At 43.0% G+C, this 144,179-nt stretch overlaps 4 protein-coding genes across 12 annotated transcripts in view; 3 read left to right on the top strand and 1 right to left on the bottom strand.

Annotated features, from left to right (window-relative positions):
* The window catches only part of LOC118399198 (transmembrane protein 268-like), a 24,653-nt gene extending 4,138 nt beyond the window's left edge, over positions 1–20,515 (bottom strand). Inside the window, exons 1-6 of one of the 3 annotated variants that reach the window (XM_035795081.2) lie at positions 20,431–20,515; positions 15,248–15,317; positions 12,497–12,626; positions 12,056–12,150; positions 6,170–6,277; positions 5,807–5,959 (exon numbers count right to left, since the gene is read on the bottom strand). In XM_035795081.2, the coding sequence (XP_035650974.1) occupies positions 5,807–5,959; positions 6,170–6,277; positions 12,056–12,150; positions 12,497–12,614 (474 nt within the window). In that variant the 5' untranslated portion in view covers positions 12,615–12,626; positions 15,248–15,317; positions 20,431–20,515. Of the gene's footprint in view, positions 1–5,806; positions 5,960–6,169; positions 6,278–12,055; positions 12,151–12,496; positions 12,627–15,247; positions 15,645–20,430 lie in introns of those variants that run through there. The other 2 variants (XM_052471917.1, XM_035795080.2) reach the window with 2 other exon arrangements.
* A 6,580-nt stretch (positions 20,516–27,095) lies between these two features.
* On the top strand, positions 27,096–40,859 carry LOC118399201 (sialidase-1-like). 3 transcript variants are annotated; one of them, XM_052471914.1, is made up of 7 exons: positions 27,096–27,179; positions 27,383–27,526; positions 29,126–29,315; positions 32,657–32,919; positions 37,988–38,170; positions 40,091–40,310; positions 40,485–40,859. In XM_052471914.1, the coding sequence occupies exons 2-7, from the start codon at positions 27,431–27,433 to the stop codon at positions 40,703–40,705; spliced, it is 1,173 nt and encodes a 390-aa protein (XP_052327874.1). In that variant the 5' UTR covers positions 27,096–27,179; positions 27,383–27,430; the 3' UTR covers positions 40,706–40,859. The 3 variants fall into 3 exon arrangements, with proteins under 3 accessions (XP_052327874.1, XP_052327875.1, XP_052327876.1); XM_052471915.1 differs by lacking the exon at positions 27,096–27,179 and adding an exon at positions 27,238–27,256; XM_052471916.1 differs by lacking the exon at positions 27,096–27,179 and adding an exon at positions 27,254–27,272.
* A 28,718-nt stretch (positions 40,860–69,577) lies between these two features.
* LOC118399191 (zinc finger protein 181-like) lies at positions 69,578–77,426 on the top strand. 3 transcript variants are annotated; one of them, XM_035795061.2, is made up of 5 exons: positions 69,578–69,707; positions 71,283–71,405; positions 71,684–71,799; positions 72,058–72,201; positions 75,538–77,426. In XM_035795061.2, exons 2-5 carry the CDS (start codon positions 71,291–71,293, stop codon positions 76,252–76,254), a joined length of 1,092 nt encoding a protein of 363 aa, XP_035650954.1. In that variant the 5' UTR covers positions 69,578–69,707; positions 71,283–71,290; the 3' UTR covers positions 76,255–77,426. The 3 variants fall into 3 exon arrangements, with proteins under 3 accessions (XP_035650954.1, XP_035650955.1, XP_035650953.1); XM_035795062.2 differs by lacking the exon at positions 69,578–69,707 and adding an exon at positions 69,724–69,954; XM_035795060.2 differs by lacking the exon at positions 69,578–69,707 and adding an exon at positions 70,070–70,356.
* A 980-nt stretch (positions 77,427–78,406) lies between these two features.
* LOC118399190 (histone-lysine N-methyltransferase 2B-like) lies at positions 78,407–143,893 on the top strand. Of its 3 annotated transcripts, none has more exons than XM_035795058.2 (37): positions 78,407–78,785; positions 90,685–90,751; positions 90,952–92,529; positions 95,709–95,908; positions 96,227–96,304; positions 96,580–96,736; positions 96,897–97,143; positions 97,286–97,347; positions 98,000–98,272; positions 98,636–98,727; positions 100,313–100,705; positions 100,886–100,999; positions 101,224–101,370; positions 101,466–101,558; positions 102,794–102,911; positions 103,717–103,830; positions 104,239–104,423; positions 104,618–104,722; positions 110,224–110,334; positions 110,581–110,657; positions 118,602–118,786; positions 120,372–120,469; positions 131,763–131,897; positions 132,263–132,421; positions 132,651–132,768; positions 134,250–134,328; positions 134,558–134,721; positions 134,960–135,118; positions 135,357–137,802; positions 137,958–138,065; positions 139,104–139,237; positions 139,407–139,538; positions 139,762–140,014; positions 140,216–140,329; positions 140,433–140,516; positions 140,648–140,777; positions 141,068–143,893. In XM_035795058.2, the coding sequence occupies exons 1-37, from the start codon at positions 78,483–78,485 to the stop codon at positions 141,341–141,343; spliced, it is 9,288 nt and encodes a 3,095-aa protein (XP_035650951.1). In that variant the 5' UTR covers positions 78,407–78,482; the 3' UTR covers positions 141,344–143,893. The 3 variants fall into 3 exon arrangements, with proteins under 3 accessions (XP_035650951.1, XP_035650950.1, XP_035650952.1); XM_035795057.2 differs by having other exon boundaries at positions 95,709–95,947; XM_035795059.2 differs by having other exon boundaries at positions 78,408–78,785; positions 95,709–95,947; positions 100,598–100,705.
* Positions 143,894–144,179: the final 286 nt, after the last annotated feature.

Genomic DNA, 144,179 nt, shown 5'->3' with positions numbered 1-144,179 from the left:
GCTGCTCACTGCTCATTTACATTTTCATCATGTAGCAGATGTCCTTGCCCAAAAATCCATATTATATATTTTCCCTGTTCATATGTCAGCCATTGAAACCCAATGCACATTCGGTTTGATCACAACAATACGTTATCCAATAAACCACCAATAAGCCATTGGTTAAAAAAAAACATAATGACTTACCTTTTATTGAAGCTATGGTTATTATGTCATTATTCCATCACAACCATTTGATCATCTTTTCAGATGTACCGGAAAAGATGGCCTCGTTCACATTGGTCTAAAATGGTTCATGCTAATGTATTGATGTTTTAGCTTGGCGTAAATCCATTTCTGGGAAAAATGTGCAAATATTCTGTGCAGCACCTATACGCATTTGGTTTCTACAGTCTTTGACCTTTCCAACTAGGTAGAACCTGTCCTATTCGGTAGAAGTATCATAATATAGCATGTATGAGTATCCCTCCCTATGCAGTGACTTAGTGTGTACCACTCAGACACGAGTGTTACATGTGAAATTTCTGACCAATACCCACTCAAAACCCGCCCAAAAAGCCTGAAAACTAGACCAATTGTATTTGTATACAGCAAGAGTTGCCATATTTATACAATTAACCCTTTTCCATAACGCTATTGAGCCAAATACGGAATATCGTAGTAACCTGTAATGACGTTAGAAGCAAATGTAGTTTTCCTCAAAATAATAATTATTGCGAGCTAGGACATGATGTAATAAAGGAATTTGAATATGTCGCAAGAGAAAAGACTATTTGACCTTATTAAACTCGCCAGATCATTTTCCATCAATGGATGTCTATTTACCTCATTTGACTGCTATGGAAGTCGATTTACCTCATTTGACTGCTATCTCGTTTAAGCAATGAGGTACAAGGGGGTATGGTATATGGCCAATAAACCACGGCTAAGGGCTGTTCTTAAGCATGACGCCTGGATACAGCCAATAGCCGTGGTATATTGGCCATATAGTACAAAGCACGGGCACTTCCTGTTTGAGTTTCTGCCCATAGGATGGGAGGAGCAAGATGGCGTCATGGTCAGATTTGCCGAAAGGAGGGCGGGGGAGGGCCTTCTAAGCATCCCGGAAGTTTGAATAGCAATGGTTGAGAGTCTTAGTCGTGCGAGTAGGGCAGTCAATATGTTGATAGCATTTTGGCAGCCTAGTCCTCAGATTTGCTTTCTTAAAATCCTCCGCTACAATAAATGCATCCTCAGGATATGTGGTTTCCAGTTTGCATAAAGTCCATTGAAGTTCTTTGAGGGCCATCAAGGTTTCGGCTTAAGGTGGGATGTAAACGGCCGTGGTGATGACGGAGGAGAATTCTCTTGGGAGATAATATGGTCTGCATTTAATTGTGAGGTATTCTAGGTTAGGTGAACAAAATTACTTGAGTTCATGTATGTTCCTAGAATTACACCATGAGTCATTAATCATGAAACACAGCCGCCAACAATATTTTGGATGAATTGCTCTGGGGAGAGTGAACAAGGATCTGCTCCAGGGAAGTCGTAATCCTGGTCGTAATGCTGGTAGTTATGTTACTGCCACTCTATTATCCAATAGTTCTTCCCGGCTGTATGTAATGACACAAAACATTTCCTGAGCTAATAATGTAAAAAGTAGTACATAAAAAACTAAATACTGCAACGTTTTCTAAGAGCTAGTTGCGATGCTGCCATCTTGCACAGACCAGCTGGCTGGTATGTTTATGGGCATATTCAATCTCTCCCTATCCCAGTCTGCTGTCCCCACATGTTTCAAGATGGCCACCATTGTTCCTGTACCCAGGAGGCAAAGGTAATTGAACTTAATGGCTATCACCACGTAGCACTCACCTCTGTCATCATGAAGTGCTTTGAGAGACTATTTAGGGATCATATCGCCTCTACCTTACCTGCCACCCTAGACCCACTTCAATGAACTTACCTCCCCAATAGATCCACAGACGATGCAATCGTCATTACTCTGCACACTGCCCTACTCCATCTGGACAAGAGGAATACCTATGTAAGAATGCTGTTTATTGACTATAGCTCAGCATGCAACACCATAGTACCCTCCAAGCTCATCATTCAGCTCGAGTCCCTGGGTCTGAACCCTGCCCTGGCAACTGGGTCCTGGACTTCCTGACGGGCCGCCCACAGGTGGTGAAGGTAGGAAACATCCCCTCCACTCCGCCGATCCTCAACACTGGGGCCCCACAAGGGTGAGTGCTCAGCCTCCTCCTGTACTCCCTGTTCACCCATGACTGCGTGGCCAAGTAAGCCTCCAACTCAATCATCAAGTTTGCAAACAACACAACTGTAGTAGGCTTGATTACCAACAATGACGAAATAGCCTACAGGGAGGAGATGAGGGCTCTGGGAGTGTGGTGCCTGGAAAACAACCTCTCACTCAATGTCAACAAAACAAAGGTGATGATCGTGGACTTCAGGAAACAGCAGAGGGTGCACCCCCCTATCTACATCGACGGGAGCGCAGTGGAGTAGGTGGAAAGCTTCAAGTTCCTTGGTGTACACATCACTGACAATCTGAAATGGACCACCCACACAGACAGTGTGGTGAAGGCGATGCAACAGCCTCTTTTCTTTATATAATGTTTATATATCTGTCATTACTCATCTCATAATAATAATAATAATATATGCCATTTAGCAGACGCTTTTATCCAAAGCGACTTACAGTCATGTGTGCATACATTCTACTCATGTGTGTTTACTATTTTTCTATACTATTCTACTGGATCTTAGTCCGTTCCGCTCTACCATCGCTCATCCATATGTACAGTGGGGCAAAGAAGTATTTAGTCAGCCACCAATTGTGCAAGTTCTCCCACTTAAAAAGATGAGAGAGGCCTGTAATATTCATCATTGGTACAAATTCAACTATGACAGACAAAATTAGAAAAAAATCACATTGTGGGACTTTTAATTAATTAATTTGCAAATTATGGTGGAAAATAAGTATTTGATCAATAACAAAAGTTTATCTCAATACTTTGTTATATACCCTTTGTTGGCAATGACAGAGGTCAAACGTTTTCTGTAAGTCTTCACAAGGTTTTCACACACTGTTGCTGGTATTTTGGCCCATTCCTCCATGCAGATCTCCTCTAGAGCAGTGATGTTTTGGGGCTGTTGCTGGGCAACACAGACTTTCAACTCCCTCCATAGATTTTCTATGGGGTTGAGATCTGGAGACTGGCCAAGCCACTCCAGGACCTTGAAATGCTTCCATTTTACTTTGAAAAAGCCCCTCCTTCGTTTGCCCGGGCGGTGTGTTTGGGATCATTGTCATGCTGAAAGACCCAGCCACGTTTCATCTTCAATGCCCTTGCTGATGGAAGGAGGTTTTCACTCAAAATCTCACGATACATGGCCCCATTCATTCTTTCCTTTACACGGATCAGTCGTCCTGGTCCCTTTGCAGAAGAACAGCCCCAAAGCATGATGTTTCCACCCCCATGCTTCACAGTAGGTATGGTGTTCTTTGGATGCAAATCAGTATTCTTTGTCCTCCAAAGACGACTAGTTGAGTTTTTACCAAAAAGTTATATTTTGGTTTCATCTGACCATATGACATTCTCCCAATCTTCTTCTGGATCATCTAAATGCTCTCTAGCAAACTTCAGACGGGCCTGGACATGTACTGGCTTAAGCAGGGGGACACGTCTGGCACTGCAGGATTTGAGTCCCTGGCGGCGTAGTGTGTTACTGATGGTAGGCTTTGTTACTTTGGTCCCAGCTCTCTGCAGGTCATTCAATAGGTCCCCCCATGTGATTCTGGGATTTTTGCTGACCGTTCTTGTGATCATTTTGACCCCACGGGGTGAGATCTTGCGTGGAGCCCCAGATCGAGGGAGATTATCAGTGGTCTTGTATGTCTTCCATTTCCTAATAATTGCTCCCACAGTTGATTTCTTCAAACCAAGCTGCTTACCTATTGCAGATTCAGTCTTCCCAGCCTGGTGCAGGTCTACAATTTTGTTTCTGGTGTCCTTTGACATCTCTTTGGTCTTGGCCATAGTGGAGTTTGGAGTGTGACTGTTTGAGGTTGTGGACAGGTGTCTTTTATACTGATAACAAGTTCAAACAGGTGCCATTAATACAGGTAACGAGTGGATGACAGAGGAGCCTCTTAAAGAAGTTGTTACAGTTCTGTGAGAGCCAGAAATCTTGCTTGTTTGTAGGTGACCAAATACTTATTTCCACCATCATTTGCAAATAAATTCATAAAAAAATCCTACAATGTGATTTTCTGGATTTTTTTTCTCATTTTCTCTGTCATAGTTGAAGTGTACCTATGATGAAAATTACAGGCCTCTCTCATCTTTTTAAGTGGGAGATCTTGCACAATTGGTGGCTGACTAAATACTTTTTTTGCCCCACTGTATATAGTCTTAATTCATTCCTACTTAGATTTGTGTGTATTGGGTATATGTTGTGTAGTTTGTTAGATATTCCTGCACTATCTGAGCACAAGCATTTCGCTACACCCGCAACAACATCTGCTAATCATGTGTATGTGACCAATAACATTTTATTTGATATGCCACAAACCAATCCTCCGGGGTGCCTTATTGCTATTATAAACTGGTTACCAACATAATTAGAACAGTAAAAAAAAATGCTTTGTCATTCCCATGGTATATGGTCTGATATACCACAGCTTTGAGCCAATCAGCATTCAGGGCTGGAATCAGGTTTATAATTGTAAACAAATCCCCTTTGCGCATGTGCATAACTATAGATAAATCTGACAGGAGAGTTTAAGTGAGGAAAGTTGGACAGAGGATCTCAATCTCTGAGCAAGAAACACTAAGACGAACATAAAAAAATATTAGCCTACTTTCTGGCAATTGTGCTGTTATAATGTGCCAGATGTTAAGACTACAAACCATTATAAATGGCCGATTTGCGAGATTGACTTGTCATTTCAATAGGCATAGGCTACAGACTAAAATCTGGGTTTATAATCAACTTTGCCATGGTTTGCTTAGATAAAGGAAGGATGCCTATAGCTCCTGATAGGCCTACATCTAATTTCAGATGGTCTACAGTAGCCTAGACAAGATGTAGGCAAGCTGTAAACTGAACGATTTAGCAGCTTGCTTAGTTCAAATTAACAGAAAATGTATTCAACATGAATAGCGAGGCGATTTCGAGGTTAGACATGCTTGTTTCTCACAATAGCCTGCCCGAATTGGCTACTGGGGATTTGGTTATCATTTCAATCACTGAATTTAATATTAATAATATGTACATTAACTAAATATGCTTGTCAACAACAGCCAGTGTTTTAAAAACGTTTAAAAATGTTTTACCTGAAGCCTAATTTGACTACTGTTACTGTCAATCTAACGCGTTCTAACAACAGATCGGCAATTGCGATAGAGCTTTGATAACTTTTACTTTAATTAATTAAACATGCCCACTTAGTGGCAAAAATTTATTTGCAATGACTCCAGTAATATTTTCATTCGTGTTTAGATTGATGAGGGGGAAATAACAATTTAATCCATTTTAAAATAAGGCTGTAACCATAACAAAATGTGAAAAAAATGAAGGTGTCTGAATACTTTCTGAATGCACTGTAAAGTGTAATTGCGATGCAAACTCAAAATGTAATACATTTAAATTCTGTATCTGACTAGGTGTTTTCTTTTTTTAAGCCCATAACCATGTGTGTGAGGTGTATAATTTTGCTTCAAAGTAGATTTGTTAAAGACTACCAAGCAGTAAAACATTAAGTGCTGTCAGACTGATAAACAGATTGAACACCCACCTCCTTGTTACTATAGTAGAGGATGACGATGATGAATGTGGTGAGGAAGATGGAGACCAGACTGACAGACAGGCAGAGGACCCAGTAGTCAGTGACCGAGAGATACATATGAAGAGTGGAGAACACAGCACACCATATCACCACATATATAATCTGGAGGGGAGATGAAATGATACACAGTATAAATTGAACATACTAACTCTGAACAAATACAGGACACATTAGTAGAAGACACCCAGATGGTATAGGAGATCAACAGATACTGGATACTATTGTGAATAATGTAATGGATGTAAAAAAAAATATATAAAAAAATAACTAAATCACCCTTGTGTTATTAATCAAGACTTTGAGGGACCCTACCGGTGCCATGATGAAGTGGATGAGAGAGGAGTTAAGGAACAGGTATCTCCTGACCGATGGCACATTCAGTGCTATGTCTAGAGGTGTCTCAAAGTCTGCCACGGGAATCTACAGTGGAGAAACCAAATGAACCAAACAGTGGATACATGGTAATAATGTATTCTAAATGTAATGTTCCATGCAATGGCCTTCATACTTTGCCAAAATGCATTCCACAAAATAAACAAGGTAAGGGAAAAAAAGATCAGGGGAAAAAAAGACTTTGACCTGCAATATGTGTCAGGGATGTGGGTGGTCAAAAGTTTGTAAAAGTGTGTGTGACATATTTATTTCAAAAACATTGTATATCCCTTTGAGTGGTGAAGTTATTAATTACACTTGGGGTGGTGTATCAATACCCCCCCCCAGTCACTACAAATATACAGTGACCTCAATAACTCAGTTGCCGGAGAGGAAGGAAACCGCTCAGGGATTTCACCATGAGGCCAGTGGTGACTTTAAAACAGTTACAGAGTATAACGGCTGTTTAGCTCTTTGTATGACTTTTACCTCCTATCCAACTTGTGTGTCAATGACAACAAATTTACAGCCGGTAAATTTATGCTGTCCTGTCATTGATAAACGACGTCAGGCTCTGCCGCTTACGACTGACTCATCAGCATGTTTTTTTGCGTCGTCTATGTCTTTGTGCGTCAGGTTTGTAAAGTGGTGACATGAGGCATAATGCTTATGAGGCATTTGCATGTGCAGACCACCTCATAACCGGAAAGAGATTTGCGGGTTGCTATTCAACTGTTTTCATTTGGTTGTAAACCTGGTTTAACAATCTGCCATCGCCAAGTGGATTTGGAGCTAAAGTTAAATATTGACAGCACAAATGTGAAAAATGAATCTGTCTCAAGGCAGTTCACAGTACGTACCCCAACCAAATTCAGAATATGTGCAGCACAAGGCACCCACTCTGTCAATGGGTTGATCTCTCGTATGTGCGATTGCAGACCTTTGGTTGTCATTGTCCTTTGTGTCTATGTGTTACACAGAACAATAACCAGTGACAAGTCCCGAGTGGCACAGCGGTCTAAGGCACTGCATCACAGTACCTGGGTTCGATCCCAGGCTGTGTCGCAGTCGGCCCCGACCGGGAAACCCATGAAGTGGCGCACAATTGGCCCAGCATCGTCCGAGAAATTGGAAGGGTTTGATCGGCTGGGATGTCCTTGTCCAGTCGCGTTCTAGCGACTCCTTGTGGTGGGCCGCAGAGTACGACCCTGCCTCACACAGGAAGCGGCGCAGGTCCTAATCCAGGCACATGTCATCTCCCGTCTTGATTACTGCAACTCGCTGTTGGCTGGGCTCCCTGCCTGTGCCATTAAACCCCTACAACTCATCCAGAACGCCGCAGCCTGTCTGGTGTTCAACCTTCCCAAGTTCTCTCACGTCACCCCGCTCCTCCGCTCTCTCCACTGGCTTCCAGTTGAAGCTCGCATCCGCTACAAGACCATGGTGCTTGCCTACGGAGCTGTGAGGGGAACGGCACCTCAGTACCTCCAGGCTCTGATCAGGCCCTACACCCAAACAAGGGCACTGCGTTCATCCACCTCTGGCCTGCTCGCCTCCCTACCACTGAGGAAGTACAGTTCCCGCTCAGCCCAGTCAAAACTGTTCGCTGCTCTGGCCCCCAATGGTGGAACAAACTCCTCACGACGCCAGGACAGCGGAGTCAATCACCCCCCAAAAAAAAAAAAAAAAAAAGATTTAGATGCAAGTGGCTGTTCCACTGGATGTCATAAGGTGTATGCACCAATTTGTAACTCGCTCTGCTAAATGACTTAAATGTAATGTAAATGTAATGCACGCTGACTGCGGTCGCCAGCTGTACAGTGTTTCCTCTGACACATTGGTGCGGCTGGCTTCCGGGTTAAGCGAGCAGTGTGTCAAGAAGCAGTGCGGCTTGGCGGGTCGTGTATCAGAGGACTCATGGCTCTCGACCTTCGCCTCTCCCGAGTCCGCACTGGAGTTGCAGTGATGGGACATTACTGTAACTACCAATTGGGGAGCAAAAAAAGAGGTAAAAAGTACCAAAAAAATGAATAAATCAAATAACAGTCAGTTTGGGCATTTTTTGTTTAAGATGTTCTAAGATGCTGTTGTTTTATTTTCTGTACCTTTCTTTTCTGGGCCCCACACAAGCCACTCTGATTTTTTCCCACTAGGTAGAAATGCTGTGGCTACCACAGAATTCTGTAGCAATACGCCATCCCATCTGGTTTGCACTTAGTGGGACTATAATTTGTTTTCAACAGGACAATGACCCAACACACCTCCAGGCTGTGTAAGGGCTATTTGACCAAGAAGGAGAGGGATGGAGTGCTGCAGCAGATGAAAAAAGCAGGAAAAGCAGCCAACAAGTGCTCCGCATATGTGGGAACTCCTTCAAGACTGTTGGAAAAGCATTCCAGGTGATACTGGTTAAGAGAATGCCAAGAGTGTACAAAGCTGTCATCAAGACAAAGGGTGGCTACTTTGAAGAATCTCAAATATAAAATATATTTGGATTTGTTTAACAATTTTTTGGTTACTACATGATTCCATATGTGTTATTTCATAGTTTTGATGTCTTCACTATTATTCTACAATGTAGAAAATAGTCAAAGCAAAGAAAAACTCTTGAATGAGCAGGTGTGTCCAAACCTTTGACTGGTACTGTATATATACTTTTAAAAATGTCTTGCTGCCTCTTGGGCCCCACACGGGCCTGGGCCCAGGGACTCTGCATTATCTGGCCCTGCCTCTCCCTAACTATCCCAGACAGCCTGATCCAGGTGTAGAACTCGAAAGGGCCGAAAGTCTTGATTAGGGTTTTGTTCCCTAAATCACACAGTATGACTCAGCGGCTGCCCAGTCCAGTCGTGTGGAATTGTACTTATAGCAGCATCCATTGAAGTCGTACCAGCCCATGGGGCAGGATTTTTGGGATAGCTCTTCACCCCGGTCAGGAGTGTCATGTTCAATACCCAAAGCAAGGCTGAAGATAGAGACAGCACAGAGGAACACAAACATGGTTCTGGTTGGGCTGGTAGGCAGGTATGGTATGCTGGGCTGCAGTGGGTCCTGTCCTTTATTCTAATTTACAGAAGGAAGGTTTGGCTGGTGGGCATCATGTCATAGGCGGATCATGTACAGACGTGACACATCCACTAGCTCAAAGTAAATGTTATATGAATGTTATTATTATTATTATTATTATCCTCCACCTTTACTGAAGCTGTTTAATCTGTCAAATTCACTCCAGAACCTAACAAAAAACACATTCAAAGAGATAAAAGAGAGAAAGATATTTTTCTCACTTCCCTGTGCTCAAAGGGGCTGATGCTGAGAGACCAAAGGTAATCGCCTCGTTCCGCCCCAGTTCCACCCCCCCCCCCTGGACACCTGCCCTTCTCCATTCATCATTGATATTGTCCAGTGTAACCTGTTCTCTGGGCAGCCAAACAAATCCTGCACATGCGCAGTCGGGTTGGTTCTTTAGCTATCAGGAAGAAGGTGTCCAGCCGCTCCGCTCCAAATGCATCACAACAGCCAGTCTAGATAAGGGGGTATTGACACGCAACCCAGAAGTCATATCACCTCTGGAGATGTATTCTTCTCATAATTCCTGTGCCATGTTTTGGTACAGGGCTTTTGACACCAAAAACACACACTGGATGTGATGTTTTGGCCAACAACTTCGACTTGGAGGTAAAATTTTCAACATTAACTGCGGTTCAATTTTTATTTCAATTGATTAGACACGGTAAACTGATTTTTAAGAATATAACTTAAAAATGCTTCATGAGCTTAGTGCACCGGTCTTAACCCATCATAACCCAAAATATAAGGATAGGCCGGGGATTCATTCCGATCTGTAAAGTAATTTCCGATAGAGCCGACAGCGTTTGTCTCTGCGAACACAGGAAACTGCCTTTAAAAGGTGCATAGCCTAAAAGGGGCAATAGGCTGGAATCGCAAACTCACTCCATGATTTATATTTTGATTTAGTTTAAGTCTATTTTAAACAAACTATTGCCTATAGCTTAAAAATATGTTCAACTATCATGTTGATCTCATGGACTAAGTCATGGCATGCAAAACTTTATCATTTCATTTGCTTGCGTTTCTCCATGCTAGCAAATTAAGTTTTGGGGCTGTTTGCTGACACACAAATTCAAGATTGTGGGTTTAGCACGTTTTTCTTCATGAAAACTTCTCAGATCGAAATAACAGTGGGCCTATATTTTGGTGAGACATAAAACAGTCTGATAGAGGAAGTGTGATTACAAACTCATTTAAACTCAGAAAAAAAAGAAACGTCCCTTTTTCAGGACCCTGTCTTGCAAAGATAATTCATAAAAATCTAAATAACTTCACAGATCTCCATTGCAAAGGGTTTAAACACTGTTTCCCATGCTTGTTCAATGAACCATAAACAATTAATGAACATGCACCTGTGGAATGGTCGTTAAGACACTGACAGCTTACAGACGGTAGGCAATTAAAGTCACAGTTATGAAAACTTAGGGCATTAAAGAGGCCTTTCTACTGACTCTGAAAAACACCAAAGGAACGATGCCCAGGGTCCCTGCTCATCTGTGTGAACGTGCCTTAGGCATGCTGCAAGGAGGCATGAGGAGATGTGGCCAGGACAATAAATTGCAATGTCCGTACTGAGACGCCTAAGGCAGCTCTACAGGGAGGAAGGATGGACAGCTGATCGTCCTCGCAGTGGCAGACCACGTGTAACAACACCTGCACAGGATCGGTACATCCGAACATCACACCCGCGGGACAGGTACAGGATGGCAGCAACAACTGCCCGAGTTACACCAGGAACGCACAATCCCTCCATCAGTGCACAGACTGTCCGCAACAGGCTGAGAGAGGACTGACTGAGGGCTTGTAGGCATGTTGTAAGGCAGGTCCTCACCAGACATCACCGGCACAAGTCCACCATCGCTGGACCAGACAGGACTTGCAAAATCTGCTCTTCTCTGATGAGTGGCGGTTTTGTCTCACCAGGGCTGATGGTCGGATTTGCGTTTATTGTCGAAGGAATGAGCATTACACCGAGGCCTGTACTCTGGAGCGGGATCGATTTGGAGGTGGAGGGCTGGTCATGGTCTGGGGCGGTGTGGCACAGCATCATTGGACTGAGCTTGTTGTCATTGCAGGCAATCTCAACGCTGTGCGTTATAGGGAAGACATCCTCCTCACTCATGTGGTACCCTTCCTGCAGGCTCATCCTGACATGACCCTCCAGCATGACAATGCCACCAGCCATACACTGCCTGTTCTGTGCGTGATTTCCTGCATCCTGCAAGACAAGAATGTCAGTATTCTGCATAGCCAACAAAGATGCCAGATCTCAATCCCATTGAGCACGTCTGGGACCTCTTGGATCAGATGGTGAGGGCTAGGGAATGTCCGGGAACTTGCAGGTGCCTTAGTGGAAGAGTGGGGTAACATCTCACAGCAAGAACTGGCAACACTGCAGTACTTAATGCAGCTAGTGGCCACACCAGATACTGACTGTTACTTTGATTTTGACCCCCCCTTTGTTTAGGGACACATCGTTCCCTTTCTGTTAGTCACATGTCTGTGGAATTTGTTCATTTTATCTCTGTTGTTGAATCTTGTTATGTCCAAACAAATATGTTAAACATGTTAAAAAGTTAAATGCAGTTGACAGTGAGAGGAGTTTAGTTTAGTTTAGTTTAGTTTAGTTCAAGCTCCCCACACAAGTGGACAGGCTGCTTGACATTTGATGAGAATAAAAATGGCCAGTGGGCACCCAGAGAGAGGGAGAGAGTGTGTGTTTATGTGTATGTGTGTGTTTGTGTTTGCTCTGACCTGGAAGCCGTCCCTCTCCAGCAGAGCCCTGCAGAGCGACAGATCAAACCTGGGGCTCAGCATGGAGGAGGTTGGTACTGCCAGCACACACTGACCTGGAGGGGGGAAACAGAAGGGAGAGGGGCAGAGAGAGACGGTAGGAGAGAGAGAGAGAGAGGCGAGGAGAGTGTTCATTTTGACAATAACACATTCTGACAGAGATTTTAACAAGTGATGAAAAAGGAGAGAGAGTCAAACCATTGAGAAATAATAAAAAAAGATATTTAGAGTAAATAAATAAAGTGGGACATTGTGAAAAGGGTTTGTTTATCCCAAAAACTTGCCAAGATGGAAAAAATAGAACAAAGAAGAGAAACAAACCAAGAATAATTTTTTGACAAAGACCATATATTGATCAGACTTTTACCCATAGTACAATTTGATAACTATGTTACTACGCACCATTCTTCCATCTAGATGTTCTTCTGTTTTCTGGCAGGATCTTGGATGATCGTCTTAGGTCAGCTTCAACATCACTCTCGTCTGAATGCACAGAAGTCTTGTCCTCCATCTCATCCATGATGACGAGACCCTGAACGAGCAAAAACAGTCATACAGTTGAATCAAAATCCCTAGAGCATGAACAGCCCTGACCGTCAGCGTGAAATACACAGTGCATCTGACCACAGCAACACAGTTCCCGTTAGCCTGGTCCCAGATCTGTTTTTGCTGTCTTGCCAACTCCTACAATGACTAAGAGAGTTGGAAAGCCTGCACAAATAGATCTCGGACCAGGCTACATCCGTTGCTCAAGCAGACAGATGCTTGGTCTGATTACAACACCACTTCCCAGTTGTCCCATGTGCCGTAGGTTGTCAGATATGTGTGTAAAGTATACACAGTATATGAAGTGAGTCATAACATTACAGAAAGCCATTTTGAAAGAAGGTCGACGACATCCGATCCTCGTTTGCTAAGTCAAACGACACCGCTGGTTCTGCTCACACTGCCCTACCCTGTGCTCTGACCTCTTTCTCCCCTCTCTCTCCGGATGAAATCTCGCGTCTTGTGACGGCCGGCCGCCCAACAACCTGCCCGCTTGACCCTATCCCCTCCTCTCTTCTCCAGACCATTTCCGGAGACCTTCTCCCTTACCTCACCTCGCTCATCAACTCATCCCTGACCGCTGGCTACGTCCCTTCCGTCTTCAAGAGAGCGAGAGTTGCACCCCTTCTGAAAAAACCTACACTCGATCCCTCCGATGTCAACAACTACAGACCAGTATCCCTTCTTTCTTTTCTCTCCAAAACTCTTGAACGTGCCGTCCTTGGCCAGCTCTCCCGCTATCTCTCTCAGAATGACCTTCTTGATCCAAATCAGTCAGGTTTCAAGACTAGTCATTCAACTGAGACTGCTCTTCTCTGTATCACGGAGGCGCTCCGCACTGCTAAAGCTAACTCTCTCTCCTCTGCTCTCATCCTTCTAGACCTATCGGCTGCCTTCGATACTGTGAACCATCAGATCCTCCTCTCCACCCTCTCCGAGTTGGGCATCTCCGCCCACACTTGGATTGCGTCCTACCTGACGGCTCCTACCACACTTGCGCTCTCACCACTTGTCCCCCAGGGCTCTGTTCTAGGCCCTCTCCCTGACAGGTCACTTGGCTCTGTCATAACCTCACATGGTCTCTCCTATCATTGCTATGCAGACGACACACAATTAATCTTCTCCTTTCCCCCTTCTGATGACCAGGTGGCGAATCGCATCTCTGCATGTCTGGCAGACATATCAGTGTGGATGACGGATCACCACCTCAAGCTGAACCTCGGCAAGACGGAGCTGCTCTTCCTCCCGGGGAAGGACTGCCCGTTCCATGATCTCGCCATCACGGTTGACAACTCCATTGTGTCCTCCTCCCAGAGCGCTAAGAACCTTGGCGTGATCCTGGACAACACCCTGTCGTTCTCAACTAACATCAAGGCGGTGGCCCGTTCCTGTAGGTTCATGCTCTACAACATCCGCAGAGTACGACCCTGCCTCACACAGGAAGCGGCGCAGGTCCTAATCCAGGCACTTGTCATCTCCCGTCTGGATTACTGCAACTCGCTGTTGGCTGGGCTCCCTGCCTGTGCCATTAACCCCCTACAACTCATCCAGAACGCCGCAGCCCGTCTGGTGTTCAACGTCACCCCGCTCCTCCGCTCTCTCCACTGGCTTCCAGTTGAAGCTCGCATCCGCTACAAGACCATGGTGCTTGCCTACGGAGCTGTGAGGGGAACGGCACCTCAGTACCTCCAGGCTCTGATCAGGCCCTACACCCAAACAAGGGCACTGCGTTCATCCACCTCTGGCCTGCTCGCCTCCTACCACTGAGGAAGTACAGTTCCCGCTCAGCCCAGTCAAAACTGTTCGCTGCTCTGGCCCCCAATGGTGGAACAAACTCCCTCACGACGCCAGGACAGCGGAGTCAATCACCACCTTCCGGAGACACCTGAAACCCCACCTCTTTAAGGAATACCTAGGATAGGATAAAGTAATCCTTCTCACCCCCCTTAAAAGATTTAGATGCACTATTGTAAAGTGGCTGTTCCACTGGATGTCATAAGGTGAATGCACCAATTTGTAAGTCGCTCTGGATAAGAGCGTCTGCTAAATGACTTAAATGTAAAATGTAAATGTAGAAAGCAGCACATTCCAGTGTGATGCAAAACAAAGAATGACATTGAAATTAGAACATTTGACGAATGTTCCCTCAGTAGATAGTGTTTTCCTCTGGGGCGTGGCTTGTACTGACACTGTTGGAGAAGACATGTCCAATGGCTGAAGCTCCCTTCGAGATGCCCAATCGGAGACTGCAGCTTTATCTAGCAATGGCATCAAACGCCAAAAGCTTAAGTTTGGAGAAGTCCGTTGAGTTAAGACAAGCACTTGATGTGTCCTATGTTTCAAAAGCAACCGGAAACCACATCACTTCTCCTTTTAGAACAGATTACATTGCTCTGCTGTGTTATGTCAGCATGTTGGAGAAACCAACAGAAGAATGAAACTAAAGTTTACCAACAAGGTTTCTGATTCAGCACTTTCGAGTTTCAACTTAAGTTTCAACAATCATTTTAGTAGCTGACTTTTTTTTCCCGGCTACAGATTTCACAGGTTTCTGTTAAAAGTGGCTAAGCTGTACAACAGTAATAAGATGAGATAGACATACTGCACCTCAACAGGGTCAATCTTCAACGCACAATACACAGCCAAGTTATCGCTCTGCTTTCAACAGCTACAAACTCTGAAAGTGAAAGTGAGAAAATAAAGGGACAGAGAGCAGCTACATTTCTTGACACCACTGTTGCTTTCTAATTCATTCTCTCCTTCTTGCTCTCTCTCTCCCACCGTTCCTCGTTCCCTCTCCCTCTGTGTCTCTCGTTTGATTGTTAGAGAGGGAGACACATTTTAGCACAAACGTGTGAAAAGGCTGTCGGCAAGCGTGACTTCAAGTTGTCTTCTTCTATACCTACACCAGTTCTCTCTCTCCTCTCTCTATTTTCCTCTCTCTCGCCCTCTATCTCTCTCTCCTTTTTCTCTCTCTCTCAATTCAATGTTAAGGGCTTTATTGGCATGGGAAACACATGTTTACATTGCAAAAGCAAGTGAAATAGATAATAAACAAAAGTGAAATAAACAATAAAAAATTAACAGTAAACATTACACTTACAAAAGCTCCAAAATAATAAAGACATTTCACATGTCATATTATGTAAATATACAGTCTTGTAATGATGTGAAAATTGTTAAAGTGCAATAAAATAAATAAACATAAATATCAATTGTATATACAATGGTGTTTGTTCTTCACTGGTTGCCCTTTTCTTGTGGCAACAGGTCACAAATCTGGCTTCTGTGATGGCACACTGTGGTATTCCACCCAATAGATACGGGAGTGTTTCAAAATTGGATTTGTTTTCAAATTCTTTGTGGGTCTGTGTAATCTGATACGGTCATACATTTGGCAGGAGGTTAGGAAGTGCAGCTCAGATTCCAACTCATTTTGTGGGCAGTGTGCACATAGTCTGTCTTACCTTGAGAGCCAGGTCTGCCTATTGTCAATTCAATTCAAGGGCTTTATCAGAATAGGAAACGCATGTTAACATTGCCAAAGCAAGTGAAGTATATAATAAACAAAAGTGAAATTAACAATAAAAATGAACAGTAAACATTACACTCACAGACGTTCCACAGAATAAAGACATTTCCCATGTCATATTATGTTGTATATACAGTGTTGTAACGATGTGCAAATACAAGTACAAAAGTACAAAAGGGAAAATAAATCAACATACATACATACATCTCTCTCTCTCTCTCTCTCTCTCTCTCCCCTCTCTCTCTCTCTCTCTCTCTCTCTCTCTCTCTCTCCTCTCTCTCCCTCTCCCTCTCTCTCTCTCTCTCTCTCTCTCTCCTCTCTCTCTCCCTCTCCCTCTCTCTCTCCCTCTCTCTCTCTCCTCTCTCTCTCTCTCTCTCTCTCTCTCTCTCTCTCTCTCTCTCTCTCTCCTCTCTCTCTCTCTCTCCCTCTCTCTCTCCTCTCTCTCTCTCTCTCTCTCTCTCTCTCTCTCTCTCTCTCTCTCTCTCTCTCTCTCTCTCTCTCTCTCTCTCTCTCTCTCTCTCTCTCTCTCTCAAGCACACACTCTCATTCTCACTTGCTGCTGTAAGCAAGTGAGTTGCCAACTTTCAAACAGTTTGACTACGCTGGTGCCCCTAATGAAAAAAGTACCTTTACAAGTGCCTGTTTACACTTTTATGTGAATGACTGTGTATTGCTGTGTAAGAGCATGTGATGTTTGATGTGTGTTGTGTGCGTCTGTGTGTTTCTCTACGAAAGGTTTTATGACAGTGTCACGCCTTGGTCTTAGTATTTTGTGTTTTCTTTAATTATTTGTTCAGGCCAGGGTGTGACATGGGTTTATTGTATTGTCTTATTGGGGTTTTTGTAGGCATTGGGATTGTGGTTGATTAGGGGTGTTGTATAGGCTTGGCTGCCTGAAGCGGTTCTCAATCAGAGTCAGGTGATTCTTGTTGTCTCTGATGGGGAACCGTATTTAGGTAGCCTGGGTTTCACTGTGTATTTCGTGGGTGATTGTTCCTGTCTCTGTGTAGTTTCACCAGATAGGCTGTAATTTGATTTCACGTTCCGTTTGTTGTTTTTGTATTTTTACAGTTATTTCATGTGTCACTTTTTTCATTAAGTCATGAATAACCACCACGCTGCATTTCGGTCCTACTCTCTTTCTACAAACGAAGAACGACGTTACAGACAGATGTGAGGGGAAAAGCTCTTCAGAGTTCTCCTCATCTATTTACTCTACTTCTACTTCTAGGAATGTTTTTTAAAGATAAAAAAAACATTTTACAGAGTCATTGTGTGCACCAGTTACAGTTGAGGTTCTGAACATAAAGAAATACACATGACTAATAGGACAACTCTCCAGAGACTATACAATGTAGAAAAATATTACATTTAAAGGTCCTACCTACCCGCACTTAAGATGAAAGTAATTTCCATGACTGGAAGTCTATGTGTATCTGTTAGCTTACCCATAGACTTAGTCATTGCGCAAACTCTAGTTAGCATTGGCTCGCAAAACAATCTCTAAGTTCCTTTATACTGGACACAGAGACATAAAAACGGTATCCATAAGTTCATCGGACTTTGGGGAAATAGATAAAGAGCCTCATTACCCAAATCCCCTTTTAAAGTCCCATTTACTTTAATACAGTTACAGCATTTCAAACATTCCCCCAGAAGCATTTAACCTTTTCCGTCTCAACTATTTGGTCCTTTTTCCTCACATACAACTACACTTCCCAATATACACTACATGGCCCAAAGTATGTGGACACCTGCTCGTCTAACATCGCATTCCAAAATCATGGGCATTAATATGGAGTTGGTCCCCCCTTTGCTGCAATAACCGATGATGGAACATTTCTGTGGGGACTCAGTGTCACGCCCTGACCATAGAGAGCCCTCTGGGTTCTCTATGGTGTAATAGGTCAGAGCGTGACTTGGGGAGTTTTCTAGTTATTATAGTTCTATGTTGGTGTGTGAGTATGGTTCCCAATTGGAGGCAACTGAATATCGTTGCCTCTAATTGGGGATCATACTTAGTGTGTCCCTTTTCCCACCTGCGTTGTGGGATATTGTTTTGTTTAGTGCCTATGTGCGCTACGTACTGCACGTTCATGAATTCTTTGTTGTTTTGTTTTGATAATAAATATGTGGAACTCTACTCACGCTGCGTCTTGGTCCGATTATTTAAACGATGGTTGTGACAGAATATCCCATTACAGGACCAAGCAGCGAGCCCAGGAGTTAAAGGAGAGTTGGACATGGGAGGAAATACTGGGTGGATGTGAGACCCTTCCTTGGCAGGAGTCGCCAAGGAGTATAGGAAGACAGCGACGGCCACAAACAGCCCAAGGGCAACCCCAAGATTTTTTTTGGGGGGGGACACAAAGGGTGGTCGGCAGAGACGAGGAGAGAGCCAGAGTTGGGAGTTGATGGAGCAATTGGAGGAGGGAGATCGGAGAGAGATGTTGGTTAGATGTAGTCTGCAGCGCACTCGCCATGAAGAGCATGTCATCAGTCCGGTGAAACCTGTGCTGGCTCCATGCACCAGGCCTCCAGTGCGCCTTCCCAGCCCTGTACGTCCTGTGCCGGCTCTCCGCACTCACCCTGGAGAGTGTGTCACCAGCCCTGAGTCTCCAGCGATGGTCTACAGCCCGGAACCTCCAGTGACAGTCTACGGCCCAGAGCTTCCAGCGACGGTTCACAGTCCAGAGCCTCCAGTGACGGTCCACGGCCCGGAGCTTCCTACGCCGGTGCCATGGCTGGAGCCTTCCTCTGCGCCAAGTGCCCAGTCCAGGCACGGCGTCCAGTCCCGCTCTATGGCCGGAGCCTTCCTCTGCGCCGGTGCCCAGTCCGGGCACAACGTCCAGTCCCGCTCCATGGCCGGAGCCTTCCTCTGCGCCGGTGCCCAGTCCGGGCACGGCGTCCAGTCCCGCTCCATGGAGCCTTCCTCTGCGCCGGTGCCCACTCAGCCACAAGAGCATTAGTGAAGTCAGGCACTGATGTTGGGCGATTAGGCTTGGCTCGCAGTCGGCATTCCAATTCATCCCAAATGATGGGGTTGAGGTCAGGGCTCTGCAAGCTAGTCAAGTTCTTCCACACCGATCTCGACAAACCATTTATGTATGGACCTCACTTTGTGCACAGGGGCATTGTCATGCTGAAATAGGAAATGGCCTTCAACAAACTGTTGCCACAAAGTTGGAAACACAGAATCGTCTGGAATGCCATTGTATGCTGTAGGGTTAAGATTTCCCTTCACTGGAAGTAAGGGGCCTAGTCCGAACAATGAAAACAGCCCCAGACCTTCTCCACCCAACTTTACAGTTGGCACTATACATTCGTGCAGGTACCGTTCTCCTGGTATCCGCCAAACCCAGATTCGCCCATAGGACTGACGGATGGTGAAGCGTGATTCATCACTCCAGAGAATGCATTTCCACTTCTTCAGTGTGCAATGGGGGTGAGTTTTACACCACTCCAGCCAATGTTTGGCAATGTGCATTGTGATCTTAGGCTTGTGTGCGGCTGCTCGGCCATGGAAACCCAATTCATGATGCTCCTGACGAACAGTTATTGTGCTGAGGTTGCTTCCAGAGGTAGTTTGGAACTCGGAAGTGAGTGTTCGACAGATGATTTGTACGTACTACGCGCTTCAGCACTCGCCGATCCCGTTCTGTGAGCTTGTGTGGCCTACCACTTCACGGCTAAGCCGTTGTTGCTCCTAGACGTTTCCACTTCACAATAACAGCATTTACAGTTTACCAGAGCAGCTCAAGCAGAGCAGAAATTTGACAAACTGACGTGTTGAAAGTCCTATGACGGTGCCACATTGAAAGTCACTGAGCTCTTCAGTACGGGCCATTCTACTGCCAATGTTTGTCTATGCAGATTGCATGGTGGTGTGCTCGATTTTATACACCTGTCAGCAACGGGTGTGGCCAAATCTACTCATTTGAAGGGGTGTCCACATACTTTTGGCCCTGGTGTGTAATTTAATTTTACTTGACCCCCTCTTACTCACTTACACCCCCCCCCCCCTCTCGCTCTCCCAGCTTGACTCATTAGTCTAACCACATGACTGGTGGAATGAGGTCTACACTTCTCAGAATGGGAGAGTGAATGAGACAATGAGTCCACAACAACAAACTTTTCTTGTAATAAACAAATGGAAATAACCTCACAGAGGTGACAGAACTAAGATCGTACTTGAAATATATGAGGCAGCAATGCACACACATGGCCAACACACACACAAACACCATTCCTTACCTACCTTAGCTTGGTGTTGTTGTCCCAGCTGGTGTGTGCGTTGATCTGGATGCCAGTGAGTTTAGCAGATGTTCTCCAGGTTGTCATGACTCTGGTCTGGTGGTCTGCTGCTATGGGCTGGGACTGTCACACATTAACTCTTGCCCCACAGGCATGAACGCACACACACACACACACACACACACACACACACACACACACACACACACACACACACACACACACACACACACACACACACACACACACACACACACACATGCAATGATGGACGCACGAGCGTGCACAAACACACACACAATCACACACGCACTGACAAATTAGAAATTAGATCATGGAAATCTGTATACTTTTGTGAGACTAAATAGATTAACTCAGTTGACCTGAAACATTGTCTGGGGACAACAATCTGATGACTCATGTAATAAAAGTGTGAAGGATTCCACCTTGGTGTTGAGATTACAATGAAGTTTCATATTGTTCTCTCTATAATTTCAAGAACTCGATGAGGGCAAAGTTGAGATGAAATGTTGACTTGGTGTCTCAGTGGTTTATTACCCAGGCTACAGTAAACAGTGTGACCGTGTTATGGCACAACACAGTCATGTTGGCCAGTCTTTCACGGCACTACAGTTCTCTGCCTAGAATGCCATCTTGGGGTATGAAGGAGTAAATCAAATGTAATACTTAGTGTCAGTCACTTATCATCATCGTAATGGTAATATTGAGGGTGAACAAAGTTCATATTCAGTTTAGAGTGATTAACAATGTTTAGCATATTTATATATTTTCCCTTTCTGTAATACACATTATGTCCCGTGTTCTTTCTGTAATGTTCACTAGACTAGATGCTGCATGTCATGGAGTAAACTCATATCTGTTTTTAGTGATTGATGCCAGACTGGAGGTACAAGGACCAAGGGCACAATGATTATTGTGAGGTTGGCAGGTAGCCTAGTGGTTAGAGCATTGGGCCAGTAGCCAAAGGTTGCAGGTTCAAAGCCCCGAGCTGACAAGGTACAAATCTGTCGTTCTGCCCCTGAACAGGCAGTTAACCCACTGTTCCTAGGCCGTCATTGAAAATAAGAATTTGTTCTTAACGAGCTGACAAGGTACAAATCTGTCTTTCTGCCCCTGAACAGGCAGTTAACCCACTGTCTCCTAGGCCGCCATTGAAAATGACTTGCCTAGTAAAATAAAGGTAAAATTAAATGACCTGGCCTCTGTAAATTGGAATAGAATCAGCTTGATCCTCTCTGTTGAAGACACTTGGACCTTATTTTTTTATATGTTCAGTGATATTGTTAACAAACACGCCCCCATAAAGAAAATGAGAATTAAAAACAGGTTCAGCCCCTGGTTCGACCGTGATCTTGCAGAGTTACTCCACCTCAAGAATTGCATTTAGCTAAAGGCTCGGCACACGCATACTCAGGCTGACTGGCTCTTGTTCAGGCAAATGAGTGCACTCAGGCTATCCGGAAGGGCAAAGTTAGTTACTTTAAGGGGCAGTTCTCTCTCTGTGGGTCTAACCCCAAGAAGTTCTCGAAAACAGTTAAAGACCTGGAGAATAAACACTCCTTCTCACAGCTGCCCATGTCCCTTAATGTTGATGATGTGGTTGTTACTGACATGAAGCACATGGCTGAGCTTTATAAATCACCACTTCATTAAGTCAGGATTCCTATTTGACTCAGCCATGCCTCCTTGCCCGTCCAACATTTCCTCATCTCCCACCACTTCTAATGTGACTAGCCCCGATGCTCCTCCCTCTTTTTCCCCTGCCCCACTACAAAGTTTCTCCCTGCAGGCGGTCACTGAGTTCGAGATGCAAAAGGACTTCCTTAAACTTGACCCCCCAAAAACATCTGGGTCAGATGGTTTAGACCCTTTCTTCTTTAATGTTGCTGCCCCTATAATCGCCAAGCCTATCTCTGACCTTTTTAACCTTTCGCTCCTCTCTGGGGATGTTCCCATTGCTTGGAAGGCAGCCACTGTGCGTCCTTTATTTAAAAGGGGAGATCAAGCTGATCCTGACTGTTATAGGCTATTTCTATTTTGCCCTGTTTATCAAAAGTGTTGGAAAAACTTGTCATATTCAACTGACTGACTTTCTTGATGTCTATAGTATTCTCTCTGGTATGCAATCTGGTTTCCGCTCAGGTTATGGATGTATCACTGCAACCTTAAAGGTCCTCAATGATGTTGCCATTGATTCTAAGCAATGTTGTGCTGCTATTTTTATTGACTTGGCCAAAGCTTTTGATACGGTAGATCATTCCATTCTTTTGGGCCGGCTAAGGAGTATTGGTGTCTCTGAGGGGTCCTTGGCCTGGTTTGCTAATTACCTCTCTCTAAGAGTGCAGTGTATAAAGTCAGAACATCTGCTGTCTCAGCCACTGCCTGTCACCAAGGGTGTACCCCAAGTCTTGATCCTAGGCCCCATGCTCTTCTCGATTTATATCAACAACATTGCTCAGGCAGTAGGATGCTCTCTCCTCCTTATATGCAGATTATACAGTCTTATACTCAGCTGGACCCTCCCCAGAATTTGTGTTAAATCCTCTACAACAACGCTTTCTTAGTGTCCAACAAGCTTTCTCTGCCCTTAACCTTTTTCTGAACACCTCCAAAACAAAGGTCATGTGGTTTGGTAAGAAGAATGCCCCTCTCCTCACAGGTGTAATTACTACCTCTGAGGGTTTAAAGCTTGAGGTAGTCACCTCATACAAGTACTTGGGAGTATGACTAGACGGTACACTGTCCTTCTCTCAGCACATACCAAAGTTGTAAGCTAAAGTTAAATCTAGACTTGGTTCCCTCTATCGTAATCGCGCCTCTTTCACCCCAGCTGCCAAACTAACCCTGATTCAGATGACCAGCCTACCCATGCTAGATTATGGATTGGCAGGTAAGGGTGCACTCCAGTGGCTAGATGTTCTTTACCATTCGGCCATCAGATTTGTCACCAATGCTCCTTATCGGACACATCACTGCACTCTATACTCTTCTGTATACCCGTTGCAAGACCCACTGGTTGATGCTTATTTATAAAACCCTCTTAGGCCTCACTCCCCCTATAAGAGATATCTACTGCAGCCCTCATCCTCCACATACAACTCCCGTTCTGCCAGTCACATTCTGTTAAAGGTGTCACGACTCCTACCGAAGGTGGCTCCTCTTCCTGTTTGTGTGGCGCTCGGCGGACGTAGTCACCGGTCTACTAGCTGCCACCGATCCCTTTTCCTTTTCTGTTGGTTTTGTCTTATTAGTTACACCTGTTTCTTGTTTAGGTTTTTTTGGGGGGCTATTTAAGCCGGCCCGCCTGCTCTTTGTGCAGGCTTATTTTTCCCACTGTGTTTATGTGTGGTAGTGAGTGTCGTTTTGTGGTTTTTCTCCGGACTTGTTAGGTCCTGGTTTTGGGCTGTCGTGTATGTGCGCCCAGTATCTTGGCGTGTACGATTTTCCCTGTGCGTAAAATAAAGCACTATTCTGTACCTTCTGCCTCCTAAGCCTGACTCCGCACCCACTATGCCCAAGTGCGTTACAAAAGGTCCCCAAAGCACACACATCCCTGGGTCGCTCATCTTTTCAGTTCGCTGCAGCTAGTGACTGGAACGAGCGCAACAAACACTCAAACTGGACAGTTTTATCTCAATCTCTTCATTCAAAGACTCAATCATGGAGACACTTACTGACAGCTGTGGCTGCTTTGTGTGATCTATTGTTGTCTCTACCTGTCATGGGTTACTAGGAGTGGTGGGTAGGAGTCAGGTGCAGAGAGCAGAGGGTTCAGTGATTTGTAGATTTATTTCTCCGGCACAAAACGGTCACGCCAAATACAGGGCGCATAAACACTGACCAGCCCAAACACAGGGCAAAAGATCCGGAGAACAATGAAAACACATCCACAACCGAAAGAGAACACAAATAATCCCGCACAAACCTAAACGGGCCTAAACAGGCTTAAATAGACCAAGGCTAGTAGACCGGCGGCAAGTAGACCAGCGACTACGACCACCGAGCACCGCCCGAACAGGCAGGGGAGCCACCTTCGGTGGGAGTCGTGACACAACCTTCTTGCCCTTTGTGCTGTTGTCTGTGCCCAATAATGTTTGTACCATGTTGTACTGCTGCCATGTTGTGTTGCTACCATGTTGTTTTCATGTTGTGTTGTTACCATGCTGTGTTGTCATGTGTTGCAGCCATGCTATGTTATCTTAGGCCTCCCTTTATGAAGTGTTGTGTTGTCTCTCTTGTCTTGATGTGTGTTTTGTCCTATGCCACCGTCCCCGCAGGAGTCCTTTTGCCTTTTGGTAGGCCGTCATTGTAAATAAGACTACGTTCTTAACTGACTTGCCTAGTTAAATAAAGTCAAGTAAAAAAAAATACAAAATAATACAAATGTGCAATAGGCTTATATAAAAATATAACCAAGGCCAACCTTGCTAAAAAAACAGCAGAAATTAGCCATATGTATAGAGTTCTGCCAAGTTTTTGAACAGCTGCCACGGTAGTGCCTTTATTCTCGAAATGTTGGTGATGTAACAAGAGAGAGCGCCTCCGACAATTCCCTTTGAAATGACTCACTGTAAACAAGAAAAACAGTGCAGCGAATTTACCAGACAGTTTTATTGATTAGCATTCAGGATAATGTGTTTCCATGTCTATGTTTATAGGTTTTGACAACTATCAGGGATAAACTAGAGAACAATGTGGAGGCGTAAATGATCACTTAGCAACAGAGATGGAGGAGAAAGTAGAGCTCTCTGAATGTTCAGACACAAACCGCATTGGTCAGATGCTGGTCAAGCTGGTCTGACCAGCATATGGTCTAGCTGGTTACAGCATGGTCTAGCTAGTTATGGTGGTTGACCAGAATGGTGTAGCTGGTCAAGCTGGTCTGACCAGCATGGTCTAGCTGGTTAGGATGGCCGACTAGCTGGTCAAGCTGGTGATGCCGGTGACCAGGTTATGCTGGTATGCTGGTTTAGTTGAGTTTATTAAGATCCCCATCAGCTATTGCCAGTGATTAATTTGAGCCGTGGCACCTCTCAGTTTGGTACTCTTTCATTCCTGAACCCATACATCTTGTGGCATGAACAATCATTTTCACTGTTTGCAATGTAAAACTCCTAATAAAATCAATCATTGTAATTCAATTTTTATTCCTCTGTCATTGTCATGCCCCTTAAAAAACCTAATGTGAAAACATTCCTGATATTCTAAGAATGTTGGGCCATCCCAGGTTTATGGTTTGCGCAACATTGTTGCTTATATAGACCAACCATTGCTGTGGTGAGAGAGAGAAGCACACCGGTATCTCTCACAGAATTAAAATGAGATTCACTTTCTTTGATCTCTCTCCCTCTCTGTGCTGTTATAGACATGAGCCGGCAACTCGCATCTCTCCAACATTGCACTTCATAATTGATTTCCTAATAGAATAATAGTTGTGGAAAGTGTGCTGGAGGTTCTGCAGCGCTCTGCAGTCTGTTCAGAAAGAAATTAAATAATTCCCAAATACTACACCAGGACTAAGCCTATAATTTAGCCACAGAGGATCAATGGCTAATTAAAAGAAATAGCTTAGCTGTGGATTGTGTGTAGCCAAATCACAAGGTATGCCTACAGTCGGGAACATGTGGCAAATCTGTCAGTGAACAGCATGCAGCCAAAACAGGCCTTTCGCAATATTTCAAATACCCGTTGCAAGACCCACTGGTTGATGCTTATTTATAAAACCCTCTTAGGCCTCACTCCCCCTATAAGAGATATCTACTGCAGCCCTCATCCTCCACATACAACTCCCGTTCTGCCAGTCACATTCTGTTAAAGGTGTCACGACTCCTACCGAAGGTGGCTCCTCTTCCTGGTTAAATAAAAAACACTTAAAATGATTCTGTGAAAGTCTCCAGTCATCTACAATGATGGAGAAGAGCATGAAATCCATTTATAAAAGGCCAAATTTTCCAAGACTCTAGGCTACAACAAATGTACTCCATGTTGTGCAACTTCTGCAACCAGCCCCACCACTGCTCTAATGCCAGTACTCAAAAGCGATGATAATGCATGCAAATGCTTTATTATAAAAGTGATTTTTTTAATGCTGTTCTGGTACCTCATTGTCACCCACCCCTCGGGCTCACTTTTACATACACGTTCACATGCACAATATCACGTTTTTTAAATCTAAACTTGCTTTTGCCTGAGTAACCTCTGGTGGCAGAGCATTGCACTATACATAACTGAGTGACGCATTAAATCTGTTTTTGGATTGGGTGCTGTGAAGAAACCCAAAAAACAAACAACAAAAACAAAACAAGAAGAAACCCATAGTGGCGTCTGGTGGGTTTATATGTCTTTTTGCAGTGTATGCAAATAAATTATACAAGTGGTTAACCCTTAACCCTAACCCTCAAAATGTCAACTTCAATGGGGTAGAATCCCTGATAGACGTCCCAAGTATCCCGCATAGCAAGGCCTACAGTCATAAACCAGGCCTATTTCGAAAATGTATCTATTTAAATTAGATTTTAAACCCTAACCGTAAACACACTGCTAAAATTAAGGTAAAAACATATATTGTTTGTTTTCATTAATTTTTACGATATACACAATTTTGACTTTGTGGCGGTGGCAACATTTCCCTTCCTAGTTTTATTGATTTATTTTCAGTGTATGACGGGTTCATCATGTGACCGCCCATCTCAGTCATATGACCGCGGTGTTTAGGATTTCGTTGAGGAGAAGGTGAGTGTGGCTGTTGCTACTAAGGAAGTTATAAGTTACTTTTTGACGAAAATGTGTCCGTTCGTACCTTTCACGAGGTTGGAGCAATAAAATGTTCGACTTTACTTAAGACGGTTCTAATCTAGGTTCACGGGATTCTCGTCTCTGGTTTTAGAAACGCTGTGGTTCTACAGTGTAGCAATTGTTTTTCCTTGATTCCACAGTATCACAACTTTCTTTGAGCCGAGAGAATACGGAACAGAGTTGCCAGCATGGTTGCAACGGCTGGTTTGATGGGGCTACAAAGCCGACTCGCAGTGCTTTTCTCGGTTGTGCTCTCTCGGTGTCTATGCACCTCTTTTGTCAAGGTAAGAAATTTGACCGGGTTTTCATTCATCGGTTGTCTTCCTGATTTAATTATCTATGAATGTATTTTACAGTCTGCATAAATCTGCACAGCTTTGCGAGATGTACATATGTTGTAGATTGTTCACTGCAAGAAAGCATAGCAGTATAATGATTTTGGGTACAATAAAGTAATGGCCCAATAGCTGTTATCTCTTTGACTAACAGTTCAATAGACTTGCTGTAAGTTTGCACTCACAGGCCGTTGCAAAGTTAAGCGACCAAAACAGATCTGAACCTCCTGCACTTCAAAATGTAGTCATCCGTCCTATGTCTTCAGAGTATAATATAATCGCACATACGTTCACTGGCTGAATTGGTGGCATATGTGAACAAGAATAACACGTGTTATCATGAGTGTTGTGTGATTATGTTTTCATAAGATTGTCAAAAATCACTTTAAAAACATGGCTAGTTCGATCCACCATAATTCCATAATTGATTTGGCTGATACTCCGTAGGCTACTGGACCGTATAGCCTGGCTACTTTAACTCATTTAGACAAGTTTCTGCTTATAATTCATTTCTGACATTGTGTAGGCCATTTTGTATATCAACTATAGTTGCAAATTCTCTTTTGTCTTAACCTGTTGCCATAGAAGAATAAATAAGCTAGTGCTCACCAGAATGTCTTAATGATAGAATGAAAGCATTAATTATCTAGTTGTCTGATTCGTTTAGGGACCAGAGAGAACGTGATAACTGTAAAATAGTCAACATTGGTCCTGTGCAAAATGCCCAAATGTCATCAATTTAAAAAAAATGTAACTAGGTAAGTCTGTTAAGAACACATTCTTATTTACAATGATGGCCTACCTGGGATCAGTGGGGTAACTGCCTTGTTCAGGGGCAGAACGACAGTTTTTACCTTGTCATCTTGGGGATTCGAAATAGCAATCTTTAGGTTACTGGCCCTAGACTACCTGCCGCCCCAATTGAAAAGCTGAGAAAACGATGAAAAGCATTTCTGATAATACCTCAGTTCTTCTTGGGTGCATATTTTATGTGGTTGAATAACTGTCTGCTTGCATAACTCATTTTCTCAAGAGATGCTGAAAGGAAGTTATATTTCTCCACTTCTATTCCTGAGACAATTAACACTTGTTATATAATTTAACTGCAAAAATGCATCATTCTGTTAATATTATACAAAACTACATGTGTGAAGTTATAGACCTACAGACAGTGTCCATATTTCAGTTACTATTACATTTAACTCATATTAACTTAAATTGGGAATATTCTGTTTATTCATGAATACAGGGATATTTGTAAACGGGATATCAAAGGTGCATGTAAACAGCGTCTCCCTAATTAGACCTTAGGTAGGATATGAGCTACAATCCAGAATACTGTGTGCGTGTAAATGTTGTTACTGTCAAATGCTTTCTTTTTACAATTGTCACTTTCAGCCATTCTTGTTGGCTAAAATCCAAGCTTCTTCCAAGATGGAACTTGGAGGTTTGCTTTCTGCACACTCAGTTTTACCTGGCCTAACCTGGCAAGTGGCTGCTTATGCCAAGCAATGAGCCAAATTGAGATTCTCTCTTTCTTTCTCCCAGATTGAACCCCTGGTTTATGATGAGCAGTTGCTGTGGGTGAGTGGCGGGGCAGGGGAGGTGGGCACCTACCGGATCCCACTGCTCTCCTTTACCCCCAAGGGCAGTCTGCTGGCCTTCGCTGAGGCCCGGAAGAACTCTGCCAATGATGTGGGGGCCAAGTTCCTTGCCATGCGACGCTCCACAGACAGAGGTAGGCAGGCCATCAGGGCGAGCAGACAGACGGATGGACAAATGTTTGCAGTTTTCAATATGATATCTGATGATCAATGGGGGTCCCCCTTGGTCGGTAATTCGGCCATGATTAGATAGCTGGCCTCTAGACTAATTTAACTATCTAAAACATTTGAGCTGACATGGGTTAATTGAGTGACTGACATGACAAGAGAAACTGCTGATGCACAACTGCATTTTGAACTTGTACCTTGTGTATTCTAACTCTCAACAGTAAGTAAGGAATTGATCATGCAGTCTGTTGTTCATCCCTGGTGTAATAAGTGATTATTCACAAAACCCAGACAAAAAAACAATACTCAGGTTTTCACAAAGGAGTTCCCACACATCCTGAGCACTTGTTGGTTGCTTTTCCTTCACTCTGCAGTCCAACTCATCCCAAACCATCTCAACTGGGTTGACATCAGGTGATTGTGGAGGCCAGGTCATCTGCTGCAGCACTCCATCCCTCTCCTTCTTGGTCAAATAGCCCTTACACAGCCTGAAGGTGTGTTGGGTCATTGTCCTGTTGAAAAACAAATGATAGTCCCAATAAGCGCAAACCAGATGGGATGACGTGTCGCTGCAGAATTCTGCTTGTTAACTTTGCCTTGGATTCAAAATAAATCACTGACAGTGTCACCAGCCAAGCACCATCACACCTCCTCCATGCTTCACGGTGGGAACCAACACATGCAGAGGTCATCTGTTCACCTACTCTGTGTCTCAGACATGTTGGTTGGAACTAAAAATCTCAGATTTGCACTCATCAGACCAAAGGACAGATTTCCACCAGGCAAATGTCCATTGCTCGTGTTTCTATTATTTATTCATTTTAACCTTTTATTTAACTAGGCAAGTCGGTTAAGAACAAATTCTTATTTACAATGATGGCCTAGGAACAGTGGGTTAGCTGCCTTGTTCAGGAGCAGAATGACAGATTTTTACCTTGTCAGACCAAGAAGGAGAGTGATGGAGTACTGCATCAGATGACCTGGCCTCCACAATCACCTGACTTCAACTCAGTTGAGATGGTTTGGTATGAGTTGGACCACAGAGTAAAGGAAAAGCAGCCAACAACTGCTCAGCAAATGTGGGAACTCCTGGTGACATCACCAGGCAGGCTCAAATTCAATCCTACCAAAAAAGGCTGAAATTACAGGGGGGGGGGGTGTATTACAATGTGCCATTGGAACACAGGAGTGATGAGTGCTGATAATGGGCTTCTGTACACATATGTAGATAATCCAGCTACAGTAGTCATTTACAACATTAACAATATCTACACTGTCTTTCTGATCAATTTGATGTTCTTTTAAAATGGACATGTGCTTTCCTTTCAAAAACAAGGACATTTAAGTGTCCCCAAACTTTTGAACGGTAGTGTACGTGTGTTGGAGTATCAATGTGCGCAATGTGTTGGGGACCCAGTGAGTGTGCATAGAGACAGTGTGAAGATAAGAATAAAATATTTTGTTTAAACAGCTCTTACGTGAAAAGGGCTTGATCATTTTTGTAATATCACAGTATTATTCCTACTGTTCCTATTGTTTAAATATATTAAACAAATTCATTTTTTAATTTATTTTAACTGCACTGGGGCTTTAACACCCGTCTGAGAGGCTTGTAGGAAGTTCAAACAAAATGCAGTCCCTTTGCCAGCTGATACAGAATCACGCAATATTCAAAGAATGTCATCAATACAACAGTGAATAATCAGTGTCCTTGTACCACCAGTCTGATATCAATTACTACCAACAGATATGAGAATAATCCAATGGGACCCTGGAAATGGTTTATTAGATACTAAAAATATGCTAAACTTTGTTCACTCAATTTTAAATATGAACTTTAGTCATCTTAAATATTCCTGTTACAGATGGACAGGACTAACTTCATACTCGTATTTGAATCTACTTTGCTTTGTTTTGGCCCATCTTCACTCCAGTGCATTCGGGAAGTATTCAGACCCCTTTCCCACATTTTGTTACAGCCTTATTATAAAATTGTTTAATCAAAGGGAAAACGTGTTTTTAGAACTTTTTGCAAATGATACCTTATTTACATAAGTATTCAGACCCTTTGCTATGAGACTTGAAATTGAGCTCCGGTGCGTCTTGTTTTTATTGATCATCTTTGATGTTTTTACAACTTGGGTAATTCAATTGATTGGACATGATTTGGAAAGGCACACACCTGTCTATATAAGGTGCCACAGTTGGCAGTGCATGTCAGAGCAAAAACCAAGCCATGAGGTCTAAGGAATAGCTCCGAGACAGGATTGTCGAGGCACATGTTTTGGTACCCTTTACCAGATCTGTCTGCAGCATTGAAGTTCCCCAAGAACACAGTGCCTTCCATTTTTAAATGGAATAAGTTTGGAGCCACCAAGACTCTTAGAGCTGGCAATTGGGGGAGAAGGGCCTTGGTCTAGGAGGCGACCAAGAAGCTGATGGTTACTCTGACAGAGCTCCCGAGTTCCTCTGTGGAGATGGGAGAACCATCCAGAAGGACAACCTTCTCTGCAGCTATCCACCAATCAGGCCTTTACGGTAGAGTTGCCAGACGATAGCCACTCCTCAGTAAAAGGCACATGACAGCCCTCTTGGAGATTGCCAAAGGACTCTCAGACCACGAGAAACAAGATTCTCTTGTCTGATGAAACCAAGATTGAACTCTTTGACCAAGCGACACGTCTGGAGGAAACCTGGCACCATCCCTACGATGAAGCATCATGCCGTGGGGATATTTTTCAGCGGCAGGGATTGAGACCAGTCAGGATCGAGGGAAAGATGAATGGAGCAAAGTACAGGGAGATCCTTGATGAAAACCTGCTGCAGAGCGCTCAGGACCTCAGACTGGGGTGAAGGTTCATCTTCCAACATGACAATGACCCTAAGCGCACACAGCCAAGACAACACAGGAGTGGCTTCGGGACAAGACTCTGAATATTCTTGAGTGGCCCAGCCAGAGCCCGGACTTGAATCCGATCGAACATCTCTGGAGAGACCTGAAAATAGATGTGCAGTGACGCTCCCCATCCAACCTGACAGAGCTTGAGAGGATCTGCAGAGAAGAATGGGAGAAACTCTCCAAATACAGGTGTGTGTGTCAAGCTTGTTGTGTCATACCCAAGAAGACTCTAGGCTTGATGATGGAAACAAACTATTTAATTCATTTTAGAATAAGCCTGTAACGTTACAAAATGTGGAAAAGGGGAGTGGTCTGAATACTTTCCGAATGCACTGTATTTTACAGCACTTTACTTACGACGAATACTTTCCTCCTCCGCTCTCCTTCTATACTTCCCCTCCACACTAGGTGCCACGTGGTCTCCCACCTCCTTCATATTGGATGATGGCTACTTGGTTGACGGGCTGAACCTGGGTTCTGTGGTGGTGGATGAGGAGACTGGCTCTGTGCTGCTGATCTACTCGATGTGCTTCCACCAGTACCAGTGTGACCCTGCCAGTATTATGTTGGTGGAGAGCATGGATGACGGTCTCAGCTGGAGCCCACCAAGGAACCTCTCGATCCAGCTAGGGGTTAAGAACTTCGCCCCCGGGCCTGGCTTTGGCATTCAGGTGGGTCACCACCGTCCATGGCTTTGATACTTCTCTTCATCTCCCCTTATAGCTCTCTCTCAATGTATCTAATTGGGTGAAAGTAGATTTAAATTTCATCCCAGTACGGGGACCTCCTGTGTGTGCATGTGCTTTTTAAATTATTTTTTTTTTCAAATGCTACTACTTTTTGGAAAATGTGTTGTATAATATAACAAAAATATTTTTAAGCCTCAAAATGGTCATGTCCTTAAGCGCGCAAATCCCATTCTCTCAAGATGCTGAAAACATGTATAATATTTTTCCACTCCTGTTCCCTAGACCCAATTTTTATTATATTTTGGACTATCATTTTACTGCGAGGAACACTGAATTGTGCAGGATCTAACATTTTATATTAGGCTTACAGACGGTTTCCAGACTTCAGATACTATTCCAACCATTAGGCTACTCCGATAACAATTGGAATAGTTCTGGCATCCATACAGTGCCATTTTGATAAATGCAAAGAGACATCACTTATAGAAGTCCAAGTGGTATGTCATTCATTAGGCCTGCATAAGTCTCGATCTCGGCCACTAATCTCTGCCTTCCAGAAATGTTGCATTTTGGAGCGTATTGGTTAAATCTTTAAAGACTCGAACCACCCAAGCTGTTCTCTCTGCTTCCGCATGGCAAGAGGTACCGGTACATCAAGTGTTACACCAACAGCCTCCAGAACAGCTCCTATCCCCATGCCATAAGACTGCTGAATAGCTAACTAAAGAAATAACAAAATGGCTAAACAGAGTCTCTGAATTGACCTTTGTATTTTATTCTTATCTTTACACTGTCTCTATGCACACTCACAGGGTCCCCTACACATTGCGCACATTGATACTCCAACACACGTACACTACCGTTCAAAAGTTTGAGGTTCAATTAGATTTGTCCTTGTTTTTGAAAGGAAAGCACATTTGTCCATTTTAAAAGAACATCAAATTGATCAGAAATACAGTGTAGATATTGTTAATGTCGTAAATGACTATTGTAGCTGGATTATCTACTTATGTGTACAGAGGCCCATTATCAGCACTCATCACTCCTGTGTTCCAATGGCACATTGTTAGCTAATCGTTATAATTTTAAATGGTTAATTGATCATTAGAAAACCCTTTTGCGATCATGTTGGCACAGTGGAAATCTGTTGTACTGATTTAAAGATCCAATAAAACAGTCTTACTTTAGACTAGTTGAGTATCTGGCTCATCAGTGTAACAGTATAACGTTAGACCGTCCCCTCGCCCATACCCGGGTGCGAACCAGGGACCCTCTGCACACAACAAGTCACCCACGAAGCATCGTTACCCATCGCTCCACAAAAGCCGTGGCCCTTGCAGAGCAATGGGAACCACTACTTCAAGGTCTCAGAGCAAGTGACGTCTGTAGTGGAAATTTCCTGTATTTACCAAATCATGAGAGCAAACCACACACAAGCCAGAGTTATCATAAAGTCCATCTTTAATTATATGAGCTCCATCACAACCCTGTGACTCTCAGATCAATTCAGTGTCTGTAAATGAATTCTCTGAGTGCTTACACATTGCAACTGAGATCCTTTATAGCAAAGACACACATAGCCAGACAGCATTGTCTATAAATTATCGTTCAGCTTTGTCTCCTAAACTATGTTCTTATCTCGCTCTCAGGACCATAAAACAAAACCTATATCAAATACACCCCTCCTGGACAAGATCAGAGACACAGTGACTGGCACACGGACATTGTGGAGCCAAGAAATAATTGGTTTAAAAGATATGTTTACATATGAAGACAATCTTGACCTCTCTGCGGCCCAAGTAACTGAAACCTTGACAGAGAATAGATGACTGCAACCGGCCAACAGTATTATCCAAAAATAGACATTCTGATGAGAAGTTACTCGCTAGCATATAATGAAAATAAAACATCTTATCTATGTTACCCAACTAATTCTGATTATTCCCCCACACATCACCGATTGAAACGCTATTTAGTGCACACCACCGCTAACTAGCAAGCAGTTTCACATCCGTTACATCAGCATTTGTTGGTCCGATTTACAGGCTCAATTAAATTGATTTTATTTATTGTTATTCTTGTTCTGAGAAATTAAGGCTATTCCATGTGAGAAATTGCCAAGAAACTGAAGATCTTGTACAATGCTGTGTACTACTCCCTTCAAAGAACAGCGCAAACTGGCTCTAACCAGAATAGTGGGAGGCCCCGGTGCACAACTGAGCAAGAGTACCAGTACATTAGCGTCTAGTTTGAGAAACAGATGCCTCACAAGTCTTCAACTGACAGCTTCATTAAATAGTACCCGCAAAACACCAGTCTCAACGTCAACAATGAGGCAAATCTGGGATGCTGGCCTTCTAGGCAGAGTTGCAAAGAAAAAAGCCATATCTCAGACTGGCCATTAAAAATATTAAGATGGGCAAAAGAACAGACACTGGAAAGAGGGGCTCTGCCTAGAAGGCTAGAATCCTGGAGTCTCCTCTTCACTGTTGACGTTGAGACTGGTGTTTTGCGGGTACCATTTAATGACGCTGCCTGTTGAGGACTTGAGGCGTATGTTTCTCTAACTAGACACTCTTGCTCAGTTGTACATTGGGGCCTCCCACACTTTCTATTCTGGTTAGTCAGTTTGCTCTGTTCTGTGGAGGGAGTAGTACACAGCGTGATACGAGATCTTCAGTTTCTTCACAATTTCGCGCATGGAATAGCGTTCATTTCTCAGAACAAGAATCGACTTGACGAGTTTCAGAAGAAAGTTATTTGTTTCTGGACATTTTGAGCCTGTAATCGAAGCTACAAATGCTGATGCTCCAGATAGTCAACTAGTTTAACCAGCTCGGGAGTTTTATTCCTCTGCTGGTAGCGTGACTACAGCTCAAGCTCATTACCATAACGCACAATGCGCAAAAATATTCCTAAAAATATTTAACCTCCACACATTAACAAGTAAAATAGCTCAAATGAAAGATAAACAAGTTGTTTATCTAGCCAGCAAGTCAGATTTCTAAAATGTTTTACGGCGAAAACATAGCACATATTTATGTCAAACCACCACCGCAGACATAGCTCATTAGCATAGCCAAGTAGGAAAAAATATGCAATCAACAAACGCAGGATTAAAAGAAAAATCATTTCACTAACCTTTTGAAATCTTCATCAGATGACAGTAATATAACATGTTACACAGTACATTCATTTTTTTCAATAATATGCTATATATATCCATAAATCTCTGTTTACAATGATGCATCGTTCAAAAATGCTACCCAAATGTCCTGAGAAATGACGATAGCCCCGGCAGATTCAGCTAACAAGGAATACACATCATAAACTTTGACTAAATATGCATGTTTTACATATGTATAGCAAGATACACTTCTTCTAAATGCAATTGCATTGTTACATTTAATTTTAACGTTACATTTTGCGTTCACTAGACTATAATATGGAGTCGGCGCTCCCACAGTAGCATAATGACTCCTCTATCTTGGAGTCGACAGAAACCCAAAATTAATACATTAAATATTCCCTTACCTTTGTTATTCTTCCATCAAACGACCTGTAAGGGATTATACTCACCAAATTAGCGTTCAGTTTTCAAGTCTGCGTCTTTCGGTTCTCAAAATAGCCTGATTTTGGTAAAAATGTAGTCAAAATTGAAGTGGTGCAGCACCAAAACTTCGAAAGTATATATAATATGTCGAGTAAACTTGTCAAACTAACTTCATAATCAAGCTTTAACATGTTATAAAGGTGTACAGCAATTTTGAGAACAAACAGAAACACAAGCACTGTTCAATCGATCTTGGAAAAGAGAGAGGACTTTGCGCACAGGTTTTTTTTGAGTGACTGAGAGCTTACCGCGTGCTCAAACTCTCGCGAGCGGGCGATTCTCACAATGAGAAGTCCCATTGAAAGCTGAGATCACGCTGAACACATGGAGACTGTTCCGGGTGCTGTGACTGTTTGGGAAGGGTGTTTGCGATGAGGTCAAAGGTGACCCAACTTTTCAGATGAGAAGAGATATTTTGGGAAAATGCAGATTTTGAGAGTTCTGCTATACATAGAGACATAATTTAAACGGTTTTAAAAGCTTTAGAGTTTTCTATTCGATAATATTTTTTATTTGCATATATTAGCAACTTTTGACAAATGTATCATGTTTTATATGGGTGCCCAAATCCTCCAGAAGGGGCAGTAAACCGTGGTATCCTGAACAGGCTAAAGAAGGCTAGTTTTATTATTTTAATCAGCACAACTGTTTTCAGCTGTGCTAACATGATTACAAAAGGGTTTTCTAATTATCAATTAGCCTTTATCATATTCTTATTTTTATTTATTGGGTTTATTTTATTCTACTTTGTTGTTTTTATTATTATTGTTATTGATTACTGGATTGTTGTGGTTAGAGCTTGCAAGTAAGGCATTTCACTGCATGTGATATTAACTTAAAACAGAAAAAAAACTTGTATTCCACAAGTTTAAGTCTCTTTGAATATTTGTCATGGGACTGAAATGCTGTAATGATAAATGGTGAAATAACCTACAGTTTTCTTAATCTGTTTTAACTATTGTGATAGGCTCATGTTTTACCGGTATGGCGTACCCCCACTTTATTATGCTGGTACTCAGTACCAGACAGTTCAGTCTTACTTTCACCCCTGCATTTCATATAATTCCCCCTGCTTTATTTGTTTGTCATCTCTACCCTTATATGAGGAGAGCTCCTTATATTTCCTTCCTCGTGATACCATTGCTGACGTAGCCTGCTTTTGTGTTGTCAGTGAGTTTGAGTCATGTCTCCCATGATGAGCTGCTCTCTTTTTCAATACCTCTGCAGTTCTTAGTTGTTAACCTGCCTGTGTATTTGGACACGCTAGTCATTCTGGATGTTCTTTCCTTTATGAGCCCAATTTCTATCGTCCCTAACCCTTATATTGTGTGTAATAAATCTTAGGGTCAATGCACCGAGGTCAGTTGTTTCGATTGAACTGTTGTGCTTTGATAGAGTACAGTATTTTTGACTGTCTTTCCATTTCCTCTCTTGCAGAAGCACTACCCTCCTGCCAAGGGGCGTCTGGTGGTGTGTGGACATGGCACCCTGGAGGGTGACGGGGTCTTCTGCATTCTGAGTGACGATCACGGGCGAAACTGGAAGAATGGCGCCGCACTGAAGAGCATCCCCTACAACCAGCCCAAACAAGCCCTGGACTTCAACCCAGACGAGTGCCAGGTAAAGCTAACCAGGGAGGGAATAGGTAGGAAGGACTGGAAACAATGCCACACAGTACAATACCCATATAGTTACAGTGCCTTGCGAAAGTATTCGGCCCCCTTGAACTTTGCGACCTTTTGCCACATTTCAGGCTTCAAACATAAGGATATTAAACTGTATTTTTTTGTGAAGAATCAACAACAAGTGGGACACAATCATGAAGTGGAACGACATTTATTGGATATTTCAAACTTTTTTAACAAATCAAAAACTGAAAAATTGGGATCCAGAAATTCAGTGAGGATCTCTGAATGATCCAATGTTGACCTAAATGACTAATGATGATAAATACAATCCACCTGTGTGTAATCAAGTCTCCGTATAAATGCACCTGCACTGTCATGGTCTCAGAGGTCCATTAAAAGCGCAGAGAGCATCATGAAGAACAAGGAACACACCAGGCAGGTCCGAGATACTGTTGTGAAGAAGTTTAAAGCCTGATTTGGATACAAAAAGATTTCCCAAGCTTTAAACATCCCAAGGAGCACTGTGCAAGCGATAATATTGAAATGGAAGGAGTATCAGACCACTGCAAATCTACCAAGACCTGGCCTTCCCTCTAAACTTTCAGCTCATACAAGGCGAAGACTGATCAGAGATGCAGCCAAGAGGCCCATGATCACTCTGGATTGGATGACCTGCAGAGATCTACAGCTGAGGTGGGAGACTCTGTCCATAGGACAACAATCAGTCGTATATTGCACAAATCTGACCTTTATGGAAGAGTGGCAAGAAGAAAGCCATTTCTTAAAGATATCCATAAAAAGTGTTGTTTAAAGTTTGCCACGAGCCACCTGGGAGACACACCAAACATGTGGAAGAAGGTGCTCTGGTCGGATGAAACCAAAATTGAACTTTTTAGCAACAATGCAAAGCGTAAAAGCAACACAGCCCATCACCCTGAACACACCATCCCCACTGTCAAACATGGTGGTGGCAGCATCATGGTTTGGGCCTGCTTTTCTTCAGCAGGGACAGGGAAGATGGTTAAAATTGATGGGAAGATGGATGGAACCAAATACAGGACCATTCTGGAAGAACCTGATGGTCTGCAAAAGACCTGAGACTGGGACGGAGATTTGTCTTCCAACAAGACAATGATCCAAAACATAAAGCAAAATCTACAATGGAATGGTTCAAAAATAAACATATCCAGGTGTTAGAATGGCCAAGTCAATGTCCAGACCTGAATCCAATCGAGAATCTGTGGAAAGAACTGAACTGCTGTTCACAAATGCTCTCCATCCAACCTCACTGAGCTCGAGCTGTTTTGCAAGGAGGAATGGGAAAACATTTCAGTCTCTCGATGTGCAAAACTGATAGAGACATACCCCAAGCGACTTACAGCTGTAATCGCAGCAAAAGGTGGCGCTACAAAGTATTAACTTAAGGGGGCTGAATAATTTTGCACGCCCAATTTTTCAGTTTTTGATTTTTTTAAAAAGTTTGAAATATCCAATAAATGTCGTTCCACTTCATGATTGTGTCCCACTTCTTGTTGATTCTTCACAAAAAAATACAGTTTTATATCTTTGTTTGAAGCCTGAAATGTGGCAAAAGGTCGCAAAGTTCAAGGGGGCCGAATACTTTCGCAAGGCACTGTATTAGGCAACCCTTTAGTTTTACTAGTCTGGTAGTAGTTTTATAGACCGACGCTTTTGTTCAATAGTGATGTATGTTCCTCTACTTTTTTGTATCAGTGATTGGAAAGATACAGTAGCTAATCCTTGTAGGACCACTTAAATTGATTCATTTGACTAACAACTATTAGTATCCTGTGATAAGAAGTGCTTGAGAAACAGGCTTTCTGTTAAAAGCCAATAATCAGGCTGACTTAAGTTCCTCAAACTCCTCTCTGCCTCTTTCCCCCCTTTGTAGCCTGTAGAGATGGAGGACGGTAGCATCGTCATCAACGTGCGCAACCAGAACAACTACCACTGCCGCTGCCGCATGGTGGTGCGCAGCCTGGACGGGGGCGAGACTCTACCTGTGGAGCACCTGGTGTTTGACCCCATCCTGATAGACCCAACGGTAGCAGCAGGGGCGCTGCAGAAGGAGGGCGTGATGTACTTCACCAACCCAGCTGACAGTACCCACAGTAAGGACTATGGGGAAAGGGGTGTGGATTGGGGCCCTCTGGTAGACCGAGTGGGTTGGACAGGGGGTTAGTGTTGAGTTAAAAATAAAAAAAATGTTTTTTTTTTTTTGTCTTAATTTTCACCCTCAACCTTTCTGTCCCTCTCGCTTTCTTTCTCTCCTCTCTTTGTGCCAGGGATCAATCTAACCCTGCGCTGGTCTCTGACCAATGGCACATCGTGGGAGAAGAACACTGTCCAGATCTGGGCCGGCCCAAGCGGGTACTCCTGCATGACTTCACTTACGAGCGGCAGCGCAGAGGACAGGAAGTTCATCTTTGTCATCTACGAGAAAGGCCACAAAGACTACGATGAGACCATCTCCTTCGCCAAGATCCACCTCTACGGTGGATGGTAGTAGAATAAGGCTGGGGTGGGGGACTAGGTAGAGTCTGCCTCTAACCACTGGTCCAAGGTCTGTGTTCTTAAAGTGTCTTGGTGTGCTGAACTAGCATCAGTTTAGCCTTTTTTAGATCATAATGAATTAGATTATATATATATATATATACATACATACACAGGGACCTGATCCTAGATCTGCATTTTTACTCAGATACTTTTTGAATACAGGCCCAGATATTTTTTTTCTCTTAAGTGGTTATGGTTAGGTTGGATTTTTATCCAAGATCTGTGGTTGGGAGCAGGTTCTACCTCCAGCCGGGGAGGGAAAGGGAAGAGGATGTTGAAGATTATCTCAGGACTCATGGGACTTTGCAGCACCACGTTGTTTTGATTGGTGGAGGGAGACATACAAACTACTCCTGTTTTTATTGTACCAATAATGACAGTTGTGTGCCACTTTATCCTAAGGTGGGCTTTTAAATATATCAGGGTTTGTTTCATTAGGGCACACCGCAGCAAAATGCAGCAAAAACATTCTGCAACAGGAAATGGAAAGTTCAGCTAGTCCCTCCCTGTTTTAGTCTGTTTTCCTCCATTTGTTGCCTAATATACATGTTATTATTATTATTATTAGATATTATTAGTATGGTCCAAGCACAGGTGTCCTGCCCTTTACTGAAGATATGATAGTCTGTAATGATTGGTGGGATGTTGGTGTAGCTACGCTTCCTTTCTGTTGAGGCTCCTATAGCTGAGAGGGGGGAAGTCTCCCCCCCCCATACATCACAAGATAAAAGAGATGGGTGGAAGGAAACTATTTAGAGGGTTGTGTCACCAAGCCATAAAAATATTGGGAAAGACTTGCAACTGCTATTTCCATATGGCAAAAAAAAGTAAAAAATACATCTTTAGATACATTTTAATGCCTAGTAAATGCAGCTCCCAGCCCATAATAGAATGGTTGCACTTTCACAATGTCAAGGAATTTCTACGGTTTCCTTTTTTTGAAGGATGGTTCTTGCCAACTTTTGACGTGAGAGATGTTTGTATGATGAGACCGTTTTATGTGAGTGAATTGACACGTAAAAGGGATCCCGCCAGGGATCTGTAATTTCATTCACCCATTTTGTGCTCTAAGTTGAAAGTATAATAATCTACTGTGATTGTGTCACAAATACCTCAACTCAGTGTTTCTGTAGCAGATTTGATCAGTCTCATCTAGTGCACTCCACAGCAGATGTAGTTGTTTTCCTCAGTTCACCTTGCTGAACCCTTCTGTGAAGCTGATATGAAATGCATTCCTTTTTTAGTGGTAAGACACTGCATCTGGTTAATTGCACATAAGGATTTGATTGGTCATTTATTCGAAAGTGATTTTGGTTAGAAACTGTTGCCTTGTATTGAGGAATCTGGATGCATGTGCACTCATTGTGTCAAGTTGAATTGCCAATGTTATGGTCTTAAGTGCACTTGATTTTGTATTATATTTAGCATATATTCTTCTCTTACTGTAAGCTAATTCTCTATCTTACACCCTTCATTATCATCCCTTTCCTGAAAGTGTGTACATTTTTTAATAGAAGGGCTTCCTATGTTGATGACCTTAAGATTTGTGATAGTGTTTAAAGGAGGTGCGTCTGAGTATTAATATCATCTATGTACGTTTAGATACTGTACAATTTGTGGAAAAAAATGTGAGAACTGAGCTTCTTTAAAAGCAGCAATTGAGCCACACTGTGTGGAAATATACTGTTAAAATTGTTCCAGATATTACAATTGTATTAAGCCTCTTCTAATGTTTTGAGATATCCCCTGGGTCTGTAGATAATGTCCTGTACTTCCCTGAAAAGTATGTGAAATATTTTTTTTTGGTTAGCCACGCCCTGTTTCATGCTGTGTGGGTGAACATTAGATTCAAATGGAGATTTTGGAACAAAGAAATCGTACACATAAATGTTCACTGTAAGACAAAATGTAAGATGTAGCTGTAAGAGAAGGTTAGAAAAGAGAATAATGCAAATATCCTTAACTATTTTGTTTGTCACGCTTATAGAAGTAATATAAATATTTTTCTTTATGACAATGTTGCCAGAATCTTATAGTAGAATCACAGTGTCTTCTAAAATGTATTATTGTGTTAGGCATTAAAGCCAGATTATAATGGGGAGGGAACAAAATTCATAATTATTGAAGATATTAAATTGGCATTCATAGACATGAAACAACTTCTTTGAAAATTAACCACAATGAACGGGAAATTATTTTCCCCTTGAATGCATCGTATTTTCTGAAGTTGAATAAACAGATGTGAAGTGTGTATAGAGCACAGAAAGTGGGTGGAAGAACGGGGATGTGAACCGCTCTCTCCGGGTGCGTATGTCGTCCTGGACGACACTACCCAACCCAGACACAACCATGATTGCATCAATCATTTACCACAAATCAGACATTAAAGAAACAGTAAAACACACGGTAAATTACTCTTGCTTTCATATAGCCTTAGTACAAGTGGCCTTAGTAGAAGATGATGGTTGAGTGTGGGAGTAATGAAATGGGAAGAAACAGACATTGTCAATTAATTTAGCATACATGCAAAACATTTTGCCTGAGGGATTATTGGAACTAGGTCACTGTCATCGTCAACCCATTTCCCTGTTGTCTTGTTCATGGCTTCACAGTTGTGAGATAGAGGCTCGGGAGCTGAACCTGTACACAAAGATAGAGTTGTAGTAGTACTTAGTTGTGTGTCTAATGTCTGCCAAATCACACTGGCCTCAAGTAACCCACATCAAACTGCATTCATATAGAGTGCATAGACCTTGCCTGGCTACCCAGACTCCTTGCTCTGGCCAAATGCTACGCCCACTTATGTTAGTTTCTTCTCCCAATGAGTCTGGCTCAGTACCTCCCCAACCCTTCACTGAATGCTAACCCATTCGGGGTTGTCTGCTTTGTCCAGAAGCTGATGGGTTGGGCCAGAGCCATAACACACTTGGGTAAAGCGGCAGTTAGAAAATGTGTCATTGGCTTTGACACTGATTTCTTAGAGACAATCCAATCGCTGCTGACTTTGCTTTGTACACCTCTCATGCCCCTCGTCACCATAAACAACTTCAATAATTGCAATCTCAGACTTAAGTATGTGGTGAATTACAGAGCTAGCATAGAAACTCTTCCCACCCCAAAATATATATTTTGCAGTGGTGTAAAGTACTTAGAAGCTAGAGGGCACTGTTTTTATGTTTGGAAAAATAACTTCCCAAAGTAAATGGCCTATTTCTCAGGACCAGATGCTAGAATATGCATATAATTGACAGATTAGGATAGAAAACACTCTAAAGTTTCCAAAACTGTCAAAATATTGTCTGTGAGTATAACATAACTGATATTGCAGGTGAAACCCTGAGGAAAATCAAACCAGGAAGTGGCTTCTATTTGGAAACCTCCATGTTCCATAGCCTGCCTTTGCTCCATTTTAAGGGATATCAACCAGATTTATTTTCCTATCGCTTCCTCAAGGTGTCAACAGTTGATAGACATAGTTTCAGGCTTTTATTTTGAAAAATGAGCGAGAACGATAATATCGCGTCATTGTATGGCTGGGTGCCAGCAGCGTTTTGTAAGCGCAACAGAGTTTGGGCAGCCATTGCGATCCCTCTCCTACTGAAAAAGACAGTTGCGGTTGATATATTAACAATTATATATTTTAAAAACAACCTAAGGATTGATTATAAAAAACATTTGACATGTTTCTGTGGACATTACGGAAACTATTTGGAATTTTCGTCTGCGTTGTCGTGACTGCTCTTTCCTGTGGATTACTGAACATAACGCGGCAAACAAACAGAGGTATTTTGGATATAAAAATAATTGTTATGGAACAAAAGGAACATTTATTGTGTAACTGGGAGTCCCGTGAGTGAAAACATCCGAAGATCATCAGAGGTAGAAGATTAATTTGATTGCTTTTCTGATTTTCGTGACCAAGCTACTTTGATGTTAGGTGTTCATAATGTTTTGTCGAGCGATCGATAAACTTACAAAAACGCTTAGATTGCTTTCGCTGTAAAGCACTTGTGAGTTCATGAATACAATTTTTTTTGTAATATTATTTGAATGTGTCGCTCTGCAATTTAGCGGTTGTTGATGAAAATTATCCCGTTAACGTGATTGCAGCCATAAGAAGTTCAACTAGATGATAGGAACACTGTGGACACATTTCAGCAAGTTACAACATGGAAATACAGAAATAAACACTTTTCCATAAACAAGGTCTAAATCATGTTTGATGCACTCTGGATGCATTTTTTTTTTTGCAGACCTGTTGAAATTAAATTAAATGAACACTGTGGACAATTTTCAGAAAGTTGCAACATTGAAATACAGAAATAACCACTTTCCCATAAACAAGGTCTTAAATCATGTTTGATGCACTCGATGTAATTTTGTTTTTGCAGAATTGTGTAACGGTGGGAGGGTGAGGAGTCAAAACGCAGAGAGCAATGTAAATGGGAAAAACGCATTAATGTCCTTAACAAAGTAACAGGTCCAAAACATGGGTGAATACCCTAAAACACAGGTGCAAAACAAACCCAAAACCCAGTTACACAAACCTGGACAGCGAAAACCCAAAACCGACGATACTCCACAAACATAACAAACACAACAAGCCCGCACAAACACCAGCGGGCAAAAAAAAATTAAATAACACCCATCCCAAAACCCCAACAAGGAACAGGTGAAAACAATTAGACAAAAACAAATTAAAAGGAAAAAGGGATCGGTGGCAGCTTATAGACCGGCGACGACAACCTCCGAGCGCCACCCGAGCAGGAATGGGAGCCACCTTCGGTGGTATTCTTAACAGTACCCCCCCTCTTGACTTGCGGCTCCCGCAGCGCGCCGACACCGGCCTCGGGGACGACCCGGGGGCGATGCGCAGGGCGATCCGGATGGAGGCGATGGAACTCCTTTAGTATAGTGGGATCCAATATATCCCCCACCGGGACCCAGCACCTCTCCTCCGGCCCGTACCCCTCCCAGTCCATGAGGTACTGCAGGCACCTCACCCGGCGTCTGGAGTCCAGAATGGACCGTATCGTTTACGCCGGGGTCCCCTCGATGTCCAGAGGGGGCAGAGGGACCTCCGGAACCTCACTTTCCTGCATGGGACCAGCTACCACCGGCCTGAGGAGAGACGCATGAAACGAGGGGTTAATACGATAATACGAAGGGAGTAACAATTGATAACACACCTCGTTTATTCTCCTCGGGACTTTAAATGGCCCTACACACCCAGCTTCGGGCAGGGCAGGCGGAGGGGCAGGTTTCGGGTCGAGAGCCAGACCCTGTCCCCCGGTGCAAACACGGGGGCCTCACTGCGGTGTCGGTCAGCGCTCTTCTTCTGCCGTCCACTCGCCTGATGCAATGACTCCTGGACGGCTCTCCAGGTCTCCTTAGAGCACTGCACCCACTCCTCCACCGCAGGAGCCTCGGTCTGGCTCTGATGCCATGGTGCCAGAACCGGCTGGTACCCCAACACGCACTCAAACGATGACATGTTGGTAGAGGAGCGGCTTAGTGAGTTCTGGGCCATTTCTGCCCAGGGGATGTATCTCGCCCACTCCCCTGGCCGGTCCTGGCAATACGACCGCAGAAACCAACCCACCTGGTTCACTCTCTCCACCTGCCCATTACTCTCCGGGTGATAACCCGAGGTCAGGCTGACCGAGACCCCAGCCGCTCCATAAACGCCTTCCATACTCTGTACGTAAACTGGGGACCCCGATCAGAAACGATATCCTTGGGCACCCCGTAGTGCCGAAAGACATGGGTGAATAGTGCCTCCTCAGTCTGCAGGGCCATAGGGAGACCGGGCAATAGGATAAGACGGCAGGATCGTCGTGTTCCCCTGAGACAGGGGAAGATCCTTAAGAAAATCCACCGATAGATGGGACCACAGCCGTTGTGGAACGGGGAGGGGTTGTAATTTCACTCGTGGCAAATGCCTAGGAGCCTTACTCTGAGCTCACACGGAACAGGAGGAGACATAGAATCGCACATCTCTCACCAAGGTAGGCCACCAGTACTTCCCTCTAAGACTTCGCACCGTCATCGAAATACCCGGGTGACCTGAATAGGGTAGACTATGTGCCCATCGAATCAATTGATCACGAACAGCGAGCGGCACGTACCTACAACCCTCCTGGCACTGTGGAGTCGCAGGTTTCTCCCTTAGTGCCCGCTCGATGTCCGTGTCCACCTCCCATACTACCGGTGCTACCAGCTTGGCAGCCGGAATGATGGGGGTAGGATCGATGGACCGGTCATCAGTGTCGTATAGGCGGGACAGCGCGTCGGCCTTAGTATTGAGGGAACCTGGTCGATACGAGATCAGGATTCAGTCTCCTAGCTGATCGGATATACTCCAGGTTACGGTGGTCAGTCCAGATGAGGAAAGGGTGCTTAGCCCCCTCAAGCTAGTGTCTCCACACCTTCAGAGCTTTAACTATGGCCAACTACTCCCTATCCCCTACATCATAATTCTGCTCCGCTGCCCCGAGCTCTTTACCGTGGTGGGAGTCGGCCAATTAAGCATTGGCCTTGACACGGTCACCCTCCATTACCACCCCCGAGTGGAAATGTGATAACCCAGGAAAGAAACGGCTTGTTTGGAAATTCACATTTCTCTGCCTTCACGTACAGGTCATGCTCCAGCAGTCGCCCAAGAACCTTGCGCACAGAGACACATGCTCGGCGCGTGTAGCAGAGTAGATCAAGATGTCGTCAATATACACCACTACACCCTGTCCGTGCAGGTCTCTGAGAATCTCATCAACGAAGGATTGAAAGATGGCTGGAGCATTCTTTAACCCGTACGGCATGACGAGGTACTCATAATGGCCAGATGTGGAACTAAATGCGGTTTTCCACTCATCTCCCCCCCGAATACGCACCAGATTATACTCACTCCTGAGGTCCAGTTTCGTGAAAAATCGCGCCCCGTGAAATGATTCCACCACCGTAGCGATGAGAGGTAGTGGGTAACTAAAACCCACAGTGATGGAATTTAGACCTCGATAATCAATAAACGGACACAAACCACCCTCCTTTTTCTTCACGAAAAAGAAACTCGAGGAGATGGGTGACATGGAGGGCCGAATGTACCCCTGTCCCAGAGCCTCCGTGACATACAGTATGTCTCCATAGCCAACGTCTCCTCCTGGGACAACGGATACATGTGACTCCTGGGGAGTGCAGCGTTTACCTGGAGCTTTATCACGCAATCCCCCTGTCGGTGGGGTGGTAATAGGGTTGCTATCTTCTTATTGAAGGCGATAGCCAAATCGGCATATTCAGCAGGAATGTGCACGGTGGAAACCTGGTATGAACTCTCCACCGTTGTCGCAACGATGGAAACTCCTAAACACCTGCCTGAACACTCATCAGACCACCCCTGGAGAGCTCCCTGTCTCCACAAAATTTTAGGATTGTGAATAGCCAGCCAGGGAATCCCCAGTACCAGAGGAATCGTGGCCTCCCTGACCAGCCCTGACCCTAACGGTCGACTATCTAAGGAGTGCACGGGGAAGGTGGGCTGGCACCGGATCACGCTGGAGGAGATGGTAGAGTTGCTGGTGGGAGGGTAGGTGGGGTAGTAGGGAGACCACTCTTCTCCCAACGGTCCATCCTCTCCATCATTTGATCCATTGCTGACCCGATGCGATGGAGGATGGACGTATGATGAAGGACTCTCTCCTCCATCGTGGGGAGAGGGGTGGTGGCTGCTCCTGCTGACTCCATCTGGTGGTGCTGGCTTCTGTAACGGTGGGTGAGTGATGGGTGAGGAGTCAAAACGCAGAGAGCAAAGTAAACGGGGAAAAAAAATGTAATGTCCTTAATCAGACTCACTTTGACTTTATATAGTGCACCAAGAGATATTTTCTCGATTATGACCATACCAGCCTGAGTACGCTTCTGGTGAGGAAAGTGAGACAGGTGCGGGTTGATAGAGCTGAGTGAGTGTTTGCACAATAGTTTTTCTTGAGCGCTTTTTTGGTTATATTTCAACAGTTTTCGAAGAATCATTTTGTTTTTTTGCAGTTGAATAAGTTTAAGTTTGGTTCGTTCTACCCCCCTTGCAGTTTTGCTGCTTGGGGGAGAGTTTTGCTGCGTATTTTGGTTTATTATGACGGACAACATGGCAAAGAACAAGGGAATGGACAAGGACAAAGGCAATGTACAACGGACAAAACATGGACCTGAAGATGGGTTAAAATATGGCAAAGAACGAATGGTGGTAGTGGAATTGATGGGAGAAGACAGAATAACGATGATGGAATTACTAAAGTCAAGAGGAGAGGTGGTGGGGTGCCGAATAAAAGGAGACAGGAAATATGAGTCACGATGCGGGATGCAAAAGGAAAAGATAAGTTAATGGATGGTTTCATGATGAAGGACACGAAGATAGTGTCACGGAGAAACTGCGCAGCTGGAGTGTAGCCGCCGTCACGGATATCCGAAGGAGAGTTTGCCCGGGGACGGAGATCGTGGATGGAACGAGATACTGTAAGGTGAAGTTCACTGACACCGTGCAGTCTTTGCCGTACTCCACAAAGTTCGAGACACAGGAGGAGGGCGAATATTTCAGGGTGATTCATGACAAGCAGGTCAGGGTGTGTCTTCTGTGTATTCAACCTGGACATATTTTAAAAGACTGCCTTGACTTTAGGTGTTTTAAGTGCGGAAACCAGGGACACTATACCAGAGAATGTGTTGGAGTAAGGAAGAGGGAAGTTTGCGGAGGATGCAGGTTAAGAACAGAGGAGTGCAAGTCAACAAGTAAAGGATAATGAAGGTAAATGTTTTAATTGTATTATTTATTTTAATGGTTCATTTTATGTCCCTAAATGTAAATGGTTTAAGGACAATGGACAAATGTCAAAATATAGTTCAAATGAAGAACGTGGATATCTTGTGTTTACAAGAGACGCAGTGGGACAATGATTGTGTATTGAAAGTTTTAAAAAAATATGGAGGGATTTTATTTTTGTGAATAATGGTAGGGGGAACTCTAGTGGCGTCGCTATTTTATTGAGGAAGGATGTGGTGGACAAAGTGGTACATATACATGATGATAACAATGGGATGAATAGAACGAAATAGAGCGCGAGGTTTTATTTATTGAAGTGGGAGGATGGTGTGTGGGAAATGCATTGTGGTGGGGGATTTTAATGGGAAAATGGACAGATTAAATATGACATGGGGAGCTATCTTTAGAAATTATGCATCTCGGGGCGTTTTAAAGAAGGAGATGTTTGAGAAAACTTATTGACATATGGAGAGATGACAATCCCGATAAACGGGAATTTTCTAGAAGGCAGGTGGTTTTGGGGGAATTAAAACTAGAATAGATCTGGTTTAGATAGTGTGGAGGTGAAAATTAATGTAGAGGATAAGTTTATATGTGATGGGACGATTACAGTAAATGAAATTATAGATGCGATTAAGGATTTACAGGTGAATAATAGCCCTGGTGTAGATGGGATTATTGCAGAATTTTATAAAATGTATGAAAGTCTTTTAGCACCTATTTTATTGGAGGTTTACCACTATGTGGAGGAGAATGACTGTGTTTCAGAATCAATGGTGACAGGGATGATAACTATTTTATATAAAAACAAAGGGAGTAAGGTAAAATTGGAAAATTATAGGCCTATTAGTTTATTGAATGTGGATTACAAGATTCTAGCCAAAATGTTAGCGAATAGGATGAAGAGAGTTTTACATGATATTATTGCACCAACACAGAATTATAGTGTTCCTGGGAGAGATATAGCTGACACAATTAATACAATTAGAGACGTGATACACAAAATGAATGGGGATAAGATGGGGGGTATTGTGTTAAGCATAGATTCAAATAAGGATTTTGATAGGGTAGAACATTATTTTCTGTTTAGGGTTTTGGAAAGATTTAGCTTTGGTAATAAAATAATAGGGTGGATTAGATTATTATATAGAAATGCAAAAAGTAGGGTGAAATGCAATGGGATTTTAACTGATTCTTTGACTCTTAGTTTGATTCACCAATATGCAGATGACACAACTATAACAGTTAGAGATGAGGACAGTGTAAAAAGGGTAATAGAAGGTTTTAAAGTATATGGAAGAGCATCAGGAGCTAAAGTTAATATGGAAAAATCTGTTGTAATGTATATTGGAATGGTTAATGAGGGGAATTTTTATTTGAAAGAGGTCAAAGATTATTTTAAGGTGTTAGACGTGTTTTTAGGGGAAAAAGAAAAGGAAGCTAGGGATTTGACATGGAGTGGTGTGATAAATAAAGTTAGGAAGGTTGTAAATATGTGGAAGGGGAGGTTTTTAAAATTAAAGGGGAAAGTAATTGTTATAAATTCTTTATTGATGTCAATTTTTATACATGTTGTGAATGTTTTAGATATGCCAGATTGGGTTTTATCTGAAATGAATAAGATTTTGGTATATTTTTTATGGGACGGGGAGGGGGTGAAAATAGCTTTTAAGACTTTGATTGCAGGTTACGAGGAGGGGGGTTTGAAGTTGGTGGATTTAAGGGTAAGGAAAATAGCAATAAGAGTGAAAATGGTAAAGAAATATTTATATGGTGAATTGGATTATGGGTGGAAAAGGTTTTTTAAAGAGTATTTGAATAAGGTTGGGATAATTGGGGATAATGGTTTATTGATGTGTGTGAAACAGGAAATGTTACCGTTGTTTTATAAATACGTTTTTGAGGCTTGGGGGCAATTTTTACCACACATTTCTTATGATTGTAACATTTTGGAAAATATTTTAAAATCAGCCAATCTTTTTGAATCCTAAGATCAAGTATAATTATACAATGTTGTTTTGTAAATATTTTATGAGGGCTGGGATGAGACAGATTTGTGATATTTTATATGAAGTCATTCCAGGGTTTCTTCCTGTACAGGCTATTTATGATAATGTGGTTGAAATAGATGAAGAGATAAGTAAAACTACTGTGGAGAATATGTACAAGAAAATATTAGGATGTATTCCTGGGGAGTGGGTGATTTTAATAAATAAAGAGGTGGTCAAAAGATCTAGGGGTTTACCGGTTTTATATTATGAAAGTAATGGGAAGAAACATGATTTGTCAGTTTTAAAAGTTAAAATGGTTTATAGTAAATGTATTTTAAAAGAGATAAAAGTTCCTGCTTCGGAAAAAGTGTGGTCTAGGGTGTTTGAAAATATGGATGTGAAATCAATATGGAAGAATGTAAATGTAAAATATAATTCTATAGAGTGTGAAGACAATGATTTTAAATTGAAACATAATAGGATTTTTACAAATATGGTTTTGCATCAAATAAATAGGGATATTAAAAGAGAATGTGATATTTGTGGTACGGGGGCGGAAAATTTTATGCACTTTTTTGTTGAATGTAGCAGGTTAAAAGATTTTCATGAGTTTTTAAAAGGGCTTTAAGTAAAACATTGGGAGGAGGAGATTCTTTCTTTTTGGTATTAATGGGAAAAGTAATGTTTTGAATTTTAATTTGGTTAATTATGTTTTAAGTCATGCTAGATATGCTGTAAGATTAAGAAGGAACATGGGTCATTATGAAGGGAAATGTGTGAGTGGAAGGTCTTTTTAGGAGGATTTTAGAAAAGGATATAGAGATAATATATAAATATGGTGGAGGAAATTTTGAAAAACTGTTTGTGTGAGGGAGTAAATTTATTGAAATAATGTCAAATGGGAAACTTGTATTTAATTGGTATTAGTGAATGATTGTGTTTTTTATTCTATTATTTTTTCTGATTTTGTAAAAGGGTGAATTGTTCATCCTTATTTATTATTGACTGAATGTTTTAAATTGTGTTTTTTTTTTAAATAATATTTTTGATTTTTAAGTATGCCTGATCTCGTCAGATTTCGGAAGCTAAGCAGGGTTGGTCCTGGTTAGTACTTGGATGGGAGACCGCCTGGGAATACCAGGTGCTGTAAGCTTTTTGTCCACTAGGGGGTGCTCTTGCATCATTTCATCAGCATCACTGCCTTGTGGAATTTAAACTGTTCGTTTTTCCCACAAGGCTGAAATATGTGCCCTCGCTTTGAAATAAGTAAGGTTAGTTTGTATTTCATCCAACGATCTGTGCTACAAAGTGTTGGCTACAGTATATGCAATTTCTTCCACTTTTTGAGTGACACAAAGATGCTTATCTAAATGGTGAAAATGGTAGAGTGGTTTGAAGGAGAAGCACACGGAGAGGCATTGGCTCCGGGTTCTGCGGGTGAAGTGGAGATCCCGACTGTGTCTGAAGTCCAGGGAGGCTCCTCTAGGGAGGTAGATCCTGCAAGGGATGACTCTTACAAACGTAAAGGGTCAGAAGAAGAGCTGACGGAGGAAGAGATGGAGTACATACAATCTCTGCGGAGGGATAGTAAAAGGAACATGGTAACCAAGAAGAAAAATAAGGTAAAAGATCAATCATGATGGACTGGATTCATCCCCTCTTTATAGTCATAATGGTGAGAGTTGTATCTTTCAACACCAATGGACTTCGTAGCAAAGAAAAGCTCGAGCTGGTGTTGGAAGCCTTCTCTGCGGATATATTATGTCTTCAGGAGACTCATTGGACTGAGCCGTATATGGATAATGTAAGGCAGAGATGGAATGGACTAATGTACGTGAGTAATGGTACTGTGCGGGCATGTGGGGTAGCTATTTTGGTAAAACATAATGTGTCTAATTGAAATGTGTTATGTGCTGACACTGTGGGTCGAATGGTGGGAGTGGGTTTCACTTTTCAAGATGTGGAGTACTCGTTGTACAATGTGCATGCTCCTAATAATGAAATTGAGAGAAGGGTTATGTTTATGTCTATGGGGGGATTATGTGGGAAGAACTGTCTGCTTGTTGGGGATTTTAATGTATGGATGGATAGGCTTGATGCTTCAAGTAGTGTACATTTTGGCTCTGACTCATCTCGGGGAGCGCTATTAAGGCTAATGCGGGATGAGGATTGGGTGGATATATGGAGGGAGAGGAATCCAGATAAGCGGGTGTTCTCTCGAAGACAAGTGGTGAGGGGTGAGTATTCACACACATTTTTTAGTGACCATGATGCTCTGCTTTTCCGGCTTGGTGCATCAGGGGAGGGGGGTTGTGGTGTCTTAATGCCAGTCTGGATGAGGGGTTTAAGGTAGCAGTGAAAGAGTGTGTGAATGCCGCCGTGTCAGATCCTCTATTTGAGTCTGATGTGAGTGTGTGGTGGGAAGGATTAAAAGGGGAGTTCAAGCGGCTGGTGTGTCTAGTTCAAGACAGGCAAATGTGTTAAGGAGGAGGGGATTCTTAAATCCCGCCTGTTATTGGAGTTAGAAAAGGTAGAAAACTGTCCAGCCTATGATGTGACAGAGTACCTGAGGGTGCGGGAGGAGTTGAGGGTCGTAGAGAGGCACAGGTGTATGGGGGCAGTGGTGAGGAGTAGAGCACAGTATGTGGTGGAGGGGGAGAGGAACTGCTTTTTTCCTGGGGTTAGAAAGGCGGAAGCAGGAAAGAAGTTTTCTAACTGAGCTGTTAAATGAGAGGGTGACGGATCTGGAAGGTATTTTGAATGCAGTGCATTCTTTTTTATAAGGGCTTATTTACGTCGGGCGGGGTAGATGAAGTGTGTATGAGAAGAGTGCTAGACGCAGTGGAGGCTAGGGTTTCGACTGATGATGTAGAGATGTGTGATGCTGATTTTACATTGGCAGAGGTTAAAGCTGCTATCTTGGGCCTGAACTTGAATAAAAGCCCGGGTTCAGATGGTCTTACTGCAGAGTTTTACCGTGAGTTTAGTGACATACTAGCCCCACAGATGCTGCGTGTGTATGTGTGTATGGAGGAGAAGAGGTAACCTGCCTAAATAAATACCGACACGTAGCTCTCACGTCTGTAGCTGTGAAATGCTTTGAAAGGCTGGTCATGGCTCACATCAACACCATTATCCCAGAAACCCTAGACCCACTCCAATTGGCGTGCTCAGGGGTGCATGCTCAGTCCCATCCTGTACTCCCTGTTCACACATTAAGTTTGCTGATGATAACAGTGGTAGGCCTGATCATCGTTAACGATGAGACAGCCTATAGGGAGGAGGTCAGAGACCTGGCCGGGTGGTGCCTGAATAACAAACTATCCCTCAACGTAACCAAGACTAAGGAGATGATTGTGGACTACAGGAAAAGGAGCAATGAGCACGTCCCCATTCTCATCGGCGGGGCTGTAGTGGAGCAGGTTGAGAGCTTCAAGTTCCTTGGCATCCACATCACCGACAAATTAACATGGTCCAAGCACATCAAGACAGTCGTGAAGAGGGCATGACAATGCCTATTAACCCTCAGGAGAAAAGGTTTGGCATGGGTTCTCAGATCCTCAAAATGTTTTACAACTGCACCACCGAGAGCATCCTGCTGGGTTGTATCACTGCATGGTATGGCAACTGCTCGGCCTCGCAAGGCACGACAGAGGGTAGTGCGTATGTTCCAGCACATCACCAGGGCCAAGCTTCCTGCCATTGAGGATCTCTATACCAGGCGGTGTCAGAGGAAGGCCCTAAAAATTGTCAGACTCCAGCCACCCTAGTCATGGACTGTTCTCTCTGCTACCGCACAGCAAGAGGTACCGGAGCACCAAGCCTAGGTCCATGAGGCTTCTAAACAGCTTCTACCCCCAAGCCATGAGACTCCTGAACAGCTAATCAAATGGCTACCCAGATTATTTGAATTGCCCACTCCCCACCTTACTACGCTGCTGCTACTACTTTCTCTTGTTGTCACTTTAATAACTCTACTTACGTTTTAATATTACCTCAATTACCTCGACACCGGTAGTCCCTGAATCTTTAGCTATGGGTGTGTTGACTGTGTTATACAAAGGGAAGGGGAGTAGACTGAAATTAGAGAACTACAGACCAATAACCCTTTTGAACTCAGACAACAAGGTGCTTGCTAAGATAATGGCCAATAGGTTGAAGCATCATAGCACCTACTCAGGCCTATGGAGTTCGGGGGCGGGATGTAGTGGACACCCTCTGCACTATCTGGGATGTAGTGAAGCAGATGGGGGAAGTGGGTGGGGCGGTGCTCTGTCTAGATCTGAATAAAGCCTTTGATCGGGTGGAGCATCGGTTCCTGTTAGAGGCTGTGGCAAGATTTGGGTTCGGGCCTCGCCTTAAAGAATGGGTGAAGCTTTTGTATGGGTCAGCTTGCAGTGTTGTTAAATGTAATGGTGTGCTAACTGATCCCTTTCCCCTGGGCAGGTCTGTTAGGCAGGGTTGTCCATTGTCTGCATTGCTATACAGCATCTCAGTAGAGCCTTTAGCGGCGTTTGTAAAGCGTGATGGGGGAGTGCAAGGGAGTGGACCTCCCGGGGGCAGGCGTCAGTGTACTGTATCATTATGCTGTTGATACCACCTGTACTGCGTGGGATGGAGGGAGTGTGTATGGGAGAATGTAGAAAAGTCTCAAATGTTATGTGCTAATGATACTGTTATGTCTACATGTAACATTCCTTTTAAGACTGTTACGGGACATGTGAGAATTTTGGGTGTGAATATTGGGGTAGATGAGCGGGATGCGAGGGACTTAACTTGGACGGGTGATTTAAAAAAAATATATATATATTTTTTTAATTTTACCCCTTTTTCTCCCCAATTTCGTGGTATCTAATTGTTGTGGTAGCTACTATCTTGTCTCATCACTACAACTCCCGTACGGGCTCGGGAGAGACGAAGGTTGAAAGTCATGCGTCCTCCGATACACAACCCAGCCAGCCGTACTGCTTCTTAACACAGCGCGCATCCAACCCGGAAGCCAGCCGCACCAATGTGCCGTGCACCTGGCAACCTTGGCTAGCGCGCACTGCGCCCAGCCCGCCACAGGAGTCGCTGGTGCGCGATGAGACAAGGACATCCCTACCGACCAAGCCCTCCCTAACCCGGACGACGCCGGGAGCAATCAGCAAGCGGAGTTGCCATCCCTCCTCGTCGCCAAATTGTGTTAGCAATTCTATAGGAAGAGAGAGACTGACTCTTTCAAACAACAATTTTATACGATTTACAAAAACAAAGCCATCAACCATCACCAATAATGGCTCAGAGTTGAAAGCTTAACTAACATATTCGGGTCCTTGCTTTATTGAGAAAATACAACCGCTTTCTGTTTACATGGCAGTCAGCAGACAGTGTGTAAAAGGTAATTAGTTGTCCGTGCAGAATTAAGATAGACGGTTGAGCCCTCGGGCTATCAAGCTTGTGCTAACTGCATTCAAAAGAACAAACACTATGTACTCCTTTCTGCAAGTTTACATACATGTGACTTTCTGTAGAAGGTCTGTCACATTCTGCAGTTGCACCCACACGGCTCTTAGTCATAAGACAGGGCTTACAGCTACTGTTGAAGTCTGAAGTTTACATATACTTAGGTTGGAGTCATTAAAACTCGTTTTTCAACCACTCCACAAATTTCTTGTTAACAAACTATAGTTTTGGCAAGTCGGTTAGGACATCTACTTCAAATCAAATGTATTTGTCACATACACATGGTGTATGTGAACGGCATAGGCAAGATGCAGTCGATGGTATAGAGTACAGTATATACATATGAGATGAGTAATGTAGGATATGAAAACATCATATGAAGTAGCATTGTTTAATGTGGCGTGATATACATTTAATTACATCACGGTGGCAAGATGCTTTGTGCATAACACAAGTCATTTTTCAAAAAATTGTTTACAGAGATTATTTCACTTATAATTAAGTTGACTATGCCTTTAAGGCAATGTAGTGCTAATTCAATGTGTTCTGCACTCGTGGGTTTGACTACACACAACATTTCTTACAATATTGTAAGAATATTGAAACGCTGCAAAAGTATGGATTGAGTAAAGACATACCCACACTGAAGCCTTGCACAAACATTGACAACATCAAAGATAGCAGCATTGTGATACAAAGCCAATCCTCCAGAGAGACTTGAGCCTAAATCCCGTGTCTTAGACCACTCTGCCACGCTACCCAGCCTCTTCCACAAAGCCAAAACGTTCTCATCTGTTACCTAGGCTTGCTAAGCTCCCATTCATTTCAAAAACAGTGTCTCCCGTCACGCCGAACTAGAGGCATGACTGATAGGTACAACTAGCAGAATGCCAGATAGGGCCTAAAAAAAGTTTTGCGTCCTTGTTCATGAAAAAGTGCTGAAAAATATGTTTGTAATTCGCAATCAAGAAACGGTGTCTCCTGTCATGCTGACCTAGCGGCATGCCGGACAACGACAACGAAAAAATATTTTAGTTTATGTTCATGAAATTGCGCTGAAAAATATGATTCAAATTCGTGACCCAGAAACGATGTCTCCCGTCATGCCGACCTAGAGGCATGCCGGATAGGGACAACGAAACTGGTTTGCATAACGGTTAGGTCCTAAAACAAGAATTTTATCATTTGTCTTTAAAAAGTGCTGAAAAACATGTTTCAAATTCAGTATAGGTCTGGCCTGGTGTTCTGCCCTTAACCCTGTACTGCTTCTCCCCCACCTCACAGACATTAGGAGAGAGAAGATAGACAAACTTATAAGATACAGCAAATAATAAAAGACCACATTATGTATTTTTGTAATATCACAAACCTGTATTCCTCACTATTTTACCTGCTCAATGTCAGATTGAGTTGACGATGCTCTCCTGGGCCAGAAAACATGAGCGCCGAGTTGACCTTCTGACGTTGCCCAGCGGCCAAGGGCATTTTCAGAAGGTCAAATAAAGCAGGGAGATTGAACACTTTTGTCCTCTGGAGGATTTTATCCTTAAGGACCCGCATTGCTGCCTCAACAAAGTTATGTGTTGTTCCCTCGAGTTGGCAGCTTCTCCCGATAGTTGAGTGCCCAACACTCTCGACGACTGAACAGTCGATCGAAATAAGACGTGAATTTCTTCTACCTGTAATTAGGGTAAAATATGTACTTGAACAATGTCTTGTACTATAACATATTGGTTACAAAATATTGGGAAAATGTATCCAAAATAACAACATATCCCAAACATGGACTGGGCAAATGTCTTTGAGAAAAGACTAAAACTGATCAGCAAGTTCTGGTTTTATCGTAAAAAAGTTAATGAGAATAAAGCATAGGATAATAGATTGCACTTCATTATACTGTTATACTACACTAACCTAGCTACAACTGGGTTTTGTTTGGACTGCTGATAGAGGGGCTCAGCCATCTCTTCCCTGGAATACATGATGTCTTTGATAGTGAAGAGGTTCTGCCTGTCTCTCAGGTCTACTCCACAGCCACACTGTCTGGAGTAGGTGGAAGGTGCAAACGCTCAGTTTGGCTCCTGGAAATGCCCTCCCTCCGTCCCTTCTCTGCCTTGCAGTTATCTGTAATGATGATGCGAGGACCAGCCTGACCTCTCCCTGCAAAGGCGTCCTCCCTCAGTATGTCCTTCAAGAAAGAATCTCTGTGGCCGACGTGAGTAAGACGTTTAAGCGTGTTTACCCTTGCGGGCCAGACAGCATCCCTTGCCGTGTCCTCAGGGCATGCGGATACCAGCTAGCTTTAGTGTTTACTGACATATTCAATCTCTCCCTATCCCAGTCTGCTGTCCCCACTTGCTTGAAGATGTCCACCATTGTTCCTGTACCCAAGAAAGCAAAGGTAACTGAACTAAATTACTTCTGTCATCATGAAGTGCTTTGAGAGACTAATCAAGGATCATATCACCTCCACCTTACCTGACACCCTAGACCCACTTCAATTTGCTTACTGCCCCAATAGATCCACAGACGATGCAATTGCCATCGCACTGCACACTGTCCTATATCACTTCTGGACAAGAGGAATACCTACAGTGGGGCAAAAAAGTATTTAGTCAGCCACCAATTGTGCAAGTTCTCCCACTTAAAAAGATGAGAGAGGTCTGTAATTTTCTTCATAGGTACACTTCAACTATGACAGACAAAATGTGGGAAAAAAATCCAGAAAATCACACTGTAGAATTTTAAATGAATTTATTTGCAAATTATGGTGGAAAATAAGTATTTGGTCACCTACAAACAAGCAATATTTCTGGCTCTCACAGACCTGTAACTTCTTCTTTAAGAGGCTCCTCTGTCCTCCACTCGTTACCTGTATTAATGGCACCTGTTTGAACTTGTTATCAGTATAAAAGACACCTGTCCACAACCTCAAACAGTCACACTCCAAACTCCACTATGGCCAAGACCAAAGAGATGTCAAAGGACACCAGAAACAAAATTGTAGACCTGCACCAGGCTGGGAAGCCTGAATCTGCAATAGGTAAGCAGCTTGGTTTGAAAAAATCAACTGTGGGAGCAATTATTAGGAAATGGAAAACATACAAGACCACTGATAATCTCCCTCGATCTCCAAATCGAATCAAATCCAATTTTATTTGTCACATACACATGGTTAGCAGATGTTAATGCGAGTGTAGCGAAATGCTTGTGCTTCTAGTTCCGACAATGCAGTAATAACCAACAAGTAATCTAGCTAACAATTCCAAAACTACTACCTTATAGACACAAGTGTAAGGGGATAAAGAATATGTACATAAAGATATATGAGTGAGTGATGGTACAGAGCGGCATAGGCAAGATACAGTAGATGGTATTGAGTGCAGAATATACATATGAGAAGAGTATGTAAACAAAGTGGCATAGTTAAAGTGGGTAGTGATACATGTATTACATAAAGATGCAGTAGATGATATAGAGTACAGTATATCTATGAGATGAATAATATAGGGTATGTAAACATTATATTAGGTAGCATTGTTTAAAGTGGCTCGTGATATATTTTACATCATTTCCCATCAATTCCCATTATTAAAGTGGCTGGAGTTGAGTCAGTGTGTTGGCAGCAGCCACTCAATGTTAGTGGTGGCTGTTTAACAGTCTGATGGCCTTGAGATAGAAGCTGTTCTTCAGTCTCTCGGTCCTAGCTTTGATGCACCTGTACTGACCTCGCCTTCTGGATGATAGCGGGGTGAACAGGCAGTGGCTCGGGTGGTTGTTGTCCTTGATGATCTTTATGGCCTTCCTGTGACATCGGGTGGTGTAGGTGTCCTGGAGGGCAGGTAGTTTGCCACCGGTGATGCGATGTGCAGACCTCACTACCCTCTGGAGAGCCTTACGGTTGTAGGCGGAGCAGTTGCCATACCAGGCGGTGATACAGTCCGACAGGATGCTCTCGATTGTGCATCTGTAGAAGTTTGTGAGTGCTTTTGGTGACAAGCCGAATTTCTTCAGCCTCCTGAGGTTGACGAGGCGCTGCTGCGCCTTCTTCACGATGCTGTCTGTGTGGGTGGACCAATTCAGTTTGTCTGTGATGTGTACGCCGAGGAACTTAAAACTTACTACCCTCTTCACTACTGTTCCATCAATGTGGATAGGGGGGTGTTGCCTCTGCTGTTTCCTGAAGTCCACAATCATCTCTTTAGTTTTGTTGACGTTGAGTGTGAGTTTATTTTCCTGACACCACACTCCGAGGGCCCTCACCTCCTCCCTGTAGGCCGTCTCGTCGTTGTTGGTAATCAAGCCTACCACTGTTGTGTCGTCCGCAAACTTGATGATTGAGTTGGAGGCGTGCGTGGCCACGCAGTCGTGGGTGAACAGCGAGTACAGGAGAGGGCTCGGAACGCACCCTTGTGGGACCCCAGTGTTGAGGATCAGCGGGGTGGAAATGTTGTTGCCTACCCTCACCACCTGGGGGCGGCCCGTCAGGAAGTCCAGTACCCAGTTGCACAGGGCGGGGTCGAGACCCAGGGTCTCGAGCTTGATGACGAGCTTGGAGGGCACTATGGTGTTAAATGCCGAGCTGTAGTCGATGCACAGCATTCTCACATAGGTATTCCTCTTGTCCAGATGGGTTAGGGCAGTGTGCAGTGTGGTTGAGATTGCATCGTCTGTGGACCTATTTGGGCGGTAAGCAAATTGGAGTGGGTCTATGGTGTCAGGTAGGGGTGAGGTGATATGGTCCTTGACTAGTCTCTCAAAGCACTTCATGATGACGGAAGTGAGTGCTACGGGGCGGTAGTCGTTTAGCTCAGTTACCTTAGCTTTCTTGGGAACAGGAACAATGGTGGCCCTCTTGAAGCATGTGGGAACAACAGACTGGGATAGGGATTGATTGAATATGTCCGTAAACACACCAGCCAGCTGGTCTGCGCTTGCTCTGAGGGCGCGGCTGGGGATGCCGTCTGGGCCTGCAGCCTTGCGAGGGGTCGGCTGCAGTGAAGGAGAGTCCGCATATTATAGTTGCGGGCCGTGTCAGTGGCACTGTATTGTCCTCAAAGCGGGCAAAAAAGTTATTTTGTCTGCCTGGGAGCAAGACATCCTGGTCCGTGACTGGGCTGGTTTTCTTTTTGTAATCCGTGATTGACTGTAGACCCTGCCACATACCTCTTGTGTCTGAGCCGTTGAATTGAGATTCTATTTTGTCTCTATACTGACGCTTAGCTTGTTTGATTGCCTTGCGGAGGGAATAGTTACACTGTTTGTATTCGGTCATGTTTCTGGTCACCTTGCCCTGATTAAAAGCAGTGGTTCGGGCTTTCAGTTTCACGCGAATGCTGCCATCAATCCACGGTTTCTGGTTTGGGAATGTTTTAATCGTTGCTATGGGAACGTCATCTTCAACGCACGTTCTAACGAACTCGCTCTCCGAATCAGCATATTTGTCAATGTTGTTGTCTGACACAATACGAAACATATCCCAGACCACGTGATGGAAGCAGTCTTGGAGTGTGGAATCAGATTGGTCGGACCAGCGTTGAACAGACCTCAGAGCGGGAGCTTCTTGTTTCTGTCTGTAGGCAGGGATCAACTAAATGGAGTCGTGGTCAGCTTTTCCGAAAGGATGGCGGGGCAGGGCCTTATATGCGTCGCGGAAGTTAGAATAGCAGTGATCCAAGGTTTTTCCAGCCCTGGTTGCGCAATCGATATGCTGATAAAATGTAGGGAGTCTTGTTTTCAGATTAGCCTTGTTAAAATCCCCAGCAACAATGAATGCAGCCTCCGGATAAATGGATTCCAGTTTGCAAAGAGTCAAATAAAGTTTGTTCAGAGCCATCGATGTGTCTGCTTGGGGGGGAATATATACGGCTGTGATTATAATCGAAGAGAATTCCCTTGGTAGATAATGCGGTCGACATTTGATTGTGAGGAATTCTAAATCAGGTGAACAGAAGGACTTGAGGACCTGTATGTTGTTATGATCACACCACGTCACGTTAACCATGAAGCATATGCCCCCGCCCCTCTTCTTACCAGAAAGATGTTTGTTTCTGTCTGCGCGATGCGTAGAGAAACCAGCTGGCTGCACCGATTCCGATAGCGTCTCTCCAGTGAGCCATGTTTCCATGAAGCAAAGAACGTTACAGTCTCTGATGTCCCTCTGGAATGCTACCCTTGCTCGGATTTCATCAACCTTGTTGTCAAGAGACTGGAAATTGGCGAGAAGAATGCTAGGGAGTGGTGCACGATGTCTGGAATCTGACCAGAAGACCGCTCCGTTTCCCCCTTTTACGAAGTTGTTTTTTGGGTCGCCGGCTGGGATCCATTCTGTTGTCCTGGGTGAACGGCAGAACACAGGAACGCGAAGCGAGGCGGCCATCTCTGTCGGTGCCGGAAGCTCCACGCAAGATCTCACCCCGTGGGGTCAAAATGATCACAAGAACGGTGAGCAAAAATCCCAGAACCACACGGGGGGACCTAGTAAATGACCTGCAGAGAGCTGGGACCAAAGTAACAAAGCCTACCATCACTAACACACTACGCCGCCAGGGACTCAAATACTGCAGTGCCAGACGTGTCCCCCTGCTTAAGCCAGTACATGTCCAGGCCCGTCTGAAGTTTGCTAGAGAGCATTTGGATGATCCAGAAGAAGATTGGGAGAATGCCATGAAACCAAAATATAACTTTTTGGTAAAGACTCGTCGTGTTTGGAGGACAAAGAATGCTGAGTTGCATCCAAAGAACACCATACCTACTGTGAAGCATGGGGGTGGAAACATGCTTTGGGGCTGTTTTTCTGCAAAGGGACCAGGACGACTGATCCGTGTAAAGGAAAGAATGAATGGGGCCATGTATTGTGAGATTTTGAGTGAAAACCTCCTTCCATCAGCAAGGGCATTGAAGATGAAACGTGGCTGGGTCTTTCAGCATGACAATGATCCCAAACACACCGCCCGGGCAATGAAGGAGTGGCTTCGTAAGAAGCATTTTAAGGTCCTGGAGTGGCCTAGCCAGTCTGCAGATCTCAACCCCATAGAAAATCTATGGAGGGAGTTGAAAGTCCGTGTTGCCCAGCAACAGCCCCAAAACGTCACTGCTCTAGAGGAGATCTGCAAGGAGGAATAGTCTTATTTCACTGTAGAGCCTCTAGCCCTGCTCAATATGCCTGAACCAACCATGTTGTCCCACCTCCGACATATGCGATGACATCACCTGGTTTAAACGTCTCTAGAGACTCTCTCTCTCATCATTACTCAATGCCTAGTGTTACCTCCAATGTACTCACATCCTACCTTACCTTTGTCTGTACACTATGCCTTGAATCTATGCTATTGTGCCCAGAAACCTGCTCCTTTTACTCTCTGTTCTGAACGTGCTAGAAGGCTAGTTTGTATAGTCTTTAACCGTACCCTTATCCTACTTCTCCTCTGTTCCTCTGGTGATGTGGAGGTTAATCCAGGTCCTGCAGTGCCTAGCTCCACTTCCACCCCCCAGGTGCTCTCATTTGTTGACTTCTGTAAACGTAAAAGCCTTGACCTGGCCGGGGTATCCTGGAATCACATTGACCTCATCCCGTAAGTAAGACGATGCCTGGCTATTCTTCAAAAGTGCCTTCCTCACCATCTTAAATAAGCATGCCCCTCTCAAAAAATGTCGAACTAGGAATAGATATAGTCCTTGGTTCACGCCAGACCTGTCTGCCCTTGACCAGCACAAAAACTTCCTGTGGCGCTCTGCATTAGCATCGAATAGCCCCCGTGATATATGCAACTTTTCAGGGAAGTTAGGAACAAATATACACAGGCAGTTAGAAAAACTAAGGCAAGCTTTTTCAAACAGAAATTTGCATCCTGTAGTACTAACTCAAAAAGGTTCTGGGACACTGTAAAGTCCATGGAGAATAAGAGCACCTCCTCCCAGCTGCCCACTGCTCTGAGGCTAGGAAACATTGTCACCACCGATAAATCAGCTATAATTGAGAATTTCAATAAGCATTTCTCTACGGCTGGCCATGCTTTCCACATCGCTACCCCTACCCCGGTCAATTGCCCGGCACCCTCCACAGCAAACCGCCAAAGCCCCCACCATTTCTCCTTTACCCAAATCCAGATAGCCGATGTTCAGAAAGAGCTGCAAAATCTGGACCCCTACAAATCAGCCGGGCTAGACAATCTGGACCCTCTCTTTCTAAAATGATCTGCCGAAATTGTTGCAACCCCTATTACTAGCCTGTTCAAACTCTCTTTCGTATCGTCTGAGATTCCCAAAGATTGGAAAGCTGCCACGGTCATCCCCCTCTTCAAAGGGGGTGACACTCTAGACCCAAACTGCTACAGACCTATATCTATCCTACCCTGTCTTTCTAAGGCCTTCGAAAGCCAAGTTAACAAGCAGATTACTGACCATTTCGAATCCCACCATACCTTCTCCGGTATGCAATCTGGTTTCAGAGCTGGTCATGGGTGCACCTCAGCCACGCTCAAGGTTCTAAACGACATCATAACCGCCATCGATAAGAGACATTACTGTGCAGCCGTATTCATCGACCTGGCCAAGGCTTTCGACTCTGTCAATCACAACATTCTTATTGGCAGACTCGACAGCCTTGGTTTCTCAAATGATTGCCTCGCCTGGTTTACCAACTACTTCTCTGATAGAGTTCAGTTTGTCAAATCGGAGGGCCTGTTGTCTGGACCTCTGACAGTCTATGGGTGTGCCACAGGGTTAAATTCTCGGGCCGACTCTCTTTTCTGTATACATCAATGATGTTGCTCTTGCTGGTGGTGATTCTCTGATCCACCTCTACGCAGACGAAACCATTCTGTATACTTCTGGCCCCTCCTTAGACACTGTGTTAACTAACCTCCAGACGAGCTTCAATGCCATACAACTCTCCTTTCCCGTGGCCTCCAACTGCTCTTAAACGCAAGTAAAACTAAATGCATGCTTTTCAATCGATCGCTGCCCGCACCTGCTCGCCTGTCCAGCATCACTACTCTGGACGGCTCTGACTTCGAATACGTGGACAACTACAAATACCTGCGTGTCTAGTTAGACTGTAAACTCTCCTTCCAGACTCACATTAAGCATCTCCAATCCAAAATTAAATCTAGACTCAGCTTCCTATATCGCAACAAAGCATCCTTCACTCATGCTGCCAAACATACCTTCGGAAAACTGACCATCCTACCGATCCTCGACTTCGGTGATGTCATCTATAAAATAGCCTCCAACACTCTACTCAACAAACTGGATGCAGTCTATCACAGTGCCATCCGTTTTGTCACCAAAGCCCCATACACTACCCACCATTGCGACCTGTACACTCTCGTTGGTTGGCCCTCGCTTCATACTCGTCGCCAAACCCACTGGCTACAGGTTATATACAAGTCTCTGCTAGGTAAAGCCCCGCCTTATCTCAGCTCACTGGTCACCATAGCAGCACCCACTCGTAGCACGCGCTCCAGCAGGTATATCTCACTGGTCACCCCCAAAGCCAATTCCTCCTTTGGTCATCTTTCCTTCCAGTTCTCTGTTGCCCTTGACTGGAACGAATTGCAAAAATCTCTGAAGCTGGAGACTCACATCTCCCTCACTAGCTTTAAGAGCATTTTACAGATCACTGCACCTGTACTTAGCCTATCTGTAAACAGCCCAGCTATCTACCTACCTCATCCACATACTGGTATTTATTTATTTATTTAGCTCCTTTGCACCCCAGTATCTCTACCTGCACATTCATCTTCTGCCGATCTACCATTCCAGTGTTTAATTGCTATATTGTAATTACTTCGCCACCATGGGCAATTTATTTCCTTAACTTACCTCATTTGCACTCACTGTATATAGACATATTTTTTGTTTTCTTTTGTTCTACTGTATTATTGACTGTATGTTTTGTTTATTCCATGTGTAACTCTGTGTTGTTGTATGTGTCAAATTGCTACGCTTTATCTTGGCCAGGTCGCAGTTGCAAATGAGAACTTGTTCTCAACTAGCCTACCTAGTTAAATAAAGGTGAAAAATAAATAAATACATTTCAAGGTCCTGGAGTGGCCTAGCCATTCTCCAGATATCAACCCCATAGAAATTATTTGGAGGGAGATCCACGTCAAAGTCTGTGTTGCCCAGCAACAGCCCCAAAACATCACTGCTCTAGAGGAGCTTCTATCTCAAGGCCATCAGACTGTTAAACAGCCACCATTAACATTGAGTGGCTGCTGCCAACACACTGACTCAACTCCAGCCACTTTAATAATGGGAATTGATGGGAATTGATGTAAAATATATCACTAGTCACTTTAAACAATGCTACCGAATATAATGTTTACATACCCATTATTCATTATTCATCTCATATTCATATTCTGCCACTTTAAACTATGCTCTTTGTTTACATACCCTACATTATACCATCTACTGCATCTTGCCTATGCCGTTCTGTACCATCACTCATTCATATCTTTATGTACATATTCTTTATCCCTTTACACTTGTGTGTATAAGGTAGTAGTTTTGGAATTGTTAGGTTAGATCACTCGTTGGTTATTACTGCATTGTCGGAACTAGAAGCATAAGCATTTCGCTACACTCGCATTAACATCTGCTAACCATGTGTATGTGACAAATACATTTGATTTGATTTGAGATCTGTATGGAGGAATGGACCAGCAACAGTGTGTGAAAACCTTGTGACGACTTACAGAAAATGTTTGACCTCTGTCATTGCCAACAAAAGGTATATAACAAAGTATTGAGATAAACTTTTGTTATTGACCAAATACTTATTTTCCACCATAATTTGCAAATAAATTCATAAAAAATCCTACAATGTGATTTTCTGGATTTTCTTTCCTCATTTTGTCTCTCATAGTTGAAGTGTACCTGTGATGAAAATTACAGGCCTCTCTCATCTTTTTAAGTGGGAGAACTTGCACAATTGGTGGCTGACTAAATACTCCCCCCCCCCACTGTATGTAAGAATGCTGTTCATTGACTATAGCTCAGCCTGCAACACCATAGTAACCTCCAATCTCATCATTAAGCTTGGGGGCCCTGGGTCTGAACCCCACCCTGTGCAACTGCGTCCTGGACTTCTTGACGGGCCTCCCCCAGGTGGTTAAGGTAGGAAACAACACCTCCACTTCACTGATCCTCAACACAGGGGCCCCACAAGGGTGTGTGCTCAGCCCCCTCCTGTACTCCCTGTTCACCCATGACTGCGTGGACACCCACGCCTCCAACTCAATCATCAAGTTTGCAGACGACACAACAATAGTAAGCCTGATTACCAACAATGACGAGACAGCCTACAGGGAGGAGGTAAGGGCCCTGGCGGAGTGGTGCCAGGAAAATAACCACTCCCTCAACGTCAACAAAACGAAGGAGCTGATCGTGGACTTCAGCTTGGTCCCACAAACTTTTACAGATGCACAATTGAGAGCATCCTGGTGGGCTGTATCGCCGCCTGGTATGGCAAGTGCACCGCCCACAACCGCAAGGCTCTCCAGAGGGTGATTCGGTCTGCCCAACGTATCACTGAGGGCACACTGTCTGCCCACCAGGACATCTACAGCACCCGGTATCAAAGGAAGGCCAAAAAGATCATCAAGGACATCAATGACCTGACCCAAGGCCAGAAGGCGAGGTCAGTAAATGTGCATCAAAGCTGGGACCTAGAGACTGAAAAACAGCTTCTATCTTAAGGCCATCAGACTGTTAAATAGCCATCACTAGCCCATTTGAGGCTGATGCCTGTATACAGACTTGGAATCACTGGCCACTTTAATAATGGAACACTTGTCACTTTAATAATTTTTCAATCATGTTTAGATACTGCTTTTCTCATCTCATATATCCATACTGTATTCCATTCTACTGTATGTTAGTCAATGCCACTTGGTTCAATCTAATATTTATACATTTCTTAATTCCATTTTTTTTTTACTTTTAGATTTCTGTGTATTGTTGTGAATTATTTTTAGATACCACTGTACTGTTAGATACAACAGCACTGTTGGATCTAGGAACACAAGCACTTTGCTACAAGCACAATAACATCTGCTAAATACGTGTATATGACCAATAACATTTTAAGTGATTTTAAGTGATGTTCACTAGATCGCTATCATGGTAACAACAGTAATACAAATAACAAAAAATGATTTAATTGTATTTTAATTTTAATTTATTTATTTTATTTATTATTTTATTATTATTAATAATAATAGTAATAACAATATTAATACTAATATTTTAATTACAATAATCCATTTCAGAAAACTTTAAAATCCTATTGTTAATTAGTCCATTCGTATTGCACGATGTTCAGTACGTTTTCCATATTGGACATACTGCACCGTAGTATACAATTTCCTGTACATTGTGTTGCAGTAAGATGGGGGTCTATTCTACTCAGGAGCACCTCTATTTTCCAAATCCAAAGTGTACAACTCAAGGAGCATCCACCCCAAAGGAGCTCTTTCTGCTGCGGCCCTTAAAGGGGGAGAGACATGTCCCCCTTCATATCTTATAGAAATACTTGTAATTATTATTTGTTTAATAACTAGTTTAAAATCGTTCGATAGTTCCTTCATTGCCCTAATTATTATTTTACAACGTATACAGGACAGCACTTTTATTCTGAAGGATTCCAAACATTCGTGACCTGGAAGTACTTCACAGCAGTGCATCGTTGGATACTTTCAAAGGTAAGCAACGGTTGTAGCTCGTTATAAGTATACATTTATACATTTATTTTTACCTCGGCTTTTCATGTTCATACCCAAATGATTTAAAAAACACTTTCATGAACACCTAAGACAACATTATAATACTATTTTAGCATGGTCTCGGAAAATGTCTTCTATCTTATTTTTTTCCCCCTCGCGTTTGTTTTGTCTGCATTGCTTTACTAAAGTTTTAGCTACTTTGCTTGTTATATTTGCCGAGTTTCTGGTTAGTTGTCATTGCCCTTTTCTTTACTGTTCTGTAAAACAAATAGTGAATGTTTGTTAGGTAACTGAATATCTGATTTTTTTGTACCTCTCTTGCCCTCGTAATTTCGCGATGGCAAAGCCCGCCAGCCTTCCCAGCTCGCCAATCATTTGAGCCACAGCGCATTTTTATTCAATTAGTTGTAGCTGGGTAGTTATTGAAACAAATACCTAAAGGTTCACATTTGCTAGCTATTAGGTTCCAATTAACATTAAGGGTGGGTTCGTAAATTAACTCTGGCTATAAAGTCTGAGTGCCATAGCACAGATTAATTTATGAACGGCCAGAGCGCACTCCAGATTGAATTTACGAACACACTGGACTGTGTGTGGACCTCAGTTCGTCGTTCAATCACCCACGTGGGTATGTGATCCTTAACACCAATGAGGAGATGGGAGAGGCGGAACTTGCAACGCTTTAAGCATCACAATAGAACCAGGTTCTGGTTTAGCGCCTGGCTACACAGATGCGCGTGAGCAGTGTAGGTGCAATCAACAAGGCAGGTTTTGTCGCACCTGGACTATTGTTCAGTCATGTTATCAGGTGCCACAAAAAGGGACTAAGGAAAATTGCATTTGGCTCAACAGTTGGATGTGCACAGAGAGCTACTTTTAATGTCAATCTCTCCTGGCTCAAAGTGGAGGAGGTTGAATGCACAGAGCTGTCTGTTTGAACTACTGGCGTACAGCTCTGACACCCATGCTACAATAGGTCTTTTCACAGTCTGCAAGTCCAGAACAGACTATGGGAGGTGCACAGTACTACACAGATCCATGACTACATGGAATTTTATCCCACATCAAGTAACTGATGCAGTAAAATTTGATTAAAATGACCAGATAAAAATACACCTTATGGAACAGCGGGGACTGTGAAGCAACCCAAACATGGGCACAGACATATGCATTCACACACACAATAACATACACACGTACACATGGATTTTGTACTGCAGATATGTGGTAGTGGTGAAGTAGGGGCCTGTGGGCACACAGTGTGTTGTGAAATCTGTTAATGTATTGTAATGTTTTTAAAATTGTATAAACTGCCTTAATTTAGCTGGAACCCAGGAAGAGTAGCTGCAGCAGCTAATGGGGATTCATAAATACAAATGATTGAATAACATGTATGTGTAAATGTATTTTGCAACGCTCGCGCACGTGACGTGGCCAGTGTGGTAAGCATGTAAGAGTAAAATAAGACCATGCTGCAGATATGAATGCATTCCCGTATATGATTCCTATATTTTGGTTACAGCTAAACTTTTTTGTTTTGCTGGGTGGATTCAGGTGTCAAAATGGAGTTCGGTAACGTTATGTTGGATATAGAGCAGGTTGTTGTGGGGGAAGAGGTGATGACCAGTACCACAGCATCCATCATCAAACCACAGACTGTCCCTGCTCTCCAACCCTGTAAGCACTCATTTTATTATTTCAGATCGTTGTTCATATGTATGAATTTCAGGTGCAGTATTGGTGCGTCAGGTAGCCTAGTGGTTAGAGCGTTGGGCCAGTAATTGGAATGGTTGCTAGATCGAATCCCCGAGCTGACAAGGTACAAATCTGTCGTTCTGCCCCTGGACAAGGCAGTTAACCCACTGTTCCTAGGCCGTCATTGTAAATAAGAATTTGTTCTTAACTGACTTGCCTAGTTAATAAAGATTAAATAGATAAATCTCCTCTTATTGCAGATCAGCATGACAGCGTACAGTGTTTTCAGTGCTTCATTACATTCTGTGATGCCAAGTCCAAGGAGAGACACATGAGGAAGAGCCATCGTGAGGAATACAAGCAGTCGCTCCAGCAGGTATGGAACGGAGAAAATAAATGCAAGAGTAGGGTGAAGTTGCCCCTAGATGCTGGTTTTGGGTGAGTTTAGCGTTTTCCTCAGTAGTGATTAAGTTTTAGATTTTGGGGGTAGGGGGAGCTGATTCTACGACTGTACGATGTACCTAGGGGAAACTTCACCCCGTAGCTGCAAAGCACACAGCAAAATGCTGTAGGCCTATATGCACAGCATAACTAAGACACTGTTAATTATTTGCTGTTTTATGTTATTCTGCAGACAGATACGCTGTTCACCTGTTATGTGTGCGATCGTACCTTCTCCTCCTCTGAGGAGCTGACGCAGCACCAGGCCTCACACAGCCTGGAAGACAAGGCCTTCCGCTGCACCCACTGCCAGGGAAGCTTCCGGACTTTCTCTGAGGTGAGAGTGGTCTTTCAATGGAAGGTGTAAAGTTTTAGTCTGTGTAAGTGCCCCAGTAATCTCATTTAACCCAGAACTAAAATCTTGCGTAATTTAAGTGATTTCAATGGCGCTTTATCCAATCTGATTTTTTGAATGCAATTTCAAACCAAAATAATTTATCAATTTCTGCATTTCCTGCACTTTTGTTATCATTTACGCATTGCCACGCAGGGTTGCATGATATTGGCAAAAAATCTAGGCATCGTTAATTGGTGAACTGTTGGAATCATGGAAATATAATGAGTATAGTGAGCACCACCTTGAATACATTGTTTGACATGGCAACAAATGAATAAGTCGGGGAGTTATTATTGACAGGGTAGGGACTAAAGTGTTGCTTAGTTTTTCCATGGGACCCTAATTAGATGGTACATTACAGGTTTTCTTACCTCATGTAGTTAGCTAGCTAACATATTCATGCTTCACCAATATAATTCCTATCTGATTTAAAAGATACGGTTGGAAAAACAACATATTATGGTACTAACTAGGCTATATTAGCTAGTTACGTTTGCTCTGACTCTTAGTACATTTAGCCAGCTAACTAGCGATTAACATTAGCGGCTAGTGATTTATTTACAACTTGCTAAGACAAACTACCAGACAGTAGTTTGCAGAAAGTAAGATACACACACACAAACCAATAGTGTAATTATAGAACGCTTGTGGAAAGCACCATTGTTCTCACCAACATATTTTTGCATCTATCTGACCATGCAGGTGTCAGAGTGAACAGCAAGAAAGTACTCATGACTCCATGGTGGAGCAACTGCGTTCTCATTCAGTGACGGGGCGGGGCTAGGTGTGTGAAGCGGCATGCAGCAGGAGGAGAGGGAGAAAGGCAACTCAAGTAGCAAATGGAGTAAACTATAATAACGGACATCATACATTCCGGAGTTGCGTATCACATTTAAAAACCAAGCATTGAAATACCATTTATAGAAGGTCAAGTAAATCTCTGTAGTGCATCTACCTTCTGTTGTCCATTGGTGCCTCTGTCTCCATGTTTGTTTCCTCAAGGTGGCCTGAGCCCAGGATTTCTGTTAGCCAGTAATAGCCAACTTTTGGCTGCTTAAAAAAGAAAAAGCAGATAAGTACATTTCCCGGTCAATTGTCCGGAAAAAATAAATAAATCCATTGCTAAATGATGCATTTTAGCCTATTCATTGATTGAAATGCCAGTTGATGTAGTGTGAGAGCTCAAACAACTTTGTTGCTGTTGGATTGAAACGTGCTTTAATATGCCCAATCATTGTGCAACAATTCTAAAGGTAAAAAAAGCCAACAACAAAAACAATGGCCACGATTAAACATTTATTTATTTTATTTCTCAAATGGTAATTGAAGCATGCTTCTCATTCACCATTCAAGTGCATAGACACCTAGTTAGGCTTCTGTGCACCACACACCACTTTGCAATGGGCTGGAGGCAGTATGCATTTGAAAAATATATACTTAATTGTGTGAAACCTGAACATTTTACTACATATTATGAGGCATGTCTTACCTTGCTTCAATGTAGCCAAGCCAAAATCCAATAAAACGTGCAGACAATTATTTTATAGTCCTCCATATGCCATTGTAGCCTTTTTCTCTCATATTCTACTAGTTTTAAAATAAACTTTCTTTCATTGTTCAGTATCCAAAGTCACAATCCTATTCATATTAGCTACTCATGCTAGTTGTTGCGTATTTAGATCTTCTCTCTTTCTAAATTTCGAACAGATATTTTCATCTCTGTCGCATGATGGGCTAAGCCCATCTGTAAATAGCCCGTCCAATTACCTCATCCCCATACTGTATGTATTTATCTTGTTCCTTTGCACCCCAGTATCTCTATCAGGCACATTCATCTTCTGCACATCTATCACTCCAGTGTTTAATTGGTATATTGTAAATACTTGTAAGATAGCCATGGCCTACTATTCCTAGTTTTCATAGTCATCATTTTTGTCTAGAAGTATAACTCAATCATTGTTTAGAGTAGGCCTAGACTATAGGCCAGTGGTTCTCAGCTGGTTTTGCCTCGGGACCCAAATTGAACCAGGTAGTCTGCCACGACCGAATATTTGCTTTGCGAAAAATAATTGCCAAAATAGAATCTGGAAAACTATTTTTAATGCTGTATTGATAGTAAATGTAGCGATTTTATGACAGGAGAACAACATTCCCACCATTTTCAAGAAAACAATTTTGACAATATTATTGATGAAGAATGTTAATGAACTCATTGGCTTGAGACCACAAAATATTGCTGCTAATAACTCTATACTGAAAATACTGTGATTGTGACCCTTTATATGACTGGAGACATGAGCAGAATCTTCTTTAATATGACACAAATTACAGGGTAACCTTCTCTGCTGACACTAAGAAACAGATCAATAAAAACAACATTGTCCGAGTCATATATTAGGCCTATGAAAAGGAGAGACACAAATACAATTTGACATCCATCTAACCTGAAGGAGAAATTATTGTATTAAATGAAGTGGCACTAACCCAATGATAAAGACAGTAAATATGGACACTTACTGAGGACATGGCCAATATTCTTTGCTGGTGCCAATAAGATAGGCTACTCTTTGCTTAATTAAGTTTAACATTTTCATAACTAAAAGACAGATTGGAGACTTCATTGTCTTCTCTTTACAGCAATAGCCATTTGTTTTCCAAACAGTTTTTCTGCAATTGTATTTTTAAATATTATGGTCTGCCTGGCTGGGTCTCTATGCTTTTCACTGACAGTCTCAACTTGTCAATCACCCAAATTGCGGGACCTTCCGACTGTAGGCTATGTCATTTTAAACAATCAACAGCTTTTGATTTTTAAATAAGTTAATGATCCTCTATGGCAAAATCATGCTTTCTGGTGTAGTAGCCTATTTTGAATCAGTGAATGTATTTCTGTATAGACAGTATGCTAATTAGGATGTATCATTTTGGAAATTCAATTAACTTTTGGTAAAGCTCAGCTTCCCCGAGCCTTATGGACGCGCCCTCTATGTATTCTAATATCTTCAGATTGCTCATGGGAGTTCGGTAAGAATAAGGCACCCCATTGCATGTTCTGTTAAGATGAATTACCATAAACTAAATGTGTTTTCTGTCATTCTAAGAATCGTAGGTGGAAGCCCTAATCATATTACCCAACCAATGCATATGGGTCCGGTACCTTTTTTAAATGTCGGGTAAATTAAAATGCTGCCAGGCGAATGTCTGGCGCTACATTTTCATAACGGAAACCCTGCCTGAACCTCTTTGTAATTTTTTGTCACTTGATGTCTCTCACAGTTGACAGTCCACCGGCGACAGCTGTGCAAGGAGCGTCGGTGTGCGTGCAAGAACTGTGGCATGGTATTGCGGGGCCCAAACCAGTTACACACCCACTGCCTCACCCAGCACCCCCAGCTGATGGAAGAGGAGGATGATGACACCAAGACTCATCGTTGTGGCAAGTGCGGCCGCAGGTTTGAGATGGAGGTGGAGCTTGTGCTGCACCAAGAGAACTTTGTGGGTCATCAGCATTGCGACGCAAAAGTCCCAGCCAAAACACGCGGAAGCCCTCCCAAGAAAGTGTCTGTGGCTGAGCCAAAGTCTGCTGAGCGAGAGGCAGCTAATGGAGAGAAGAGTGGGAAAGCTGACGATGGGGGAGAGGAGCTTGTGGCAAAAGGAGGGAAACGACCAGGTCTACCCCATAAGGAGGAGCTCCAAATACCCTGTCCTGAAGCTGAGTGTGACCTCATGTTCTCCTCTGTTGACTTTCTCCGGGCCCACAAGAAGGAGAAGCACAGGCGGCCACCTCTCAAGACTCACCCCTGCTCTGAGTGTGAAGAGAGCTATACTCGACCGGAGCAGCTCAAAGCCCACATGGCCATGGCTCACGGCTACGGCCAACACAACTGCCCCACCTGCGGCAAGACCTTTGGCCGGGAGAGCAACCTAAAGGCACACCAGAAGACCCACACTGAGGGAGAAGAGGCAACAGACAAAGAACATAGACATAGATAATCTGGGGAAAGGGGAATGTCATCATGGACAATTTATGTAATGGTTAAAGGTGCAATATACAGAAATTGCTTACCATTTTCTGGTTGCTAAAATTCTAATAGTTTGCCTAATTTTAGTTTGTGACAAAACAAGCAATGTATAGCATAGATAATCATTCTACCATTTAAACCACTGTGAAATATATTGTCAGCTGTTTGAAACCGGTGTACAAACCCAAAAGTAAAAGCCACAAAATGAAACTTAAGGGAGTCATAGAAATGGCGCGCATAGAACATATCTACTGCTTCTTAGACTTGCTTTCGATGAGTTGCTTGCTTTCTATAACTCATATTTCTATGTGGATTTGGTCGGGTTACCTAAAAAGTTACATGCTGCCGCTTTTAAGGGTTTGGAAAATATAATTTGGTTAAAACAGGCATTGATATGGGTGGGTTTTTTATGTTCAAGATGGGAGTTTGGAGTGAGTGACATACCATTATGGATAAGCACTCGGTTGGATCATTAGCTTGTTCCTGGTTGCTCCCACTGATTATTTTGAAATGCTTTTAGAACCCTCTAATGATGTGTACATGATTGTGAATTTCAACTGCCAGCCCCCTTCCAGGGTAGGAATCTATTTCCATATTACCTCAAATGTGAGCAGATTTAGTAACTTATCATATTGATTTTAGTAGGAAATCAATGGGTTTTATGGTTTGCATTTTAGTCATTTAGCAGATACGCTTATCCAGAGCAACTTACAGGAGCAATTAGGGTTAAGTTCTTTGCTCAAGGGCACATCAACAGATTTGTCAGCTCTGGATTCGACCTTTCAGTTACTGGCCCATCGCTCTTAATCGCTGGGTAACCTACCGTCTTCAACATTCCACTCATTATTTAGTTTACGTTCCTGTCAAGGCATCTTCTGATCATGTAAATGTATATATATTGGTCCGGAGAATATATGGTTCTGTGAAGGATGTCGTTGTTGTGATGGCTCAGTTGGTAGAGCATGGCGCTTGTAACGCCAGGGTAGTGGGTTCAATTCCCGGGACCACCCATACGTAGAATGTATGCACACATGACTGTAAGTCGCTTTGGATAAAAGCGTCAGCTAAATGGCATATATTATATTATATATGATCTTGTACTTTTTTTCATCCATAATTAAAGAGTAAGGAGTGATTTTTAAATTGCAGTCTGTAATTTATGTGAATTTGAGGTTATGGGAAACTAGTGTGAACCTGAAATTAATGGAAAAGATGAGTACTGAGTAAGATTGTATGGTGCTTATCTTTTCCATTTATTGCGGCTGTGGCAGAAGGAGCTAGTGAGGATGGAGAATGAGGAGGAAATCAAAAGGCAGAAAAAGGAAAAGATCAAGGGTGAATGAAGGTTAAAAAAAGAAGCCTAAAATAAGGCAACTGCTTGTAGTTGAGAATGGGAAAGAGGAGAATAACACCTGGAACCAGCTAAGGAGTGAGCTAGAGATGAACCTGGCTAAGAGGAGTGGGGGAGAAAAGGAGATGGGCTAACGAGGGATGGGTCCAGGTCAAAACCATTCTGGAGAAGAGCAGCAGAGAAACAGGAAAGAGGGATGGTGCTGTGGAGGAGGAAAAGAGTAGATAGGTTTACGAGGGATTGGTCGAGAAACAGGATATATAAGGGTGGTGCTGTTGAAGGAGATGGATGCTCTGAGAGTCACCATATAAAAATACTGGCAGGTGTTGAGCCAAATGGAAATGAGTATCGTGGAGAAGGAATGCAGAGAGAGATGGAATGACATCGATTTTGAGGGGTATTTTATATTGCTGTGATCACCACTTAAGATCCTCATTACAAATAAGAATCTGTGTGGTTACCTGCACAACAATATATACATATTATGGTAAAAAGGAGAGGAACAAGTGGGCAGAAGGAAGAAAAAGGGTAAAAGTTGCAAACATTTACTGCAAGTGGACTGAATACTGAATAATAATGTATTTTACTATACATGTATGTTTATGTTATTTTATTTCCTTTTAATACTTTTTTACTTAATGGAAATATAAAACACGAATAAAACAAAATGTATATGCACTCCACATTCATAAACACTCAAAAAGAATGCGGAGAATTCTGAAACGCAACAAACTCGTTTTCCCATGATGCAACGGTATTTCCTTCCTATCTCGCGCCTTTCCATCTTGTTTCACCAGAAGCGCTACAGACACAGCGCACCACCACCGTTGTTGTTATAGTAGTGAATAATGGCGGCAGCGGGAGGGGGATTATCATCTCCCGCTAATGGCGCTTGTTCCAGCACGCCGGCCGTAGCCCGGGCCCGTTTCCCGGGCCGGCCATGGACATCTCGTATTCGGCTACGATCTGAGAAACGTCCGCAGCGGGGAAGGTTGGGCTCGGAAAGTGGAGGGATAGTCACTGGAGGCCGGAGGCCCATCAACATTGGACTAACGTTGAGCGAGGACCCGTCACTGCTGCGTTTACTCGGGATTGCTCATAAACATAGGCGCCAGAGAGACGCGGGTTTCTACTCAAGCGGGAGTGGAGAGGTGAGTTTCCAAGCCGTGCAACAGACCCAATTAACACGTGTATGTTCCACAGCCTTCGCCGTGTAATATAGATTATATTGAGAATCAAGTGTCTGACAACGTTCGTTACCTGGCTACATTAGGCATCCAGCTATACAATTCTTCAAACTTGAATTTTTGCTGAACCAGAATCTGGGTTTACAGGTGACGTTCTAGCCGTATTCAACGCCTCTTTATAAATCCAGATTGTGGTTCAGATGTTTCCTAGTTACTGTACCAATCCACTGTACTCGGAGAAAAGTACACGTTAGTAGCTAACAGTGAAAACATCTCCTGACAGCCTCCTAGACTGACATTAACGTTACCAGGATCTTTGATAAAAGATGATTTTAGGCGGTGAAATTGGCGGCAGCCAACATTACTATGTCTGGATACAAGTTTTTCTGCCAATTTAACTAACTATACTAAAACAATGTAGTTAGCAAGTGATGCTATCTAGTTAGCAACTTTTGCAACAGTCACATTTTCATACATCCACCATCACTCTACGTAGTATCAACACATAACATCTTTGGTATCGACGTTCAGTCAGATTATGCCATAGTATCTGTCATTTGGTCCACTCCCGATCAGGAGTCGTTCGTAAAATATGTCTGGCCTGTGGAACAGAAACGATTTTGAGACATTCCACAGCATGCTTTAAGTGGGCTACACCAAAAGCTTGGCCCGTGTGTCATTTAAACTAAGAGCAGTTTGTTCTAGCTTATATTTAACTGACTTCTCACACCATAGCCTACTAGTATTGACAGTTATCTTTTATGTGAGCTTGTCTTCACACTCAATCGAATTGGCGCTCATGCCATGCTCACAACAACTAGGCTAATTGCTGCGTGACATGCCTCATTCGGCAAGCAATGTAGAACTAGTCTACTGAGACCAGTGGTCACCAACCATTTCTGAGTGAAGATCACTTTGAGTCAAAATGCAAGCCAAGATCTACCGATCAGAATACATTTTTTACATGACTTAAAAAACGTAAGCCTAATGCAACATTAACGTATTAAAAGCATTACTCTAGCAAACGAGGTTTGTGAATCAAATAGCAACAATTATGATGTGTCGCTAATATGACTAGGATTGTGCCTTTGGATTTCTGGACAATGAAAGAGTTGATATGAAAATAGAATAGGAGAGAAATGCTGGTTAATTGCATGAAGAAGTCTTCATAAAATGCCTCCACGTTTCTGCTGATGTATTTTCGCAAGGCAACTTTGAAGCAAGGTAAAACAGGCCTCATTATTCAAATCAAGTCAAATGTTATTTGTCTCATGTAAGGTCTACAGCAGGTGTACATTTCACCTTTCAATGAAATGCTTACTTACAAGCCCTTAACCAACAATGCAGTTTTAGGAAATCTCAAAAAGTCTAAAAAAGCAAGAGATAGAATAACAAACAATTAAAGAGCAGCAGTAAATAACAATAGCGGGGCAATATACAGGGGGTACCGGGAAAGAGTTTGTGTCAAAGTGCGGGGGCCCCGGTTTTGAGGTAAATATGTACATGTAGGTGGAGTGATTTAAAGTGGCTATGCATAGATAATAACAGAGAGTAGCAGCCGTATGGGGTTGGGGGGGGGGGCGCAATGCAAATAGTCTGGGTAGCCATTTTATTAGCTGTTCAGGACTGTTATGGCTTGGGGGTAGAAGTTGTTTAGAAGCCTCTTGGACCTGGGCTTGGCGCTTCGGTACCGCTTGCCGTGCGATAGCAGAGAGAACAGTCTTTGACTAGAGTGGCTGGAGTCGAGGTCCTGGATGGCAGGAGTCTTGGCCCCGGTGATGTACTGGGCCTTATGCACTACCCTCTGTAGTGTCTTGCGGTCGGAGGCCGAGCTGTTGCCATGCCAGGCAATGATGCAACCAGTCAGGGGTGCTCTCAATGGTGCAGCTGTAAAACCTTTTGAGGATCTGAGGACCCATGCTAAATATTTTCAGTCTCTTGAGGGGCAATAGGTTTTGTCGTGCTATCTTCACAACTGTCTTGGTGTGCTTGGACCATGTTAGTTTGTTGGTGAACGCCAAGGAACTTGAAACTCTCAACCTGCTTCACTACAGCCCCTTCGATGAGAATGGGGGCGTGCTCGGTCCTCCTTTTCCTGTAGTTCACAATCGTCTCCTTTGTCTTGATCACGTTGAGGGAGAGATTGTTGTCCTTGCACCACAAGGTCAGGTCTCTGACCACCTCCCAATAGGCTGTCTCATCGTTGTCGCTGGTCAGGCCTACCACTGTTGTCATCAGCAAACTTAATGATGATGATGATGGATTCGTGCTTGGCCGTGCAGTCATGAGTGAAGAGGGAGTACAGGAGGGGACTGAGCACGCACCCATGAGGGGCCCCAGTGTTGAGAATCAGCGTTGCGGATGTGTAGTTACCTACCGTTACCACCTTGGGACGGCCCGTCAGGAAGTCCAGGATCCAGTTGCAGAGGGAGGTGTTTAATCTCAGGGTCCTTAGCTTAGTGATGAGCTTTGAGGGCACTATGGTGTTGAACGCTGAGCTGTAGTCAATGAATAGCATTCTCACATAGGTGTTCCTTTTGTCCAGGTGTGAAATGACAGTGTGGAGTGCAATAGAGATTGCATCATCTGTGGATCTGAAGGTGCGTGGGTTATCCGAATTGGAGTGGGTCGAAGTCAAGTAAAACATTTAGGGTTAAAAAAATGATACTGGCTCAAGCTCACATTGCAAAGTGTTAAGTGTCGTGCGTATAGTCAGGCTATACTATTTACAGTTCTCTTTTTTTTGTGAGCTTGTCATCGTATCGTCAATCAAATTGGCGCCCATGCCATGCTCACAACTAAGCTAATATCTGCTTGACATGCCCAATTTTGCAAGCAATTTAGAACTAGTCTATTGAGACCCGTGGTCACCAACCATTTCTGAGTGAAGATCACGGAGTCAAAATGCAAGCCAAGATCTACCGATCGGAATACATATTTGTTTTTTTACATTACTTAAAAAACGTAAGCCTATGCAACTATTAACGTATTAAAAACACTACTATAGAAATTAAGTTTGTGCAGTAGGCTATAGGCCCAATTAGGGATGCACATTTTGGAAAATTTTGCTGCCGACTAACTGACCCTCATTAACCTGTCAACAAACAGTTAAGTTGTTTCCAAACAGTAAAATGAAGTGTCCAACAGAAAATACTATTCGAGATCTGTATATAATGGCGAGATGCTTATGTTTCCATCCTAACAATTGGAGTCAGCCCACTGCGGGAAGGCAAGCGACAAGTTTAGACCCAAAATAAGCCCATATTAACATATTGGTCTTATTTTGGACATATTTTTGCGAAAGTGAAACCTCTCACTTTGCCACTTCCACACTGAATACGGTGCATGCATACAAGGACTGGAACTTTTTCATGAAGAGCTTAATGGAAACATGCAACAATAGCGAACTTATCATCCTACAGTTCAAAAGGCTATAGCCTATTATTGAACATGCAACTCCTGTAATGAAGTGGCTAATAAAACGTAATTTGCCAAAATGCAATTAGCGGAAGTAGGAAGAATGCACATTTTAATAGCATATAAAAGGGTTGACAGTGCTAAGTAAGAACTTAAACTCATAAAAACAGCAGTTATTTTCTGTGTTCATTGACAGTCTCTCGGTTCATGGTTTTAAACGTTTTGAAATCTCACAGTATCAACTTTGTGCTAGCTTTCTTTTACGGCTGCTATGTTACTGCAGACATGGTAGTCTAAGCCATCCGATTGGCCAGTGTTAGGCCTATTGTGCACTTGATTTGTTCTCTAGGCCTGCCGGGAAGGCCGAATTTGTTACTTCAGACACGTGAAATGGTTCAAAATGGGAACACTGAGCCTTTCCGGTGTGCAGTACAGCAGTGGCATGGTTTCTCTGACAGGGATGTATTCACTCTGATTCATTTATATTTTAGTCATTTAGCAGACGCTCTTATCCAGAGCGACTTAAAGGAGCAATTAGGGTTAAGTCGACATATTTCACTTAGCCAGCTCTGAAATTCGAACCAGCAACCTTTTGGTTATTGGTCCAATGCTCTTAACCGCTAGGCTACCTGCCACCCCTGAATTAAGAGGTTGACCGATTTATGATTTTTCAACGCCGATACCGATTATCGGAGGACCCAAAAAAGCCGATACAGATTAACCGAACAATTTTTATGTATATATTTGTTATAATTACAATTACAACAATACTGAATGAACAATGAGCACTTTTATTTTAACTTAATATAATACATCAATAAAATCAATTTAGTTTCAAATAAATAATGAAACATGTTAAATTTGGTTTAAATAATGCAAAAACAAAGTGTTGGAGAAGAAAGTAAAAGTGCAATATGTAAAAAGCTAATGTTTAAGTTCCTTGCTCAGAACCTGAGAACATATGAAAGCTGGTGGTTCCTTTTAACATGAGTCTTCAATAGGGTGTAGTTCTTATAGGACTATTTCTCTCTATACCATTTTGTATTTCATAGACCTTTGACTATTGGATGTTCTTATAGGTAATTTAGTATTGCCAGCCTAATCTCAGGAGTTGATAGGCTTGAAGTCATGAACATGGCTGTGCTTCAAGCATTGCGAAGAGCAGGAAAGTCCTGTTTGAATGAATGCTTACGAGCCTGCTGCTGCCTACCACCGCTCAGTCAGACTGCTCTATCAAATCATAGACTTAGTTATAATAAAATAAACACATTAATATGTTCAAATCTGTAAACTATCATTTCGAAAACAAAACGTTTATTTTTTCAGTGAAATACGGAACCGTTCCGTATTTTATCTAACGGATGGCATCCATAAGTCTAAATATTGCTGTTACATTGCACAACCTTCAATATTATGTCATAATACGTAGAATTCTGGCAAATTAATTTGCAACGATCCAGGCGGCCCTAACTGTTGCATATACCCTGACTCTGCGTGCAATGAGCGGAAGAGAAGTGACACAATTTCCCTAGTTTAATATTGCCTGCAAACATGAATTTATTTGAACTAAATATGCAGGTTTAAAAATATATACTTCTGTGTGTTGATTTTAAGAAAGGCATTGATGTTTATGGTTAGGTACGTTCGTGCAACGATTGTGCTTTTCTTCCAAATGCTCTTTTGTCAAATCATCCCCCGTTTGGCGAAGGTTGCTGTTTTTGTTAGAAAGTCTTCACAAAGTTCGCAACGATCCAGGCGGCCCAAACTGCTGCATATACCCTGACTCTGTTGCACAGAACGCAAGAGAAGTGACACAATTTCCCTAGTTAAAAGAAATTCATGTTAGCAGGCAATATGAACTAAATATGCAGGTTTAAAAAATATATACTTGTGTATTGATTTTAAGAAAGGCGTTGATGTTTATGGTTAGGTTCACATTACCTCAACGATAGTGCTTTTTTCGTGAACGCGCTTGTTAAATCACCCGGCACCGCATCAATTATATGCAACGCAGGACAAGCTGGATTAACTAGTAATATCATCAACCATGTGTAGTTAACTGGTGATAATGTTAAGATTGATTGTTTTTTATAAGATACGTTTAATGCTAGCTAGCACCTTACAAGAGCAGCAAGAAGCCAAGGTATATCAGGTAGTCAGCCTGTCACGCAGTCTTCTTGTGGATTGCAATGTAATCGTCCATGATCGGTGTCCCAAAATGCCGATTACTGATTTGTTATGAAAACTTGAAATCGTCCATTCCGATTAATCGGTCGACCTCTACACTGAATGAGATTTACCATTAGCAGAATGTAAAGATAGATGTGTGTGTAAAATATGTATGTGTGCCAAAACGCACCTGTGCACTCTCAGTGAAGTTTATATACTGGTTGGTAAATGTTTGCCTACATTAATTGATTTGTGTTAGATATGTTGCAACTTCTTCTTTAAAATGGCCTGCCTGGATTAATTTATATTTGTTACATTGTAACTATAGCAATTCACATGTTCGATTGATTGCTGAATGCTGACTATATTTATGTTCAGGAAACGTTATGTAGGCTTTTCACTGATTCAGAGGTATAGTTAGAGGAAACTCACCTTTCATTTATTAATGTACAGTACCAGTCAAAAGTTTGGACATACCTACTCATTCAAGTTTTTTAAATATATTTTTTATGACTATTTTCTACATTGCAGAATAATATGGAATCATGTAGTAACCAAAAAAGTTTTAAAGAAATCAAAATATTTTATATTTGAAAATTCAAAGTAGCCACCCACTTTGCCTACACTCTTGGCATTCTCTCAACCAGCTTCACCAGGAATGCTTATCCAAAAGTCTTGAAGGAGTTCCCACTTTTGCTGAGCACTTGTTGGCTGCTTTCCCTTCACTATGCGATCCAACTCATCCCAAACCATCTCAATTGGGTTGAGGTCGGATGACCGTGGAGGCCAGGTCATCTGATGCAGCACTCCATCACTCTCCTCCTTGGTCAAATAGCCCTTACAAAGCCTGGAGGTTTGTTGGGTCATTGTCCGGTAAAAAACAAATGATAGTCCTACTAAGCGTAAACCAGGTGGGATGGTGTATTGCTGCAGAATGCTGCGGTAGCCATGCTGGTTAAGTGTGCCTTGGATTCTAAATAAATCACTGACAGTGTCACCAGCTAAGCACCATCACACCTCCCCCTCCATGCTTCATGGTGGGAACCACACACGCAGAGATCATCCGTTCACCATCTCTGCGTCTCACAAAGACACGGGGGTTAAAACCAAAAATCTAAATTTTGGACTCATCGGACCATAGGACAGATTTCCACAAGTCTAATCTCCATTGCTCTTGTTTCTTTGCCCAATCAAGTCTCTTCTTGTTATTGGTGTCCTTTAGTAGTGGTTTCTTTGCAGCAATTTGACAATGAGGGCTTGATTCACGCAGTTGATATTGAGACCTGTCTGTTACTTGAACTCTGAAGCATTTATTTGGGCTGCGATCTGAGGTGCAGTGAATGCTAATAAACTTATCCTATGCAGCTGAGGTAACTCTGGGTCTTCCTTTCCTGTGGCGGTCTTCATGAGAGCCGGTTTCATCATAGTGCTTCATGGTTTTTGCAACTGCACTTGAAGAAACTTTCGAAGTTGTTGAAATTTTCCGGATTGATTGACCTTCATGTCGTAAAGTAATGATAGACTATTGTTTCTCTTTGCTTATTTGAGCTGCTGTTGCCATTAATATGGACTTGGTCTTTTACCAAATAGGTTTATCTATTGTATACCACCCCTATCTTGTCACAACACAACTGGTTGATTCAAATGCATTAAGAAGGAAAGAAATTCCACAAATTAACAAGACACATCTGTTAATTGAAATGCATTCCAGGTGACTACCTCATGAAGCTGGTTGAGAGAATTCCAAGTGTTTGCGAAGCTGTCATCAAGGCATAGGGTGGCTACTTGGAAGAATCTCAAATATAAAATATATTTCGATTTTTTTAAAAGCGTTTTTGGTTACTACATGTTTCCATGTGTTATTTCATAGTTTTGATGTCTTCACTATTATTCTACAATGTGGAAAATAGTAAAATAAGAATAACCTTTGGTACTGTATCTTAGGGAAGTGCAAACCTACTAATGTGTTGAGTTTGAACATTAAACTAAATAGTCTGAAGGAGAACCTTGAATCAGTCTTTTGCATGAATACAAATTTTAATGTGAGTAAATTTTCAGTAATGAACTAGATGAGTAACTTCCAACCTAATTGATGGGTATTTTAATTTATTGTACAAAAACTAAAGTGTGCAAATGGATAACATCATTGCAGCACAATAGCCAATAGGAGGAGCCAAAATACGACAGAGGATTTCATCACATTTTAAAGTCGGCTATTGGAACTTTTAACTCAATCAACATCAATATGTTATTTTATATTCACTCACAAATCTGGCATCACAATTTGTGTATATCAACACAATTGTTATTATGGCAAAGTTGAAGGAAATGAACAAAGTACGTTCAAGAAGATGAAACTAGCAAATTGATTGGAGAAGTGGAAATATCAGCAAGATGTATCCTATATTCATGTGCTCTTTTGGTCTACAATTTTGTGGTCATCCAGTGTAGTTTGTTGATGATAGGTTTGTAACCAGGGTTGCAAAGGGTCGGAAGCTTTCCGGTAAATTTCCGGAATTGTTCTGGAAATTTTCCATGTGAGGTTAAGCCCAGGAAGATAATTTTGCTTAAATTCATCCAAAATGTTTTTTAGTGGGATACACATAAGGAAATTCTAGGTCCTGTGGCATATTTTGGTTAAACTATCCCCAATTCTATGGAATTGCAACCCTCTGCTTGCACAGTGCACTCTTCCATTACATGTAAATGACATTGTTAACTTTTTTGTTTAAATAATTTTAACTACTTTCTGCTTGTTGTTTTTGTAAATTTAGCAGACGCTGATTGTCAAGATCTTGCACACTAATGAGATGCTTTTAATGAGATGTTAACTAGTAAATAGTATCCTACAGCTTTTTGCTCTTATCCAGAGCCCACACTACTGAGCCCAGGACTACATGCTTTCTCGTATGTTCCGATTACAAGTTTTACTGGGTGGGTGGTGAATATATTTTATATGACATACATGCATGGTTTTTGTTAACTAGTAAATAGTATCCTGAACACCAGCAAAGTTGTGTTTAAATAATTTGCCTAACGTAACACTTTCTGCTTGTTGTTTTTGCAACCATGTGGGTTTCTATACATATTTCATTTTAAAACATTTAACTGCTTAGCAATTTATATATATATATATTGATTATTATTTTACAGGAAAATGCTACGGGCACAATCTGATGTGTGGAGGCATTTCACTGCAGCTAATGTAGAAGGAAAAGCTGTGTACATTTGCAAGTACTGTGCCAAAATCATATGTCAAGAATGCAACAAAGATGCAGAATCATCTGGCCAAGTGCATAAAGTTCCCTCAGCGCTCACAACAAGCAACCTCTCACAAAAGTCCCTCTACTTCTATTTGAGGTGAAAATGATAAATCAGGCACCTTATCAATGGCAACAGCTCATGGTCCTCCTGGAATCAAAGGTTTTTTGACTCAATGGAGAGACGTAGTAAGAGAAATGCTGATGAATGTCTTGCTCGAGCTGTGAATGCAACTGGTTCACCTCGGATGCTCATAGGCAATGTGTATTGGAAGAGATTTCTGAATGTTCTTCTCCCATCATACATCCCTCCAACCAGACATGCTTTATCTACTCATTTACTGGATGCACAGTTCAACAGAGATGAAAGTCAATGTTCAATGAAAGTCAAGCAAATCATAGAGAAAGCAGACTGTATTGCAATCATCTCTGATGGGTGGTCGATTGTTTGTGGGCAAGGAATAATTAACTACATCTCCACCCCTCAACCAGTATTCTACAAGAGCACAGACAAGGGACAAGACACACCGGTCTCTTCATTGCAGATGAGCTGAAGGCAGTCATCTGTGGCCCAAGGTCATTGAAGGTATTTGCACTGGTGACAGACAATGCTGCAAACATGAAGGCGGCTTGGTCTAAAGTGGAGGAGTCCTGCCCTCACATCAATCACACCCATTGGCTGTGTTGCTCATGCATTGAATCTGCTCCTCAAGGACATAATGGAACTGAAAACAATGTATACACTCTACAAGAGAGCCAATTAAATGGTTAGGTATGTGAAGGGTCATCAAGTTATAGCAGCAATCTACCTCACCAAGCAAAGTGAGAAGAATGAGAGCACCACATTGAAGCTGCCCAGCAACACCCATGTCATCATGTTTGACAGTCTCTTGGAGGGGAAGGAGTTTCCAAGAAATGGCCAAATCAGTCTGCCGATATGGACAGCCCCATCAAGAGGATCCTCCTGGAAGATGTATTTTGGGAGAGAGTAGTAAGCAGCCTGAAACCAATAGCAGTAGCCATTCCACGGATTGATGGAGACAATGCCATCTTGCCTGATGTTCAGACTCTGCTTGCAGATGTAAGAGAAGAAATCCGTACTGCCCTGCCCACTTCACTGTTGCTCCAAGCAGAGAACACTACAGTACTGAAATACATCAAAAAGCATGAAGACTTCTGCCTGAAGCCCATACACGCAGCAGAGTACGTGTTGGACCCCAAGTATGCTGGCAAGGGAATCCTGTCTGGAGTAAAGATCAACAAGGCCTATGGTGTCATCACTACCGTGTCTTACCACCTTGTTCTGGATGAGGCAAGGTTCTTGGCACTCTGGCGAAGTTCACTTCCAAGCAAGGGCTTTGGGGTGGAGAAGCAATATGGCATTTGTGCCAACATATCTCATCAGCCACCTGGTGGAAGGGACTTTGGCAATCTGAGGCTCTTTCTGCTGTTGCCTCCATAATCCTCAAAATCCTACCAACATCAGCCGCCTCCGAGCGCAACTTGTCCTTGTTTGGGAACTCACACACCAAAGCACGCAACAGACTGACCAAAACAAGGGTTGAAAAATTGGTCGCCATCCGGTGAAATTTGAGGCCTTTTGAGCCTGACAACGAGCCATCCTCAGCAAGGTTGGACAGTGAAGATGAGGCCTCAGACTCTGATGTTTAAGAGGTGGACATTGAGGATGTCCAGGGAGAAGACATGGAAGCCTGAGAGGATGACAACCAAAGCTTTAGTTTCTCGACTTTCATTTTACAGATGTATGTTGAAAGCATTTTTTGGAGATGCGATGGATCTTTGGAGATCATTCAATATTCCCTTTTGTTGTTCCGTGAAATCATCCCATGTGAAGAGTCAACTCATTTAATTAAAGTTCAATTTGTAACTACATTTTTATTTCTATTGGAAGGATTTAATCATTTGCAAAAGTCTACTTTTGATAAGGTAAAAAGGTGTATGTTTCTGTCTCCATATGACATGGTAAATATATCCAATGCAAAAAACATCTACGTTTAAATGGTATTAATATTAATTTGCATATATTTCTGTGATTCCCATATTCCTTTTAATTCCCAAGGAAAGTTTCCACCTCTGAATGTTCCCCAAAATGTGCATCCCAATGGAGGGGGGTCCCTGATCCTAGATGTTTTGTGTTTACTGGCCCAGGTCCCCCTGTCAATTCATTATGATCTAAAAAGGCAAAACTGTTCGGAGATCAGCACTCCTACTCTGAGACGCTTTCTGAATACAGGCTGCAATAGGCAGCTCTGCATATAACTTTATACAAACTCAGCTAGTCATGCGAGTGTCTTGTCTTTTCACAAATATAGTTCCCTTTGTCACCCTGGTCTTTCTATATCCAATCCGATTTTACTTCCAGTAAAAAGGTAGTCTCCGGCCCCCATATCATCTTTGCAGTTTCTTTTGTCACACTTGACTGACTGCATAACTCTGGGACAGATTGCATGGTCGTAGGTTGCTCTCTCGGATAGTGAGATGCTAGCTAAATTTAGCCTATTAAGCTGATGCAGTTTTAGTCTAGATCCATTTTTGCCTTGTTATTTTTTATTGTTCCTTTTCTTACACATCCTCATCTTCCGGCAATGTGGAAAAATAGTATTCAGATCAGTATTTGTGAACATTGTACATTTCATGATGGTGTATGTTTTCTGTGGAAAGTAGAGTTTGATCAATGTTCACACTTTGCATTTGCAATATCCTAGACCTAATTGAAATTACACATTTGCACTTATACCCCACTACCTTTTTGAAGCCTGATCTCTCAAATCAGTTCAGTGTGACGGTTTGTAACCAGATATCAGCTGGGTTGCTGCCCATGGTTTCATCTGATTCCACCCCTTACCAACCCTGTGATGAGATCGAGTTGGCCTTCTGTAGTATACATGCGAAGTATTAAATTCTGGTTGTTATTATGTATTTTTTTGCTGAACACAGTGTGATGTGTGAACATTAAATAATGCATTGTGTTCCTACCCTGGGTTTTTGTGTTTTAGGATGAGGATTTCCCTGGGTTTGGGACTGAATACCGGCCAACACTCTCAGCACACAATATCTCTGAAAGTAAGTAGGCTAATGATGAACAATAATGTTAGATATCAATTGTGCTCTGGAATTCTCACATTTCCTAGCAGAAATATGCAGTAGCCTTCATGTTTGGGATTTATAGCTTTGGTAATATAATATTATAATATGCATCAACTTATTGTCTGACATTGGTCTAGTCGTATTAAGACACTTATCTTTCCCTGTCTTGTTTCTAGGCAGGCCTCTCCAATTATCATTTTTGAAGCCAGAAAATCCTCCCCCAGCTCCAGAACTTACAGCAAAGCTTGAGAAAAGTGGAGTGAAGGGCTCCAAAGAAGACCCTAAAGTTGGAGAGGGTCAGGAAGACGAAAACGCTGTGAAACCCAAAATAATTGCCAAACTGTCAGCCCAAGAAATGTCTCCCAGTTCTGGAATTAAATCTAGAGGAAAGCAGGCTACTGGGACAAAGGCCTCAGAAGGCAATGGCAGTGCAAAATCAAATGGTTCCAACAGGAAAAGGGGAAGGAAGGTGGTGGAATCGTCTTCAACAGCCAGAAAGAGGAACAGGCAAGACCAAACAACAAAGGTGGGCAGGGGAGGCTCAAGGTCCAGCACAGCCCGACCCCAAACCAGCAGAGACAAGCAGGGAAAACTGGTGTGGACCCTGACAGTGGTCAAGGGCAAAGGGAAGGCCTCCAAGAGCAAAGAGGCCAGGGAGGTAACAGCAGGCAAAACCGAATCAGACCAATCTGAGCCACAGATGTCTGGGAAGAGAAGAGGATCTCAGCAAGCCCAAACAGGCCAAACTGGTGTGGACCCTGACATTGGTCAAGGGCAAAGGGAAGCGCTGTCCCCTAAACCTGTGAATAAGCAGCAGCAGAGGAGGAGAGTGTCCAAGGGAACAGGGGAATCCCTTGAGGCTGGAGCTGGGATGGAGCAGAATCCAGCAATGTCACTGGAAAGAAAGAAACCAGCACAGTTTAAGCGCAAGTCCATATTTGGCCACAGGAGGAAGCCCGGGAATGTGGAGAGGCTTAGTACGCCAGAGTCTGTTGTGAAACGCTTTCGTCGTAAGTTTGTATTCTACACCTACGTGCCAGAGTACCTCCCAGACCCAGTGAAGCAGGAGGGAAATGAGCAGCAGCCGCAGGGGGAGAGCACTAGGACAGAGGGCGAGCCTCTCCTGTCCCCTGGAGAGCTCGAGCAGGGAGCCAGCAGTAACTTCTCCTCGCCTGTGGTGAGCGCCAGATCTTCACGTGTCATCAAGGCACCCAAGAGGTTCCTCAATGACGAGATAATATCCTGGCCCAGGAGCTCCCTGAAAAAGAATAGCCAAGGCAAGGTGAAGGAGGAGGATTCCATGAGCCTATCTTTCAATGATGACATTGACCACTTGTCTCGAACTCCAGGTCAAAATGAGTTCAAACCTAAAGTTTCGGGCTCAACTGGTAAAAAAACACTTCAGACCAGCCTGTCCTCAACCCTGTCTGTGAAGGACCCGACGCTCAGCCCAGGCTCATCCCACCTCGAGGTCTACGAGAGACTCAAGAAGCTGACCCTCAGCCTGGCCCAGAAGAAGAAAGGCCTTGGTGCTGCTGAGGGTGAAACGGCAGAAGAAGAAGAAGCCCAGGAGGACCGGAGTTTGACCTCGCCGGTTAGGAAGAGAGGGAGGTCCAAGCTGAAAATGGAGGACCTCAACTCTCCCGGGGTTGTGAGGAAGCTGGCTGTGCAGGTCCGTAATGCTGCCGCTGCATCCCAGGCTGCATCATCTGTGACTATGGAGGAGGCAGCAAACGACACAGAACATTTCCAAGGTAAGGCATTTTGTGTGCTCCGTTTACATACAGTTGAAATCGGAAGTTTACATACACTTAGGTTGGAGTCATTAAAACTAGTTTTTCAACCACTCCACAAATGTCTTGTTAACAAACTATAGTTTAGCTAAGTCGGTTAGGATATCTACTTTGTGCATGACACAAGTAATTTTTCCAACAATTGTTTACAGACAGCGAATTAGTGAAATAATCTATCACCATTCCAGTGGGTCATAAGTTTACATTCACTAAGTTGACTGTGCCTTTAAACCGCTTAGAAAATTCCAGAAAATGGTTTCATAGCTTTAGAAGCTTTTGATAGGCTAATTGACATAATTTGAGTCAATTGGAGGTGTACCTGTGGATGTATTTCAAGTCCTACCTTCAAACTCGGTGCCTCTTTGCTTGACATCATGGGATCATCAAAAGAAATCAGTCAAGTACTCAGAAAGATAATTGTAGACTTCCACAAATCTGGTTAATCCTTGGGAGCAATTTCCAAACGCCTGAAGGTACCACGTTCATATGTACAAACAATAGTACGCAAGTATAAAGACCATGGGACCACACAGCCACCATACCGCTCAGGAAGGAGACACGTTCTGTCCCCTAATCAAATCCCAGAACAACAGCAAAGGATCTTGTGAAGATGCTAGAGGAAACAGGTACAAAAGTATCTATATCCACAGTAAAACTAGTCTTATATCGACATAACCTGAAGTGCCCAAAACTGCTTAAGCCTGAACTGCTCCAAAACCGCTTTAAAAAAGCCAGACTAAAAAAGCCAGACTACAGTTTGCAACTGCACATGGGGACAAAGATTGTACTTTTTGGAGAAATGTCCTCTGGTCTAGAACTGTTTGGCCATAATGACCATCGTTATGTTTGGAGGAAAAAGGGGGAGGCTTGCAAGCCGAAGTACACCGTCCCAACCATGAAGCACGGTGGTGGCAGCATCATGTTGTGGGTGTGCTTTGCTGCAGGAGGGACTGGTGCACTTCACAAAATAGATGGCTTCATAAGGAAGGACAATTATGTGGATATATTGAAGCAATGTCTCAAGACATTAGTCAGGAAGTTAAAGCTTGGTCGCAAATTGTCCATCTGGAAGACCAATGACCCCAAGCATACTTCCAAAGGCTTACGGACAACAAAGTCAAGGTATTCGAGTGGCCATCACAAAGCCCTGACCTCAATCCCATAGATCATTTGTGGGAAGAACTGAAAAAGCTTGTGCTAGCAAGGAGGCCTTACCAACCTGACTCAGTTACACCAGCTCTGTCTGGAGGAATGGGACTAAATTCACCCAACTTATTGTGGGAAGCTGGTGGAAGGCTACCGTAAACGTTTGACCCAAGTCGAACAATTTAAAGGCAATGCTACCAAATACTAATTGAGTGTTTGTAAACTTCTGACCCACTGGGAATGTGATGAAAGAAATAAAAGCTGAAATAAATCATTCTCTCTACTATTATTCTGACAGTTCACATTCTTAAAATAAAGTGGTGATCCTAACTGACCTAAGACTCGGAATTTTTACGAGGATTAAATATCAGAAATTGTGAAACTGAGTTTAAATGTATTTGGCTAAAGTTTATGTAAACTTCTGACTTAAACTGTGTGTGTGTGTAATATATATTTTGCTTAATGGATATTTAGGAACTAACTGTTTCTTTATTCCAGAAAATGATTTGGGCTTTTGTGATAAAAGTATTATTCTTCGATGTTTTAGTGCATTTAGGAAACATTTTACCATAGGTTTGAGCATGCTTCTTATGCCCGGGCGGTGTGTTTGGGATCATTGTCATGCTGAAAGACCCAGCCACGTTTTCACTCAAAATCTCACGATACATGGCCCCATTCATTCTTTCCTTTACACGGATCAGTCGTCCTGGTCCCTTTGCAGAAAAACAGCCCCAAAGCATGATGTTTCCACCCCCATGCTTCACAGTAGGTATGGTGTTCTTTGGATTCAACTCAGCATTCTTTGTCCTCCAAACACGACTAGTTGAGTTTTTACCAAAAAGTTATATTTTGGTTTCATCTGACCATATGACATTCTCCCAATCTTCTTCTGGATCATCCAAATGCTCTCTAGCAAACTTCAGACGGGCCTGGACATGTACTGGCTTAAGCAGGGGGACACGTCTGGCACTGCAGGATTTGAGTCCTTGGCGGCGTAGTGTGTTACTGATGGTAGGCTTTGTTACTTTGGTCCCAGCTCTCTGCAGGTCATTCACTAGGTCCCCCCGTGTGGTTCTGGGATTTTTGCTCACCGTTCTTGTGATCATTTTGACCCCACGGGGTGAGATCTTGCGTGGAGCCCCAGATCGAGGGAGATTATCAGTGGTCTTGTATGCCTTTCCTAATAATTGCTCCCACAGTCGATTTCTTCAAACCAAGCTGCTTACCTATTGCAGATTCAGTCTTCCCAGCCTGGTGCAGGTCTACAATTTTGTTTCTGGTGTCCTTTGACAGCTCTTTGATCTTGGCCATAGTGGAGTTTGGAGTGTGACTGTTTGTGGTTGTGGACAGGTGTCTTTTATACTGATAAAAAGTTCAAACAGGTTCCATTAATACAGGTACCGAGTGGAGGACAGAGGAGCCTCTTAAAGAAGAAGTTATAGATCTGTGAGAGCCAGAGATCTTGCTTGTTTGTAGGTGACCAAATAATTATTTTCCACTAATTTTCAGAAAAAATCCTACAATGTGATATTCTGGATTTTTTTTCTCATTTTGTCTGTCATAGTTGAAGTGTACCTATGATGAAAATTACAGGCCTCTTTCATCTTTTTAAGTGGGAGAACTTGCACAATTGGTGGCTGACTAAATACTTTTTTGCCCCATTGTATATATTAAGAGGTGTCAGAAGAAGGCCCCCAAAAAAGTACCTTGACTCACCTGTACCCCTGCACATTGACTCGCTGCCATATGTTGCCTCATTATTGTTATATAATTTTATGGTAACTTTATTTATTTATTAAATATTTTCTTAGCTCTATTTCTTTAACTTCATTGTTGATTAAGGGCTTGTAGTAAGTAAGCATTTCACGGTAAGGTCTACTACACCTGTTGTATTTGGCGCATGTGACAAATACAATTTGATATACAGGCTGTCTCAAGTTTGACACAGTCAGCCTTTTGGAAGTTAGTGACAGTTGACTGATTCTTCTCCCCAGGAGCAGAGTCCGCACCTGAAGGAGTTTACGAAGGAGTGAGCCAGGCTAATGTGGGTGATGATGGGGTCGTGGTGGAACAGGGGGGCACCAGCCATCGTATCAACCTCACCGGCACCAACAAGAGGATGTTCCATCTGCTGAAGAGGGCCAAGGTTCAGCTCATTAAGATCGACCAGCTGAAGAGAGCCAAGCTGCAACTGGTAAAGATTGACCAGCAAAGGCCGATGAAGTCATCACAGGTCAGAATCGGTGACCTTGATTGACCCTGTCTGCATCCCAAATGGCACACACTTCCCTGTGGTGTGCCCCTTTGGTTAAAAGTAGTGCACAACATAGGGAATAGGGTTCCATTTTGGGCGCTACCATTGATTTACCCTGAATTAGCAGGGCTGTTGGTAACAGTTGAATGTCGGCTTACAGTGTATGAATTTGGCATAGATTTGTTGGATTAAAACCAACTTCAATTATTAGGCGGTTTCATTAATATAATTTAACTTTTATACCCTTGTTTCTTTCAGCTCCTGTCTGGATCTGTAAAACTCAGTCCCAGAGATTTAAGAGTTGGAGGGGGGAGGAGGATAGGAGGCTCTGCTCAGGTGAGCCCCTGTTTCTTGACCCTGGCTGTGTTTTTGTCTTTGTCTGTGTCCATCTCTTTTCTTTTCTTCTCTGTTTTTAGATTTTGTGGTTTAACATTTCTGTATTGTTGATGTTTATAGTACCGTGTTTTGTTAGTGGCCTGTCTAAGGTTTCTCTTGAAAATGCTTAGGCCATTTGTGCGGTGGCTGCATTTTGGTGTCTGTCTTTTAGAGTGGAGTTTCATTGTAATAGTTTAATTTATGACCGTGTTCCCCGCATAATCCTGTTCCCATAGGACCAGCTCCTTGGTGGTCCACGCATCAAGCACGTCTGTCGGGCAGCAGCGGTGGCGTTGGGGCAACCCCGTGCCATGGTGCCTGACGATATCCCCAGGCTTAGCGCTCTGCCCCTCCATGAGAGAGAGGGCATCACCACCTCACCAGCTGTAGAAGGTAACCTTTATGTTTATGAAGCACACTGCTAAGAACTGTAGTTTCCACTTGTTTTCTTTTTCTGGTGTTTAGCTTTCTGTCGATTTCAGGTATGTGACCTAAGCTTAACAAATCATTTTTTAATCTCTCCCACGCTCTCTCATGCTCTCTTTGTTTTTAGACATTGCTGATGACCCCTCTGATCAGGAAATCGAGCACACTCAGGAGCACAAGAGGACAAGACAGAAGCACAAGTACAGCAAGCAGCGCAAGTTAAAGAGGAACTATAGCGAGGTTGGTCCTGGGGGTCGTGCCACCCGCTGTGGGTCCTGCCAGGGCTGCCTCCATGAGGGCGACTGCGGCACCTGCTTCAACTGCCTGGACAAGCCCAAGTTTGGAGGGCCCAACACCAGACGCCAGTGTTGTGTGTAAGTGCTCCTACTTTTCATCCACTATTATTCATCTACTCATGGACAAACACACACTGTATTTTCTTCTTGGTTGTTTTGTGTACAAATTGAACATGATACCCATTTTAAAATGTTAATAAATATTTCCCTGTGCCACCAGGTTAAAGCGATGTGTTCGGATTGAGGCGAGGAAAGTAAAGCGTGGCATGAAGGCATTCACAGGTTTGTTGGAGTTGTGTTTAATATATCTGTATTTATATAATTTTACATTTGAGTCATTTAGCAGACTCTTGTCCAGAGCATCTTACAATTGGTGCATTCATCTTAAGATGGCTAGGTGAGACGACAACATCACAATCGTATCAAGTACATTTTTCATCAACAACGTATTTCAAAGTCAGTGTTAGTAGGACAAGCCAAGTGCCTTTTTTCAGGATGGGGGCTCTTTTAAAAAAAAATGTAATGTGCTCTTCAAAGAGGCAGGATGATTTCGGAAGATTGGGAGGGACACCGCTGTCCTGACTTTAGGGGAAGCGTTGGGGTGCTAGGAAAGAGAAGAGCTTTGACTGGGCTGAGCGGGAGCTGCCCTGCTATAGGTGGAGGAACGGAGTGCATGGGTTGGGATGTAGGTTTTGAGCATAGCCTGAAGGTAAGGAGGGCCAGTTCCCCTGGCTGCTCCGTTGGCAAGCACCAGGGTCTCGAAGACTTCAACTGGAAGCCAGTGGATCAATTACTAATGACTACAAGCCACTTGTGTGTTTTTGCTGTTATTACCAATTACATTGACACCTTTAACCGAAAACCACCTGCCTCATGGCCCAAAAATTCAGCCAATGATTTCAGTGTTACCATTGGGCTTCAATTTGTTGTCCAGTCCTTTCAAGGCGGCGACGCAGGTCATCAGCCAATGTGTTTAAGTCCAATGATGACGAGGGGTCGGTGTCCTGGGAGGAGGGAGAGGCAGAGGAGGGGTTGGACCCGGCAACCCCTGGAGACTGCCTGAGCCTTTCCACCAGAAAGCAGCCAAGGCGGAACGTGACACCTCGCTCCTACAGCAGCCTGCTGAAGTCCGACTCGGACGAGGACATGGGCGGAAAAGCAGCAGTCAAGAGTCCTGTAAAGAATCCTGTCGCCCCAAGCAACCAAGGTAATGCCGTACACAGGGATAGGAGCCTTAGTGTATGATGACAGTATAGGTCCATGCATATTTGTGCCTCACCTTTTGAGTTGCATCACAACACGGATCCATTGAACTCCATCTTTGAAATGGAGTGATTTGACAGATAGTTGAAGGATTTATAGCCTTTAGTCAGGCGGATCAGAAGAAAAGGGGTGGATGTTAGTGACCATAGTGATTTCGAGATTGAGGATGACTGTGTTTTGAGGATAGACTTGCAGGTCAGAAATGGCAAAATACCATTGAGTGGTTTCAGGGTATTGTTTGAGTAGAGAGTTTATGTTTTAAAACACATTTGCTCTCTGACTGATTCTGCTCCCTCTGATCTCCTAGCTCCAGAGGAGGGCCCAGTGCCCAGTGAAGTTGTAAGGCACCGCAGACCCGGGCCACCCAAAGGACTGCTGGGCCGACGCAGAGCCGACAAGGTAATTACCCGTAGAACTGTCTCTGCCTGACATTACTCATGTGAGTGAGTTGATTAACTGATCAGTCTCTCACACTCTAACCTCGTCCTCTGTGTGCAGGAGTGAGCAGCTCCAATAACCACTTCCATCAAAATGCACAATCAAATGTGCACTGTTTATTTTCTAGTGTGGTCCCCTTCTTTTTGGTGCTGAAGCTTAAAATGTCTGATGTTGGGAAAAGCTTTCACATTAATCGCCGACGCATGCATTATACCTTCATTCAAAAACCTCTGGATCCTCTGCAATCGTGCTTAATTTTTCTGGAATTTAATCGTCTGGAATCCAAAGATGCCGTGACTCAATGTTTCTTTTGACAGGCATGATCTCGCTCATTCTCACCCACTCACAGTTTACTGTGGGTAATGGGTCCTCTTTCTGGTTTGACTAGGCAATGCTTTAACAATGATTAGCTTATCTAACCCTCTCTTACCTCCTCTCACAGTTAACTACTGTGGTAATGGGTCCTCTTTCTTTCTTTCTTTCTGCTTTGACTAGGCATGCTTTAACAATGATTAGCTTATCTAACCCTCTCTTACCTCCTCACAGTTAACTACTGTGGTAATGGGTCCTCTTTCTTTCTTTCTGCTTTGACTAGGCATGCTTTAACAATGATTAGCTTATCTAACCCTCTCTTACCTCCTCACAGTTAACTACTGTGGTAATGGGTCCTCTTTCTTTCTTTCTGCTTTGACTAGGCATGCTTTAACAATGATTAGCTTATCTAACCCTCTCTTACCGCCTCACAGTTAACTACTGTGGTAATGGGTCCTCTTTCTTTCTTTCTGCTTTGACTAGGCATGCTTTAACAATGATTAGCTTATCTAACCCTCTCTTACCTCCTCACAGTTAACTACTGTGGTAATGGGTCCTCTTTCTTTCTTTCTGCTTTGACTAGGCATGCTTTAACAATGATTAGCTTATCTAGGCATGCTTTAACAATGATTAGCTCTAACCTCTCTTACCTGCTTTGACCTCACAGTTAACTACTGTGGTAATGGGTCCTCTTTCTTTCTTTCTGCTTTGACTAGGCATGCTTTAACAATGATTAGCTTATCTAACCCTCTCTTACCGCCTCACAGTTAACTACTGTGGTAATGGGTCCTCTTTCTTTCTTTCTGCTTTGACTAGGCATGCTTTAACAATGATTAGCTTATCTAACCCTCTCTTACCGCCTCACAGTTAACTACTGTGGTAATGGGTCCTCTTTCTTTCTTTCTGCTTTGACTAGGCATGCTTTAACAATGATTAGCTTATCTAACCCTCTCTTACCTCCTCACAGTTAACTACTGTGGTAATGGGTCCTCTTTCTTTCTTTCTGCTTTGACTAGGCATGCTTTAACAATGATTAGCTTATCTAACCCTCTCTTACCTCCTCTCCTTCACTCCTCCTAGCTAGACTTTTCTCTCAAAGCCAAAGGTAGTTTTGGTGGCTCTCCTCTTTCCTCTACCTTGCTGCCGCTACCCGCCACCTAGCATGTGACCGTGGTCGTGCTGTAACGCTGGTCCCCCTCTTTTGCTTAAGCATTCCCCCCCTTCACATGCACAGGGGAGCAACTCAGAGGAGCACCATCCAGGGCTGCTGGTCACAGAGAGCCACATAACAAGGAGCCCCAGCGAGCCGTGCCCACCCAGGATCCCACCGTTGCGGTTACAGTGGCGACTGCAGGTGCAGCTGCAACGGTTGCCCCCATTTGTGGTGCAGTCGGTCATGCAGGAGGAGGAGGAGGAGCCAGAGGAGGAGTCTTCACAGGAAGAGGAGGAGACTATTGTTAAAGAGGCTGTGCTGCAACATAATCCCAGAATTGATCCCCACTATGTCCTTCGTTCCCAGAACGCTGCAGAACACACACCAACTAACATCCTCGCCACGCTAATCAACGGACTCCCCCAAAAGGGCCACTTGAAGACCGGGATGCACAGGATCCGCGTAGACTTTAAGGTGAGGGTCTCTCTCATTCAGATTATTTTATTGGTTTGAAATACCATTTGTAAATATTGCCAAAGCAGTATAGTGGTATAGCATTTCATTAAATACAGTACTTGCTTTCTATCTCCCTCCCATACAAACATTCATTAAGTCACACCATTATTGTGTTTCTTTGTCTCGTCTTTCTCCCAGGAGGACTGTGCCGTCCAGAACGTGTGGTTGATGGGCGGTCTGAGTATCCTCACCTCCATCCCAGTCACCCCTCATCCTGTCTGCCTGCTCTGTGCCAGCAAAGGACACCATGAGGTAACCGTGGAAATGCATTTACAGAATATTCTGTCCCGGTGTTTGCCATATTGTCATTAGAATAATTACATTTCATTGTAGATAAGTATTACTGTTTTGAGGAAAACTAGGAGGCTGCGTAGGCTTAATGAAGAGCTACCCTGGGTTATCTGGAAAACAGTAGGTTTTCTGCAATATGTGTTCTCCTGATGCTGACTGCCTTCTGCCTTACCACCTCCCCTCAGATGATCTACTGCCAGGTGTGCTGCGAACCCTTCCACAGCTTCTGCCTCTGGCCTGAAGAGCGACCCCAGGAGGAGAACAAAGAGAACTGGTGCTGCCGCCGCTGCAAGTTCTGCCATGTGTGCGGCCGCAAGCACAAGAACAACAAGGTGTGCATGTCGGCAGGATCCTCAAAAGTGAATTGAGATTTGATAGTGTTTTCACCCCAACTTTCACATTTTAAATGTACTGCTTCTTCCTTTAGCCTGTGTTGCAGTGCAGGAGGTGTCAGAACTGCTACCACCCCTCCTGTCTGGGACCCACCTACCCAAAGCCCATCAACTGTAACATGCCCTGGGTAAGTACCAGGAATGTATTATTTATATTTCTGTTTAACTTTTTCTTCTCTCTTATCCCCATTCTGATTTACGACCATGTTTTTAACCTCTCCATGGGGTGTGTGAAGCTACCGTCCCACCTGGCCAACATCCAGTGAAATTGCAGAGCGCCAAATTCAAAACAGAAATACTCATAAAAATTCATAAAACATACAAGTGTTATACATCGGTTTAAATATGAACTTCTTGTTAATCCAACCACAGTGTCAGATTTCAAAAAGGCTTTATGCCGAAAGCATACCATGCGATTATCTGAGAACAGCGCCCAGCAGACAAATCATTACAAACAGTTACCAGCCAAGTAGAGGAGTTACACAAGTCAGTAATAGTGATAAAATGAATCGCATACCTTTGATGATCTTCATATGGTTGCACTCACAGGACTCCCATTTACCCAATAAATGTTTGTTTTGTTCGATAACGTGCCTCTTTATATCCAAAAACCTAATTGTTGTTCATATTTTGTTCAGTAATCCACAGGCTCAAAGGCAGTCACAACAGACAGACGAAAAATCTGAAAAGTATCAGTAAAGTTCGTAGAAAAGTGTCAAACGATATTTAGAATCAATCCTCAGGTTGTTTTTAGTTATAATAATCGATAACATTTCAACCGGACAAAAGCTTTGTCAATATAAAAGGAAAAGAAAGGTGTGCTCTCAGTTGCGCACATGAAAAACCTCTGGGACAGTGAATGGTCCACTCATTCTGACTGGTCCATCATTTTTCAGAATACAAGCCTGAAACAAGTTCTAAAGACTGTTGACATCTAGTGGGAGGCATAGGAAGTGCAATTTGAGTCCTAAGTCAATGGATACTGTAATGGCATTCAATAGAAAACTACGAAAATAAATCTACCCAGGAAGTGAGATTTTTTCTCTCAGGATTTTTGCCTGCTGTATCAGTTATGTTATACTCACAGATATTATTTGAACAGTTTTGGAAACTTTAGAGTGTTTTCTATCCAAATATAATTATATGCATATCCTAGCTTCTGGGCTAGGATTATTTTGGAATGAAGTACCTTGCTCAAGGGTACAACAATGGTGGATATGCTAGTAATGATCTGAAACCAGCAACCCTCAGTTCTTAGCCAATTCAGTTCCCACTTTTCTTCGCCCTACCCTGGACTTGAACCAGCGACCTTCCGGATACTTGTCCATCTCTCTAACCTTTGGGCTACCTGCCCCCGTCCCAGGTGTGTATGACGTGTATCCGGTGTAAGAGCTGTGGAGTGACCCCAGGGAAGACCTGGGACATGGCCTGGAACCACGAGCAGGACCTCTGTCCCGACTGCAGCACCCTCCACCTCAAAGGTAGGACCTCAGCGAAACATTACAATCTGTGTATTACTAGTAAGACGTGATGTGGCATTAACCAGAATATTACATATGAGACAAAAATGTTCACCTGGCCCTTTAAGGGCAGGATGTTACCATGGTAACGTGACTTGTTCGTACCTGTGAGATTGAGTCTGGCTAGTAGAATCGCTGCCTTCTCTTACCAAGCAGTTGAAACTCAAACATTGAAAAACAACCTAGCTTGTGAACAAAACATTGTACATTTCCAAGAAACACTTCATTAGACTTTCATTTCAAGTAAATTAGAACTACTTTTATGCCTGGCAACAGCGCTTCTAAAAATGAATCTTTCACTCTGCTCTTCACGTGCGCATAGCCCCCCAGTCAGGCGGGGTTGCAGCACCAGGTGGGATAGGTTATATAGGATTCGTAGTCCTTTGACTGTGTGTGATAATTTTACCAGCTATGGAAAAAATATAGAATAATCACCTAGCAGCATTTATTTTACTATAAATGTGATCATACTGGACTATTTTTATTTACAAATGTGTCCTGAAATGCTTGCGCTGTCGAGCCCTGACCAGCCGCCAACATGGCTGGTGATATAGACATCTTTACCCGCCAATGACAAAAATCGACCCGCAGCTGGTGGGTGTTAATTTCATCCCCTGACTGTATAGACAAACTCCAGGAACAGTCCAAGAAGACCTGGATGAGAGCAGTTGTATAGCTGGACTGATACTTTGTCAGGACCTTCTTGTCACGTATTTGTTTAATTTAACCATTGATTACTGTCGTACATCTGATTTTGTTTTACAAGGGAACTTCTGCACTATCTGCTCCAAGTGTTACGAGGAGAACGACCACAACAGCCAGATGATGGAGTGCTCCAGGTGTAGCCACTGGGTACATTCTAAATGTGAAGGACTCTCTGGTGAGTGGGGACTAATATTTCTGCCTCAGGACTGTCTTTATCAAGGGGATGTACAGCAGGGGTGGCCAACACTCATCTTAGAGGGTTTCTGGTTGGTATGCAGTCTTTTGCTTCAGCCCACACACACACACACACACACACACACACACACACACACACACACACACACACCTGATCCAGCTATCACACACACTTGACCCAGAATCAGGTGTGTTAGAGATAAGCCTGCAACAAAATCCTGCAAGAGGGTAGCTCTCTACGCAAAGGGGTGACCACCGCTGTTAACAGTATGTAGGGGAAGATGCCACCTCAATCAAAATATAGGCCCTAACTTGAGGGATCAGAACAACTCTCTCACTATAAATCCACTCCATGACATTGAAATTCTTTCTCTCTTCTGTCTGTCAGATGACCTATATGAGATCATGTCCAGCCTGTCAGAGAGCGTAGTGTACTCCTGTACACCCTGCAGCCAATCACAGCCCAGCTCCTGGAAGGGTGAGCTGAAAGACAGGCTGAGGGCGGGGCTAGAGAAGGTGCTGGCCAACCTTCTTTCTGACTCCTCTGCCCAGCACCTGATCACCTGCAGGGAGGTACGGACTGCCTCCATCACAGTAGAGACATCAAATAGTCACAAGTCAGACTTAATCTCTCAGTTTCGCAGCATGGTTTTGCTCTGTATCCAAAAACAACTAAAATGTTTAGACTGTCTTATCTATTGTATATCCCTCAACACGGACCCTCTGACAGCACTCTCCATGTACTATTCTGTTTTTTCCCCCTGTAGTGTGAGGAATCCACAGAACCAGATGCTTTCAGGGACAAACACCAGCCCATCTGCGACCTGCATGCTGTGGGTCAAAAATTTGAAGGGCACCAGTACACTTCACTGGTGAGATACCTCAATCCTTTTTAAACATTTGAATTATGCCACATGAAAACTATTTAGAGGTGGTCTATTTTGCTCTCAGGGCATTAATATTCTACTGTGAATCATGTATGTATTTCAGACCACATTCTGGTCACTTTCTACAGTCAGAGCCTTCAGAAAGTTTTCACACTCCTTTACTTTTTCCACATTTTGTTGTTACAGCCTGAATTGACCATTTATTAAATATAGCTTTTGTGTCACTAATCTACACACAAATCCACATAATGTCAAAGTGGAATTTTGTTTGTAGAAAACTCTAGAAATGATTAAATAATTAAAAATCGGAAATGTTTTGAGTCAATAAGTATTGACTTTGTTATTGCAAGCCTAAATAAGTTCAGGAGTAAAAATGTGCTTAACAAATCACATAAGTTGCATGGACTCATTCCGTGTTCAATAATAGTGGTTAACATGATTTTACCCCAAACACATCTGTAAGGTCTCTCAATCGAGTAGTGAATTTAAAGCACAGATTCAACCACAAAGACCAGGGAGGTGTTATGTTTTAAATGAACAGAGTAAAAACTCACGGACGATTGTTAAAGCTCAAACCAAATTTATTCCCCCAAAAAGGGTCAGACAGCTGATCAGACAAAGACATGTTTTCACCAGCACAAGTGTGTGTATATATATACCCCAATTTGGGTTCCGTCTCCTCCTTCCCTCTAAACATTACCTCTTTATTGCTAGGCAGGAAGTTAAGTGGTGTGGGCAGTAAACTGTTCCTTCTCCCTTAATCTGACCAGATCTCAGCCCCCATTCCTCACTAATCCATGTCTCTCCATCCTTATCAGTGTCTGACTGAAACCATGTGATTACCTTTCCTTTTTTTCAGTGCATTCCAAGCTTAATTTCCTCCACCATATACATTCCTCCTACAGATAACCATTCATTTCTGGTGTAGAAACCACACTATGGCACTCTTAATTTCCATAGGATACGTGATGATAAACAATATTTGAAGTTTAGGAGTCAGTTGTTTTTTCAATACCTCGCAAAATAGGGCACCGATTTGGTAGCTGTGGAATTTTTTTTAAAAGCAGACGCTGAATTTCAAATAAAATGGTATTTGTAACATGCCCCGAATACAACCAGTGTAGACCTTACTGTGAAATGCTTACTTATGAGCCCCAACAATACAGAGTAAAAAAAAAAACCGATAGGAAAAATACTACCAATAAAATAACAAGGCTATATGCGAGGGGTACCAGTACCGAGTTAATGTTCCGGAGTACAATTTAGTCGAGGTACTTGAGATAATATGTACATGTAGGCAGGGGTGAAGTAACTATACATGTATAATAGAGTAACAGCAGCATGTTTGAAGGAATGTTTGTGCATCTGCTTCATCTGAACACTTCCAAATTGAGCGCGTCACTGGTACTCTTAGAAGCAGGAATCAGGAGGTTCGACTTGCTGGTAGAATTGAGGTAAAGGTGATTTCAGTTTCCCTGTATTAAAGTCCCCTGGCACGAGGAGCACTACCTCTGGATGAGCATTTTCCTATTTGTTTATGACCCTATACAGCTCGTTGAGTGCGGCCTTAGTGCCAGCATCGGTTTGTGGTGGTAAATGATGGGGATTTGGGCATGGTCCGGGGAAGAGCAGTATATCGTTCACGTCCGACTCATTAAATAAAAAATCATCATCCTGTTCGAGGTGAGAAATCGCTGTTCTGATGTCCAGAAGCTCTTTTCGGTCATAGGAAAGGATGGTGGAAACATTATTATTTCTAACTCGGTTACCAGAGAGGAAGGAAACTGCTCAAGGATTTTGCCATGAGGCCAATGGTGACTTTAAAACAAAGTTTAATGGCTGTGATAGAACTGAGGATGGATCACCTACATTGTAGTTACTTCACAATAATAACAAAATAAAATAATATTTTATGTGTAGAATACATCAAATAAAATAGAATAGAATACACATATCCCAAAACATGCATTATGTTTGTAACAACGCACTAAAGTAATACTACAAAAAAGATAGCATGGAAAGTAATGTTTTTTTCCTAAATACAATGTGTTTTGTTTGGGGCAAATCCAACAACACATCACTGAGTACTACTCTTTATATTTTCAAGCATGGTGGTGGCTGCATCATGTTATGGGCTTGTTATCGGTGTTGGACTAGAGTTTTTTTCCCTTCTTTTTTTCAGGATAAAAATTCACTGAGTACAGCTATAAGCGCAGGTAAAATCCTAGAAAACCTGGTTCATAAAACACAAGGCCAGAACTTGTCCGTGTAGACCAATTTGGGTTTCCAATCTCTCTAAAAGAATGTGGTGTTCGATGGTATCAAAAGCAGCACTAAGGTCTAGGAGCACGAGGACAGATGCAGAGCCTCGGTCCGATGCCATTACAATGTAATTTACCACCTTCACAAGTGCAGTCTCAGTGCTATGATGGGGTCTAAAACTAGACTGAAGCGTTTCGTATACATTGTTTGTCTTCAGGAAGGCAGTGAGTTGCTGCGCAACAGCCCTTTCTAACATTTTTGAGAGGAATGGAAGATTCGATATAGGCCAATAGTTTTTTATATTTTCTGGGTCAAGGTTTGGCTTTTTCAAGAGAGGCTTTATTACTGCCACTTTTAGTGAGTTTGGTACACATCCGGTGGATAGAGAGCCGTTTATTATGTTCAACATAGGAGGGCCAAGCACAGGAAGCAGCTCTTTCAGTAGTTTAGTTGGAATAGGGTCCAGTATGCAGCTTGAAGGTTTAGAGGCCATGATTATTTTCATCATTGTGTCAAGAGATATAGTACTAAAACACTTGAGCGTCTCTCTTGATCCTAGGTCCTGGGAGAGTTGTGCAGACTCAGGACAACTGAGATTTGAAGGAATACGCAGATTTAAAGAGGACTCTGTAATTTGCTTTCTAATAATCATAATCTTTTCCTCAAAGAAGTTCATGAATTTATCACTGCTAAAGTGAAAGTCATCCTCTCTTGGGGAATGCTGCTTTTTATAGACACTCTAATAGTACAGTAAATTGAATCCTGTGTGTTGTGATAACTGCGTTGTTTGCTCTATAACCTGTTAATTAATATGCCTTGCGACTGTGATATATAGGCTTAAAGGCCGAGACAATAAGAAGACAGTGGCAGAATCACACCTTTTTTTGTTTTTATCACAAAACCCTATAGCAACTTCTGTCCACAAAGCTTATTGCATGTACAGTAGCAGACAGTTACATGACCTACAGCGTGGTCAAGCAAGTTACTTTTTTCGGACCACTTAGCAACTATTCATTTAGAACCACAGAGTTACCGCAAGTCACAAAGAAAACAGGAGCTGCCTCCACTATTCCAGCACCATTTCCACTTCAACATCATCAAATCACCTCTGCTTAGTCTAATACACTGACAGCTAAAAGATAGCAAAAATATTTAGTCAATCAGCATAAGCTGTGGCTGTCGATGGTTCTGATTTGTGTGTGTGTGCACGTTCATGCAAGTAGAAGAACAGGACTCTCTACTTGTAGAGAAGTTGCCATCCTCCTCTCTGTCATGTTGAAGAAACGGTCTAACTCTGTCATACAGTACACACTTTCTTTTACATTTTTTGTTGTCCTAGGCTATCTGGCCAAAATGCTTGCCTAACTTCCATTAATGGGCGACGTTAGCTCGTTAACATTACCCTTCTACATCTAGCTACATATTGAACTTCCAGCGTCTCAGGCCAGAGGCACAACAATAAATGAGTTAATGGTTGGATTAGAATTGCCGTTATAGTCATGGCTAATTTAGGAAAGGGCACATTTTAGCTAAGTGACGTATGCTCTCAATGGAATTTGATAGGATGCCTATCCTTTAAATTGTTTTATTATTTGTCAAGCGAGGTCAGATGCTCACTGGCTTCCCTTGCCTTGAATGCTACGGGGGGCAACAATGTCATACTCATTTGGACAGAGGGCCGCTGCTTTTCCCTGTGAAATGAATGATGAAACACAGATATATAGTTGGTGGATGGAGCGAGACATGATGTCCCAGATGTGCTCAATTGGATTCAGGTCTGGGGAACGGGCGGGCCAGACGATAGCATCAATGCCTTCCTCTTGCAGGAACTGCTGACACACTCCAGCCACAAGAGGTTTAGCATTGTCTTGCATTAGGAGGAACCCAGGGCCAACCACACCAGCATATGGTCTCACAAGGGGTCTGAGGGTCTCATCTCGGTACCTAATGGCAGTCAGGCTACATCTGGCGAGCACATGGAGGGCTGTGCGGCCCCCCAAAGAAATGCCACCCCACACCATGACTGACCCACCGCCAAGCCGGTCATGCTGGAGGATGTTGCAGGCAGCAGAACGTTCTCCAGACTGTCACGTCTGTCACATGCTCAGTGTGAACCTGCTTTCATCTGTGAAGAGCACAGGGCGCCAGTGGCGAATTTTCCAATCTTGGTGTTCTCTGGCAAATGCCAAACGTCCTGCACGGTGTTGGGTTGTAAGCACAACCCCCACCTGTGGACGTCGGGCCCTCATACCACCCTCATGGAGTCTGTTTCTGACCGTTTGAGCAGACACATGCACATTTGTGGCCTGCTGGAAGTCATTTTGTAGGGCTTCTCCTTGCACAAAGGCAGAGGTAGCGGTCCTGCTGCTGGGTTGTTGCCCTCCTACGGCCTCCTCCACGTCTCCTGATGTACTGGCCTGTCTCCTGGTAGCGCCTCCATGCTCTGGACACTACGCTGACAGACACAGCAAACCTGGCACTGATGTGCCATCCTGGATGAGCTGCACTACCTGAGCCACTTGTGTGGGTTGTAGACTCCGTCTCATGCTACCACTAGAGTGAAAGCACCGCCAGCATTCAAAAGTGACCAAAACATCAGCCAGGAAGCATAGGAACTGAGAAGTGGTCTGTGGTCACCACCTGCAGAACCACTCCTTTATTGGAGGTGTCTTGCTAATTGCCTATAATATCCACCTGTTGTCTATTCCATTTGCACAACAGCATGTGAAATTTATTGTCAATCAGTGTTGCTTCCTAAGTGGACAGTTTGATTTCACAGAAGTGTGATTGACTTGGAGTTACATTGTGTTTAAGTGTTCCCTTTATTAAGCCTGGCTCACCTTGGCATCCATGAATACACACCACTGCATCCATCTCCTAAACTTGACACCGTTTTTCCTTTTCTTTTGCACCTCGGTATCTCTACTTGCGCATCATCATCTGCACATCTATCACTCCAGTGTTAATGCGAAGTTGTAATTATTTCACCTCTATGGCCTATTCATTGCCTTACCTCCCTAATCTTACTACATTTGCACACACTGTACATAGACCTTTTCTATTGTGTTATTGACTGTACATTTTTGTTGGTAATTCTGTGTTTTTGTCGCGCTGCTTTGCTTTATCTTGGCCAGGTCGCAGTTGTAAATGAGAACTTGTTCTCAACTGGTTAAATAAAGGTGAAATAAAAAAAAATCTATTTCCTGCTTTTGTCAACCAATCAGAAATCATTCCATGAGGATGTTGTCATGGTGATGAGGAAGTGGTTGAAGGAGGAGGAGTCTCTCCCTGAGGGCCTGAGTCCCACCTGTTTGGCCAGGTCTCACTACCTGAAGGTTAGTAGAAAGACCTTTCCTCCATTAATGCTATAGACATTGTTTGGGGCCATACTTGGCCACATCATTATTGTTTGTTTGCCTATGTACTCAGACTAGTATTCAAAAAATAGATTTTCTGTTTTATTAATTTCCTCAATTAATAAAACAGCATAAAATTAATCTGAAAGTCTCTCTAGTGGAACTTTTGCTTATTGACTCCCCTTAATGATGTACAGAGATCACTCACAATATCTGTCCTTTCAGTTGCTGGAGGAGACTTTCAGTTGGTTTCATAGCCAAGATCAGAAAATGTGGGACCCACTCTCCAAAGATTTCCCAAGGTAAATGGATACGTTATGTGTAGACAGTATGACTGTGTGTTATACATTTTGACCGACTTTCTCACATTTCCACCAAGAAGATAAGAGAATCTCCCTGAACAAATCCACGATGACAAGAAATAGTTTTTCCTACAGATAAAGCATGCATATAATACTTGTTTTTAAAAGGCTAGCAAAGAATACTACTTTAATCCCCGAGAGTGGATGTCCGCACACCCATGGAAGTCTTATTAGCATAATATCCACATGGCCGATTAATTTGGGCCAATTTCAAGTTTTCATAGCAATTGGTAATCGTCATTTTTGGATGCCGATTATGACCGATTACATTGCAATCCAAGAGGGGACTGCGTGGCAGGCTGACCACATGTTACGTGAGGGCAGCAAGGAGCCACGGTAAGGTGCTAGCTAGCATTAAACGTATCTTGTAAAAAAACAATCAATGTTAACATTATCACTAGTTAACTACACATGATTGATATTACTAGTTTAACTAGCTTGCCCTGCGTTGCATATAGTCAATGCGGTGCCTGTTAATTTATCATCAATCACAACCTACTTACTCCAAACGGGTGATAATTTAACAAAAGCGCATTTGCGAAAAAAAGCATAATCGTTGCACCAATGTACCTAACCATGAACAGCAATGCCTTTCTTAAAATCAATACACAGAAGTATATATTTTTAAACCTGCATATTTAAATTCATTTTAAGCAGGCAATATTAACCAGGCTAAATTGTGTCACTACTCTTGTGTTCAGTGCAAGCCGAGTCAGGATATATGCAGCAGTTTGGGCCTCCTGGCTCATTGCGAATTGTTTGAAGATAATTTCTTCCTTACAAAGACCATAATTCATTTGCCAGAATTTTACATGATTATGACACAACATTGAAGGTTGTTTAATGTTACAGCAATATTTAGACTTAGAGTTGCCACCCGTTCGATAAAATACGCTGAAAGAATAAACGTTTTGTTTTCAAAATGATCGTTTCCGGATTTGACCATATTAATGAACTATAAGGCTTGTATTTCTGTGTGGTTATTTTATTATAATTAAGTCTATGATTTGATATTTGATAGAGCAGTCTGACTGAGCGCTGGTAGGCAGCAGCAGGCTCGTAAGCATTCATTCAAACGGCACTTTCCTGCGTTTGCCAGCAGCTCTTCGCAATGCTTGAAGCACAGCCATGTTCATGACTTCAAGCCTATAAACTCCCGAGATTAGGCTGGCAATACTAAATTACCTATAAGAACATCCAATAGTCAAAAGTATATGAAATACAAATGGTATAAAGAGAAATAGTCCTATAATTCCTATAATAACTAAAACCTAAAACTTCTTAACTGGGAATATTGAAGACTCATGCTAAAAGGAACCACCAGCTTTCATATGTTCTCATGTTCTGAGCAAGGCGCATATTGCACTTTAACTTTCTTCTTCAAATTGAACATGTTTCATTATTTATTTGTGGCTAAATTGATTTTATTTATGTATTATATTAAGTTAAAATAAAAGTATTATTTCAGTATGGTTGTAATTGTCATTTATATTTTTATATATATATAAAAATCTGCCAATTCATCTGTTTAGGCTTTTTTTGGTCTTCCAATTATCGGTTAGTGTTATTGGTGTTGAAAAATCGTAATCGGTCGACCTCTAGTTTAAGCTACAGATGTTTTTTTGTTGCATTGTATACGTCTCAATCCACCGCATGCGCCAATGTCGCATCAGCAGTGTTTGTCAGACCATGAGACATCCCAAAAATCGGTCTTCTCACAAAGTTGTCTGTCGTGTCCGAACAGTTTGGCCTACAAAAGTATTGTGACCATGGAGAGATGAGACTCTCACAAACACAATGGTATTCATCTTAGGACTCGTCTGACGCCCAGACAGCCAATCTGCCAACTTCTGTCTGTAGCGTCCCAACAGTTTGGGCTACACACTAATAATACCCCTTGTGGAAAGGTGAGAGACTCTAGAACATGTACATGTAGTGTTGCTCTAGGACGCCCACAGGCCTTGCAAGACTCATCTGAAGCTCCCCCGTACCAGCTGATTTTTTTATTTTTATGGAAGCGATTTCTAAACTCCTGAAGGTACCACGTTCATCTGTACAAACAGTAGTATGCAATTATAAACACCATGGGACCACGCAGCCGTCATACCGCTTAGGAAGGAGACGTGTTCTGTCTCCTAGAGATGAACGTACTTTGGTGCGAAAAGTGCAAATCAATCCCAGAACAACAGCAAAGGACCTTCTGAAGATGCTAGAGGAAACGGGTACAAACGTATCTATATCCACAGTAAAATGAGTCCTATATCAACAACCTGAAAGTCACTGCTCCAAAACCGCCATAAAAAAGCCAGGCTACAGTTTGCAATTACACATGGGGACAAAGATTGTACTTTTTGGAGAAATGTCCTCTGGTCTGATGAAACAAAAATAGAACTGTTTGGCCATAATGACCACCGTTATGTTTGGAGGAAAAGGGGGGGAAGCTTGCAAGTTGAAGAACACCATCCCAACCGTGAAGCATGGTGGTGGCAGCATGTTGTGGGGATGCTTTGCTGCAGGAGGGACTGGTGCATGTCTCAAAATAGATGGCATCATGAGGAAGAAAATTATGTGGATATATTGAAGCAACATCTCAACACAGTCAGGAAGTTGAAGCTTGGTCGCAAATCAGTCTTCCAAATGGTCAATGACCCCAAGCATGTGTGGCAAAATGGCTTAAGGACAACAACATCAAGGTATTGGAGTGGCCATCACAAAGCCCTGACATCAATCCTATAGAAAATCTGTGGGCAGAACTGAAAAAGCGTGTGCGAGCAAGGAGGCGTACAAACCTGACTCAGTTACACACGCTCTGTCAGAAGGAATGGGCAAAAATTCACCCAACTTATTGTGGGAAGCTTGTGGAAGGCTACCGCAAACGTTTGACCCAAGTTAAACAATTTAAAGGCAATGCTACCAAATACTAATTGCGTGTATGTAAACTTCTGACCCACTGGGAATGTGATGAAAGAAATAAAAGCTGAAATAAACAATTCTCTCTACTATTATTCTGACACTTCAGTCTTAAAATACGGTGGTGATCCTAACTGACCCAAGACAGAAAATCTTTACTAGGATTAAATGTCATGAATTGTGAAACTGAGTTTAAATGTATTTGGCTGAGGTGTATGTAAACCTCCGACTTCAACTGTGTATATGCAGAAATGTGTGTGTGTGTGTGTGTGTGTGTGTGTGTGTGTGTGTGTGTGTGTGTATAACACTGTTTACTGCCAAAAATAAGGGGTCAAGTACATGTAATAAAAAATTGTTTCCTGATCTTATACTGTATCACTCAGATATACGGTGCAGTCAAAGTATTCAGGCCTCTTCACTTTTTCCACATTTTGTTACGTTGCAACCTTATTCTAAATGTATATTTGAATTGAAACTCAAATTTGAGCTCAGGTGCATCCTGTTAACATTGCGCATCCTTGAGATGTTTCTACAAGGTCCCCAAGAACACAGCGGCCTCCATCATTCTTAAATGGAATAAGTTTGGATCCACCAAGACTCTTCCTGGAGCTGGCTGCAGTGCCAAACTGAGCAATCGGTGGAGAAGGGCGTTGGTTATGAAGGTTACCAAGAAGCTGATGGTCACTCTGACAATGCTTCCGGAGTTCCTCTGTGGAGATGGTTGTGCTTCTGGAAGGTGCTCCCATCTCTGCAACACTCCACCAGTCAGGCCTTTATGATTGTGGCCAGACAGAATCCCCCACAAAATAAAAGGCACATGACTGACCACTTGGAGTTTGCCAAAATGCACCTAAAGGACTCTTAGATTCTCTGGTCTGGTGTAAGCAAGATTGAACTCTTTGTCCTGAATGCCAAGGGTCATGTCTGGATGAAACCAGGCAAACCTGGCAGCATCCCTACTGTGAAGCATGGTGGTGGCAGAATCATGCTGTGGGAATGCTTTTTTTTTGTAGCAAGGACTAGGAGACTAGTCAGGATCGAGGGAAAGATGAACTGAGCAAAGGACAGAGATCCTTGATGAAAACCTGCTCCAGAGCGCTCAGTACCTCAGACTGGGGTGACGTTTCACCTTCCAACAGGACAACATCCCTAAGCACACAGCCAAGACAATGCAGGAGTGGCTTTGTGACTCTGAAGTCTCTAAATGTCCTTGAGTTGCCCAGCCAGAGCCTGGACTTGAATCTGATCAAACATCTCCGGAGAGACCTGAAAATAGCTGTGCAGTGATGCTTCCCATCCAACCTGACAGCGCTTGAGAGGATCTGCAGAGAAGAATGGGAGAAACTTCCCAAATACTGGTGTGCCAAGCTTATAGCGTCATATCCAAGACTGTCATCACTGCCAAAAGTGCTTCAACAAAGTACTGAGTAAAGGCTCTAAATAGTTATGCAAATGTGACATTAACATTCAAACCTGTTTTTGCTTGTCATTATGCTGTGTGTGTGTGTGTGTTTCTTATTTTGTCTGAATACTTTATGAATTTATTTAACCTTTATTTAACCAGGAAGGGCTCATTGAGATTTAAAATCTCTTTTTCAAGAGTGTCCTGGCCAAGATGGGCAGCACCAAGTCATTACAATAACAGACAAACAACGTAAAAAATTACAAATAATTTAGTAAAAACCATAGAATTCACAAGTGTAACAAAATCAAAAACAGCTACCGTAATTGCTGGACTATTAAGCGCACCTGAATATAAACCGCACCCACTGAATTATTAAAAAATATGTATTTTGTACATAAATACGCCACACATGTCTATAAGCCGCAGGTGCCTACCGGTACATTGAAACAAATGAACTTGGTCACTATCTTCCTCCTCCTGTGCACTGAAACCACTGAAGTCATCTCCTTCGGTGTCGGAGATGAATAGCCTCAGAATTGCTTCATCCGATGTTGGATCGTTTTCATTGTCGCTCTCGTCACTTTCATCTGGAGGCAAATACCCCGCTAGGCTCATGCTGCCCCTTCAACACGCAGCAGTCCAGCCTTTCGAAACCTGTTGATGATAGTGGATTTTTTGACAATGCTCCACGCTGTCAGGACCCACTGGCAGACTTGACCATAAGTTGCTCTTCGCATGCAGCCTGTTTTAGTGAAGGATTTCTCCCCACTTGTCATCCAAGATTCCCACTGAACAAGGAGCGCCACCTTAAATGCATGATTTACACTGATGTCGAGTGGCTGCAAATACTTTGGGCCATCTGCTTTTCTTCCCTCTGAAAGCTGTTGTTGTCTTTTTGCACTGAGTCAGTTCCTCACGCTGCTGTTTCCAACGTCTTATCATCGACTCATTAAGGCCAAGCTCCCATGCAGCAGCTCTATTTCCTTTTCCAACAGTCAGATCGATCGCCTTCAACTTGAAAGCTGCATCATATGCATTTCTCCGTGTCTTTGCCATGATGAGGGTGACAAAATTACTACCGTAATCAGAATGATGGGAAGTTTGAGCGCATTATGTGACGGTGCTCAGTTTTTGGCGGGAAAAATCCATAAATTAGCCGCGTCATTGTATAAAAACCGCGAGGTTCAAAGTGTGGGAATAAAGTAGAGGCTTATAGTCCAGCAATTACGGTAATTAAAAACATTGACCGGTCAGGGAATCAGTCTCAAGATCATTCATCAGTGATTTAAAAAATACCAATCGGGACAAGTTCTTCCAGTTTAAAAGTATTTTGTAAGGAGTTCCAAGACGATGGCGTAGAGTACATAAAAGCCCTTTAACCAAATTCAGTTCGGACATTTGGTAACAGTTAGCAGGATAAAGTCCAGCGAACGAAGAGAGTACCCACCACATTTCTGAACAATAAAAATGCACAAATTAAAAGGTAGTAAACCCAAAATGGTTATGTAAATAAAAGTATACCGGTGACTGAGCCTACGAGTGACTAGAGAAGGCCAGCCAACCCTGTTATACAAATTGCAGTGGTGCGTAAGGGTTTTGCAGTTTAAAATAAATCTGAGTGCCATGGTAAAAGGTGTCAATTGATCTCAAACACTGAGCGGAAGCATTCATAAATAAAATATCCCCATAGTCTCGTCTATGAATGCACTGTATAACAGACACTTCAGAACAAACTTCCTTTACATTTTTTTTTGGGGGGGGGGCACTATTTGTTGTTCCATGTAGTGTATTAAAGTTACTCAATGCGCTTGTATGGGCTAATAGCATTAAGGCCAAATAGAATGTTTAATTAAATAATTGTTTTATATATTTCTTTGATACTTCAGGGGGTCTTACAATTCCAAATCAAATAGCAAAATGATCCTAGGTATGACCTAATTGAAACAATTCCAGATACAAAGTATGTTGACGCCCCTTCAAATGAATGGATTTGTCTATTTCAGCCACACCTGCTACTGACGTGTAAAATCGAGCACACAGACATGCAATTGCCATAGACAAACATTGGCAGTAGAATGGCCTTCTGAAGAGTTCAGTGACTTTCAATATGGCACCGTCATAGGATGCCACCTTGCCAACAAATCATTTCAGAGAATGCTTCCTGCCCCAATACATGGTGCCAACTGTGAAGTTTGGAGGAGGAGGAATAAGGGTCTGGGACTGTTTTTCATGGTTCAGGCCCCTTAGTTCCAGTGAAGGGAAATCATAACGCTACAGCATACAATGACATTCTAGATGATACTGTGCTTCTAACTTTGTGACAGCAGTTTGGTGAAGGCCATTTCTTGTTTCAGCATGACAATGCCCCCGTGTACAAAGTCCGGTTCTTACAGAAAATTATTTGTGTGGAAGAACTTCAAAGGCCTGCACAGATCCCTGACCTCAACCCCCATCGAACACCTTTGGGATGAATTGGAATTGCCCAACCTCACTAATGCCTTTGTGACTGAATGGAATCAAGTCTCTGCTGCAATGTTCCCAACATCTAGTGGAAAGCCTTCCCATAAGAGTGTTATAGCAGCAATGTTCCCAACATCTAGTGGAAAGCCTTCCCATAAGAGTGTTATAGCAGCAATGTTCCCAACATCTAGTGGAAAGCCTTCCCATAAGAGTGTTATAGCAGCAATGTTCCCAACATCTAGTGGAAAGCCTTCCCATAAGAGTGTTGTAACAGCAATGTTCCCAACATCTAGTGGAAAGCCTTCCCATAAGAGTGTTATAGCAGCAATGTTCCCAACATCTAGTTGAAAGCCTTCCCATAAGAGTGTTATAGCAGCAAGGGGGGACCAACTTCATATTAATGCTCATGATTTTGGAATGAGATGTTTGACTAGCAGGTGTCCACATATTTCTGGTCATGTAGTGTAGCTTAGTAGGAACCCCCCCCTCACTCTTCAGGCTTAGACTGTTTAGTGCCAAAAATAAGGGGTTAAATACAAATGTTTCCTGATCTTTCTTAAATCGCATATTTTTTTTTATATTTAAAATTATTTAACCTTTTATTTAACTAGGCAAGTCAGTTAAGAACAAATTATTATTTACAATGACGGCCGACACCGGCCAAACCCGGATGACGCTGGGCCAATTGAGCCACCCTATGGGACTCTCAATCACGGCCGGTTATGATACAGCCTGGATTCGAACCAGGATGTCTGTAGTGACGCCTCTAGTACTGAGACGCAGTGCTTTAGATATAGCATACGCTTCCAAACAAACTTCCTTTTTAGAATATATTTTTGGGTGTGGATAGACTCTACTGAATCTGTTATTCGTTGTATGTGCTAATAGGAGTAAGGCAAAATACTATTTTTCTGATATATGTTTGCTACTTAAAGGGATCGTAAAATTCCAAATCAAATAGCTAAATGATCCTTGGTATGACCTTAAAACAATTTCATATAGTTTGCAGCAACCCCCTCACCCCCTTCCCCTGACTTAGACAGGACTTAGGCTCTTATGGGTTAAAACTTCTCTGTTGCTGAGCAAGTCTCCCCCCTCTTCTGTCTCAGTGGTATGCTCCCCGAGGCAGTTCTTCCTCCATCTATGGAGCACAGCTATGCACAGTGGCTGGAGAGGACGTACCAAGTTACCAGTGGTTCAGGCTTTCTCCAGCAGGGGAACAGCGTCCCTCCCCCATCCTCAGGTACCACCCATCAGCCCTGGGCGCTGGAGGGCCTCCCACTCAAATCCCAAGGTATGTAGTCTATGGCTGTTTCCCAAATAGGGAGTCTGGTCATATGTATAGGGCTATGGTCAACTGTAGCGCACTACACAGCTCTGTCAATGAAGAGACCACTGCAAAATTATCCGTTTCTCTGGTTTGACTATTTATAGGTACTTGTTTAGGTTAAATTCACATTTTTAGTTTTATTCTATAAATTACTGACAACATTTCTCCCAAATTCCAAATATAAATATTGTCATTTAGAGCATTTATTTGCAGAAAATGACAACTGGTCAAAATAACAAAAAAAGATGCAGTGTTGTCAGACCTCAAATAATGCAAAGAAAATAAGTTAGTATTCATTATGTATGTTTCAACTTAGGAAATCAATATTTGGTGGAATATCTCTGATTTTCAATCACAGCTTTCATGCATCTTGGCAGTCTTTCACATTGATGTTGGGTCACTTTATGCCACTCCTGGCACACAAATCTAAGCAGCTCGGCTTTGTTTGATGGCTTGTAACCATCCATCTTCCTCTTGATCACATTCCAGAGGTTTTCAATGGGGTTCAGGTCTGGAGATTGGGCTGGCCATGACAGGGTCTTGATCTGGTGGTCCTCCATCCACACCTTGATTGACCTGGCTGTGTGGCATGGAGCATTGTCCGGCTGGAAAAACCAATCCTCAGAGTTGGGGAACATTGTCAGACCAGAAAGAAGAAAGTTTTATTCCAGGACAACCTTGTACGTGGCTTGATTCATGCTTCCTTCACAAAGACAAATCTGCCCAAATCAAGCCTTGCTGAGCACCCCCAGATCATCACCGATCCTCCACCAAATTTCCATTGTACGTGGCTAGTTGTCATTTCCAGGTCTCGCAACCACTGTGATATTTGGTGGAGGATCGGAAGGCTGGAATCAGGCAGATGTCTTTGTAAAGGACACATGAATCAAGCCACGTACAGTGTTGTCCTGAAAGAAAACTTGCTTCTTTCTACTCTGGCAATGTTAACCAAGTCTGAGGATTGGTTTCTCCAGCAAGGACAATGCTCCATGCCAAGACGCATGAAAGCTGTGATGGACAATCAGGGTTATTCCACCAAATATTGATTTCTGAATACTTCCTAAGTTTAAACAACACGATACTAGTGTTTTAACGAATATGAACTCATTTTCTTTGCATTATTTGAGGTCTGACAACACTGCATCTTTTTGTTATTTTGGCCAGCTGTCATTTCCTGCAAATAAATGCTTTAAATTATCTAAAAATGTTAATTTGGAATTTGGGAGAAATGTTGTCAGTAGTTCATAGAATAAAAACCAAAATGTTAATTTTACCCAGACACATACCTATAAATAGTAAAACCAGAGAAACTGCTAATTTTACAGTGGTCTCTTCATTTTTTCCCAGAGCTGTGTTAGGAATAGGGTGCTATTTGGGACAAAGCTTATGTCCTAGTCTTAAAGCAGACATGTAACCCCATTCACCAGCACAAGAAGATCTTTGTTGTGTGTAAAGAAATTGAGTGCAATGACTGATTTTGCATTTCCCTTGATCCGAACAATGTGAAAGGTCAATTAAATAATTAATGTGTTTGGTGTATCTTGTCTAGGTACAAATGGTGCTGTAACCGGGGCCCTGGAACTCGACCGGACCAAAGATGAGAGACAGTGTGCACTCTGCCAACAGTGTGGTGACGCCACACCCAACGTGAGTTCTTCTGCCCACCTCTGAACATATCCCACTCAGTAAAACCAGATATCATACATAGGTCATTCGGAAAGTTTTCAGACCCCTTAATATTTTGTTACGTTACAGCTTTATTCTAAAATGGATTAAAAAAGTATCATTACTCTACACACAATACCAATAATTACAAAGCAAAAACAGGTTTTTAAAAATGAAATATCACAGTATTCAGACCCTTTACTCAGTAATTTGTTGAAGCACCTTTGGCAGAGATTACAGCCTTGAGTCTTCATGGGTATGACGCTACAATCTTGGCACACCTGTATTTGGGGAGTTTCTCTCATTCTTCTCTGCAGATCCTCTCAAGCTCTGTCAGGCTGGGGAGCGTTGCTGCACAGCTATTTTCAGGTTTCTCCAGAGATGTTCGATCGGGTTCAAGTCCAGGCTCTAGCTGGGCCACTCAAGGACATTCAGAGACTTGTCCTGAAGCCACTCCTACGTTGTCTTGGCTGTGTACTTAGGGTCGTTGTCCTGTTGAAAGGTGAACGTTCGTCTCAGTCAGGTCCTGAGTGCCCCGGAGAAGAGTTTTTCACGAATCGCTCTGTACTTTTCTCTGTTCATCTTTCCCTTGATCCTGACTAGTCTCCCATTCCCTGACACCGAAAAACATCCCAACAGCATGATGATGCTGCCATCACCATGCTTCACTGTAGGGATTGTGCCAGGTTTCTTCCAGACGTGTGATGCTTGGCATTCAGGCCAGAGTTCAATTTTGGTTTCATCAGACAAGAGAATCTTGTTTCTCATGGTCTGAGAGTCCTGAGGTGCCTTTTAGCAAACTTCAAGCGGGGTGTCATGTGCCTTTTTACTGAGGAGTGGCTTCTGTCTGGCCACTCTACTATAAAGGCCTGATTGGTGGAGTGCTGCAGAGATGGCTGTCCTACTGGAAGGTTCTCCCATCTCCATAGAAGAACTCTGCAGCTCTGTCAGAGTGACCATCAGGACCTTGGTCACCTCCCTGACCAGGGTCCTTTTCCCCCGATTGCTCAGTTTCGTGTCTTATAGCAAAGTGTCTGAATACTTAGTTGAAGTCGGAAGTTTACATACACTTAGGTTGGAGTCATTAAAACTCGTTTTTCAACCACTCCACAAATCTCTTGTTAACAAACTATAGTTTTGGCAAGTCGGTTAGGACATCTACTTTGTGCATGACACAAGTAATTTTCCCAACAATTGTTTACAGACAGATTATTTCACTTTTAATTCACTGTATCACAATTCCAGTGGGTCAGAAGTTTACATTCACTAAATTGACTGCCTTCAAACAGCTTGAGAAATTCCAGAAAATGATGTCATGGCTTTAGAAGCTTCTGATAGGCTAATTGACATCATTTGAGTCAATTGGAGGTGTACCTGTGGATGTATTTCAAGGCCTACCTTCAATCTCAGTGCCTCTTTGCTTGACATCATGGGAAAATCAAAAGAAATCAGCCCAGACCTCAGAAAAACAATTGTAGACCTCCACAAGTCTGGTTCATCCTTGGGAGCAATTTCCAAACTCCTGGAGGTACCACGTGCCCTATTGTTTGTACAGATATAAACACCCTGGGACAATGCAGCTGTCATAACACTCAGGAAGGAGACTCATTCTGTCTCCTAGAGATGAACATACTTTGGTGCAAAAAGTGCAAATCAATCCAGATCAACCGCAAAGGACCTTGTGAGGATGCTGGAGTAAACAGGTACAAAAGTATCTATATCCACAATAAAACGGGTCCTATATCGACATAACCTGAAAGGCCGCTCAGCAAGGAGGAAGCCACTGCTCCAAAACCGCCATTAAAAAATGCCAGGCTACGGTTTGCAACTGCACATGCGTACAAAGATTATACTTTTTGGAGAAATGTCCTCTGGTCTGATGAAACAAAAATAGAACGGTTTGGCCGTAATGACCATCGTTATGTTTGGTGGAAAAAGGGGGTGGAATACAAGCCGAAGAACACCATCCCAACCGTGAAGCACGGTGGGGACAGCATCATGTTGTTGGGGATGCTTTGCTGCAGGAGGGACTGGTGCACTTCACAAAATAGATGGCATCATGAGGAAGAAAATTGTGGCTATATTGAAGCAACATCTCAAGACATCAGTCAGGAAGTTAAAGCTTGGTTGCAAATGGGTCTTCCAAATGGACAATAACCCCAAGCATGTGTGGCAAAATGGCTTAAGGACAACAAAGTCAAGTTATTCGAGTGGCCATCACAAAGCTTTGACCTCAATCCTATAGAAAATTTGTGGGCAGAACTGAAAAGGCGTGTGCGAGCAAAGAGGCCTACAAACCTGACTCAGTTACACCAGCTCTGTCAGGAGGAATGGGACAAAATTCACCCAACTTATTGTGGTAAGCTTGTGGAAGGCTACCCAAAACATTTGACCCAAGATAAACTATTTAAAGGCAATGCTACTAAATACTAATTGAGTGTATGTAAACTTCTGACCCACTGGGAATGTGATGAAAGAAATAAAAGCTGAAAGAAATCGTTCTCTCTACTATTATTCTGACGTTTCACATTCTTAAAATAAAGTGGTGATCCTAACTGACCTAAGACAATTAATTTTTACTAGGATTAAATGTCAGGAGTTGTGAAACTGAGTTTAAATGTATTTGGCTAAGTTGTATGTAAACTTCCGACTTCAACTGTATGTAAATAAATAAGGTATTTCTATTTTTTATTTTGAATACATTTCTGATAATTACAAATGTTTTCACTATCATCAAGGTTTATTGTGTGTCGTTTTCTGAGGATATATGCATATATTGTTATCAATGTTTAAATAAAACTAATGTAACAACATGGAAAAGGGGAAGGGGTCTGAATACCCTCCGAATGCACTGTATTAGTGTTTCTCAACTCCGGTCTTTGAGTTCCTCCAACTGAACGTAATATTGTGACGATAACTACTGTTCCCTGAAGGAGGGAAACGACGTACTAAGGGGGAGTCGTGCTCTCGTAACATCAGCAGAAGTATCTAAAATCACGCCTGACAAGGCCAATGAAATGTACGCCTTGCTGGAATTCCACAGTTGATACGCGTGAGGCTCGTATATCCTTACATTTATAAAGCCTCACAAAAGTATGTGATGATGCCCGACTCGCCGCAGCACAAATATCTCCTGCAGTCAACTCTTTAAACAATGCCAGACCCCTGGTGGTGTGGGCATGTACACTGCTAGGTAACCCTTGCTTCTTGCTGCAATATTTCAGGGAGAAAGCCTCCACAATCCAGTGGGAGAGACGCTGCTTGGTAACCTATAGTGCCTTCAGAAAGTATTCACAGCTAGGGCTGTGGAGGTCACAAAATTTTGTCCGCTGGTGGTTGTCAAACTAACTGTCAGTCTCGTGGTAATTTACTGTGTAATTAACACAAACACATTTAGCATTTCCTGGCTTCTACACACAGTCTACAAGCCACTGATCCAGACCTTTGGAACATCTATCTTTTAAGTCTAATAAATCCATGTAATATAGCCTACACCATCAATAAATCCATGTAATATAGCCTACACCATCACAATAAATCCATTTATTTTAGACAGGTCTAAAGAAGCACGATTTGAATAAAATTTTGTCTTATTTCAGAACAGAATTTGCATACTCTGAGTTGTCCCTATTTTACGTCCTGATCTGGCTATGCCAAATGGCTGTGGGCTACACTAGTTCATTTATCAGACAAGTTTTGCTTAGAATTCCGTGGCATTATTTTATAGTATGAAGAATACAATTGAACAAAGCTGAATAAAATAGAAAGGATATTTTCTCCGAACGATTTTGACGGATTGCGCACGTGTGAGCAGTTAACAAATAAATAATTATTTCTATATTCTTACTGTAGAGTTAAATGTAACTTTAATTGTTCTACAAACGTTGGGCTATATGTTTAGATGTTTTAATACATTGTAATGCTGCATGATGGGACTCTATGATTTGAAAAAAGTTTGATTTATTTAACCACTTAGACCTGGCCAAGATAAAGCAAAGCAGTGTGACACAAACTACATAGATACACATGGAATAAACAAACGTACAGTCAATAACACAATAGAAAAGTCTATATACCGTGTGTGCAAATAAGGTAAAATTAGGGCGGTAAAGGCAATAAATAGGCTGTAGTGGTGAAGTAATTACAATTTAGCAATTAAACACGAGTGATAGATGTGCAGAAGATTAATGTGCAAGTAGAGATACTGGTGTGCAAAGGAGCAAAAAAACAAACAATAGGGGGATGAGGTAGTTGGATGGGCTATGTACAGGTGCAATGATCTGTAAGCTGCTCTGACAGCAGATGCTTAAAGTTAGTGAGAGAGAAATGAGTCTCCAGCTTCAGCAATTTTTTGCAATTGGTTCCAGTCATTGGCAGCAGAGAACTGGAAGGAAAGGCAGCCAAAGGAGGAATTGGCGTTGGGGTTGACCAGTGAAATATACCTGCTGGAGTGCGTGCTACGGGTGGGGGCTGCTATGGTGACCACTGAACTGAGATAAGGTGGCGCTTTACCTAGCAAAGACTTATAGATGACCTGGAGCCAGTGGGTTTGGTGACGAATATGAAGCGAGGGCCAGCCAACGAGAGCATACAGGTCGCAGTGGTAGGTAGTATATGGTGCTTTGGTGACAAAATGGATGGCATTGTGATAGACTGCATCCAATTAGCTTGAAAGGCATGAGCTTTGCTTTGTTTTTTGCGCAGGCTGTACACACTTCATCAGTCACTCATTCACAATTTGACAAGTACTTCTCTGCGGCATTCCGAGGTGTATGTTGAAGATATTGGAGGAACTGTCCACATTTACTTTTCATCAGCCGTCAAGATGAGTAGGCCTAACAAACAGCAAAAGCACTAGTTTATGTCAATCTACTATCCCTCATAATAAAAAAGTAGGCTCAAATTAATACAAACTTTTTTTGCGCAATGTGGCTGACGCAAGGGATCAGAGCGTTTACCTTAAAATGTTGATAAACTATTAAGCTATTTCTTCACATTATAGTAGGCTGTAAGTGCAAATGTTCCATTAGCTGGAATACACCATTGTCAAAAGTGACTGCAAATGCAATTATTATAAAGGTGCATATTTATGTTTACAATTATTTTCCCCAAACTTGAAACTCACGTGCTGCTTATGTACAGTGGGGCAAAAAAGTATTTAGTCAGCCACCAATTGTGCAAGTTCTCCCACTTAAAAAGATGAGAGGCCTGTAATTTTCATCATAGGTACACTTGAACTATCACAGACAAAATGAGAAATAAAATCCAGAAAATCACATTGTAGGATTTTTTATGAATTTATTTGCAAATGATGGTGGAAAATAAGTATTTGGTCAACTACAAACAAGCAAGATTTCTGGCTCTCACAGACCTGTAACTTCTTCTTTAAGAGGCTCTGTCCTCCACTCGTTACCTGTATTAATGGCACCTGTTTGAACTTGTTATCAGTATAAAAGACACCTGTCCACAACCTCAAACAGTCACACTCCAAACTCCACTATGGCCAAGACCAAAGAGCTGTCAAAGGACACCAGAAACAAAATTGTAGACCTGCACCAGGCTGGGAAGACTGAATCTGCAATAGGTAAGCAGCTTGGTTTGAAGAAATCAACTGTGGGAGCAATTATTAGGAAATGGAAGACATACAAGACCACTGATAATCTCCCTCGATCTGGGGCTCCACGCAAGATCTCACCCTGTGGGATCAAAATTATCACAAGAACGGTGAGCAAAAATCCCAGAACCACACAGGGGGACCTAGTGAATGACCTGCAGAGAGCTGGGAACAAAGTAACAAAGCCTACCATCATTAACACACTACGCCGCCAGGGGCTCAAATCCTGCAGTGCCAGACGTGTCCCCCTGCTTAAGCCAGTACATGTCCAGGCCCATCTGAAGTTTGCTAGAGAGCATTTGGATGATCCAGAAGAAGATTGGGAGAATGTCATATGGTCAGATGAAACCAAAATATAACTTTTTGGTAAAAACTCAACTCGTTGTGTTTGTAGGACAAAGAATGCTGAGTTGCATCCAAAGAACACCATACCTACTGTGAAGCATGGGGGTGGAAACATCATGCTTTGGGGCTGTTTTTCTGCAAACGGACCAGGATGATTGATCTGTGTAAAGGAAATAATGAATGGGGCCATGTATCGTGAGATTTTGAGTGAAAACCTCCTTCCATCAGAAGAAGATGAAACGTGGCTGGGTCTTTCAGCATGACAATGATCCCAAACACACCGCCCGGGCAACGAAGGAGTGGCTTCAAAGAAGCATTTCAAGATCCTGGAGTGGCCTCGCCAGTCTCTAGATCTCAACCCCATAGAAAATCTTTGGAGGGAGTTGAAAGTCTGTGTTGACCAGCAACAGCCCCAAAACATCACTGCTCTAGAGGAGATCTGCATGGAGGAATGGGCCAAAATACCAGCAACAGTGTGTGAAGACCTTGTGAAGACTTACAGAAAGCGTATGACCTCTGTTGGCAATGACAAAGGGTATATAACAAAGTATTGAGAAACTTTTGTTATTGACCAAATACTTATTTTCCACCATAATTTGCTAATTAATTCATTAAAAATCCTACAATGTGATTTTTCTGGATTTTTTTTCTCATTTTGTCTGTCATAGTTGAAGTGTACTTATGATGAAAATTACAGGCCTTATCTTTTTAAGTGTGAGAAATTGCACAATTGGTGGCTGACTAAATACTTTTTTGCCCCACTGTATGCCAGTTCGGCTCTACACCCCTTGCAAAGTGGATTGTGCATTATTTAAAAAATAATGCACAATTTTAATTTTAATAAGAAATTATTTGGCTGCTTTGGTTGTGATACAAAACTTAACACACATATGCCTATCGGAGAGGTTACATGAGGTGTGTGACAATGATTAGAAAAATTGGCAGCAAAAAGGCATTCACAAGTGATAGGCTAATATTAGCACTCTTCAGACTATTCTTTATTTAATCTTGTCCTTACATATACTAAATAATATATGTGTGAAATGTTTTATTTAGAATTAAGCATTATCATGCACCTGTATCACAACAGGGACAGCGGTAAAAAGATGCATGTCATTTATGCACTTAAAATAGTGAATGGAGGACGCGCTTCCCGTGGTTCATTTTCATGCAAGCCAAGTAGGCTATACTCCTGTTGTAAAGATAAACAATGTGCTTAATATTAGGAAAGTTGAGAAATAAATATAGTAGGCCTATAGAAAGATGATGGAGTCCTCTTTTTAGTAGAGGCCATCACTCTGTTTTTCTCCCTCAATTGCATAGCCTATAGAAATGTTGCGCAACATGAGCTCATGGGCTCTCATGAAGTGTTTGATTCGATTTTAGATGACATTTGCATCGATGTCAGACTGATTAGAGGGACAATAGAGTGCTGAGTACCAGGCAGTTAGCAAGTTTGGCAGGCTACTATATGACCAGCAGCAGCATCAGAGCTTGGAGAAGCCTAATTACACTGACTAAATGATCACGTGGACTCAGGCTGCCTTCATGACCGCCGGTGTGGCGGTAACACGGTCACCGCAACAGCCCCATTCACACACCTTTACTTTTTCCAATTTTAGTTGTATTTTTTTTTATCGGTTTAAACAAAAATGTTCACTGGCCTACACACAATACCCCATAATGTCCAAGTGGAATGATGTTTTTAGGACATATTTACAAAGGATTAAAACATTTTAAAGCTGAGATGTCTTGAGTTCAAGATTTTAAAAAAGATTAAAACTTGTTCTGTGTGCAATAATGCTGTTTAACATGATTTTTGAATGACTACCTCATCTCTGGAAGGTCCCTCAGTCATGCAGTGAATTTCAAACACAGATTCAACCACAAATACCAGGGAGGTTTTCCAATTACATGTTGGATGCTGTATCAATACACCCAGTCACTACAACAATACAAAACAGTTAACAGCTTAATGACTGTGATAGAACTGAAGATGGATCAACAACATTGGTTGGAGCCGACAGCGAGCCTCCTGTCAAGTGTAGTCTGGGAGATATTGGTTATTTTTCCCTTTCCACCGCTCTCAACCACCACGTGTATAAATGTGGAGAAGGGACATTTGTCATTGTACCCACACGTGAGAGATGCAACACTTTTGTCACCTGTGAACATTATGCAACTTTCGTTTGACACAACTGTTTGTGCCAAGGTTTGCCTGAAGCCGGGTCCACTCTGGGTTCAGGGGCTCTGGCAATCAGTGAAGTACCCCGATTTGCAGTGCCCCTTGGGGGTACTTCTGTCACAACGAGCGTCAGTCGATTTAGGCGGTAAGATGCGTCCCAATAACCTGCTGGCACCCAGCACTGCACAGCTCCCATTAAACATTTACCCAGGAGAACATCGCTATCATGATGGTTGTCATAGATACTGCTGCCACAGCACCTTGTAACCCAGCTGGAAAAGAGACAGACTGCTCTGAAAAACTGATCCCTTCTGTGGTAAGACAAGTGATTTGTAATTTAATTTAATTCACAGGGATGCAACCAATCGCTTATAGAACCTATTAGCACCAAGGCACCTCATAGGGACTTGTGAGCTACAGGCAGGAATCAGCAATGAATCCCATTAGTGAGCCACCTATGGTTGAGTGCCCCCTTGTGGACTGAGAGCGAATCACCCAATTTATAATTCTCACCCTGGGAGATTGATATAATCCTTGAACCCTGTGAACACCAAGGAACGCAGGATAACCTTTTGGGCACGGGCTGAGCGATAAGGCTTAAAAATCTTTATTTTAAAAAAAATATTTTTTAATGTATGGTCTATTCACGATATACATCTAGATTTGTTTGTTTTCTCTTAAGCTTTGTTGTACTATTTTCAAGGTCAAATGCACTGCATAAGACCCACTGTCATTATTTTATCAAAATACACTGAACAAAAATATAAATGCAAATTGCAACAATTTCAAAGATTTGACTGAGTTACTGTTTATATAAGGAAATCAGTCAATTGACATACATTTATTACGCCCTAATCTATGTATTTCACACGACTGGGAATATAGATAAGCATCTGTTGGTCACAGATACCTTTTTTAAAAAAGGTAGGGGCGTGGATCAGAAAACCAGTCAGTATCTGGTGTGACCACCATTTGCCCCGTGCAGCACGACACACTCCTTCACATAGAGTTGATCAGGCTGGTGATTGTGGCCTGTGGAATGTTGTCCCACTCCTCTTCAATGGCTGTGCGAGGTTTCTAGATATTGGCGGGAACTGGAACACACTCGTACACGTTGATCCAAAGCATCCCAAACATGCTCTATTGGTGACATGTCTGAGTATGCAGGGCATGGAAGAACTGGGACATTTTCAGCTTCCAGGAATTGTGTACAGATCCTTGCGACATGGGGTTGTGCATTATCATGCTGAAACATGGGGCGATGGCGGCGGATGAATGTCACGACAGTAGGCCTCAGGATCTCATCACGGTATCTCTGTGCATTCATATTGCTATTGATAAAATGCAATTGTGTTTGTTGTGCGTAGCTTATGCCTGCCCATACCATAACCCCACCGCCACCATGGGGCACTCTGTTCACAACGTTGACATCAGCAAACCGCTCGCCACACAACGCCATCTACCCGGTATAGTTGAAACCGTGATTCATCCTTGAAGAGCACACTTCTCTAGGGTGCCAGTTGCCCACTGAAGTTGGTTAAGACTCCGAACTGCAGTCCGATCAAGATCCTGGAGAGGACGACAAGCTCGCAGACGAGTCTCCCTGAGATGGTTTTGATAGCTGAAATGATTTCATTGTGCAAACCCACCGTTTCATTAGCCTTCCAATGATCCCACAATTGAAGAAGCTGGATGTTGAGATCCTGGGCTGGCGTGGTTACACGTGGTTGTGAGGCCAGTTAACCGGCCTGCCAAATACTCTAAAACTGTCGGAAGCAGCTTATGGTAGAGAAATCGACATTCAATTCTCTGGCAACAGCTCTGGTGGACTTTTCTGCAGTCAGCATGCCAATCGCACGCTCCTTCAACTTAAGACATCTGTGGCATTGTGTTGTGTGACACAACTGCACGTTTTAGAGTGGGCTTTTATTGTCAACAGTACAAGGTGTGTAATGATCTTGCTGTTTAATCAGCTTCATGTAATGCTGCACCTGTCAGGGGGAAAGTTTATCTTGGTAAAGGAGAAATGCTCACAAACAGGGATGTAAACAAATTTGTGTACAAAATTTGATAGAATGGAAAATTGGGAATGCTTATGGAACATTTCTGGGATCTTTTATTTCAGTTCATGAAACATGGGACCAGCACTTTACATGTTGTGTTTATATTTTTGTTCAGCATAATTCAATCTATCGCCCAGCACCCTGTTTGGCCATAACCAAACGACCCAATCCATCTCCGCGTCCTGTAGCCGAGCTACAGGCACCTGGGAGAGGAAGTCATTATCGTAAACACCAAGCCCCTTAAAGAATGCTACACGATTGTCAAGAGAACCTGCGCTGCGAACGAGTAGGGGAACTGTGCAAGCCGTCTTCTAATCTCGCACACAAACTGATTCAAGTGAGGGCAGCCTGAGCATGCGCTGAGACACACAAGACTACAAACATGAGTATATTTGAATTTATTGGGTCATGGTTGGGAACCTGAACCCGGCTTGTCTTTTTTTTTTTAAGTTTCGGACTCGTTAGTCATCTTATGTATTGCTATAGCCAGGCCTAGGAATCTGAAGAATAACTCATTGTTTGTGATTGGGAAACTTTATGAGAACCATTCAAACTTCAACACACAACGTCCAGGGGGAGAGCACACTACCACTAAGGGACAGTTTAGTTGGCACAACGTAAGATTGTCTCGTGTTCCAATTGTTTGTTTTAGTAGCACGAAACGTTCCTGTTCACACCAAGGTGAAGAGCGGAATAACAGAGTGAATCTGAGTCTTACGCTTATCACGTGTGGAAGGAGGGTCTTTCAGCGAGGCGCAGATTTCATTGGCCTTGTCAAGTGTAATTGTAGATCCTTCAACCGAAGATGTGAGAGTGCAACTCCCCCATAGTATGCTGTACTGAAGTTAACTGACTGAAAGGCAACACATTTCAACTAGTCATCAAGCACTTGACTCGTTGAATTACGTGTGCTTTTATGCAGCGACAACAAAAATGTATTATATTTGGGAGTACTCAAGGACTAGAATTGTTTCACAACTCCAATCGTACATCATTCCCACAGTAATGGTATTACAAACTATTGTCTCAGGTCCACTCTAAATCTGAACGTCCTCGTCTTTATTTTAGGATGCGGGCAGACTGCTGTACCTGGGGCAGAACGAGTGGGCCCACGTTAACTGCTGCCTGTGGTCCGCTGAGGTGTACGAAGACAACGGAGCTCTGCTCCAAGTACACAGTGCTGTCTCCAGGGGGCGCCACATGGTAGGAATGCATAGAAATTCATCATAGTTGCATCTCAAATGGCAACATGTTCCCTATAAACTGCACTTATTTTGACCAGGTCCCATAGTGCACTGTGTAGGGAATAGGGTGACATTTGAGACACACCTCCCACATATCAAGGCTGTAGTACATCCTTACTCGATAGGCTTTGTATTCAGGCATAACTATTCAATTGCCCGTTTGTAACATTTTCATAAGATAACTTTATTGTTCCAAAGAGAATGGTCAAGTCTGCTATTTAGTTAAAATGATCATGTTTACTCTTCAGGGACTTTTCCATTAGTCTTTCTCATTCATTGTTTTCTTTCCTATCCTTGCACTTATTCCACCCTTCTTCACTACAGCGCTGTGAGCGTTGTGGCCAGGCGGGGGCGACGGTGGGCTGCTGTCTCTCGTCCTGTCAGAGTAACTACCACTTCATGTGCGCCCGCGCCCGCAACTGTTTCTTCCAGGAGGACAGGAAGGTCTTCTGCTCCAGGCACCACGACCTCGTCAGTGAGAAGGTGTGAACCTTTTGTATATGGGCTAATGAGGGACACACACAAACAAACATATAGTTGTCTTTCCAACCTTGAGCACCACCACTTTCACTGTGACTTGTCAGCAGCATTCAAACTTCACACCTGGTCACTTATTGTGTAGCATTAGGGCCAATGTTATGTCTCAGGACACACACACACACACACACACACCTACTGCACAGGAGTTACACCCGTTTCCCCTCTTCTCCAGATGGTGTCTGGGAATGGGTTTGAAGTTCTCCGGCGGGTCTACGTGGACTTCGAAGGGATCAGCCTCCGTAGGAAGTTTCTGACTGGCCTGGAACCAGAGTCTATAAATATGACCATCGGTGTGTATGGTACATCCCCAACGGCACCCTATTCCCTATGTAGTGCAGTACTTTTAACCCTTTACGCTTGTGGGAATTGGCCTATATGGATGGGGATAAATTGTAATATTTTTTACTTGCTGAAGAAATATGGAAAGCATATGCATATCCATGGTAGCAATTAAAAGGGAACAGTTTGGATATTATGGGCAAATTATTAGACTAAAGGTGAGAACACAACAGTTCACCTCACACAAGACTGAATCCAAACGTTACACTGTTAATTTTATGTGCATTTTACATTTATTGTACTTTTCGCCACATTTGTTGATAACAAAATCTGAAAATACTATGGATACATTCAGTAACTTAATATGAATATTCTTGAAAAATGTGGGTTAGGTTCAATTTACTAAGGAACTGTGTACACTTTGGAGGTGTGGCCACTTGGAGATACCAGTTTGACCTCACTCAAACCCGTGGCATTTTTTTTTGTACAAGACAAAAAAAAATGCCACGGTTTTGAATGAGGTCAAACTGGTATCTCCAAGTGGCCACACCTCCAAAGTGTACACAGTTCCTTAGTAAATTCAAGGCACATTTATGACTTAAAGAAGAGTCTTCAACTATAACGTGCTTTTGTGAGCTCTCCTAGCTGTGCCGTTGAGGAACTATAACACTTGTTTTGTTTGGAACACAGCTCTGCATCCCTGCCATCACACAGTTACTGTTGTTTATCCAAAAACGGTCAATTTATAAATTGCCATCTGGGTCAGGTGGGCATCATTTGAAAGCTTGTTCTGTTACCAACATGACTAGCTAGATCTTGGTGTTAAGCTTTCACAAGGCAACTCAGAGAAGCAGCACATTACAGAAAACGTCTCATTTGGTTAAGGACCACCCAGGGTAAAACACCATGTCATCTTGTAACTATACATCAAACATAAGTGATCGTAAACGTTGACTCTGTAAATTACATGAGTTTTGTATGGAAATGCGAAGTGCACATTTAAGACTTGCTTTGTATGACACAAAAAAACGGTATTTATTATAATCCTCTACGTCTCACCTTTCAAAGCAGATAGTCCTCTTAATTTAGAGCAAAACCCCTTGTTGCACGCAGTGCTCAAGTTCAGAACTGCTGTCAAGTCAAAAACCTGTAAAGCGGAGACCCTGAGCTCTGGCGTATAGCATGGAACTGTGTAGCCACTGCATTCCAATGTAGGAACATAAAAGTGTCCAAATCTGCCGTTGTCAACCCGTATACGGGTATGAGTGTAAAGGGTTAACAAGAGCCCGGGGCTCTGGTCAAAAGTAGTGCACTACATAGGGAATAGGGTGCCATTGGGAACAAAGCCTCCCTGCTTTTTATTTTGAAGGTGCGCGACCCATATGCTCTAAAAGTATGGCCAGTAAAGGGATTTATATTACCGCCAACAATCATTCCCCTTTTTACATGTGAAACCCTCTGAAACCACCCATCTGTCTCCTTCTATATCCAGGCTCTCTGCAGATTAACAGGCTGGGTGTGCTGACTGAACTATCAGCCAATGGAGCGAGGTTGTGTCCTGTGGGCTATCAGTAAGTGAACAATAATCCACGTGACCAGACATCGACAGCATCCATTTTGATTCCTGTTGAATAATCAATTTCTGAACGATTTAATCAGGGTTGTCATTGTCTAATTTAATATACTGTTAATATAAGAAATTTGTAGGATAGCTTCCCTCGAGTTCATTTTAGAATATTGTGTTTATATATTTTACTTTACTCACCTTTTTCCTCTTCTCCTTCCTCTTCCTCCGTCCAGGTGCTCTCGGCTGTACTGGAGCACAGTGGACCCTCGTCGGCGCTGTAAGTACACCTTTAAGGTGACAGAGGTGTGTTCTCCACTCGAAGAGAAGCCAGGGGAACCACTGTGGTGGGACCAGGAGGAGAACCGAACCATAGCCCACAGCCCCAGCTACTATCAAGGTCAGGAAACCCATACCTGCCCCTATCTGGTAGTAGGGTGGAGCACTTCAATGGAAAACCTTGATGTTCCCGATTTTATATTTGTTTATGTTCTATTGAAATAAATAACGGAAGGATAAGTATAACAACTTAAGTACATGGGGATCATACAGTCTTTTCTATTGATAAGGGACAATCCACTAATTCTCAAAATGGACTCATCAAAGTAAATAATGCTCCTTTCTTGTTCCTTGACCAGAAATGGAGATTCCAGAGGCTGTGTTGAGTCCTCCACCCATTGAGGTATCTCCCAGCACCACCCAGTCTCCCCTGAAACAGGAGACTGGGGCCAAAACCCCTGGTTACTCACAAACCAGGAGACCAGCAGGAGGAACATCTCGACCTCTTCCCTCCCCAGGTAACACCACTCCCTTAGACATTAAGTTTGATATTAATACCAGTTTATATTAGTTTCATATCTAAATAATTTAAAAGTTAAATATATGCTTTATTGAGGAAAGATTTTACTCGATATGATGTCTTACCTAGCAACCTTACATTGAATAAACAAAGTCCCTTAGGATAAGAGAGTTTGCTAAATAATTTTAATATCACTTTTCTGCCATGACACTGACTGGTCATCCTCTTCTCTCTAGGGAGTGCCATGTCCAAATCCCACCACATCTTGACTCTCAGAGACCTGGACGATACCCGCCGGCCGCGTCGCCTGTCTCTGAGCTGCCACTCAGGGGACTCCTCCTCCCCCACCGACGTCCTCGCGGGACCAATGACACTCCGTTCAGGGGGCACCCTCCACCCCAGGTCCCTCCCCTTCAGTTCCCCTCCCAGAACCAACGAAAACCTCCTGAGTTCCCCTCGGCAAGTACGACCTCTTGCTGGCTCCTCCAGCTGGGGTTCCCCTCCCTTGTCCCCCTCCAGTCTTACCCACCCTTTCTCCCTGCGGCCTGGCGCCGCCGGCAGCCCCCCCTCCAACCTCCATCTGGCCATCCGCCACTCCTCCAGGATCAGACAGCCATTCAAAATCCGAACTCCAGTGTCCGCTGAGGTGCCACAGTACTTCTTAGCTTCGTCCGAGCCAGAGAAAGCAGAGGTGGCGCCCTCAAACGGGATCACATTGACAACAAATAACATGGAGGAAGACACAGACGTCAGCCCCCTGATATCGGATCAGGACTTGCCCTTCACAACATTCGAAGTGGCGGACGCAGACGTTGCGGTGGCCTCTGTGCTAAATGCCAAACTGGAGTTTGACGAGGCCTTGCTGAACGAGACTGTGGCGCTTCACTGTGGAGGGTCCCATACAGGTGGAGGAGATATGGAAGAGGAGGAGGCACTAGTGGAGGAGACCCAGACTCAGGGTAGGGACAATATGGACGCCAACAAGGCCTCAGTATTCACCAAAGACATGGCCTCTAAAGATGATCTGGAGAACGGTTCCTCAGACGAAGACATGGATCACTACTTGAAGTTCTCTCGTACGGTGGTGGTGTGCGAAGCCTCCAAGGACTCAGGGCAGGAAGGTCTCCCTCTCACCCCACCACTTCCTACGTCTCAGTCCATTGCTCAGCTTGACGGAGCGGATAATGGCTCTGAGAGTGACTCGAGTGAGGCTACTGGCGATCAGGAAGAAACTCAGGAAGAGGGGAAGAGTGAGGAAGCTCAGGGGGCTGACAGTCAAGAAGTGTTTGAAACCTGTGACCCAAATAGCGACATGATGTCTTTTGAAGAGGAGGTTCTGATGGACTCTGACCAAACGGAATCCCAGAATGAGGTTCTTCTGGACCCAAGTAGTGGCCATTTTGTTTCAGCTGACGACGGCACCAGAGTGTACCTGGCCAATAATAAAAAAACAGCTCTTGATGACAGCGATAGCGACAGCTCTGGCTCCTCTACAGATTCTCTCTTTGGAGTGGACGACGAAATGGGAGACCCAGACTTCGAGCCGGAACCCAAACCCAAACCCAACCCAAAACATCTTGTAAAAACCATCAAAGTCATGCAACGCCCTAGTCCTGTGAGCATGAAAACTATTCCTCCTAAACCCACACCAACACAGAAGAAAATCATCAGGGTGTCCCTACCTTCTGCACCTGCTCTGCCTCTGAATGTCGCCTCCTCTTCCCCACCCATCATTGTTCGAAGCGTTCCAAGGACAGTCCCCTCCACCGCTTTTCCGACCCCGTTTGTAATAAACGGCATGAACTCTATACCCTTCCAGACAGGGGCCACTAGGGGCAGAGCTATCGCCATCCGCCTGGCCACCCCCAGACAAGAAGTTCAGCAGCAGCTGACGGCCACTATTCTGTCTGGTGCCTCCAACTCAGCCCCGTCCCCGCAAGTTCTGCTAGTCAACCGTCAAGGTCAGATTCTAATGAAAGATCCAAATACCAACACTTTCCAGACGGTCAGCACCAGTTCTCCGTCCTACAGCCGCATCAGCCAGATCGCCAAAATGATCCACAGCAGTGGTGCCCTGCCACGGGCAGTTCCCCAGGTTGTGGTCGTACCCTCTACGTCAACACCCTCACCACGGACAGCAGTCTTCCATAGTTCACATCTCATCACCACTAACAGAAACAACACCACCACATCAACCACCATCTCTAACAGAAACATCACACCAGCAAGCAACACCAACCTCCTGATCAGGGCCCCACAGAGTTTGCATGATGGGCGAGTGCTGGTCCAAGCCATGCCCGTGATGAGTGGGGCAAAACCAGTGGGGGTCAAGTGCGTCTCTTTGCCTGGCAACCAGGCCCAAGCTATTTTAGACAGAGCCATGGCTACTCATCGCGAGCCCTCTCGGATACGGCCTAATATCCTCAGGGTGAGCCCATCTCAGCTGAGCCCATCCCAGTTTCAGGTCCACCCCTTCCTCAACAAACTCCAGTCCCCTGTAGCCATTTCTGCCGCTCCTGGACAGATGCTCCGTCACGAGCCGGCCATCGTACCCGAGTCTCAGTCCCAGGTCCGCGTTAAGAGAGTGTCCTCCGTCGCTGAGCGTCCCGGCAAGAAGAAATGCAAGACTGATTTCCTCCCGCAGTTGCCCTCTAGTGACGTGGATGACCTAGATGGCAGCAGGTAAGGCAGAGTACCATATCTACGATATGAGATTTATTGTTTCTTCTTTAACTTTTTAATGTTTGAACCCTGAATGCACTACACATTTTCCAATTTGGACAATTAATTGATTGATAGATTTTTACAGACTAAGAGTCACTGTTTTCTTCACACAGAAATAGTGGTGTTCGAATCAAAGCCCCAACAATGAAAGATGTGCTGGATCTGGACCAGGAGAAGGTTGAGCTCAAGGTCATCCCACCACCACAACCTGAGAATATCAGGTTAGTTTCTTCTCAGATGTAACCATAGCAAGATGGATGCAAGAAATACACACTGCAAGGTTCATTTTAAATCCCTCTAATAATGTTATAATGCGTAGGTACGGATCACCGGTCACTGTGAAGGAAAAGTACAGCTAGACTAACCCGTTCCCTCTGGGATTTTTATTCCTTCCCTCAATATTAGTTTTTCTCCCTGAATATCAAAATTGTATTAATCCATTCCCTCAATTTATTCATTTGTCTCCCCTGCAGATTCGAGCACATGTCCTTATCATGAATTGATCAGAGTTCATTGAATTCTACTTCAATCTGGGCTTGAAATGAATCTAATCTAAGTTTATTAGTTGCGTACACATATTTGCAGATGCTATTTTCTTCTTGTTTGAATATGTTATTGAGAACCTCACTCTTTCACTGCCTTTTTAGTCTATACTCCGGCAGAGTTCGTTTGCTACTTATCCTATCCTGACATCGCAACAAATCAAATAGCTATCAGTTTTAGTTACGAACATAGATGGTTCAAATCGGCTCTGGCTCTATCTGTGCCTGGTTGCTTAAGTCGCTATACAGCTATAGCGAGCAAGATGCCTAGCTAGCAGCTAAATTAGTTAGTCACACATACGCATGCAAACACACACACGCAGCAGCATGTTTCTGAATTTCTGGGAAAGGAGTGGAGAGGGCGACAGAATGCCGATTCAGAGGACAATTACATGATTGAGGGAACAAATTCCTAAATTAAGGGAATGGATTAATAAAATTGAGGGAATTACTTTTTATATTGAGGGAACTAATGAAAAAACATATTAGCCTAGCTGTTATTTTTGTCTCCACCATGACCCATAAGGGTAGTCTTTTTATTAATACAAAAAAATCTGCCGTCTTTTGACTTCAGTCGGTCCGCCATCACATTTCTTTTTTGGAATGACTCAACCCAGATGAGCACCCCTTTCCATAGAAAGGCACATCAATATCTAAACTCTTTTACACCTTAGTTTTAATTCATATAACACCATGTCTGTGTGTCTTGTCTTATAGACCCCCTCCCATACCTCAGATGGAGCGTCAGCCCAACAGCAGCACCACTCAGAGTAGCAGCAACATCCATGGGAAAACCCATGTGTGGGTCAGCGCACGCCATGGAGATCTCTCTGAATGGGGCCCCTACTCAGGTGGGCAACCTTGAGCGGTTATACATATGATTATTTAATATTTACCCCCATTCAACCAAAACCCATATTTAAAAAGTGTGTTATGAATGATAAAAAAAAATATTTATAATTTCTGATAAATAAAATCTGACTTAACCTTCCTATTCTTAACACACTTAAAACCGCTCAGGTTTTAGCTCAGACGAGGACATGCCGCCACCTAAACAGGACAAGACCATGTTCGCCCACAGAAACCAGCCCCACCTGCGCTTTGAAATCACCAGCGACGACGGCTTCCATGTACAGGCAGACAGCATAGAGGGTGAGAATCTCAGCCTAACTAAGGAAACACTAGCTGTAACTTACATAGGTGTAGCTATTCCTTTTTGTATATAAAAGCGTTCTCTATGCAGAATCTGTTTGTACTGGCTTTTAACTCCAAGACTAGGCTTAGTCTGAGTCCAGTAAAACGACCCTATGCAGTATCATTCTAATACTTTCTCATTCATATAATTTTCTTTCTTTCTTGCCTCTCCCTCCCTCAGTGGCATGGCGAGCGGTGATTGACGGCGTCCTGGAGGCCCGAGCAGGGTTCCACCTGAAGGCGTTGCCCCTCGGCGGGGTGAGCGGGGCGCGCGTTCTGGGCCTGCTCCACGACGCTGTCATCTTCCTACTGGAGCAGCTGCAGGGCGCCGCAGGATGCAAGCAACACCGCTTTCGCTTCCACCGCTACGACACCCCTGACGACGAGCTGCCCATCAACCCCAGTGGCTGCGCCCGCGCCGAGGTCTACTCACGGTAAGAACCAAGCACTGATGTCTGTGGTTATAATAGGTATGTTGAGGACCGAGCCATCTCGCCATCCCTTAATAGAATGTAGAAGTGATTTATAGTTTGAAGCTTGCTGTCAGATTTGTAAAGTCATTGAATCTGAATGTGGTAGAATCCTACATCTCCTGCATTTAAACAAATTCCCTCTCTGCCCATGTCCCCTCACAGGAAGTCAACCTTCGACATGTTCAACTTCTTGGCATCTCAACACAGACAGCTGCCTGACATCATGTCGACGCCATGTGACGAGGAGGATGATGACTTCCCACTGAAATCCACCAGGTTAGACAACTCCACAATTACCATTGAGTTTATGCTGTCATTTAATTGTTCTGAGGGAGAGAAGTTCTAACCTACTGGATTCTCCCATGTTCCCATCTCATAGACGAGCCACCAGCACAGAGCTTCCCATGGCCATGCGCTTCAGACACCTGGAGAAGACCTCCAAGGAAGCAGTGGGGGTTTACAGGTCACTAAGAAACTATTTTTTTAAACGTTCTGATATTATTACTATTATGATTACTTAGTTTTTTAGGGTAAAATACTTCATACTTACTATTTTTCTTTTTCACTCTATATTTGATCTTTTCCTTATCCTAGGTCTGAAATTCATGGACGCGGTCTCTTCTGCAAGAGGAACATTGAGGCAGGGGAGATGGTGATCGAGTACGCAGGCAACGTCATCCGTGCTGTTCTGACAGACAAGAAAGAGAAATACTATGACAGCAAGGTTGGTCAACAACAATCAATGGAGCGATCATACAGGGGGAAATACATTTGAGAAAATACACCAATGCAAAATATACAGCAATGCATCAAATTTCATTCAGTAACTAAGTATATTTGTACCATTCGCAATGATACATTTTAATCTACGCACTTAGATTTTTAACTTGCATTCATGGTGTGCAGCTTTTAGTGTGTGTCTTTTGTGTATTGGTGTTTTAATAGCTGGTGCAAACATTTCCCGTTTGGGTTTTCAATAAAGTACTATCTAAAACCCTCTCATCTCCTCGTCAGGGCATCGGCTGTTACATGTTCCGCATTGATGACTTCGATGTGGTCGACGCCACCATGCACGGCAACGCCGCCCGTTTCATCAACCACTCGTGCGAGCCCAACTGCTATTCACGCGTCATCCTCGTGGACAGCCACAAGCACATCGTCATCTTCGCCCTGCGTAAGATCTACCGCGGCGAGGAGCTCACCTACGACTACAAGTTCCCCATTGAGGATGATGGCAGCAAGCTGCACTGCAACTGTGCCGCCAGGCGCTGCCGCCGTTTCCTCAACTAAAAGACCAGCCAAACACACCACGTTGGAGGAGTACTTGAATTCATAGAGGAATATGGACCAGGAGACGAGGGAAAATGCAATGATATGGCGATAGGAGTGTTGCCAATAAGTACTGATGAATTGGAGCCTCCTCCGTAGTTAGTTTAATTTAAAGTCTGACTGATATAACGCATTTTAATTTAAAGACTGACTGGTGGACATTTTTGGGTTCTTTCCTACAGCAGGGTTTCCCAAACTCGGTCCTGGGGCCCCCTGGATGCACGTTTTGGTTTTTGCCCTTGCACTACACTGCTGATTGAAATAATCAAAGCTTCATGATGAGTTGGATATTTTAATCAGCTGTGTAGTGCTAGGGCAAAAAAGGAAATGTGCACCCAGGGGGAGCCCCAGGACCGAGTTTGGAAACACCCTGTCCTAGAGGGCTTCTTGAGCCGCTCCCTCTGTCGCAGAAACCAAAAAAGGCGCCTAATGATACAACACGTTTGTGGTATGAAGAGCTATCAGTGTTTGTGAGACAAAATGTCTACAGCTACAGGCATTTATTCTAGGCCTGCAAGCAACCCAGTTGATTCAGACCTCAGTAATTTTGTACACTGGTAACATTACGCAATCTCATGGTCAACTCGCTTGGTTTGTCTACGTTCTTGACTCAGTCGCCAATGGCCTCTAATAAAAATGGAGCTGAACATCCCACAGTTGTGGTGCTGATCACTTGGACCAGAGATGTGGTTGGTTATGTACTTCATTTCAGTTGTTTCTCAACAGTCAATTACTCTGTTTTAAAGAGGAATTCCATGTTATTGTAGCTATGACAATAGAAGGCTACATTCAAGTGGAGGCAACTGATTTTAGCACCTTATTTTCCATGGTCATAAGCGCAAGCATTGCTGTACATAAAAGGCAATGCGGACCTGTAAATTGGACGAAGAAAAGCCTGTTTTATTTTTTTACTTTGACCCAAGCCACCTCCAGTATACATTTTTAGAGCAGCTATATTTTAATTGTCCATTTCGATATTATGGAGACCATTATAACAGTCTGCATCCCAAATTCCCTACATAGTGCACTACTTTTGTCCAGGACCCATAGGGGAAAAAGGTGACGTACAAGACCAAACTCTTATGAGCATGGGGCAAGTTCAGATTGTTGCTCTTTTATGAAGGTGCTGATGAAAACTACCCAAAAGGTTTGCTTTTCACCTATGTTTTTAATGAAATCCCTACATGATTAAAGGTACACTCAGCAAAATGACGTTGCCACGAATAGCAAGACTTCAATCTAACAAAGTGTCTGCACATGTGCGCACAAGTTCAGTTCACAAGGTTACAGCGTGTTAGCAAGGGCACCAAAACAGTGACGAAAGTTGAACCTCGTTTTTAAGTGTTCTAGTTGTTGCGGAAATTCACCCACTATGCTGTTTATTTTCTGCATCTACATCATATCGCTGAGTCTACCTTTTAAACATGTTCTTCACTCATTTCTCCCCTGTACTTGAAATTAGAATGTCATGCTTTAGATCTGTGAAAACATATCTTGTGACGCACCCCTCTAGAAAGAAATAATGAAACATGTTTTTAGTCTGCCAGGTATACTTTTTTTTTTGTGCCGTTTTGTTCATGATCTTCCAGACTTTAATATTGGGGAAAGTAATATGGTTTGGGGTGAGGGAAAAAAATGCTTTGATAGTACTCTACTCCCTTCCTATCATTTTACAACCCAATTTGTATATGTATTGTTGTATATTGGTATAAATGAATAATCAAAATGCTAATGAAAATAAATAAATATGTGTTGTCAAATATTAACCTGGTTTATATTCGCTACTGAACACCCACTAATTTTAAACAGGGGCATGAAACTTACAGTACAATACCTGGTCGAAGCCTATGTTCAGTTAGTCGTCCTTTATCTTCTCTGTTTTCCCCTTCTACTTACCTGACAGTGACACTCCTCTCCCCTGTCTCTTGCGGGTGTACTACCTCTGTGGCTCACCATGACATAAACGAGAAAAGATAATGACTGTTACAGTAACTACTTCAGCCAGTGCTTGAGGTGCTGGAACTCAGTTTCTGTTTGTTCCAGCCCAAGTCAAAGCATTGACTGTAGCATACCACTTAGAATGCATGGCCAATCCGGCTTCGTTTTAAGTGATATGCTAATATGGATATTGTAACTTGCTCTTGGTTTCCAACTGGTGCTGTGCTGGCTCGAATGTGCCACCCAATTTAGGGCACTGAGCTGGCTGTGCATGCATCAAAGGACAATCTACATGTTTTGGATTTTAGTTGGGGTTTGGAGGGGTCTCTGCCCCAGAGTAATGAATAAATGCAGTTTGTGTTATTTCTGTAGGATTATTTAAATATTTAAAATAAAAATGAATCTCTCATTGCGTGTTGAACATGGTTCTGTTACCTTGGCACAAAGCAAACTTTGTCTGTACATAGTTGTATACAACATTTCTAAACCTGTTACATCTTTTCTACGCACTTTTTATTTTATTCTTGATGTTCTTGGCTTAATAAAGATCTTGAAAGGTTTGAAGAAATGTTACTGAGGGATTTGTTTTTGATTCGATTCAATAGAACTTTAAATGATTGTTATAAGCTCTACTCTCTGTCTTGATGTACACTTTGTGATTGTGTTAGGTAACATGGTGGGGTTGGGGGAGAAATTAGTGAGAGCATGATTGAGCTCACAGTGCACCAGATAAGACAGGCTGACCCTAGCCCCCTGGTACGTACAAGCTGTTGCAGCATACATACTGGGGACTGAAACTGGGGTCGTGAGACACCGTAGTTCACCAGTAGTCAGTAATGCGTTGATTAATTGACTGGCT

Source organism: Oncorhynchus keta, chromosome 20 (genome assembly GCF_023373465.1).
Source record: "Oncorhynchus keta strain PuntledgeMale-10-30-2019 chromosome 20, Oket_V2, whole genome shotgun sequence".
Classification (NCBI taxonomy): Eukaryota; Metazoa; Chordata; class Actinopteri; order Salmoniformes; family Salmonidae; genus Oncorhynchus; species Oncorhynchus keta.
This window is presented reverse-complemented; position numbering and strand designations above follow the sequence as displayed.

Coding starts and splice junctions, on each gene's coding strand:
- LOC118399201 (XM_052471914.1), top strand. CDS start 27,431: ATGGTTGCAACGGCTGGTTTGATGGGGCTACAAAGCCGACTCGCAGTG. Junction 27,527..29,125: donor TATGCACCTCTTTTGTCAAG/GTAAGAAATTTG, acceptor TCTTTCTCCCAG/ATTGAACCCCTGGTTTATGA. Junction 29,316..32,656: donor GCGACGCTCCACAGACAGAG/GTAGGCAGGCCA, acceptor CCTCCACACTAG/GTGCCACGTGGTCTCCCACC.
- LOC118399190 (XM_035795057.2), top strand. CDS start 78,483: ATGGCGGCAGCGGGAGGGGGATTATCATCTCCCGCTAATGGCGCTTGT. Junction 131,898..132,262: donor TCTCCAGGGGGCGCCACATG/GTAGGAATGCAT, acceptor TCTTCACTACAG/CGCTGTGAGCGTTGTGGCCA. Junction 138,066..139,103: donor CCACAACCTGAGAATATCAG/GTTAGTTTCTTC, acceptor CTTGTCTTATAG/ACCCCCTCCCATACCTCAGA.
- LOC118399191 (XM_035795060.2), top strand. CDS start 70,269: ATGAACGGCCAGAGCGCACTCCAGATTGAATTTACGAACACACTGGAC. Junction 71,406..71,683: donor TGTCCCTGCTCTCCAACCCT/GTAAGCACTCAT, acceptor CTCTTATTGCAG/ATCAGCATGACAGCGTACAG. Junction 71,800..72,057: donor ACAAGCAGTCGCTCCAGCAG/GTATGGAACGGA, acceptor GTTATTCTGCAG/ACAGATACGCTGTTCACCTG.